The 139,921-nt window shown below is 47.9% G+C and overlaps 6 protein-coding genes, 6 non-coding genes and 1 pseudogene across 14 annotated transcripts in view; 7 read left to right on the top strand and 6 right to left on the bottom strand.

Annotated features, from left to right (window-relative positions):
- The window catches only part of TAF12 (TATA-box binding protein associated factor 12), a 17,569-nt gene extending 2,257 nt beyond the window's left edge, over positions 1-15,312 (top strand). Inside the window, exons 3-5 of the mRNA XM_040979713.1 lie at positions 6,717-6,831; positions 13,556-13,644; positions 14,840-15,312. Of these exons, the coding sequence (XP_040835647.1) occupies positions 6,717-6,831; positions 13,556-13,644; positions 14,840-14,875 (240 nt within the window). The 3' untranslated portion in view covers positions 14,876-15,312. The remainder of the gene's footprint in view (positions 1-6,716; positions 6,832-13,555; positions 13,645-14,839) is intronic.
- Positions 15,313-24,166: 8,854 nt separating this feature from the next.
- On the top strand, positions 24,167-25,900 carry RAB42 (RAB42, member RAS oncogene family). The gene is made up of 2 exons (XM_040979712.1): positions 24,167-24,399; positions 25,477-25,900. Exons 1-2 carry the CDS (start codon positions 24,167-24,169, stop codon positions 25,898-25,900), a joined length of 657 nt encoding a protein of 218 aa, XP_040835646.1.
- Positions 25,901-28,092: 2,192 nt separating this feature from the next.
- On the bottom strand, positions 28,093-29,531 carry LOC121156128 (annotated as a pseudogene).
- A 3,154-nt stretch (positions 29,532-32,685) lies between these two features.
- On the top strand, positions 32,686-32,819 carry LOC121156168. The gene has a single exon (XR_005883810.1). It is a non-coding gene; the product is annotated as a small nucleolar RNA SNORA16B/SNORA16A family (small nucleolar RNA).
- A 270-nt stretch (positions 32,820-33,089) lies between these two features.
- LOC121156169 lies at positions 33,090-33,219 on the top strand. The gene has a single exon (XR_005883811.1). It is a non-coding gene; the product is annotated as a small nucleolar RNA SNORA44 (small nucleolar RNA).
- A 173-nt stretch (positions 33,220-33,392) lies between these two features.
- On the top strand, positions 33,393-33,521 carry LOC121156171. Its single transcript, XR_005883813.1, has one exon. It is a non-coding gene; the product is annotated as a small nucleolar RNA SNORA61 (small nucleolar RNA).
- A 322-nt stretch (positions 33,522-33,843) lies between these two features.
- Positions 33,844-33,917, top strand: LOC121156174. Its single transcript, XR_005883815.1, has one exon. It is a non-coding gene; the product is annotated as a small nucleolar RNA SNORD99 (small nucleolar RNA).
- Positions 33,918-34,392: 475 nt separating this feature from the next.
- LOC121156097 (tRNA selenocysteine 1 associated protein 1) lies at positions 34,393-47,229 on the bottom strand. Its single transcript, XM_040979711.1, has 9 exons — positions 47,109-47,229; positions 46,689-46,786; positions 44,236-44,335; positions 43,587-43,639; positions 42,805-42,936; positions 41,739-41,858; positions 40,092-40,254; positions 39,879-39,912; positions 34,393-34,660 (listed from the first exon to the last, which is right to left on the bottom strand). Exons 1-9 carry the CDS (start codon positions 47,133-47,135, stop codon positions 34,524-34,526), a joined length of 864 nt encoding a protein of 287 aa, XP_040835645.1. The 5' UTR covers positions 47,136-47,229; the 3' UTR covers positions 34,393-34,523.
- A 3,135-nt stretch (positions 47,230-50,364) lies between these two features.
- Positions 50,365-70,383, bottom strand: RCC1 (regulator of chromosome condensation 1). 3 transcript variants are annotated; one of them, XM_040979706.1, is made up of 12 exons: positions 69,850-70,383; positions 69,347-69,388; positions 56,923-57,004; positions 56,394-56,459; positions 54,724-54,911; positions 54,366-54,545; positions 52,950-53,046; positions 52,729-52,851; positions 52,131-52,286; positions 51,843-51,962; positions 51,398-51,550; positions 50,365-50,688 (listed from the first exon to the last, which is right to left on the bottom strand). In XM_040979706.1, the coding sequence occupies exons 1-12, from the start codon at positions 69,985-69,987 to the stop codon at positions 50,513-50,515; spliced, it is 1,521 nt and encodes a 506-aa protein (XP_040835640.1). In that variant the 5' UTR covers positions 69,988-70,383; the 3' UTR covers positions 50,365-50,512. The 3 variants fall into 3 exon arrangements, with proteins under 3 accessions (XP_040835640.1, XP_040835641.1, XP_040835642.1); XM_040979707.1 differs by lacking the exons at positions 69,347-69,388; positions 69,850-70,383 and adding an exon at positions 64,165-64,248 and having other exon boundaries at positions 56,352-56,459; XM_040979708.1 differs by lacking the exons at positions 56,394-56,459; positions 69,347-69,388; positions 69,850-70,383 and adding an exon at positions 64,165-64,327.
- LOC121156166 lies at positions 69,463-69,665 on the bottom strand. Its single transcript, XR_005883808.1, has one exon. It is a non-coding gene; the product is annotated as a small nucleolar RNA SNORA73 family (small nucleolar RNA).
- On the bottom strand, positions 69,954-70,156 carry LOC121156167. Its single transcript, XR_005883809.1, has one exon. It is a non-coding gene; the product is annotated as a small nucleolar RNA SNORA73 family (small nucleolar RNA).
- A 3,651-nt stretch (positions 70,384-74,034) lies between the features above and the next one.
- LOC121156096 (protein tyrosine phosphatase type IVA 1-like) lies at positions 74,035-75,435 on the top strand. Its single transcript, XM_040979710.1, has 3 exons — positions 74,035-74,616; positions 74,710-74,942; positions 75,286-75,435. The coding sequence occupies exons 1-3, from the start codon at positions 74,512-74,514 to the stop codon at positions 75,377-75,379; spliced, it is 432 nt and encodes a 143-aa protein (XP_040835644.1). The 5' UTR covers positions 74,035-74,511; the 3' UTR covers positions 75,380-75,435.
- Positions 75,436-80,550: 5,115 nt separating this feature from the next.
- On the bottom strand, positions 80,551-130,038 carry PHACTR4 (phosphatase and actin regulator 4). The gene is made up of 13 exons (XM_040979705.1): positions 129,208-130,038; positions 108,535-108,708; positions 107,939-108,019; positions 106,583-106,747; positions 104,719-105,111; positions 96,575-97,172; positions 94,818-95,005; positions 93,779-93,932; positions 91,997-92,052; positions 89,851-89,912; positions 88,653-88,790; positions 85,287-85,363; positions 80,551-82,550 (listed from the first exon to the last, which is right to left on the bottom strand). The coding sequence occupies exons 1-13, from the start codon at positions 129,251-129,253 to the stop codon at positions 82,535-82,537; spliced, it is 2,148 nt and encodes a 715-aa protein (XP_040835639.1). The 5' UTR covers positions 129,254-130,038; the 3' UTR covers positions 80,551-82,534.
- Between the last annotated feature and the right edge of the window lie 9,883 nt (positions 130,039-139,921).

The following is a 139,921-nucleotide window of genomic DNA, read 5'->3' as shown; positions in this document are numbered from 1 at the left end:
CAGCAGCCAGGACTGGGGTCAGGTTGAAGCCAGGAGCTGGGAACTCACTCAGGCTTCTCAGCATGCAGGAGTTGGAAGCAAAACCAGACTTTCTAAGCAGTCTAAGATGAGCAGTTGGCATCCCAAATGGCATATTACCCACAGTGCCAAATACCCACTCAAAACAAATATTCCTTGGTTCATTACTTTTACAACACATTGTTACCTGTAATGTTAAAAGATTTTTTTGTTATGATACTCATAGATATGCCATTCAACATTTCTTTCCCTGGTTTTGTTACTCATTTTTTAATAACCTAAAGTCAGTACTTACAGCATTCTGATTATATAAATTTTGTATGCTCCTAGGCTAATGATCATGTTAGTTTTCTTTTTTAGGATGTATTTTCTTGAAATTTACTATTGGTACTTTTTTTAGATTATTTGGCAGAGTTAGAGCATGTTTTTTTTGTTTGTTTTTTAAAGATTGATTTTATTGAAAAGTGAAATTTACAGAAAGAAGGAGAGACAGAGAGGAAGATCTTCTGTCTGCTGGTTTACTCCCCAAGTGGCCACAATGGCTGGAACTGAGCTGATCTAAAGCCAGGAGCCGGGAACTTCTTCCAGGTCTCCCATGTCAGTGCTGGATCTCAAGACTTTGGGCCATTCTCTGCTGGCCATCCAAGCCACAAGCAGGGAGCTGGATGCGGTATGGAGCAACTGGGACACAAACTGGCATCCATATAAGATCCTGGCAGTTTCAAGGCAAGAACTTTAGCCACTAGGCTATCGTACCAGGTGCAAGAGAACACTTCTGTTGGATACTTCACTCCCCAGATGTCTACAAAGACCAAGGTTGGGCCTAGCCAAAGCCAGGAGCCAGTCAGGAGCTTCTTCCGGGTCTCCCACGGGGTTCAGGGATCCAAGTACTTGGTCCATCTTCTGCTGCTTTCTCAAGCCATAAGCAGGGAGCTGGATCAGAAGTGGAGCAGCCAGGATTAGAGCCAGCACTCATGTAGGATCCCGGTACATGCAATAAAAGGATTTAGCCACTAGGTTACTGCACCAGGCCTCATGGGATTATTATTTTTTAAATATTTATTTTCTTTTCATTGGAAAGTCAGATATACAGAGAGGAGGAGAGACAGAAAGGAAGATCTTCCATCTGCTGATTCATTCTCCAAGTGGCTGCAGTGGCCAGAGCTGCGCCAGTCCAAAAACCTGGAGCCAGGAGCCTCTTCCGAGTGTCCCACATGGCTGCTTGGTGCCATTAGGCCATCGTTGACTGCTTTCCCAGGCCACAAGCAGGGAGTTGGATGGGAAGTGGAGCTGCCAGGATTGGAACCGGCGCCCATACAGGATTCCAGCACATTCAAGGCAAGAACTTTAGCCACTAAGCTACTGCACTAGGCCCCTCTCTATTTAATACATTTGCAAATTGTATTGTTTTGTTTTTGAGCTTTATTTATTTGAGAGGCAGAGTTAGAGTGGGGGAGATGGAAGCAAGAGAAAGAGAGCTTCTATCTGCTGGTTCACTTCTCCAGTAGCCTCAATAGCTAGAACTGGGCTGGTCTGAAGCCAGCAGCCGTGCCAGGTTTCCTACAAGAATGAAAGGGACCAAGGACTCGGGCCTTTCTCTCTGCTCTTCCAGGAGGATTAGCAGAGGATGGATGGGAAGTGGAGCAGCTGGAATATCAACTGGCACTCATATTGATGCTGGCGCCACTGGTTATGGTTTTACCTGCTATGTCACAGCACCAGCCCCTTGTGTGCAGGTTTTCCGTTACCTTCTAAGTCTTTCAGTCTGCTCAGGGGAGAAGGTATAAAACCTTTCATCTTCTTTTTTTTTTCCAAACCATTCTGTTATTTTATGGTTTAATATCTTATGTTTCTGCTCCAAAGACATTCATGACATTTTTTGACGTTTTCTTGCATTGTCTATATCCCCTGGCTTCCCTTGGCTTCCCTTTTTGTTTGTTTGTTTGTTTGTTTTGGATACTTTCTTCTAACGTGGCATTGGTTCTGGGCCTGTCCTAAAGAATAAGCCAATAAAATTTGAGTGGAAGCAGAAAGAATTACTGATGGAGAGCTATTTAACAACCTCTCACAAATACATGGCCTTGATTTGCAGCATTTGCTGATTTCTGCAGTGTAAATATCTCCACTCTGCATGACGTCATTCAGTACAAAATGGGGAAGAGATTGACATAATTGCCTTTGATGAGCTAGGCTCACCAGCCCACTGGCCTTACCTCGGCCACCAGTCAGCCCTCCTGTGGAAGAACTCCCAAAGTGTGTCAGTGTCTGTCTCTCTTCCTCAGTCTCCTCTCGCAGGCTTTATCCAGAATCTCTAACGTTCTGGAAACACAGTGAGAAAGAACTGCTATTCCCTTCCTGCTGCTCTCTAGTGTATTCTGATCCAGAGCTGCCCCCTCCCCCAGTTTTTCCTATATAGATTTAAGATTTACTTTATTTTGGGTCCAACATGATAGCCTAGTGGTTAAGTCCTCCTGTTACATGTGCTGGGATCCCATGTAGGCTCCAGGTCAAGTCCTGACTGTTCCACTTCTGATTCCAGCTCCCTACTTGTGACCTGGGAAAGCAGTTGGCGAGTGAACCAGTAGATGGAATATTTTCTCCTCTGTCTCTTCCTTCTCTCTGTAAATCTGATTTTCCCGAGGTGTTGGACCATTCTCTACTGCTTTCCCAAGCCACAGGCAGAGAGCTGGATGGGAAGTGGAGCGATTGCTACATGACCTGGCGCCCATCTCGTCACTTACAAGGCAAATATTTAGTCACTGAGCCATTGCACTGGGCCCTATTTTGGTTTATTTTAATGTTTATGTATTTGTTTTTATCTGCTTGCTTACTGCCTACGTGCTTGTAACCCTAAATGCCAGTGGCCCAGAACTCTGTGTTTCCCGTGTGGGTTGCAGGTGCCCAAACCCTAGAAATATCACCTTCTTTCCAGGATGCATAAGCTGGAATCTGGATCTGAAGCAGGGGAGGTAGGAATCACCATGAGACCCCGAGCGTAACTTGCTGCACTGCTGCAACCACCTCACTCTCTCTGTGTTAGGGATCAGCGTTCTGTGGACGGAGTGTTGTGTCTGCAGAGAAGAGCACCTGCCTGTGGAATGTGGGGCTAGGGAGCTAGTCCTAATTCGTACATGTATTACAGTCCTGTCTTTGTGCCTCAGCCTAGTCCTCTATACTAAATGATACCTCTAGATCCCAGATCATTTAGAGAATTTGAGGGAAACCAGTTCAGTTTTCTCTGGTGTCTCTCCTAGGAGCAGTTGTGTCGTACCTTCTGCCTGCTAAGTGAGTTCCTACTCCCCCATATCTGTTGTCTCTTTAACCACATTTTACTTTAGAAGTTGGTGGCCCGGTGGCTAAATTCTCGCTTGCACATGCTGAGATCCCATATGGGCACCAGTTCATGTCCCAGCTGCTCCACTCCTCATCCAGCTCCCTGCTTATGGCTTGGAAAAGCATTAGAGGATGAGCCAAAGCCTTGGAACCCCATAGGAGCCCGTGTGAGCTGCCAGCCCCTGGCTTCACATAGGTTCAAATCTGGCCATTGCAACCACTTGGGCATTGAATCTTCCTTTTTTTTGAAGGAATTTATTGGAGTAGCCAGTATCGTGGCATAATGGGTTAAGCCACCACCTGCAACTCTGGCATCCCAGATGGGTGCCTGTTCTGGCCCTGGCAGTTCCACTTCTGATCTAGCACCCTGCTAATGTGCCTGGGAAAGAGATGATAGGCCAAGTCCTTGAGCCCCTATACTCAGCCAGCCCTGACTGGGTCATCTGGAATGGCCATTTGGAATGTAAACCAACAGATGAAAAATTCTCTCTCTCTCTCTCTCTCTCTCTCTCTCTCTATTTCTCTGTCTTTGTAACTCTGCCTTTCAAATATTTTTTGAAGGAAGTTTATTAGAATATATCATCTGTTAATATTTTTCTCACCTGGTACTCAGGGTTCAGCCAGCACTTGGGATACCCATAATCCCCAATTTGTTTACTTGAAAGGTAGAGGTACACGGAAAGAAATCTGTCATCTGCTGATTCACTCCTTCCACTGGAGCTGAGCCAAGGTAAAGCCAGAAACCTAGAACCCCATCTAGGCCTCCCACGTGGATGGCTGTGACCCAGGTACTGCCCATTCTTCTGATGCTTTCTCAGGTGCAGTAACGGAGAGCAGGATTAGAAGTGGAGTAGCTGGATCTCAAACTGGCACTCATATGAGATGCTGGCATTACAGAGAGTGGTTTAACCTGCTATACCACGGTGCAGGTCCCAAGTAAAATAAACATGTAAAAATAATAGTTTTCTCTCCTGTTCTTGTTTGCTTTGTAGATTGCCACATCTTTTTTTTTCTTTTGCAAGTATTTTAATGAGTTTAGGGTGTAATGGAAAGTTCATTTTTGTAATTTATCTACCATGTTTAACTAGAAGTCTTTTGTTTAGAAGTTGTCCATTTGGGTCGTATGGCTAAAAGTGCCAGCAGAGGCAGGTGGCCTAGTGGTTAAGATGCCAGCTGGAACACCTGCACTGCATGGGGTGTTCTGGGTTTGAGTCTCAAGCTTCCAACTCCAAATTCTGGTACTGCACATCTTGAAAGCAAAAATGATGGTTCAACCACCTGGGTGCCTGCACTCACGTGGGAGACCTGAATTGAGATCCAGCCAGGCCTGTTGTAGGCATCCCTGGGTGAACCAGTGAATAAGAGCTCTCCAAGTCTCTGCCTCTCAACTAATACAATAGATAAAACATTTTGCAAAAGGTCCATCAGAACAAGGAATGTCTAGACCTGTAGTTATAATTTTATTTGCTTTGTTGATCAACAGAAGAATCTGTGGGGCAGGTATTGACTAATCAGAATTTCTAGTTTGTTTTGTTTTGTTTGTTTTTGTTTTATCCATTGGAAAGGCAGATATACAGAGAGGAAGAGAGACAGAGAGGAAGATCTTCCATCCAATGGTTCACTCCCCAGGTGGCCGCAACAGCCAGAGCTGAGCCGATCTGAAGCCAGGATCCAGGAGCTGCTTCTGGGTCTCCCACACGGGTGCAGGGTCCCAAGGCTTTGGGCCATCTTCAACTGCTTTCCCAGGTCACAAGCAGGGAGCTGGATGTGAAGTGGAGCTGCTGGGATTAGGACTGGCACATTCAAGATGAGGACTTTAGCCACTATGCTATTGTGCCAGGCCCCAGAATTTCCCATTTTATCTTCAGAATTCTGATCTTTCACACTGGTCCAGGAGCCATTCTGAGTGAAGGAGGAACTCAGCCTCAGAGCTCTGGAGGTTGAGCCCAGGCCCCCCAGCTCACAGTGGCGTGGCCGTGAGCAGACTGCTCTCCCTCAGCCTAAGCGTCTGCCTCCATACAAAGATGAAACTCAGTCCCGTTTTCTCTGTAGGACTCCTTTACGGACTGAGATAATGGAAATAAAAGTGTTTTAACTCACTATACGTGACCAAATAGAATCAATCACATTGTTTTCCCACTGAATTCCAAAGAAAAGATAAGGGAGAAGCAGTTGGGTTAGTTGATCCTTGCTGACTGGAAAGAAGAGAAAGTAGGTCCTCAGAGGTTGACAGACTCAGCTTCGAAAATATCTCCTCTTCATCTGATTCCTCAGGCCCACCTTTGCCCAAACACTGGTGCCAGACCTGCTAGTAGCATCTGATTAAAGGGTGAGTGTTTGGCTCAGCGATTAGGATTTCTGCAGCATGCCTTCATCACACATCTTAGTGTCTGCACTCAGCTTTTAATTCCGACTAATGCCACCCTAGTACTGAAACAGGCTGTGACTAGAGAACTACCAGTTGAGGCTGATGTGGTGGCTCAACAGATTAATCTTCCACTTACAAGCACCAGCATCCCATACAGTCTTTGTTTCAAGTCCCAGCTGCTCCGTTTCCCACTCGGCTCCCTGCTTGTGGCCTGGAAAGGCAGTGCAGGATGGTCCAAGTCATTGGGATCCTATACCCATGTGGGAGATCTAGAGGAGGCTCCTGGCTCTTGGCTTCAGCTCAGCTCAGCTCCAGCCATTTTAGACCTTAAGGAAATGAAATCAGCCAATGGAAGATCTCTCTCTTTCTCTCTGTGAATCTCCCTTTAAAGTTTAAAAAAAAAAAAAAAAACTACCACAGTGTGAGAGGCCCAGGTTGAGTTCTGTGCTTCTAGGTTACTGCTGACCCTGCTCAGCCTCTGCCACTGTGGACATCCTGGGAGTGAGCCTGCAGATGGAATGCTTCTATCTGTCTCTCGCTCTCTTCCTTTCAAATAAATAAAAATGCTTTTCAAAAAGAAAGCCTGTAGCCAACATCATGGCTTAGCAGCAGGTTGAGGTTCTGCGTGCCATGCCAGCATCCTACATGATGGCTGTTTTAACTCCTAGTTGCTCCACTTCCAATCCACCTCCCTGCTAACACACCTGGGAAAGCAGTGCAAGGTGGCCCTGGTGTTTGGGCCTCTGCCACCCACGTAGGCGATACAAATGGAATCCCTGGCCCACTCTCGCCATTACAACTGCTTGGGGAATAAACCAGGAGATAGACAGGCCTTCTGTTTCTCCCTCTCTCCCTCTGTAAGTCTGCTTCTCAAACAAATAGATGTATTTTTTTTAACAACACTGACTAAATATGTGATTCAGGCAGAAAACAGTTGTCCCAGCAACAGAAGCCTGCCTGCAATGTCATGGTTACTTTCTGCACTTGCCTTCCCCAGATGCTGCTGCAGATTGCTGACGATTTTATTGAAAGCGTGGTGACAGCAGCCTGCCAGCTTGCTCGACATCGCAAGTCCAGTACCCTGGAGGTGAAAGATGTCCAACTTCATCTAGGTATGTGGTCTTGCTCGGACAACTTCAGCTATGGGCCTGCCAGGAGATGTGTAATCAGAGGGACTTCCAGGCCAAGATGAGAGCCTGGCCCTGGAATTGATGCGTAGAGGTGCTGAAGAGAGACGAGGAATCCCCTCCTGGTGTGGAAAGTGAGATCAGGCATTGAACTTCATCCCAGATGCCAGAGCAGCATTGGGGTGCAGCAAGTAAGGCCCTTGCTTTGCGAAACCAGCATCCCAGATTCAAGTGCCAGTTTGAGTCCTAGCTGCTCTGCTTCCAATCCGGCTCCCTGCTGATGTGCCTGGGAAGGCAGCAGAGACATGGCACTGGTACTTGGGTCCCCGCTGCCCATGTGAGAGACTCACATGGAGTTCCTAGGTCTTGGCTTCAGCTTAGTCCAGACCTGTCTGTTGCAACCACTTAGGGAAGTGAACCGGTAAATATATATTGGTCTCTCTTTCTCTCTGTTATTCTGTCTTTCAAATAAATAAATAAGTAGATTCTGCCACTTTCCCACTGTATCATCTTCCTTTTATATTTTTAAGGTTTGCTGTCTTGAATTGCAGAGTTACAGAGAAGAGACAGAATTTTCATCTAATAGCTGAAGCTAGGTAGACCAAAGCCAGGAGCTTCTGCCGAGTTTCCCATATGGGTGCAGGGGCTCAAGCACTTGAGCCATTCTTCACTGCTTTCTGAGCTGTATTAGCAGGGAGTTGATTTGAAGTGAAGCAGCCAAGTCTCAAACTGACACCCACAAGGGGTGCCGTTGTCACAGGTGGAGTTTAAGGTGCTGTACCACAATGCTGATCCTAAACTGTCATCTTATTCTCCCCAGTCAGTTTCCTCTAGATTCACTCATTTTTTTGTTGTTGTTGTTTCATTTCTTTTTTTTTTTTAATTTTTATTTTTATTGAAAAGGCAGATATACAGAGAGGAGGAGAGACAGAGAGGAAGATCTTCCATCTAATGGTTCACTCCCCAAGCAGCCGCAACGGTTGGAGCTGAGCCAATCCAAAGCCAGGAGCCAGGGACTTCTTCCAGATCTCTCACACGAGTGCAGGGTCCGAAAGCTTGGGGTCGTCCTCAGGGCCCCTTGGGGCTTTCCCAGGCCACAGGCAGGGAGCTGGATGGGAAGCGGGGCCGCTGGGATTAGAACCAGCACCCATATGGAATCCTGGTGTATTCAAAGTGAGGACTTTAACCACTATGTTATCGCGCCAGGCCCCGTTTCATTTCATTTTATGGCACAATTTCATAGGCTCTGGGATTCCCTCAACCCCTCCCCCTACCCTACTCCCATGGTGGGTTCCTTCACCTTGTTGCAGTATTACAGTTCAAGAGTCCCTTGTTTTTTTCCTAATATTTGATTTTTTTTTTAAATTACATTGCATTATTTGACACAGTTTCATAGGTTCTGAGATTCCCCCAACCCCTCCCCATACCCGCCGCCTCACCCATGGTGGATTCCTCCACCTTGTTGCAATATTACAGTTCAAATTCAGTCAAGAGTCTTTCATATACCAAGCATAGAGTCCAGCATCTTATTGTCCAGATCAATTCAATGGTTTCTTAGGGAGACCATCTCTGGTCTGAAGGCAAAGCTGGCAGAATATCATCCCGATCAATTAAAAGCCATAACATAACATCAACAACAATTTACAACATTATGGAATTATTTGACATGTTGTTGAGTAACCAATATGTTAAAAAAAGAATGCAAGTTCTTAACCACATGCTGTGACTACTTCACTGACATTTCAATTTTAGCTTATATACAACCGGCTTCTATATACCTTAAAATGACTATAGGGTACTATTCAGCTGTCTTGTGTCTATTTTCATTTTAGTATTTAGCAATTTATAGTGTTGAAGTATAATTGATGAACTTGGCAGATTTTAGGATAGTCTAAACTGGGTTATAACTTTAACAAGGCATATGTCAACAGTTGAGGCACAGAACAGTTTTAGGAGGGGTGTGCAGAGAAATCTTCAATACCTTAGTGAGGAGTAACTAATCTTTGTGTCCTACCTAGTAAGGTATGTATGAGTCCATGCTGACCATTTTTTGTCTGGTTCTAAGCTTTCCTTGTTCTCTATCTATTCTAATTTTTTTGGGGGGGGCCTCCGGAGTGACCCTGATGGTCATTGCAAGAGAGGGTGGGGATCCCAAAGTTGGAACTAAGTAAGGACGAGAGAAAGCTCCTCTCCCTAGTCCCGAAGGAAGTTTATTGTTCTTCTTTTTCTGCGGACCACTCAGAATTCCTAGCTGTTGTTCCGATGACCTTGGATCCTGTCAGGAAGGATTTGGGCTTCTTCCATCCCTTGTGGTAGATTCAAATGGGGTGGAGTTCTCGGCCTCCAAAGGCACTCCAATTTCCCATGGTCTCCTTGGTAGTTGGGATATAGCCCTTGGTGCCCGTATTGATAGTCCTTGGTGAGGATCCAGGAGTCTCCAGGGTTGGGATATAAGCCTCCTCCTGTCCATCTGCTCCACTCTGGGGTCCCCCCGAACAGTCCCTCATTGTATCTTCCTTGCAGGGTGACAGTGGAATTGCAGATTGTATTTGTAAAATGATTGAAACAAAGTGAGAGCCTAAGTGTACCCGCCTTAGTGTGTGTCTCTGCCTTTCAAAGAAACTATTCCTCAGTGTTCCCTCGCAGTTGTTATTTCCCCCAAGTGGCCACAATGATGAGGGCTGGACTGGGTTAAAGCCAAGAGCCAGCAACTCCGTTCAAGTTTCTCATGTGGATGGCAGGGGCCCAAATATTTGGGCCATACTATGCTGATTTCCCAGGCATATTAGTAAGGAGCTGGATTGAAAATGAAGCACCTAGGACTTGAATCAGCACCCTTTTGGGATTCTGGCATCGCTGGCAAAGGTTTAATCCATTGTACTATACTCTGAACCCCACAATTGTTAAGAACCACAATACAGGGCCCGGCACGGTGGCGCAAGTGGTTAAAGGTCCTCGCCTTGCACGCCCGGGATCCCATATGGGCGCCGGTTCTAATCCCGGCAGCCCCGCTTCCCTTCCAGCTCCCTGCCTGTGGCTTGGGGAAGCAGTCGAGGACGGCCCAAAGCTTTGGGACCCTGCACCCACGTGGGAGACCCGGAAGAGGCTCCTGGCTTCGGATCGGCATAGTATCAGCCCGTTGTGCTCACTTGGGGAGTGAATTATCGGACGGAAGATCTTCCTCTCTGTCTCTCCTCTCTGTATATCCACCTTTCCAATTAAAAAAATAATAAAAAAAATAAATCTTAAAAAAAAAAAAAAAAGAACCACAATACAATTCTTTGGTCATCTCTAGAGCTTCAATGTGTGGTTTTTACAATCTGCAAGAGCTGTGGTGGTGTGCCACCACAAACATGGCACAGTTTGAAGTAATGTCCAACCCACCACCTGCCAAATTGCGTCATTTCCTACCATTCGTATAATCACATCAAGTCTGATGAGAAGAAAAAGACCAGCCTCCAAGGAGTAAAAAAAAAAAGAAAAGAAAAAAATTGGTGTGGGCAAATATGGTTCCGCTGGTGGGGAAGACACTACAGGACTTGGAGCTACAGAGAGCACAGATGATGATGACTTTAACCTCTTTGGATCTGATACTGATGAGCAAAGCAGAGGCTAAGGGAAAAATCGTTTGTACAGTACGAGTCAAAACACCTGTGTTTGTGCCAAGTGTCCTGTCTCACTAGATATGAAACTCTGGAGACATATATGCAGAATTGGAGCTGTGCATCAGAAATATTTGAGCAGGAGCTTGTGCTGCAATGTAGTGGGTAAAGCTGCCACCTGTGGCACCCAGCATCCCATAGTGGCACCACTTTGAGTCAAGCTGCTCTACTTCTGATCCAGCTCTCTACTAATGCCTGAAAAAACAGCAAAAGATGGCCCAAGGATTTGGGACCTTGCGCCCACATGGGAGACCCCAAGAAGCTCCTGGCTTCGGACTGGCCCCAGCTCTAAGCATTGCAACGCTTTTGGAAGTGAAATAAGGAGTGAACCAGAGAATGGAAGATCTCTGTTTCTTTCTCTTTCTCTCTGTTAATTCTACCTTTCAAATGAACAAATACATCTTTTTTTTTTTTTTCAAGCAGATGGCTGAGGGTAGAGCTCCTGTCTGAATTAAAAAATCACTACTCTAAAGAATAAATCACTACTCTAAAGAAATTACATGAGGACTACTCTATTCCTCTTGTTAGCACTCCTCAACTAATTAAAACAAGATTTGTTTGGTAAAATTTTGTTGCAGGCAGTTACTTAAATCAAAATATAGTATTAGTGATTTTGTTGTTACACTTGTTAGTGTGTTTAATTATATACTAAATATTGAGTGAGTGCATCATTTGTGTTGTAGAATAATTTTTTTAAAGAGATTTATTCACTCTATGGGCCTGGTGGCGTGGCCTAGCGGCTAAAGTCCTCGCCTTGAACGTGCCGGGATCCCATATAGGTGCTGATTCTAATCCTGGCGGCTCCACTTCCCATCCAGCTCCCTGCTTGTGGCCTGGAAAAGCAGTCGAGGATGGCCCAAAGCCTTGGGATCCTGCGCCCGGGTGGGCGACCCAGAAGAGGTTCGTGGTTCCCGGCCTTTGTGCTCACTTGGGGAGTGAATCATTGGACGGAAGATCTTCCTCTCTGTCTCTCCTCCTGTCTGTATATCTGACTTTCCAATAATTAAATCTTTAAAAAAAATTTACTTATTTTTATTGCAAAATCAGATATACAGAGAGGAGGAAAGACAGAAAGGAAGATCTTACATCTGATGATTCACTCCACAAGTGACCACTACAGCCGGAACTGCTCTGATCTGAAGCCAGGAGGCAAGAGTTCTTCCTGGTCTCCCACACAGGTGCAGGGTCCCAAGGTTTTGGACCGTCCTTAACTGCTTTCCGAGGCCACAAGCAGGGAGCTGGATGGGAAGCGGGGCTGCTGGGATATGAACCAGCGCCCATAAGGGAACCCAGTTTGTATATAACAAGGACTTTAGCCACTAGGCTACCACACCAGGCAAAGGATGGCCCAACTCCTTGGGACCCTGTGCCTATGTAGAAAACCTGGTAAAAGCTCCTGGATCCCAGCTTCAGATCAGCTCAGCTCTGGCCATTTCAGCGATTTGGAAGAATAAGCCATCAGATAGAAGATCTTTCTCTCCATAAATCTGATCTGCCTTATTAGATCTAGTTATTTGGGGTGTGAACTAGCAGATGGGAGACCTTCCCTCTCTCTCTCCTCTCCCAGCTGCTCCACTTGCCATCCAGCTCCCTGCTGATGGACCTGGGAAAGCAATTGAGGACAGCCCAAAGTCTTGGGACCCTGCACCGAAGTTGGGGACCCAAAGAAACTCCTGTGTTCGGATTAGCTCAGTTCTGGCCATTGTAGCCATTTGAGGAGTAAATCAACAGTTGGAAGACCTTTCTCTGTCTTTCCTTTTCTCCATAAAGCTGATCTGCATTTCCAAGTACATACATACATAAATCTTTTTCAAAAAAAGTTAAAAACAGGGCCCGGCGCGATGGCGCAGTGGTTAAGGTCCTCGCCTTGCACGCCTGGGATCCCATATAGGTGCCGGTTCTAATCCCAGCAGTTCCACTTCCCATTCAGCTCCCTGCCTATGGTCTGGGAAAGCAGTCGAGGATGGCCCAAAGCTTTGGGACTCTGCACCCATGTGGGAGACCCGGAAGAGGCTCCTCGCTTCAGATTGGCTCAGCTCCAGCTGTTGCAGCTGCCCGGGGAGTGAATCATCGGACGGAAGATCTTCCTCTCTGTCTCTCCTCTCTGTATAACTGCCTTTCCAATAAAAATAAAATAAAACTTAAAAAAAAAGAGTTAAAAACAGGGCATGACCAAAGTGTTGTGCACCTTTATTTGTAGGTTTAGGCATACAGCTGTGCCAGCTATGAACAAGATGAATAAATGAAGTCCCTGTCTTGTGAGAACTTCTAGTGACAATGTCACGGGGATGACAATAACCAGGAGCACAAGGCCTTGGAGAGCTGTGGTGTGGACAGCCCCGGGTCTGTATTCAGATCCCTGGACTACACGCTGGACATGCATTGTGTCATAAATGCCCCCACACCCTGTGACGTGGTGGGTACTGTTGTAATCCCCACATCCAAAGCAGTTAGAATCATTTAAGATGAAGAAACTGAGACTTACACCATCCAGTCTCACGACAAAACAAGCAGCACAGCTAGGTCATGGCTCCCAAACACCAAAGTGGTGGAACCGTGTTTCTCTTGCTAGTCCTGCTCTAAGTGTTGGAGTAAGACAACTGAAGAAAGGAATGACTTTGTTTTCTGTGGACCACATGACCTACTTGGCAGCTTTTTGATGTTCAGCATTTAGAGTTTTGACTAATTTGTGTTCTTTGCAAGAGACTCAAATCATGTCCTTGAAATCATGGCAGGCCCACATCTGACGTCCCCAGTCACATTCCACAGACTGTGTGTCGGCCGGTGTTAGTACAGGTGTCCTCTCGGTGTTAGTACAGGTGTCCTCTTGGTGTCAGTACAGGTGTCCTCTCGGTGTTAGTACAGGTGTCCTCCCGGTGTTGGTACAGGTGTCCTCTCGGTGTCAGTACAGGTGTCCTCTCAGTGTTAGTACAGGTGTCCTCCCGGTGTTAGTACAGGTGTCCTCCCAGTGTTAGTACAGGTGTGCTCTTGGACCCAAGCTTGCCCTAGGCTCCCACTGCCCTTGACTCTGCCCTCCTTCATTGCAGAACGCCAGTGGAACATGTGGATCCCAGGGTTTGGCTCCGAGGAAATCCGACCCTACAAGAAAGCCTGCACCACAGAAGCCCACAAGCAGGTAAAAAGCCACTAGAGCTGTGTCTCATGGAGCTGGCCACCCCCAGGGACCTCACTTCTCTCACACAGTTAGCTTCGCTCTCTGAGGGCAACGGGGAGCAGCCGACCTTGGGCGGGCAGGTTATTTCCTTGCTGCTGTGCTGTTCCCAAGTGGGTTCCTCTCAACTTTGATGGTGTCATTTAAGGCCATTGGTTCTAGACTGACTTACAGATGGATGGCACTCCCCCCTCCTACACCTCCTACAGGAAATCTTCCTTCATTGTTGCTGATAAACACCTGTAAAGGAGGATGAAGAATCAGAACCACTGTGGTTCTGCTGAGAAGGAGTTCCCCGGCTGCTGCTGTGCTGTGCATTCTGGCCCTTGTCCCTTTGGGCCAGTATGTGAACACTGTTTCCACTGTTGACCCTGTCACCAATTAGTTTAGCAGCAGTGATGGCCTGCCTTGCAAAGGCTGCTTCCTTTTCTGTCTGAAGTGACTACTCTAATTTGAAAAGTGAGCTTTTTGCCGCCTCAGAGAGCACAGCCAGGCGGACCCCTTCCTTGCTTTTCTCTGAAGTATTTGCAGAGCTGAGTTCCTGCTGAGAAGCCGCGTGCACAAGCCTGACTTCCAGGATGCCCTGTGCTGCACTTCCAACTGCATTTCTGTCCCATTTATGTGGCCAACAAGTACCATAATATTGGACTGTCTCTTGGTCAAAAAGGAGCAGGACAAGTTAATAGTTCACCCAGTGGCTCAGAGTAAAAATTGACACCCGTGATCCGCTTCCCTTGTGATTGTTAGTCCCCAGTTGGCCAGCAGCTATGAAGTGTCAGCTCCCTGAGAGTGCCAGCACGGGGCAGTGACACTCTTACTTTCTCCACCATCGGAGAGGGTGGAGGGCAGGGCAAGGAAAGCCCAGGAAATACCTGCTTCGTTGGCTGGGCCCTGACTCCGCAGAGGCGAGAGCTCTCACCTTTTCCTACCCTCAACAGTTTTGCCAGTCTGCTAGCCTACAGCACCCTACATTTTGGGTCAGTGTCTGACTTGGGGCCGACCGTGCTCCTGGGGGCAAGAAGCCTTTTGAGTTGCCCTACGGACACAGGTGCCCAAGCTACAGCCTAGGGGATAGACCATGCTACCTGTTGGCCTCACATGGATGTTCTAGAAAGCCTGACACTGACCCATGTAACTGATTATTTCTGTCTCCTTTCAGAGAATGGCACTTATCCGGAAAACAACGAAGAAATAACACAGAGGGTCAGGGCATGGACACCGTTCATGTGTATTTGCAGATACTTGAGCTGAGACTTAGCCATCTCATCCTTGGAATTTTTTTTTTTAATGCTTTACAGAGAAGCATATATTTTTTATTAACAGTGCAGCAATATCTATAATGACTGAGAGGATCTGCCAAAAGAATAAAACCTCCTACCCCAACTTCCGGTTCCTTTTCCCTGCCATCTCAGAGGAGCAGTGTATCTTCCAGAGAAGATTTTATTTGTGGTTGATTCTATAAGTGATCGAATAAGAGACAAAGCAGCAGATGATCTTGTTGAGTGAGACAGTATTAGCAGGATTTGTAGCGGGTTTGTCTTCTCCTTTCCCTGTACTTTGTAATGTCAGTCAGTGTTTATATGAATATGACTTTCATTTGCTTTTCCAGAATAAAGAAATTATTAGTCGAAAGACACAGAGTGCATGACTTAACAGCCTCTGAAATGCCAGGAGAGCGAGGAGGCCAAGCAAGGCTGGCTGGAGCCCTGTAGGCAGCAGGTGGCAGCACCATTCTGCTTTTCAGTGTTGGAGAAAAACTTGGGAATTTTCCAGATTGATTTCACGGGAGGCTACCCCACCAGCAGGAGTGGGAGCCCTGGTTCTCTGGCTGCAGACAGGGGGACCATCTCATGAAACCCCTAGACTGAAGCGGCATCTGGCAGGGTGACCTGCGTAAGAACCTCTGACCTGTGCTTTGCTCCCTGCTCAGCCCTGGGAGAGGTCGGCTGGCTTGAGAGAAGGGCCCGTGTGCAGGTGGCAATGCTGAATTGTTGGTACCGTGATCCTGGTATTTTTGCCATTGTGCCCAGGAAACTAGGTCCCTCCAGCCCTCAGGGACAGGACCTTAAGTGGCACCTTGCAACCCCCCATCCCCTGTCCCGTGGCCAGCAGAGCCCTTGAGGACTGTGAAGGTTTCAGGAGCTTCCAGGGCAGTGGCTGTCCCAGGCACAGTCAGCAGCACAGACTCAGCCACTTTGCCCTGCTTGCTGCCTCTGCCTCCTGAGGCGTGGCCTTCCCTGTTCGGCCCCGTAGCTCCCATCCTCACAGCCTCATAGATCCTTTGAGGGAGCAGCTCAAAGGCTGTTCTGACACTGCTGTCCCATGTAAGGCGTGCCCAGTGAGGTGACCGGCTCCTCCCCGCTGTGGGGTGACCTGACACTCACACTAGTGACCTACCACCACCACAGTGAGCATACCAGTGAACGGCTTCACCTTCTCCACAACCTCCTGATGACACTGGGCGATGTGCTTGAAGGATTTCTGCTTGGTGACATCAAACAGCAAGAGGCCTCCAGCTGAGTTCAGTGGTAGGCGCGGGTCACTGACCTTGATCACCATTAAGGGATCCAGGTGGGAATGCAAGACTAATAAAGACCAGCTGTATGAGGGTAAGTGGCTCCATCTGTCGAGTCTTCCTGTCCTGTTACTCCTTGTTCATTGTCATAGTTATAAGCTGGGCCCCGTGTCTGTGCTTGGAATGGAGCTCCTGTCTGTCAGCTCCCTGCTGGGCCATGAGTGAGAGAGGCCATCACTAAAACAGACCTGGGAGGAGCAGTGTCGCAGCACTGTGACGATGGCACCACATATCGAAGCCAGTTTGCTTCTCAATTACTCTGTTTCTGGCCCAGCTCCCTGTTAATCCACCTGGGAGAGCAATGGGTGATGGTCCTAGCACCTGGGCCCCTCCTACTCCACTCACGTAGCAGCCCAGTGGGATTCCAAACTCCGTGCTTTGCCTGATCCAGCACCAGCCATTACGACCGTCCGGGGTGTGAACCAGTAGATGGAAGCTCTCTGTCTTTGCTGTCTTTCTCTCTCTTTCCTCCCTCCATTGCTGCTTCTTTTTTTCTCTCTCTCTCTTTTTTTTAAGAATCATTTATTTCTATTTGAAAATCAGATTTACAGAGAGGAGAAACAGAAAGATCTTCCATCCACTGGTTCACTCCCCAAATTGCTGCAATGGCCAGAACTGAACTGATCCAAAGCCAGGATCCAGGAGCTACTTCCTGATCTCCCACACAAACATAGGATCCCAAGACTTTGGGCCATCCTCCCTTGCCTTCCCAGGTCATTAACTGGGAACTGGATGGGAAGTGGAGCAGCCAAAACTCGAACCAGTGCCCATATGAGATGCTGGCATTGGTCAAGTGGAGGATTACCCAGTTGAGCCACCATGACAGCCTCTACTCTGTCTTTTGAATAAATAAATAAATAAGTCTTTAAAAAGCAGAGATAGGATGCAGTCCTGCCTCTGAATAAACATGAAACTGTCACAGTGACTGGCTACAAGGAGGCTCCTAGGGGATGGGATGGCAGTGAGGGTAGGGGCCAAGGCTGCTGGGAAGCAGTGCTATCTGGGCTGAATTTGGAGGGATCCAGGCACAGGGGTTGCATCTCTGAAGTATGGGGCGCTCCACATGTGTAGGCCCTGCAGCAGTGCAGTGAGGAAAGCCAGGTCAGATCACATGCCAGGAAGGTCACATCTTCACTTCCAAACGGGAGAAGCCACTAAGGCAGCAGTGTGGTGCCCGAAGGGCCAGGACATCTGCAGAAGTGAGGGCGCCGGCAGGGTTAGAGCACACATTTAAGGTGCATGGGCAGTGGCATTGCTTCAGCAGCACTTGTACCACACAGGAGCAAGCCGCAAGAGGTGGGCAGAAAACAAGCTTTGGTAGTGGACAACCGCAGGCCCAGTGCTGTGATTTGCATCGAGGCTTTGCAGGCTGTGTGTGTACGCATATGCACGTGTGCGTGCCAGGGAATGAAAGGAGAGAGTGTGGATTGCTCAGCTTTCCACTTGTTTTGTTTTGTTTTTGATTTTTTTAGATTTATTTATTTGAAAAACAATTGCAAGGCCTAGCAGAATGGCTCAATGGCTAAATCCTCTCCAGGAAAGCACTGGGATCCCATATGGCTACCAGTTTGTGTCCTAGCTGCTCTACTTCCCATCCAGCTCCCACTTTAAGGCCTGGGAAATCAGTAGAGGATGGCCCAGAGCCTTGGGTAAGTGTACCCATGTGGGAGACCAGAAAGTGGCTCCTGGTTTCAGATTGGCTCATTTCCAGCTGTTGTGGCCATTTGGGGAGTGAACCAGCAGACGGATGATCATTCTGTCTCTCCTTTTCCCCATAAATCTGATAGCCTTTCCAGTAAAGAATAAATATCTGGTTTTTTTTTTAGAGATTTATTTATTTTTATTACAAAGTCAGATATACAGAGAGGAGGAGAGACAGAGAGGAAGATCTTCTGTCCGATGATTCACTCCCCAAGTGACTACAATGGCCGGTGCTGCGCCGATCCAAAGCCAGGTACCAGGAACTTCTTCCAGGTCTCCCACACGGGTGCAGGGTCCCAAGGCTTTGGGCCATCCTCGACTGCTTTCCCAGGCCACAAGCAGGGAGCTGGAAGGGAAGTGGAGCTGCCGTGATTAGAACCAGCGCCCAAATGGGATCCTGGCGCATTCAAGGTGAGGACTTTAGCCACTAGACCATGCCGCCGGGCCCTAAATATCTTTTTTTAAAAAAAGATTTATTTTATTTTTATTGGAAAAGCAGATATACAGAGAGGAGGAGAGACAGAGAGGAAGATCTTCCATCTGATGATTCACTCCCCAAGCGGCCGCAATGGCTGGAGCTGAGCCAAACTGAAGCCAGGAGCCAGGGGCTCCTCTGGGTCTCCCACACGGGTGCAGCGTCCCAAGACTTTGGGCCGTCCTTGACTGCTTTCCCAGGCCACGGACAGGGAGCTGGAAGGGAAAGCGAGGGTGCCAGGATTAGAACTGGTGCCCATATAGGATCCTGGCACGTGCAAGGCGAGGACTTTAACCACTATGTCATCGTGCCAGGCCCAAGAATAAATATCTTAAAAGAAAGAAAGAGAAGTTACAGAGAAATGTCTATGCCCTATTTACTCTTCAAATGGCCACAGTGGGCCAGAGCACTGGGATCCAGGGACTCCATCCCCATCTCCCACATGGGTGGCAGAGACCCACGCACTTGGCCGGTTTCCCCTGCTTTCCCAAGTGTATTAACAGTGAGCTGGAGCACAAGTGGGGCAACTGGGGCTCAAATGGACTCTTTTTTTTTTTAAGATTTATTTATTTATTGAAAAGTCAGATATAGAGATAGGAGGAGAGACAATGAAAAGGATCTTCCATCTGATGATTCACTCCCCAAGTGAGCACAAAGACCAATGCTATGCCAATCCAAAACCAGGAGCCAGGAACTTCTTCTGGGTTGCCCACACAGGTGCAGGGTCCCAAAGCTTTGGGCCATCCTCGACTGCTTTCCCAGGCCACAAGCAGGGAGCTGGATGAGAAGTAGAGCTGCAGGGATTAGAACCGGCGCCCATATGGGATCCTGGCACGTTCAAGGCGAGGACTTTAGCCGCTAGGCCACGCCACCGGGCCCTCAAATGGACTCTTGAGCGTGTTGCTGGCAACTTAAACCACTGCCGTGACACACACACACACACTTTTTTTTAAAGATTTATTTATTTGAGGACCCAGCACGGTAGCCTAGCAAATAAAGTCCTCGCCTTCAATGTCCCAGGAACCCTTATGGGCGCCATAATCCCGGCACTCCTGCTTCCCACCCAGCTCCCTGCTGTGGCCTGGGAGAACAGTTAAAAACGGGCCAAAGCCTTGGGACCCTGCACCTGCATGGAAGACCTGGAAAAAGTTCCTGGCTCATGAAATCCTGGCACTTGCAAGGTGAGGATTTAGCCATTGTGCCAGGTGCCCTCCCACTTTTTTTTTTAATAAGATTTATTTGTTTTTATTGGATAGGCAGATATACAGAGAGATAGATCTTCCATCCACTATTTCACTCCCAAAGCAGTCACAACGGCTAGAGCTGAGCCAATCCGAAGCCATGAGTTTCTTCCGAGTCTCCCACGCAGGTGCAGGGTCCCAAGGCCCTAGGCCATCCTCAGCTGCTTTCCCAGACCTCAGGCAGGGAGCTGGATGGGAAGTGGAACAGCTAGGATTAGAACCGGCACCCATATAGGATCCCGGGCTTGCAAGGCAAGGACTTTAGCTACTAGGCTATGTCGCTGGGCCCCACACCTTCCCCTCTTCAGCCTGAGAAACATCTTTGTTTTTGTTTTTGTTTCATAATGATTACATGGTTAATCTGAGTGGGGAGGATCGAGGTTTAGGGGAAAATGGGTGAATTCATTGCTTTTAAATTTGTTATAATATATAATAAAAAATAATAATAAAATAGGTCCCGGCACGATAGCATAATGGTTAAGGTCCTCACCTTGAACGCACCAGGATACCATATGGGCGCTGGTTCATATCCCGGCAGTTCCACTTCCCATCTAGCTCCCTGCTTGTGGCTTGGGAAAGCAGTTGAGGATGGCCCAAAGTCTTGGGACCCTGCACCCACGTGGGAGACCAGGAAAGAAGTTCCTGGCTCCTGGCTCCGGATCAGCGCAACACTGGCCATTGTGGCCACTTGGGGAGTGACTCATCGGATGGAAGATCTTCCTATCTGTATATCTGACTTTCCAATAGAATAAATAAATCTTACAAAATAATAATAATAATATAATAAATCTGAAAAAAGAAACAAAGAGCTAATACTGCCAAGGGCATCCATGGGGGCCGGGAGTGGGCCCAGGAACACACCAGGCCAGCAGAAGCAGCCAGGCCCAGCTGAGGCACAAACCTCACAACCCTGAGGCTGGATCAGATTTTCAGAAGTTGAGACAGAGCCTGAAGGTACCCAGGGACTTCCGAAACAGTGGGCCTGGAGAAACTACCAACCGTCTCTGCAAGCAGGCAGGATACTTTGGAGCCGCCTGCAGGGCTGGGTGTCAGAGGGCTTCCCTGAGAAAGGCCTCGGGCCTGCGGGCAGTGCCCAGGCGGTGGTTTGGGAGACTGTGCATCTTGGTGTGCGTTGAGGCCATCGCCCTCCTCCTCCTTGTTGGCCTGAGTCTCGATCCTGGGCCTACCCTGGCAGGGAGAAGGGTCGTGCAATGCCCAGCTTGCCTTTTCCAGCATACCTGGGAGCTGGCCCTGGCCCTGGGGAAGCACCCGCAGCTGTCGGCGGCAGGAAGAGCAACAGGAGCTTGAGAGCAAGCGTTCCTGAGTGAAGGGACACGCCTGGACAGGAGTCTGCTAACATAAAGCAGCTGTGGCCTCACCTACTGGCGCTCGATGAAGTTATGGGTCCATGGATGAGACTTTTTAATTTTTTTTTTATTGGAAAGGCAGAGTTACAGAGAGAGGCATGGAGAGACAGAGACCTTCCATCCACTGGTTCACTCCCCAACTGGCCTCAGTGACTGGAGTGGAACCCATCCGAAGCCAGGAGCCAGGGCTTCTTTCAGGTTTCCACATGGGCGTAATGTCCCAAAGCTTTGAGCCATCCTTTGGTGCTTTCCCAGGCCACAGGCAGGGAACTGGATGGGAAGTGGAGCAGCCAGGATTAGAACCGGCACTCATGGGATCTCGGAACATGCAATGCAAGGATTTAGCCACTAGACTACTGCACCAGGCCTCATGGAATTATTATTTTTTAAAGATTTATTTTATTTTTATTAAAAAAAAAAGTCAGATATACAGAGAGGAGGAGAGACAGAGAGGAAAACTGTCTATCTGTTGATTCTCTCCCTAAGTGGCCACAACGGCCAGTGCTGCACCAATCCGAAGCCAGGAGACAGGAGCTTCTTCCAGGTCTCCCATGCGGGTGCAGGGTCCCAAGGCTTTGGCCCGTCCTCCACTGCTTTCCCAGGCCACAAGCAGGGAGCTGGATGGTAAATGGGCTGCCGAGATTAGAACTGGCACCCATATGGGATCCCAGAGCATATAGGGCGAGCTCTTTAGCCACTAGGCTACTGTGCCAGACCCAGTGGAATTCTTAATGTTTTATAGGTTATTTCTGGGTATTAATTTTTGGGGTTTTTTTTTGTTTTTTATAGATATTAATTTTTAAGGGAATTTTTTTGAAAAAAAAAATTTTTTTAACTTTTATTTGAAAAGCAGAATTATAGAGGAGACCTCAAGAGATCCTCCACCCTCTGGTTCACTCCCCAAAGGGCCTCTTCAGCCACAGGTGGGCGGGGTCTTGAACATGAGGGGCAGGGACCCAAGTATTCAGCCATCACCTGCTACCTCCAGGTGCACAATCACAGGAGCCAGGAGCTGGACCCCAGTAGTAAACCCAAGTACTCCAGGGGCCAGCACTGTGGCATGGTAGGTAAAGCTGCTGTCTGTAAGGCTGCCGTCCTATAAGGGCACCAGTTCAAGACCCAGGTGCCTCACTTCCATCCAGCTCCCTGCTAATGGAAAGCAGTGGAAGATGGTCCAACTACTTGGGCCCTGGCACCCATGTGGGCATATGAGGCTCCAGGCATTAGCGCTATTAGGGTTGGGTCAGTCTTCCTCATTAGCATGTAGCTGCATTGTGCCTTCCCCGCAGCACTCTGTAAGTCCTGGTGTATCCAGGCAGGCGGGGATTACCAAGCCAGTGTGTGAATAGCACATGGCCACATCCGCACAGCCAGTCGGCAGCACTTGGAACTGTAGCCGAGAGCTGACGCAAGTGTGCAGAATCTAAACAGCCACCGCTCGGGCATCTGCCGTGACCATATGGTGATTGTGGGGGCCAAATATCCTGCTTTCCCTCCTTAGCACAAGAGGAAGCCTGGCTTGCAAAAGAGAAAAGAAAAAAAGCTTGTCCTCAGGTCACCCTGAGGCCTAGGTCAGCTGACATCTGGCTGCCGTGCCAGGTGCGGGGCCAGACGCATGACCCCTGGCCTCAGCAGGGAGAAGGAAGACGGAGGAAGTGCTGACAGTGCACCGCCCACGTGGGCTGACCAGAGGCCTCTAGGGCAGTTCCAGCCGTCAGGCCTCCCTGCACAGCCCTTTCTCTGACACTCCCCCAAACCCCCAGTTCCCACTGTCCCTTAGATCACCTCCTCCAAGCGGTCTTCCCTGACTTGCCGCCTGAGCCCAGCTCCATCGGGCAGGTGGCTGACAGCACCTGCCTGCTGCCATCCAAGTGGCCGTACACACAGCAGAGGTCTCACCCTAGCTGGCCCTGCCCTGGTAGGTGACAGAAGGAGCCAGGCACATCCATGGGACACAAATGGAAAAGAATTTCTCGCGTTGGCCAGAGCGAGGCAGGGAGCGTGATGGCAGAATCAGTGGGCTGAGGTTTCCGTGCACTGGGCCATTCCCCTAAGGCCACAGCAGCCAGAGCTGGACCAAGCCTGGAGCCAGGAGCTCCATCCAGCTCTCTCATGGGTGACAGGGACCCAAGGCACCCATGCTGGAGCCATCGCCTCCTGCTGGCAGGGGGAGGGATCATGCTGGGGGACAGCCTGAGGCAGGGTCATTCCCAGAGGGCTGCTCAGAGAGGGCGCAGAGGGTCTTGGCTGCAGGTGGGCCTGTCTCCCCTGAGCCTCTGACCCCCGCAGAACCCAGCCCTAGTGTCCCAGTGCTCAGGAAACCTGCCCTGCTGGGGGGCCTCTTATAGAACCAAGGGAGAGATATAAGGGGACTTCGGGCAAGACACTCCTCTGAGCCTTTGTCTACTCAGCTCTAAAATGGGCAAAGTGAGGCCCACAAACCGAAGGAAGTGAGTGTCCTGTCTCAGTGTCCCGTCCCTCTTCTAGATTGGCAGCTCTCTGTGCTGCCTCCTGGGTCAAGCTGTGAGCAAAGTCCCTGCTGCATGCCATGGCCCCAGCAGGGACTGACCGGAGGCTCCTGGGCACCTGTGCACTGTGAACCTGGACATTGAGCTGGGGCCCAAGGCAAGGGCTGCAGGGAGCCCCAGGAGAGGGGTTCCAGGCCACAGGCAGGATGGGGAGGGGGAGCAGGACACCACCAATGCTCTGACACCAGCAGGGGCCCCTGGAGACCAAATCCACTCCCATGAATTAATGCAGCACTCTAGCCAAAGCAGTGGCTTAAGCCGGTGCTCCTTGCTTAGTGCTCCTCCTCATACCTCTGGGTTTCAACTCCTTACTAGGGAAGCTCATTGTTATTCCCAATCCACGGAGGAGAAAGCTGAGGCAGGAACTTGCTTAGGTCTCTCCCCGACCCCACCCCCACCGTGTTGGTCCCCCAATACCCTCAGGGTCATCTTCCCTCATCCCCACCCAGCGCTACACCGCCCCGGCGGTCGGTGACCCTCGGCTGGCTTGGTGCGCGAGCGGGGCGGCGCCGGCCAGCTGGGGGCCAGGGGCGGAGCCGGGCAAGTGGCCGCCGGCGGGCAGCGGGCAGACAGCGGCCAGCGGCGGGACGGGCGCGGCCATGGAGGCCGAGGACTGCCGTTACCAGTTTCGGATCGCACTGCTGGGGGACGCGACGGTGGGCAAGACGTCGCTTCTGCGGCGCTACGTGGCGGGCGCGCCAGGCGCCCCCGAGCCCGAGGCCGAGCCCGAGCCCACGGTGGGCGTCGACTTCTACCGCCGCGCGCTGCAGCTGCGGGCCGGGCCGCGCGTGAAGCTGCAGCTCTGGGACACTGCGGGCCACGAGCGCTTCAGGTGCGGGGAGGCGGGCGGGGAGCGCGGGGAGCGCGGGCAGGCGGGCGGGGAGCGCGGGCGGTAGGTACAGCCCCTCTAGCTGGCCACGGGGATCCCAGAGGTCAGGGTTCCCTGGCCTGGGCCACGAGGATCCTTCTTTCTACAAATAGGAAGGTATTTTAAGTGAATCATGAAAATGGGACTGAAAGATAAGCTTATTTTGGTACCAAAAAATTCTGAGCCCTCCCATGCAAGGGATCTTTTTGAAAAAGTTCATGGGAAGTGTGGATTATGAAAAAAAACTATGCACGCATTGCAAGTGGTTTTGCTCCAAAATTAGCTTCTGTTCTAGAAAATTTTATTTTTTATTAGAAAGGCAGATTTACAGAAAGAAGGAGACAGATAACTCTTCTTTTAGTTCACTCCTACACAGCCACAATGACCAGAGCTAAGCTGCTTGAAGCCAGGAGCCAGGAACTTTCTCTGGGTCTCCCATGCGGGTGCTGGGTCCCAAGGCTTTGGGCCATCCTCCACTGCCTTCCCAGGCCACAGGCAGGGAGCTGGACGGGAAGCAGAGCTACCAGGATTGGAATTAGTGCCCCTGTGGAATGCAGGCACTGCAAGTGGCTGCTTAAACCATTACACCAGAATGCCAACCCCAATCAATCACAGATCTTTTTGCAAATGTGACCCTGCTGCGGAGTGGGCCAAGCCCCAGAGCCCTGGAGGCTGTGCCCAGCTGGCACGGGTTGCCCTGCAACAGGCAAAGACTTGGGTGCTGAGCAGCTGGCAAGCCTGAGTGGGAGGAGTGGCCTGTGTTGGCCTTGAAGGACAAGTAGGAGTTTTCCAGGCAGAGAGGAGAGAGACAGAGGTAGGGTGCGGGCTCTCAGGGCCTCCCCAGGATTGGAGACCCCAGGTGGGCTGAGAATCTGGGGTTCAGACCACCCAGGGTACACCCATGTCTGCAGAGGGATTCAAACGCCCCGAGACACAAGTGCAGGGCAGTGTGGATGTGCTTAGGAGGCGGGAGACATCCCAGGGACCCCAGGAAGGGCTGTCCTCTGCAAAGGTTCAAGGCGTAACCCTCTGCCCCTGCAGGTGCATCACCAGGTCCTTCTACCGGAACATGGTGGGTGTCCTCCTGGTCTTCGATGTGACAAACAGGAAGTCTTTTGAACACATCCGGGACTGGCACCAGGATGTCCTGGCTACTCAGGGCCCCGACAAGGCCATCTTCCTGCTGATCGGCCACAAGAGCGACCTGCAGAGCGCCCGCTGCATCTCCGCACAGGAGGCCGAGGAGCTGGCCGCCTCCCTGGGCATGGGCTTCGTGGAGACCTCGGCCAAGAGCAACCACAATGTGGAGCTGGCCTTTGACACCCTGGTTGATGCCATCCAACAGGCCCTGCAGCAAGGGGACATCAAGCTGGAAGAGGACTGGGGGGGCGTCCGGCTCATCCACAAGGCCCCAGGTCCCAGGCCCTCCAGCAGGAAGCACCCCCCAGGCTCATGCCAGTGTTGACTCTGAGAGAGTAAGAGTTAAAGCAGCGCTGGCACCAGCACCAACACCAGCCCAGTGGGATGGGACCTTTGGCGTTTCTATACACAGCATCCCGACGCGGTCACGCTTCTTGGAGTTGGGAGAAAGGCCTGAGACCAGCTGCTCCACTTCCTGTTTGTCAAGTCTGTTTCCTAGTCTGTCATTAGGGATCGTGTGAAAAATCCCCTTCCCTGGGAGATTGTGGTCCCATGCAAGCTGGTGGAGGGGACATGCCGGCTCCCAGAGCCTGTCATGCTGAGAAGTCATTGGTGAGAGCTGTCATCCTTGCTGCTGACTTCCTGAGCTATAATGCCACTGCTTCCACCAGCGTGCCAGGACCTCAAGACACTTCCCTCCCCCCACCTCCAACTGAAAGGAGGGTGGCTGGGGAATTACAATGGGAGGCTGGTCTCCGCAGGCCTCCCTAGCTGCCATGAAGGATCTGGGCAGGGACCTAAGGGTGGCCTGCGACCTGGGGCTACTGGCCAAGGTTCCCACCGCAGCCAGGTCCAGGGTCTGAGGCTCCCGCACCTGCCCCTGCCCCAGGCCCCTCTCAAGCAGCTGGGAGAGCCATTAGGATCTGCAGCAGCTCACAGCGCTCTCTGGGACCATCAGCCCCCGCGAAAACCCACATCTAACATGTGCCTCTTCTGCCTGGGGGAATCCCTACATGTCACCTGTGCCTAGTCTGCCCCTGGGGACACCCCACATTCGACCTGCACCTCAGCATCTTGATACCTTTGAAGATCCAACCCAGATCCATCCCTCTCTGTGGGAATCAGGAGCTTCTTCTGGGTTTCCCACACGGGTGCAGGGTCCCAAAGCTTTGAGCATCCTCAACTGCTTTCCCAGGCCACAAGCAGGGAGCTGGATGGGGAGTGGAGCATCCAGGACATGAACTGGTGGGCATATAGGATCCCAGCACATGCAAGAGGAGGATTTAGCCATCACTCCAAGCACCCTCAATCAAGTCTTTGTATATATATACACACATATATATATACATATATATATATATATCCCAATTTTATCTATATCTATATCTGTATGTTTCCCAATTTTACTAGAATAGGTTTCTTGACAGCATTAACTCAGTTTCATAGAAAAGGGACAGTGCAGTTTGTTTACAAGCTAGAAGTTCACTTTGATTTCTGCATTTCCTAACTGCAAACAGAATATAGCACTTATAATAGATTACAAATAAACTGATTTTCAAGTACAGAGCCAGCCCCAACGATAATAATACACTAGTTAAAGGGACCTAAGCAGTGCCTTGTTGGCATAGTAGGTAGCATGTCAGCCTCATGAAAGGACCTAAGACAATGAATTCCGTTTCCAATGGAAAAAAAGATCTGTGCAAACAAGCTTAAAACTACTTTTTTTGTGTGCAATATTATAAAATGTAGCTTTTAATAAAACCTTGACCCAAAAGCCAGCAGTTTCAGAAAAGAATCTGAGTGGGGTCGAGGAGAACGTTAGTTCATTTGGAAAAATAACCACTATTTTTTCCTAATTTTTAAAAAAGATTTATTTATTTATATTGGAAAGGCAGATATACAGAGGAGGAGAGACAGAGAGAAAGGTCTTTTGTCTACGGGTTCACTGCCTAAAGCAGCCATAACAGCCAGAGCTGAGCTGATCTGAAGTCAGGAGCCAGGAGCTCTTCTGGGTCTCCCACGTGGGTGCAGGGTCCCAAGATTTTGGGCCGACCTTGACTGCTTTCCCAAGCCACAAGCAGGGAGCTGGATGGGGAGTGCAGCGGCTGGAATTAGAACCAGAACTAGGGTGCATGCAAGGCAAGAACTTTAGTCACTAGGCCACCACACCAGGCCCAAGGAAAAATAACCATTATCTTTTTCCTAATTAACACACACAATCTAAACATATACAACTGCTGTAACACTTCACATAATTCCTATATACTTAAGCAATAACAAGATCTAAATGCAATTATATTTTTAAACACTGGCCTTACATAAAAATACCACCTTACTTTTCCCCCTAGTTTCTGAAGTATCACATATTTTCCCCCAACATCTATAGCCATCCAGACAGGAATTAAGAAACTTTTGTGCATGATCTTAATTTCTAATCCCTGGCTCTTTGGGTTCAGTGACAAAAGATCAAAACCACCGAACTGATGGTTCACTTGAAGGCAGACGAGAGACGCTGGCTCACTTAGTCTCATAGGATGGAAGCAAGGCTGCAGCCTCCGCTCCATGCAGGAGGGGCACAGGAGGGATCTTACCAAGCAGTCATCTGGACAGTCAGGCGGTAGATGTGCACGCACGGCAGAAACCGCATGGGGGCCCCACAGAGTCACAGATCACACACTCCTTCAAGCAGGTGCTGTATAATGCCTGTTGGAGCTATCCTCATTGGTTCCTCTTCAGTCAGCGGAGTTGCTAGCCATATCTGGCTGGGTTGGACGATGCACTGGAACAGGCAGCGGCAGCGCCTGATCCGGCTCCGTCCCCTCGCAGAGCCAGCTCCCCGTCCGACTGAGATGAAGCAGAGAGATGTCGTCGAGGCGGGAGATCTGAGCAGTTCCCCGTCTTTTGGGGGGTGTGTGTGATCTGTGCACGCCTCTGACAGTCTTGTCTCAATCAAGTCTTAATCACAAGAATGCCCCAGCCCAGGGCAGGTGCTGTGGCACCAGCGGGTTGAGCTGCTGCACCCCACATTCAGCTCAGCTCCTTGCTAACACACCCTGAAGTTTCCAATGGAGACTCAGGTGCCCCCGGGGTTGGGAGGAGACCTGGGTGGAGTTCCTGGCTCCTGGCCTCAGCGTCACCCAGCTAGGGCTCTTGTAGGCATCTGGGGACAGATGCAGCAAGATGTAGGCAGCAGGTACAAGGCCTCTCTGCCCCCCTTTCTCTCTATCTACCTTTCAAGTAGCTGGAAATAAAACATTTCAAGACAAAATGCCCCCGCCTAAATCCCTGAACTCTAACCTCCCTGTCCCAGGCTGCTCCTGAGTAATCTAAATTTCAAGGGGAACAGCTGGGCAAGAGAACATTCTGTGGGGCAATCAGGGAAGGCTTTGCAGGAGAGATGGTGTCTGGTCAACAGGCTCTTGGGAGGGGTGGAGGTGACACTGGGCATGGCAGAACATGGGCAATTGGCACAGCAAAAACAGGGCAACCACTGAAGTCACTTGGCCTGGAGCCACTGGCTGCACCCCCTGAGCCGTGAGATCGCCAGCTTCTTCCCTTGGGGTCCTGGGTGCATTCATTGAGCTGTGCCAATTCTCCTGGCGCTGGCTTCCGCCTGGCGCAGCCTGGCCTGTTGCAAGCATTTGGGGGCGTGAACCAGCACAGATCCAGATCTCCCTTTCCTCCGTTCTCTGTTGTTCTACCTTTCAAATAAACAAATCTGTAAACTAACAAAAGCATAAGGCCCAGGGACAAGGATGTGCCCCACCAGCCAGGCGTCTCCGGAGAATCTGACAATCTTTACATAGTTAATTATGGCATAAAGGGTCAAGGGCTACAGGAAAGTGGGTAAGACTATTATTTCCACTTTTATTCCCCTGTATCTGGGGTAAAGGGGGAGATAAAGGGAGAAGCCCCAACCAATCTCCCACCCATCCTAGGTCCACGATGTGGGGCATGTCCGAGGGTCCTGCTCAAGTGGTGTTGATAGTTCAACAGTTATGAATTGCTGCCAGTCTCGCCACTCCAGGCACAATGAAGTTGTTGCAGAATCCACTGGTTGACATAGTCCATCTTAGAGTCTCCATTTGCCCAGTTTTTCACTGCCAACATATGACTGGGGTAGTTGATTGATTTGTTCTGTTCTCTGTTGTGGTGCCAGGTATCCGATAGACTGCCAAGTCCTCCATGTGCAGCTGGATATGCTGTTCACTGCTCCGTCTGAGCCTCTGAGGAGGCTCGGCTCTGGCACTTGCACTGCATGGCAGACCATGGGTTCTGAGTCCGGCCCCTAATGCTTGATTTTCTTTACTTGGAAGGCAAAGTGATGGGGAGGGAGAAGAGCGATCTTTCATCTGTTGGCTCACTGCTCAGATGCCTGCACGGCAGGAGCCTGGCCTTGCAGTCGGAAGTCCAGAACTCCATGCTGGCAGGGGGTCCAAGCTCTTGAGCTTCCCCGTGGCCTCCCAGGTGTGCAGGGAACCACACAGGAAGGAGAGGATGGAGAGAGACAGTCTGAAATGGGATTCAGGTATCGTGAATGGTGGCTTAACCTGGACCACCAAACACAATGCCTGTCACCAATTTGTGTGTGTAAAAGATTTTATTTGGGCCTGGCGCGGTGGCCTAGCAGCTAAAGATCTCACCTTGAATGCACCAGGAACCCATATAAGCGCGGGTTCTAATCCCAGCAGCTCCAGTTCCCATCCAGCTCCCTGCTTGTGCCTGGGAAAGCAGTAGAGGTCGGCCCAAAGCCTTGGGATCCTGCACCTGCATGGGAGACCTGGACGAAGCTCCTGGCTCCTGGCTTCAGATTAGTACAGTACCAGCTGTTGCGGCCACTTAAAAAAGATTTATTTATTTGAATGGCAGAGTTACAGAGAGAGAGGTAGAGAGACAGAGATCCTCTTTTTTTTTTTCTTTTTAAGATTTATGTTTATTGGAAAGGTAGATTTATAGAGAGGAGAGACAAAAAGAAAGATATTCCATTTGGTGGTTTACTCTTGAAACGACTGATCCAAAGCCAGGATCCAGAAGCTTCTTCCGGGTTAGCCTTGGACCCTGCACCCGTGTGGGAGATGCAGAAGCAGCTCCTGGCTCCAGGCTTTGGATCTGCTCAGTTCTAGCTGTTGTGAACACTGTTGAGAATCAGCAGACATAAGACCTCTGTGTATCTCAACTTTGAAATAAAAAAAATCTTTTTTTTAAAGATTTATTTATTTTTATTACAAAGTCAGATATACAGAGAGGAGGAGAGATAGAGATGAAAATCTTCTGTCCAATGAGTCACTCCCCAAGTGACTGCAATGGCCAGAGCTGAGCCGATTCGAAGCCAGGAGCCAGGAACTTCCTCCAGGTCTCCCACAGGGGTGCAGGGTCCTTAAGCCTTGGGCCGTCCTCCACTGCTGTCCCAGGTCACAAGCAGGGAGCTGGATGGGAAGTGGACTGCCAGGATTAGAACCGGTGCCCATATGGGATCCCGGCGTGTTCATGGCAAAGACTTTAGCTGTTAGGCCACGCTGCAGGGTCCAAAAAATAAATCTTAATATATTCTTATCTATTTGAGAGTTAAAGAGACACAGAGAGATCTTATTTATCCTGATTCATTCCCCAAGTGGCCTGAGCAGGGCTGAGCCCATTGTAAGCTGGGAGCTTCATCTTGGTCTTCCCCCACGGGTGGGTGGCCAAGGCCCACGTCCGTGCGTCTGAGCGGAGCCTCGGGACACTTTACTCTTGGAGCTGTGGACAAGCACGGCATGGAACAGAGACTGTCCATAAGGGTGGATCTAGTCTGCACCGGCCCTCGGCTCAGCGATTCAGCCTCAGTTTTCTCATCCTTTAGTAACGTGGGTTGGCCTACCGATACTCTCTCACAGGGTTATCAGCAAACCTGAGTGAGACCACAGAGGGAATTGGCCAGCGCCCAGGGAAGTGATTTATGTTAATGGACGGTACAGCCAGGCACAACAGGGCACCTCCCAGCAAAGCCCTCCCAGGGCCGCACCTCTGCTGCATCTGGTGTCCTCTTGCCCGCTTCTGCATTACGCACTGACGAAGGCTTTCCTGGCTCAAAGGATTTAAACATCCCACTCGGAGCCCAAACCCCGACGGCAACGGTGACCTGGGGAAGGAGCATCCTCCAAGGGCGCTGACGTGCAAGGCACGAATGGACTACAACTCCCAGCGGCTTTGCGCGAGGCGCGGCGGCCGTAAAGCGCGGCGGTGCGGCGTCAGTATATAAGCCCCTGCCCTGGAAGGCGCGCTCCTTTTCCCGGCGTCGCTGCGGGTCTGTGTGTGGTCGTCCGCTTGGCTTCCGCCTCCCTGAGCGCTCTTCTTCCGGGCCGCAGTCTCCGAGGCTGCGGGATGCCGAGCGCCATGCGCCCAAGCAGGGCCGGGCTCCCGGAGGCCGCGTCCGCCGTGCCCCCGGTGAGACGGGCCGGGCCGAGAGGCCGCCGTGGCCGGCGTGGCCGGCGCGGGATGCGGCCGTCCCTGTGAGTACCGCGGGCGGCTGGGGGAGACGGCGGGGGAGGCCACCGGGGGTGCGGGAGGACGAGCTTTAAAGCCATTCCGTGTCCTCTGTGGTCCTCGCGCTGGCACTATTTTCACTCAGCAGTTTTTTTTTTTTTTAATTTTAAATCCTCAGAAATGTGTTGGACCAGGTGTGGTAGCCTAGTGCCTAAAGTCCTCGCCTTGCTTGCACTGGGTCTCGTGTGGGCGCCGGTTCTAATCCCGGCTTCCCATCCAGCTCCCTGGAAAAGCAGTCGAGGACGGCACAAAGCCTTGGGGCCCTGCACCCGCGTGGGAGACCCGGAAGAGCTCCTGGCTTGGGATCGGCGCGGCAATGGCCGTTTTGGTCACTAAAAGTTAACACATCGTCTAAAAAGTGATGTGTATTTTTAGGCTCGGTTAGGGAGCGCTTCCGATCCGGAGGCTCACCGCCAGGTGGCCTCTGGCAGCGGCTGGGCCGGTCAGGAGCGTCTCCCATGTGGGTGCTGGACCCTTGATTACAAACTGGCCGCACGCAAAGGACACGTCCAAGGGCCCATAACCCCGTGGTGGTGGCAGGATCAGGTGCTTGGGGGGCGAGTGGGTGAGGCTGTGGCCGGGGTGCCCCGCGGCCCTTATCGAAGCTGCACTGCTTGCACGTAGCAGCTGTGGTCAAAAAGGAGCCCAGAGTGACAGTTTTCCTCGACGGTCGCCGTTCTGTTTGCTGTAACTGATCTGCAACATTTCAGGAAAAGACATCCCGGTCCCTGCAGGGCCTGGCACTGCCACAGCCCCACAAGGGCTGCGATTGTCCCGGGGGCAGGGGAGTACATCCTGAGGCAGCAAGGTCTATCCAAAGCTGGGCAGTGTTCTGAATTTGGGGACCAAGGGAGACTGTTGTCGTTTCAGGTGTGCGTCATGATTCTGGAATGTTCTGGGAGTGAAGGTTGGACTGCAGCGGCCATGCCGGTGGGGATGTGCAGCACCGTCTGCTGGTAGGCTTCTCGGCCTACTTGTGTGGGGCTTCAGGACAGCATGTTTCCAAGGGCTGTGGCTGGCTGTAGCCATGGGATCTCCAACTGCATGCGAGAGCAACCTGGAGGGCCTTTGACAGCGCAGGCCAGCCCGTGCCTGCAGCTGCCACTCAGCTTTCCGATAGTGCCCGTCCTGGCCTGGCAGCCCTGACCTGGGGGGGGGTGGCTTGGTCAGCTCAAAGTCCTCACACACACCTGTTCTGCAGCGCCCCTCGTGGCACACAGGGTCCAGTGCTGCGGTCTGCTGCCATCTGGAGCTGTGCTTGAGACCAAGGTAAGTGTCACATCCTAAGTGAGCGGACCCTCCAGCTCCCTTTCCCATCGGATCTTAACACTGGTCTTGGTGGTCGTACGAGGAGGAAGAGTGAACCTGGAGCTGGCCTGGCGCTGTCGCACCTGCTGCACAGCATGGCCCGGTTTCAGAGACAAGGCCGAATCGTGCACTTTTGTGACCCTGTCAGTTAGTTTTCAGCTGAAGGGGTAGGGTGATTGACAGCTTTCTTGCCTCATGACTGTTTTTTTCTTTAGGTCCACGTTACCAGTAACCCTGCCATGGCAGCGGATCTGCAGGTTGGGTAAGCTAAGGATAGGGGGAGGGGGTCCACTGTCCTTGCAGGGCAATTCCATATGTCCCCTACGCAGCGGGAGAGAGGGCAGGCCTGGCTTGAATGGAGTCCCAGGCATGGCCCTGTGTTGGGTTCGGCTCAGGTTTCCCCTCTTTCCTGGGTTAAGGGCAGAGTCCTCCAGAATCGCTGGTCCAGGATGAATCCTAGTCTGAGTGGACATCTGTGGATGAGCAATGCGGATATGGGACTGAGACCAGCGCTCAGTGGGAGAGGCTTAGGTGGGGGGTCAGCCTGCAGAACTGACTCCTTACACTTCCTTTGCAGGCGAAAACCTCCAGCGGAAGAAGTGAAATGACAACAGCGAGCAGAGGTGGGGCTTTGGGGGATATGCCCTGTGTGATGCAATAAAAGCTTTAGAAATGTGACTGCTCAAGTTACTTTGATAAGGTCCCAGGGGAGTAGAGGCCCATCTCTTCACAGGAAATTCTAGTATTCTTGTATAACACCTTGGAAGGCTTCCTGCAGCTGTCAGTAGTAAGTGAAATTGGGTCTCATGCTGATTGTGGGGATGTAGTAATAAAAATCATGACTGCCTTAGAAACTGGGCCAACACATCATCGGGCTTGGCACCCAGCTGCTGTGGGATGTGCACCTGGTGTCCTACTGGGTGCCCTTGAGTCCTGCACAAGGCTCAGGATTTTGTTGGCCTGCCACATAGACAGTCCAGGAACAGCAATTTAAACCTTTACACCAAATGCTGTTGCAGGCAAAGCTGTCAGTGAAACCTTAGGAACTGTATTCCCACAAAGATAAAAAGTTCACAATTTTTAAAAAAGGCTGAGTCCATTCTAGTTCCTCTTGCCCGTCACATCACAGCAGGGATCTCGGAAGATACTGTGTCCAGGGGCTGCCAGTGGCAGTCCATCAGTGCATCGTATAGCTCCTCACTCTGCTCCATGAACTCCCTGTTGGCCTCTGTCACGTCTAGCTGCGGCATGGGGTCTGAAACGAAAGGACAGGTTGGCTTTATTTAGTAAGGATCTTTTGTCTGGCTGAAAAGGCTAAACACAGGTGCAGAGTCCTAAGCCTTTGGACAGCAGGAAGCTGGTGGGACCTGAAGTAGCCAGGCCTTGAACCTGTGCTCATGAGATCCTGGCATGTGCAAGGCAAAGACTTGGGCCCTGGTACCTAGTCCACTACACTGCATTAAACCTTAGACCTTGAAGGTCTAGTCTTAATGGTTAATTCCCAGTTTCCTTATGGTTAGTAAGGGTGGAAGCAATGTGGCTCAACAGTCTAAGCCACCACCTTTACCACCAGTAGCCTGAGGAAGCAGTGGAGGATATGCCAGCCCACCTGTGTGGGAGGCCCAGAAGCTCCTGGCTTTGGATAAGTTGCAGACATGTGGAGAGGGAACCAGTATACAGGAAATATTTCTGTTTCTGCAAAATGTGCCTTTCAAATAAAAACAAAATTGGCTGTCTTAGTTGCTGCTTAGTCTGCCCATGTCTTGAACTGAAGTGCTGACTCAAGTTCACTTCCAGCTCCACACTCGGATAAATGTGCCACCTGGGTGGAATTCCTGGCCCACCTGTAACTGCTGTCGGCAGTTAGATCCCTCTTGAGGCCCAGCTCCGTACAAGTTCTCACCTTGCACACAATCTGGGATCCCATATGAGTGCCGGATCTAGTCCTAGCAGCCCAGCTTCCCATCCAGCTCCCTGCTTGTAACCTGGGAAAGCAGTCAAGGATGGCCCAATGTCTTAGGACCCTGCACCAATGTGGGAGACCCACAAGAGGTTCCAGGTTGCTGGCTTTGTATCAGCTCAGCTCTGGGCATTGCAGTAACTTGAGGAGTGAACCATCTGTGTAACTGACTTACTAATAAAAAATACCTCATTTACCACTCTATCTCGCAACTAAATGCCAAAAGAAACCAAAACTCCATCATAAGGACTGTGGTATCCAATATGACCAAGTATGCAGAGGGGAAAAGTTCTCCATGTTGTAACAGAAGTCTCCCATCTGGTGGTGGGCACTGTGCTGGTTCAAGTAAGAGCCCGGTTGCTTCCAATTCTGCCTTATTCCAGATGCTAGCTAAGCACTTGGATCCCTGCCACTCCTATGGGTGGCAGGACAGTTACTTGAGCCTGGCCCAGCCACAACACGTGTGCAAGTGGGGAGTGAGCCAGGAGGTGGAGCTATCACATTTTCAAATATTTCCTTAAGCCTGCTGGTGGGTCCAGCACAGTGGCCTAGTGACTAAAGTCTCCACCTTGAATGCACTAGGATCCCACGTGGCCACCGGTTCTAATCCTGGCAGTCCCGGTTCCCATCCAGCTCCCTGCTTGTGGCCTGGGAAAGTAGTCGAAGATGGCCCAAAGCCTTGGGACCCTGCACCTGCGTGGGAGACCTGGAGGAGGTTCCTGGCTCCTGGCTTTGGATCAGCACAGCACCGGGCATTGGGGAGTGAATCATCAGATGGAAGATGTTCCTTTCTGTCTCTCCTCCTCTGTATATCTGATTTTCCAATAAAAATAAATCTTAAAAAAAAAAAAAAAGCCTGCCAGTGGGGCCAGCACAGTGGCTTAACTGGCTAGTGTCCCAGTTGCCACTGCCGGGACACCTTATGAGTGCCAGTTCATGTCCCAGCTGCTGCACTTCCGGTCCACTTCCCTTTTATGGCCTAGGAAGCAGCAGAGGATGGCCTGTACAGCTTGGCCCTCTGGCCCCGATGCAGGAGACCTGGAAGCGGTCCTGGCTTTGGATTGGCACAGCTCCGAATGACAGGTGAACCAGTAGACGGAAGACCTTTATCTCCCCTTCTCTCTGTAAATCCTGCAATAAAAATGAGTGAGTCTTACAGAAAAAAACTTGGTGGTGATATGAAGAAGCTGGAATCCATGGACGTGCTGGCAGGCACATAGACTGTGGCAGCTACTCGAAGTTTGGTAGTTCCTCAAACAGATCACCAGATGACCCAGGCATTCCCCCTCCTCTCCTCAGAAAAGAGATGAATGAAAGCCTCTATGCCCACATGAAAATATAAACACGGGTATAGACGTTGCAATTACAAAGCATAATCAAAAGTGGAAATACCTCTAACAGGTCAACAGTGAATGGATGGCCACACAACAGAAAGTTATTTGCCCACAAAAAGGGGTGCAGTGAGGACACAGACTACGTACAACTTAAATGACCCCTTAAAATTCTATGCTAACCGACTGAAGAAGCCATTCATAAGGAGTCCTATTTCTTTTGTTAAAAAAGGGTACAGGGCCCAGCGCGATGGCGCAGTGGTTAAGGTCCTCACCTTACACGCCCCAGGATCCCATATGGGCGCCGGTTCTAATCCCGGCAGCCCCGCTTCCCTTCCAGCTCCCTGCCTGTGGCCTGGGAAAGCAGTCGAGGACAGCCCAAAGCCTTGGGACCCTGCGCCTGTGTGGGAGACCCAGAAGAGGTTCTTGGCTCCCGGCTTCAGATCAGCACAGCACCGGCCGTTGTGCTCACTCGGGGAGTGAATCATTGGATGGAAGATCTTCCTCTCTGTCTCTCCTCCTCTCTGTATATAAAATGAAAAAATGTAATAGATGAATGAAAATAAATGAATAAATCTTTGAAAAAAAAAAAAAGAGTTGGGCCATCTCCCGCTGCTTCCCCATGTACTCTAGCAGAAAGTTGGACCAGAAGTGGAGCCACCAGGACTTGAACCAGCTCTGATACGGGGTACAAGCATTGTAGAGGGCAGCTTTACTCACTACATCACAGTCCTGGCCACACACAGATTGTACATTACACGTAATTCCGTTAAACTGTCTAGGCAATCCAAAGACAAAATACTTGAGTGGTTTTCTGGGACAAGAGAAAGGTATATGAAAAGTGACTGCTTTTATTTTTAAAATACATACTTATTTTTATTGGAAAGTCAGATTTATAGAGAGGAGAGACAGAAACATCTGTGTGCTATTACTCCCCACATGGCCACAACAGCCAGAGCTGCACTGATCTGAAGCCAGGATCCTCTTCTGGGTCTCCCATACGGTGCAGGGTCCCAAAGCTTTGGACCATCCTCAACTGCTTTCCCAGGCCACAAGCAGGGAGCTGGATGGGAAGGGGAGCTGCCAGGATTAGAACTGGAGCCCAAATGGGATCCTGGCGCGTTCAAGGCGAGGACTTTATCTGCTAGGCCACACCGCTGGGCCGTCCGTAGCTAATCTAAACGCTACAGAATTCTATATGTACATTGGTGAGTGTTGTTTTGTGATTTGTATCTCAACATCTAGCCTGGATCTTACAATATATCCTCCTTTAAGGGACAGGAGAGCTGTGCCTTGGAAATAACTTGTTACAGATCACAAGAACCTACTTGTAACAACCAGGATCCAAAATAAGTGCTAATATTTGTCTCAATCCACCTTTTTTTTTTTTTTTTTTTTATTGGAAAGGCAGATATACAGAGAGGAGAGACAGAGAGGAAGATCTTCCGTCCAATGATTCACTCCCCAAGTGACCACAATGGCCAGTGCTGAGCTGATCTGAAGCCAGGAGCCAGGAACTTCTTTCCAGGCCTCCCACGTGGGTGCAGGGTCCCAAAGCTTTGGGCCATCATCTACTGCTTTCCCAGGATACAAGCAGGGACTGGATGGGAAGTGGAGCTGCCGGGATTAGAACTAGCGCCCATATGGGATCCAGGCACACTCAATGCGAGGACTTTAGCTGCTGGGCTACAGCACCAGCCCCAACACTCCACTTTTGATCCAGCTTCTCACTAATGTGTCAGAAAGGGTGCTTGACATCCTGACACCAACATGGGAGATCGGGATGAATTCCAAGTTCCTGGTTTTGGCCTGTCCCAGCCCTTGTAATTGAGCTTACTTGGGGAGATCCATGGATGGTAACTCTTTCTCTGTAATATGCCTTTCAAATAAATTAATAGTTAAAGATAAGCAATACTGGGCCCTGTATGATAGCCTAGTGGCTAACATCTTCACCTTGTATGCTCCAGGATCCCATACACGCACTGGTTCTAATCCCAGCATCTCGGCTTCCTGTCCAGCTCCTTGTTTGTATCCTGGGAAAACTGTCTAGGATGGCCTAAAGCCTTGGGACCCTAGGCCTGGCACAGTAGCCTAACAACCAAAGTCCTCACCTTGCATGCACTGGGTTCCCAAATGGGTGCTGGTTCTACTCCTGTGGCCCTACTTCCCATCCAGCTCCCTGCTGTGGCCTGGAAAACAGTTGAGGACGGCCCAAAGCCCTGGGACCCTGTACCCACATGGGAGACCTGGAAGGGGCTCTGGTCTCCTGGTTTCAGATCGACTCAGCTCCAGCTGTTGTGGCCGCTTGAGGAGTTGATCATTGGATGGAGGATCTTCCTCTCTGTCTCTCTTCCTTTCTGTATATCTGGCTTCCAAATAAAAATAAATAAATCTTTTAAAACACCAAAAAACAAAAACAACAAAAAAAAGAGCTTGGGACCCTGCACCTGCATGGAAGATCTGGAAGAGGCTCCTGGCTACTGGGTTCGGGTTGGCTCAGCCCGGCCATTGTGCTCCCTTGGGGAATGAATAAGCGTATTGAAAGATCTTCCTCTCTGTCTCTCCTCTTCTCTGCACATCCCCAATAGGAAAAAATAAATCTTTTAAACAAATAAGCAATACTTCAGACTGATATTGTAGCACAATGAGCTAAGCTGCTACCTCTGATGCCAGACCTGCCATGAGCGCAACGATGCCCTGCTTCTGGTCCACCTTCCTGCCAACGTGCCTGGGAAGGGAGTAGAAGATGGCTCAAGTGACTAGCTCTTGTCACCCATGTGGGAGACCTGGCTCCTAGGCTTGGCTGGGAAAAGCTCCAATTTTGTATGACCATTTGGGAAAGGATTACCAGATAGAAGATATCATTCTTCTGCCCTCCATCATGCCTTTTCAATAAAAATAAATAAATCTCTAAATATATATATATTTTCAGTATAAAAAGTTGTGTAAATCAAGGTTAATTTTACAAACTGCCTAATGCAAGGCCCCCTGGACACAGCGAGTGCTCAGACCTGGGGTGACATACGCCATGTTCTTTTCTGATACATGCCCCTGGCTCCCCATTGAGCACCCACAGAGCGGCCCTGCCCAGGTGCTGCTCAGGGTCCGGCTGCACAGGACGGGGTGTCTGCAGAAAGCAGGGCCTGCACACCTGCTGAACCAACACTCACACTTCATCTTACCTTCAAGTGCATCATCGCCGACTTCTTCGTAAGTCTGCCAAGAGACAGAGAAGTGGGTGAGTCGCCGTGCAGCTAACTTTTAAAGGGGGTACTTGGTTGCCTCAGCTTTCCCCAGTGGTTTGGAAGCATAAGCCACCCCGGACAATGACCATGAGCCATCGTCCCTAGATGGGGAAACACACCCCAAGAGGGCGAAACTGGCACACAGGTTACCTGCATGGTGCTCTGGGTATAGCCGTACTGGGGGTAGCTGTAGCTGTAGCTGCCCGTGTTCTGGTCATAGCCCCACTGGGCGTAGTAGTTCTGGTACTGCTGATAGTACTGGTTGTAGCTGTAACTGTACATCTGGCTATATTCCACTGGCTTGACGCGGCTCCTTAAAGGAGAAAATAAAAATAAACCAACATGGGCAGGTGTTGTGGCATAGAGTTAAGCTACCATTTGGGGCAAGTGCCTCCCATTTCAGAGTGCCAATTCAAGTGCCAACTCGTCTGCTTCCTCTTCAGCTCTCTGCTCATAAACCCTGGGAGGCAGAGCTGATGACTCAGTTGCTTGGGTGCCTGCAACTGAGCTCTTGCCTTCCGGCTCGGGCCTGGCCCAGCCCTGCCTGCTGCAGCATGTGGGAAAGGAATGAACACACGAAACATTTCTCCAGCTCTCTGCCTTTAAGTAGATGAGAATATACATTTAAAACACAAATACATAAAGCACACATTTTCATAACGTTTCCTACATGGCTAGGGAACTGTTCTTAGTGCTTTATGTAAAATCACTTATTTAATTCTTACAACAACTTTATACAATGAATATACCATTATTTCCAATTTATAAATGAGGAAACACAGACACTGAGAAGCTAATTTTTCCAAAGTCACATGGTTAATAAAGAGATTCAGACTCACGCAGTGTGGCTCCAAAGATCAGAGTTTTAAGAAATGTTTTCGGGCCCGGCAGCATGGCCTAGCAGCTAAAGTCCTCACCTTGAATGCTCCGGGATCCCATATGGGTGCCGGTTCTAATCCCGGCAGCTTCACTTCCCATCTAGCTCCCTGTTTCTAGCCTGGGAAAGCAGTAGAGGACAGCCCAAAGCCTTGGGAACCTTCACCCGTGCGGGAGACCTGGAAGAGGTTCCTGGATCCTGGCTTCAGATTGGTGCAGCACCAGCCATTGCGGCTCACTTGGGGAGTGAATCACTGAACGCAAGATCTTCTCTGTCTCTCCTCTCTGTATATCTGACTTTGTAATAAAAATAAATAAATCTTTAAAAAAAAAAAAAAGAAACGTTTTCATTTTGTTGATCTGACAGAGAGGCAGAGCTGGAGATCTCTCACCCACTGGTCCTTGGCCAAATGCTGCAACAGGTAGGGCAGGGCCACGCTGAAGCCAGGAGTGAGAACTCAGTCCGGACTCCTGTGTGGGTCAGTCACCTAACTGGTTGAGCCAGGGAGCATATCAACAGGAAGCTGGAATTCAGAGCAGAGTAGACATGCAAACCCTGCCCCGCGCTAACAAGCAGCATCTTCACTGGTCTGCTCATTAAATGTCAGTGGCACATTCTCAGGTGGGACACACAAAAATGTCTTCAGAGGCTGCAAAGTCTCCCTCTGCTGACACACAAGACACCTGCTTGGGCTTGTGGGCAGTCAGGGTTGCCAGCGAGCAAGGCAGGTAGGACAGTGCCATGTGCAATAGCCTCCATGACATTCTACTCTACAAATAAGGTAAAACTGGACGTCGATTTTTCACTCTTGAAAAGTAATTACTAATCCTGAACGTCCATGTTTAATAGAGGCACTGTTGGGCAAAGAGCCAGGACAAAAGGTATAGAGAGGCAGAGCAACGCCTCCTCATCAGACTCACGCTTTTGGGATGGCCACACTCAGCCGCACGGGCTTCGACCCCAGTCCCACTGCGCCCTGGCACTCCGTCAAGGCTCGCTTCTGTTCAAGCTCATCTGTGAATTTCACGAATCCATAACCCCTGCAAGAAGAAAAAAGCCAGTACTCTGTTTAGATCACAAATGGGGTAAAGAGGATGTCTGACAACGGAAGTGCTGGGAAGAGGGAAGCATGAGAAGCTGCGCAGGAATGCAGGAAGGGAAGGGCCTGGGCAGGGGGCCTGTCACATGACAGGGAGGGCTGAGATGCAAGCGCTGGCCGATCCTGAAATCCACACTCCTGATACCTCCCCCGTAGGGGTCCTTCCCTCTCACTGCAATGGAGTGTAAATCACTAACGCAGGACCGACAGTAACAAAGGCGCACATCACCGTGCGGGTATTTACAGTCTGCCCTCACAAAATTCAGCTTTCTTGAGTTCATACTACAAATGGGGCACAAGTTAAAGAAAGCTAACACTGAATAAACATTCATTTCCAGGCTTTGTGATACGCATTTTCGCAGAGTTGCCTCATCAAACTCATTCCATAAAGGGAAGAGCTCATATTACGAGAAGGAGTGCAAGTTCAGAGCAGGTTAGTAACTGCCCGGTCACAGTAGGACTGGATTCAAACCCACAGGCTTGGACTCCCCGAGCCTGAACTTGGAACCACCAGGCTGATCTAGACACTTCTCCCATTTCTACAGCAGAAAGCTTCTGAATGAAAACTTCTGATTAAACGGAAAAGCTCAGCAAACAAACAATCCACACTGGCCACACTCTTCCTGTGCGGCCTTCCTCAATCCCCAGAGCCCACTCTGGGGTGGTCAGCGCCCTCTACAGGTGAGGACACGGGCTCAGGGAAGCTGGGTCAGTCATCTACTCTTGATCCCTGAGTAGGAAGGAGCAAGGACGCCCCTAGGCAGAGTGGCTCCCAGCCAGTGCCCTGAACCATGAACTGTTACCTCCTTCCAGCACCCCCAGTCCTCCACCCCAGAGGAGTGCTTGGGAACCAACCCAGTAGACATCAACAACAGGTAGGGCCTTACTTGGACACGCCTGCCTGGTCTAACACCACTTTGCCTCCTCGACAAGATGGGTAGACTTTGACGAAGAATTCATACAGCATGCCATCATCCACGTCCGGAGTCAAGTCCCCCACAAAGAGCGAGTACTCAGGGCTGAGAGGGAAGAACGGGAGTCAGAGACAAAGACCAACCTCGGCCTGGCACAGCTCCACCCCTCGCAGGCCTTCTGAGAGGGCACCCCACCTGTGGGGTCTACTTCATCGGCTCCTGGTTGCTTCCATTATACCATCTTGGCTGAGAACACCTAGGATGGCCCAAAGCCCTGGGACTCCGCACTCACGTGGCAGACATGGAAGAAACTCCTGGCACTGGACTGGCTCAGCTCCAGCCAGCAAGCAAACCAGCAGATGGAAAAATGCTGAGGCCTGTGAAGCCGGCATTCCACGTGAGCACTTGTTCCAGTCCCACTGCTCCATTTCCTATCCAGCTCAAGATGGGAACCCCAAGTGGAATTCCAGGCTCCTGGCTTCAGCCTAGCTCAGTTCTAAAGCGGCCGTTGCAGCCATATGAGGAGGGAATCAGTGGATGGAAGATCCCTTTCTCTCTGTAACTCTCCTTTGCAAATACGTAAATCTTCAAAAACAAACCAACCAACACCCAGGTCCCTGACAGCAGCAGCAGCCCAGGACACACAGCACTGAGCGCCCGTGCTCCTCACGGGACGGGGGCTGACACAGGGACACACTGGGCCTCTGTGCAGCACGTTGTGTGGTTTGAAGCTATGCTGGGGAAGCTGTACTCACCTGTTATCTGGCTGCTTCCCATACGTGGCATAGTTCAATTTGAAACGTTTTGCCTGGAAATTTAAAAACAAACAAATTAAAACGGAGAAAGGTGTTTCAAAAGTCAAACAATATTTGATAAAAACTGAAATAAATTACCTTGGCCAATACATCTCCCCCTCTCTAAGCCTCAGCTTTTTCTCCTGTATAACATGAAGGGGTTGCACGGATGAGCGTTAAGGGCACTGCCAGCTCCATGGTGCTAGGGGCCCAGGTGTGCCAGCTGGTGCAGCTGTAAGCTAGGGAACTGTGGGGAAGAGCAAAATGGAACTCTCTTGAATACTGTCCAGGCTGCTGCCATCCTGCTCTAGATTCTGGCAGGCTGAAGCCCTCAAGGTTTGAGACTTCCTTAAAGCAGTGATAGAAGGGGACAAAGGCACGGGCCTATGGGGGAAATAGATCTTTAGTCTGAATCCTGGCTCTGCCACTTACTACCTGTGTTGCGCTGGGCAGGTTATTTCATTTCCCTGAGCTGTGAAAGACAGTGCCTGCTGCTCAGGGCTGTGACAGGTTTAAATGAAATGATACAAGTGTCTAGTAGGGATTCAGGCAAAGGTGGCAGTCAATGGCCCTAAGAATGGCAACATCATCATTATCTAAATGTCCTTACAGGTGTGGCTCCTGGAAGGGGTTTTCCATTAATTTTATGCAAACACTTCTCTGCTGTAGCCAAATCTGCGAATTCTACAAAGCAATAGCCCGCTGGGATCCTGCAAAGAAAGCAAACAGAAGAGAATGCTGACAGACACTCAAGCAAGCCATGGCCTGAGGGGGAGAAACTAGTCGTTTTGTTTCTTGCCACATTTCAGTTCAGACTGAATAAGGTGTGTCCTGAACTCACTTAGGGAACATTCATTGATGTATTACATCACCTGTGAAGTGCTCCTGCTGGAAACAGTTTTAACACAACCCCATCATCCTTTACATTCAACAGGAATCATCATAGGGCAAGTAAAACATAAAGGGGAACAAGTCTAAACTGTAAGAACAGAATCCAGAATATATCACAAAACATAGCTAGGTCTAACCGCCTTACAACATCACTGCTGGGGAGTGTTAGGGTAGCACAGTTGAAGCTGCCATCTGCGATGCTGTTGACAACCCATTCTGGAGCGCTGGTTCCAGTCCTGGCTGCTCTGTGCATCCCAGCTCCCTGCCAGTGCATGTGCAAAAGCAGTGGAGGGCCATGGTGCTCACTTAGGAGTGAATCATCAGACAGAAGATCTTCCTCTCTGTCTCTCTCTAAATATTTCTGACTTTGTAATAAAAAATAAATAAATCTTAAAAAAAATGTTAAATGTAAAACATGATAAACAGGGCCCAGCGAGCTAACCTAGAGCGGCTTAAGTCCTCGCCTTGCGTGCACCAGGATCCCATATGGTTGCCTGATTGTGTCCCAGCTGCTCCACTTCCCTTCCAGCTCCCTGTTAATGCCCTGGGAAGGCAGTAGAGGATGGCCCAGGGCGTTGGGACCCTGCATTTGCATGAGAGACCCGGAAGAGGCTCATGGTTCCTGACTTCAGATTGGCTCAGCTCTGGCTGTTGCAGCCACTTGGGGAGAAACCCAGTGAATGAAGATCTTTCTCTCTTTCTACCTCTCTGTATATCTAATTTTCCAATAAAAAATAAATAAAAATCTAAAACAAAAACCAAAAACAATCAAAGATACTGTGGAGACAATTATAAAAATTTAAATGTAGATTGCCCACTATGATACTGGGGATTATTATTTAATACGATATGTGCAGTGTGTTATGTAGGAGAATGCCCAGTTTTTGGTGGCTGCAGTGTCACAATGCTTGTACATTTACTTTCATATGATTCTGCAGAGAAGTAAGTAGCTCTAGTTCAGTAAATATAGATTACAATGCTAACATCTGACAAAGCGGAGGCGCTGCAGAAGGCATTTTTATGTCAGTAGCTCATTCGCTGGGGCTTAGGCAGGCATGACCTAGCAGTCAGAAAACTAATCCTTGGTCACACTGGAGAAAGTTCATCTCCCTTTCTTTATTTTTTTTTAAAGATTTATTTTTATTATGTTTTTATTGGAAAGGCGGATATACAGAGAGGAGAGACAGAGAGGAAGATCTTCCGTCCAATGATTCACTCCCCAAGTGAGCGCAACGGCCGATGCTATGCCCATCCGAAGCCAGGAGCCTCTTCCGGGTCTCCCACGTGGGTGCAGGGTCCCAAAGCTTTGGGCTGTCCTCGACTGCTTCCCCAAGCCACAGGCAGGGAGCTGGATGGGAAGCGGGGCTGCCGGGATAGAACCGGCGCCCATGTGGGATGCCGGGCGTGCAAGGCGAGCACTTAACCACTTGCGTCACCACTCCGGGCCCCCATCTCCCTTTCTAAACCACCCGATGCCTTAGTGACCCACACAGAGGAGTTGGTGCCTCCCAGGAGCACTTCTCAGCTTTGCATATTTTGGAACCAGACCTTAGGAAAACTAAGACCTCAAGAACAAAGAAGAAAAGTGGGGGGAGCAGGGCATTTCTCTCTAGAAACATGCAGAGTTTCGGGCTGTTTACTCATGTAGTCTCTCTCTCTCCCTCTACAATGTAAGCCGTTCCAGGGAGCAGAGATCTTGTCTGGCTTACTGCGGCCTTCATCCCAGCCAGGCAGCACACAGCAAGTTCTGTCTGAATAATTGTGGCTCCGGACTTCCAGGAGCTGAATTCCAACTCCGGCATGTCATTTCGCTGCCTGATAACCTTTAAAACAGTTATAGAGCTTCTCCAAGTCTGAGGTCTTTGTGGTTTTACAAACGTTATCACCCAAATGGGCATGTCGTGTTCCTGCTTCTGGAGCGTTCCTAGGCGCCTGGCCCGCTTTCAGATCCTGAGTGTGAAGCCTCATCCTAACTCCACGACACGAGCACTAGGACTCCCACTTCCACGGTCCCGGGGAACGAGGCCACAAGCGCACGGCACCGAGTCGCGTCTGGGAGCCACACAGGGTCCACTCCGCTGGCCAAGCCCCCACGTGTCACCCCGCACAGCATCACCCAGCAGCGGCCAGGGCCGAGGCTCCCGGTGCAACGAGGAAGTGCAGGGAACATACCCGGTGAGGCGGTTGCGGATAATTTTCACGCTCATCACGGTCTCCCCCATGGTGGCGAAGGCTCGGGAGATGAAGTTCTCGTCCATGTAGGGCTCGAGCTGCGCCAACCAGAGCAGAGCGGCTCGCGCCGGCTTCTTCCCTCCCGCTCGGCTCCCCGCACCCCGGCTCCGCCACTGCAGGGCGGACCTCCACCTCCACGCCACGGAGCTCGGCCATCCCCGCGAGGCCTCTCGTCCTCAGCGCCCCCCTTCGCCCTCCGAGAAGCCCCTCGGCCGGCCCGCCCCTCCGCCGTCGCCAGAAGGAACCTTCTTGCTGTTCCTCTCTACGCGATGGGGATCCCGAGTCCCCTCCCTCTCAGACGCGATCTCCCTCGCGACCCCGAGGTTCCTCCGTCGCTGCCCCGCGGCCGCGCTCACTCACGTCTCCCATCCACAGGCTGGCGGCCATCGCCGGGGCCTCGCCGGGGCCCGGGCCCTCACAAGCCCGCGCGGGCGCAGCTCGCCATCGGGGCGCTCGCTCCTTCCACGCCGCCCGCCTCCGACGCCCTTCCGCGCATGCTCCGGACCTCCGCGGCCGCTGCTCCGGCCCGGGTTTGCCCGGTGACCCGGCTGCCCGCGGGGCTTCCGGGTCCCAGCGGGAGGGGTCGGAACGGAGTGGCCAGGCCGGCGGAAGCCGCGGGGCCGCTGAGGGACACGGGCGGGAGAGGGGCCGCTGAGGGACACGGGCGGGAGAGGGGCCGCTGAGGGACACGGGCGGGAGAGGGGCCGCTGAGGGACACGGGCGGGAGAGGGGGCCGCTGAGGGACACGGGGGGGGGGGGCCGCGGAGGGACACGGGGTTGGGGTGGGGGGGACGTGGAGGGACACGGGGGGGGGCCGCGCAGGGACACGCGGGGGTTGTGGTGGGAAACACTTCTGCCCGGTTCTCGTGACGGGAGGCTCAGTGGGCAGTGGAGCAGCCAGGACTCGAACTGGCGTCCACGGCTCAGCATATGGAAACTTGCTTTGCCATGTACCAGAGCCCGCCCCGGCATCTCTCTGACCTGAAGAGAACCTCCAGGAGCCCCCCAGCCCTTTGGGGGAGCGTCCCCGGAGCTGAGGGACCCCCTCAGGTCCTGCCTCCCCATCTTTCACACCCTGAGCTCCAGATGTTTTGCCTCCAAACCAGAAACCGGCAACCTTGAGATCCGAACTGTCAGTCTATTCCACTGCAGTGAGTGGCGAGGCAGCCTGGTTGTGGAGTCACAACTGACTGGTTGGCAGCTACTTAACCCCAGGCTCACTGGACAACAGCGCTTTCCTCTGAGCTGTAAAGGGAGAAAAATTACAGCAAGTAGAGAAAGCACCCAGTCCCTTGCCTGGCATCCAGTCATTCTCCAGAAGGGTAGTTTGCAGGCTGTCACTGTAACTGATTTTTTTCTTCCCTGGCACATTAACAGGGAGCTGGATGGGAAGTTACAGTTGGGACTCAAACCAGCGCTCTGATAAAGGATGCTGTTGCTGGAAGTTTAAACTAATGCTCCGAATGCTGGCCCCATTAAGTTCTATTTTTGCTGGTTCGACCCTCTGGTGTAACTACATGCGATGCCCAAGCACTCAAAGCAAGGTGCCTACAACTAAAGAAACTTCCTCAGTGGACTTAACTGTAGAGCTGCATGTAGCTGGTGGGCACTGTAAAGGGCACGTCAGCAGCTCTCGGAAGCTCTACAAGCAGCTCGGGGCATTTCTAGGGTGCACTCATCTCAAAAATTTGGGCTCCAGGTCAGGACATTAAAGATCCTTCCCAGGGGCACACGCAGGGATCCCATATGGGCTCCAGTTCTAATCCTGGCAGACCTGCTTCCCATCCAGCTCCCTGCCTGTGGCATGGGAAGGATGGCCCAAAGCCTTGGGACCTGCACCCGTGTGGGAGACCCGAAGAAGCTCCTGGCTCCTTTCAGCTTGGCTCAGCTCCAGCTGTTGCACTCGCTTGGGGAGTGAACCACTGGACGGAAGATCTTCCTTTCTGTCTCTTCTCCTCTCTGTATATCTGACTTTCCAATGAAAATAAAAAAAATCTTTAAAAATATTTTTCCCCGTTTATCTTGTATTATGCAGGACCATTTTTTTTCAAAAGATTTATTTTTTATTTACGGAAGATCTTCCGTCCGATGAGTCATTTCCCAAGTGACCATAACGGCCAATGCTATACCGGTCCGAAGCCAGGAGCCTCTTCCGGGTCTCCCACATGGGTGCAGGGTCCCAAAGCTTTGGGCCGTCCTCGACTGCTTTCCCAGGTCACAGGCAGGGAGCTGGAAGGGAAGCGGGGCTGCCGGGACTAGAACCGGTGCCCATATGGGATCCCAGGCGTGCGAGGCGAGGACTTAACCACTGTGCCATCGCACCGGGCCCAGGACCATTTTTTTAGATTTATTTTATTATTATTGGAAAGTCAGATGTACAGAGAGACCGAGAGATTCACTGTCCCATGATTCACTCCCCAAGTGAGCGCAATGGCCGGTGCTGCGCCAGTCTGAAGCCAGGAGCCAGGAACTTCTTCCAGGTCTCCCACGTGGGTGCAGAGTCCCAAGGCTTTGGGCCTTCCTCGACTGCTTTCCCAGGCCACAAGTAGGGAGCTGGATGGGAAGTGGAGCCGCATCCATATGGGATCTTGGCACATTCAAGGCGAGGACTTTAGCCGCTAGACCACACCGCTGGGCCCAGGTCAATTTTTTTAAAAACCCAGATTCTCAGAAACAAACACCCAAACAAAACTCAAAATTGTTTTCTGCTTTCCCGATGGGATATCTGTGTACACATCCACACACTTGGGCTGCCGCCCTGACCAGGTCACAGGCCTGGATCTACCCTGCCCATGCCAACAGTGCCTCACATGGCAGGTGCTCCCCGAAGAAACAGGAATATGCAGAAAACAAGCAGCCCAATTTTATAAAACTCTAAATTTATTCAAAGTGTTAAAAGATTTCACTCTCCCCTCCAAAATATTTTATAATTTAAAAAAAATCAAAACTATTTTCTCAGCCACTGTACAAGCTGCTTTCTTTTCTTGAGGCCCAGCCTCTGCCCCTCTCCAACCCTCTTCTTCACCCCATCCCTGCTCAGTATTACTGCTGTTTGTTATAACATCCTCCATGAACCCTTGACCCTCTGCCGTCCTTCTCATCCGGGTATCGATTCTGGGCTCCAGGTGAGGCCCAATGGATGGGTGGGATACCCAGGCAATGCCTGAGGGCCAGGGTGGGCTTTGTGCTTCTAGGAGAACCCCTAGCCAGCTTGTTTCTTGGTCAGGTGGAGAGCTGTCATCCTTCCTGTCCCATTAACAGAGCCGCTCACATGCCATTCAGACCTGTGCATATGGCGTGGTACTGCCCACAGCTGTGCTGCCCTGCCCCTTCGTACATCCCGAGGCCCAGGCCAGCTGCAGCTGATGACTAAACCCTTTGCCTGTGACTGATGGGGTCAGCAAGAGCGGCACAGGACAGGAGGATGGCGCTAAACTCCGGGGGAGGGAGTTTTGGTTTCCTGGTAGGCAAGCCAGGGCCAACCAAGACCACAGGAGCTAGGGGATAGTGTAACCACATGGTTCTGGGTTGAGCAAATGTTCCTTCTGCCCCACACTGCCCCTCCATCCTTCCCCTTCATCCTGCAGGTCCCAGGATGATTCCAGAAAGAAGGAAGAAGAGAAAAAGGATTCTGTTCTGCTGATGGGGAAATGGCAGGCGATAACAGTGCTCAGGGCTGGGGAGGGGCCTGCTGGGATCTGGAGTTGTCACCGCGTCTGTTCCACGAGGGTGGGCGAGGGCCAGGCCAGCCCCCAGAGGCTTCATCAGCTCTGTTCCTTGTCCTTGACTAACAAGACTGTGTGCTGGCCACCGCTGGACACAGACAACACTACACGGTTCTCCAGCTGCTTTCCTGTCATCTCCACGGGGCTCCAGGCGTCCTCGTCCTCCCCTGTGCCCAGCTGGTAGTTGGTGCCCATGCCCCAGGCAAAGACACGACCTGCAGGGAAAGGAAACAGGGGCAGCTGTCTCCAGGGTCTCCAGTCCCACTTCCCACTTCATGAGGTCTGGGACATCTGGCCCTGGCCACTGGCAGTGAGGCCCAGCCTCTGGGGGTTCAGTGAAGTGGGAGAAGCCCAGCAAATGGACACTGTGAGACCACAGGCCTTCCCCAATGCCCAAGACCTCAGCCTGTCAGGCAGCCCTAGCATAGCACCTCTGGTCTCACACACAGCTAGCTGTTCCCAGGTCTCTGCATGGCCTTTCACTCCTAGGACCTGCACCCTGGCTTGTCTTCAAGGCCGGGGGTGGTGTAGGTGTCATGGGACTCGCGCCTGTTGTGGCCACTTGTCCCCATCCCTGCTGCTGGGCCTGCCAGGCCCCTTGGCTGCTAAGACGTTTTCCCCCAAGAAGATACCAAGCAGCAGGTTCAGGGAAGCTGGCACATGCTGGGTGGCACATGAGGGGTCACTGGATGCAGAAAGGAGAGCCCTGGGGCAGCAGAGTGGGGAGGCTAGCTGTTGGCCTCACCGCCTCTCGGCTTCAGCGACACCTCTGCCTGTGCGGGTTTTCCCCCTCTGTAAGACAGACACCCTTATTACAGTGACTTCTTTACTCCTTTTGTGCTCAGCCATGCCCGAGAATTAGGAGCAAACCGGTGCTGTCTCCAGCCTTATTCCTGCAGCCCGAGCCCAGGTGACTCCACTCACCATCCTTGGTCACAGCATAGCCCACAGAGGCCCCACAGGCCACGGAGGTGACAGCAGGCAGCTTGGAGATGAGGGTGGGGACGCTCTTCTCTTCGGCACCCTCACCCAGGCCCAGTCGCCCATATTCAGCCCGGCCCAGGCTGTATGCTTTTCCTAGGGCAGGAGAGACATGTGGGCAGTGGCAGAGAGCAACACTCCAGGCAACAAGAGTAGCAGGCCAGGGGGATATGGGAGCCTGGCCCTGCTCCCAGGGCAGTGAGGAGGTCCAGCCCATGTGCTCCCAAGTTGTAAGTGCCCACCAAAGACTCGCACTCAGATTCTGAGGGCAGAATCTCCCTTCATGGACCAGACCAACATGGGGCCCAACCCATGGAGTAGACCCAGGTTCCAAGGAGTATGGCGCCCCCCACCAACGCCCATTCAGAGAGGGCTGCAGAAGGCCTACCTTCAGAGTCCATGCAGACCGTGTGGTGCTGACCCCCTGAGAAGCCCACCCAGGACTTGGTGGAGTTCTTGAAGGCTGTCAAGTTCTGGGGTATGAAGCAGGACTCTGTGCCTTGGGTTCCTGGGGAAAGGCCAGGAGAACCATTGTGGTGAAGCCCTCCTTCCTGGTCCCCTCCCACAAGGTGGTCCTTCTCTCCAGGTCAAAGGGCACACACAGGTGACAGGCATTACAGCCAGGACTGGGAAGCCGGACACTGGAGTCACGTCTGACGCTGGCCTCGGCACTCACCAAGCTGATGGTAGTTGGAAAGGCCGAAGCCATACACGTGGCCCTCTCGGGAGATGGCGAAGGTGAAATAGGCACCACAGAAGGCATCCTGGAATCTCACGTGGCCCCGGGTTCCCCTGGATTTCAGCAGCACACACTTGGGGACCAGGAGTCGCTCTGCAGACACAGGAAGCCAGAGTTAGTTACAGACTAGCACCCTCTCCTTGCTCCCCGAGTCGGCTTCTGCTTCCTTACCGAAACCCTCGGAGAGATGCTAACAATGCATCCCGATTGCATTTCAAAGACAGCAAATTGAGGCCGAAAGTGACAGGTGCCTGGCCCTGATTGCCACACTTGTCAGAGGTTAACGTTTACATGGAATATGCTGTGTGTCAGTGATCCTTCTCCTGAGCACAACCCAGGGATGTGACGTGAGCAGCAGGCAGGTTCAGAAACAAGCAAGCTCCAGCCAGGGCCGCCCAGCCGAAAGCAGGCAGAACTAGGCAACACTGCAGGTTTGCCATCCGCCTAAATGCATAGCCCCTGCTGCCTTTGGCCTGCCCAGGACAGAGACCAGGTGGCAAAGTTGCCCTGTTAAACACAAGGGTGAGACACTTACCCAGACCCTGCCGGCCACCACGGTTGGCAAATAACTCAGGCACACGACCCAGCTGGCCTTGCTCCCCGCAGCCCAAGGTATAGAGGTCGCCGTCGGTCGTCAGCATCACCAAATGGTCATTTCCTGAGGCCGAGAGGAAGAAGGGGGATGCAGGGCTTGTCTGCCAGACCCAGAGCAGGGTTCTCTAGCTCCTGCCCAGAGTGATCTACGGCCCAACTCACCTGAAGCCACCTTCACCACAGGAGCATCCAGCTGCACCTGCACGGGCACCATGCTCTTCTTCATGGGCTCCAGCAGCCCAATCACACCATTGTTGTCCTGGAGGGAGGGACACAGGTGCTTACCAGCCAGGCCCAAGCTGGCAGGCAGAAGAGAACTGTCCAGTGAAGGCAGCAAATGGAAGCATATGGGGATGAAGTGGCAGGTGGGAACAGGACTGAAATACTGTCAATGACATCTTTCTCGGGAGCAGATGGGTGCCAGGCATGGCTTAGCCAGCTAAGCCTCCACCTATGGCACCAGCATTCCCTAAGGGTGCAGATTTGAAATCTTGGTTATTCCACTTCCAAACCCGTTCCCTCCTAATGGCCTGGGAAGAGCAGTGGAGGACTGATTAAATGTCTGGGTCCCTGCCAGCCCCCCACGGGGCCTGGTGCAGCCCTGGCTATTGTAGCCATTTGAGGAGTGAACCAGCAGATAGAAGATCTCCCTTTAGGTAACTATGTTCTATGTAGTTTTGGAAGATCCCTCACAGGGACAAACAGGCCAAGCTATCAGTATGTCACAGCTGAGGCTGAGTGGCAGGCGGGCAAGGGCTCAAGACATTATTCTCTTTTGTTTTAAATATAGTTTTTTTTTTTTTTTTTTTAAAGATTTTGTTTTTATTACAAAATCGGATATACAGAGAGGAGGAGAAACAGAGAGGAAGATCTTCCGTCCAATAGTTCACTCCCCAAGTGAGCGCAACGGCCAATGCTGCACCAATCCGAAGTTGGAACCGGGAACTTCCTCCAGGTCTCCCACGTGGGTGCAGAGTCCCAAGGCTTTGGGCTGTCCTCGACTGCTTTCCCAGGCCATAAGCAGGGAGCTGGATGGGAAGTGGGGCTGCCGGGATTAGAACCGGCACCCATATGGGATCCTGGGGCATTCAAGGCGAGGACTTTAGCCACTAGGCCACACCGCCGGGTCTGACATTATTCTGTTTTTATGTTTTCTGAAATTCTCCCTAACAAGTAAAAACCAGCCCTGATGGGGAAATGCCCTATCAGAATAATTTGCTTTTGACAGTCAATATACATCAAATCCCAAAGTACCAGAGGACTCTTAATGCTGAATCTGACTTGAAGCTCAACTCCCCAGTGTGGAAGCTCTGATATGCGTGAGCCCCCACCTGCACACCTTTCACCGAGCAGAGTGGACGACTGGGTGGGAGGGAGGAAGGGGAGAAACACAGCAGCTTCTGACAGCAGCCTTAGCCCAGACAGGCTGGGGTCCCCCTTCCCCAGAGCACCACCTGAGCCCTGTGCCGCCTGTGGCCCTTTCTGGGCCCAATGGAAAATGCAGCCGGGGCAGAGGCAGGTTCCCGGGGGGCCTGCCCCAGAGCAGACTCTGCCAGCCAGCCAGCCAGCCAGCCTTACCCGGAAGGATCCCCACAGGAAGACGCGGCCATCCTCGGTGAGGGCTGCTGTGTGGCTGTCTCCGGCGGACACTTGCACCACCTTCTCTTGCAGCTCCACCTTCCCGGGCACTGTTTCTGAGCCCTCCGCAGACGTGTCCCTTCCCAGGGCGCCCTCATCATTGCAGCCGAAGGAGTAGACCTGCACCCAGGAAGTCAACCATTAGTGTAAGGTCTGGCCTCACAGTCTGCTGTTCTGGAAGCAGCCCCGCTTGGTGCCCCCCGCCCCGTTTCCATAGGGAAATGTATGAGGCACATAGGTCTTCCCCATGCCCACAAACCCCAGGCACTGCCCGGCTCTGTGCCAGTCCCACACTTACCTGGCCACTCTTGCTTAGGCAAACAGTATGCATGCCACCGGCCTCGGCCTGCACAACTTCCTCTGGAATGGGTACCAGGGCTGGCTTCTTTCTTTCCATCACACTCTCACCCAGCCCTAGCTGGCCCACGTCGCCTTGGCCCAGTGTCAGCACCAAGCCTGCTTCTGTTCTGTGGGACCTGTGTGAGACTGAGGGGTGAAGAAAACAACTCCTGAGTGTGCAGGATGATGGCAGGTGGGGTCATTCCACGGGGTTCCAGCCCCTGCTCGGCCATGGACCAAACCCTAGGACTTTTTCCAGTCTACATTCCCTAGCCTGGGAGGGAGCTGATGGGTATACCTGCCTTGCAGGGTTTTTGTGAAGATTAAAAACTGAAAAAGAAGGGTTGACACTGTGCCATGTGCGTAAAGCTGCTGCCTGCAGTGCCGGCATCCCGCAGGGACACTGGCTTGAGTCCCAAACGCTGTGCTCCTGATCCAGCTCTCTGATTGTGGCCTAGGAAAAGCAGCAAAACATGGCTCCCATTCTCGGGGCCCTGCCACCCTACTGAGGGGAATCAGAAGAAGCTCCTGGTTCCTGGTTGTTGACGGACCCAGCCCTGGCCATTGTAGCCATCTGCAGAGTAAACAGCAGATTGAAGATCTCTCAGTCCTTCTTTCTTTGCAACTCCTTTAAATAAATAAATAAATGTTCAAACAAAACAAAACAAAAAAATCGAACAAAAAAATCAAACCTGAACAAGGGTGGCACTGTGATGCAGCAAGTTAAGTGCTGCCTGTGATGCTGGCACCCCCTGTGGGTACTGGCTGGAGTACTGACTGCTCCATTTCCGATCCAGCTCTCTGCTAAGACACCTGGGAAAGCAGCAGAGAATGCCCCAAGTCTCTGGGCCCCTTCACCCATGTGAGAGACCTGGAGGAATACTTCAGCAGCCACAGCCTCCATGGTCATTTGGGGAGTCAATCAGCAGATAAAAGATTCTCTCTCTAACTCTGCTGTCCAAATAAATAGGTATCAAAAAAGGAAACAAACCAACAAAAATAATAAATGCAACTGGACCCATGTGTAGGAAGCAGACCCCAGTCTGCACACAGCAAGCTGAACTGCTGTCTGGGCCAGCCCAGCCCCAGGCTGGAGTGCCGGGTCTCAGTCCTGGCTATTCTGTGCTTCCCTCCTGCCTGGCCACCTCCTCAATTCCTCTGCGGATGCTCCCTGAAGGTCTTGCATTGCAGGCAAGGAATTAGGACCTCTCCCTGACAGGCCTGACCACCTTCCAGGGTCCTAACATTATAAGCCAGGGCCAGGGTCTGAGCCAAAAGCAAGGAGCCTGAAGCCCAGACCAGCATGCCCAGCCTCCATCTGAGCCCTCCTCTATCCCTGGAGTTGTGAATTCCAGCTCCTGGACATTTGCAGAAGAAACTGACCCCTTCCGCCCTTGTCTGGCTGCAAACAGTTAGATGAGGAGGCAGGGGCGGGAGGCAGTGTCTACAGAGGCATCTACGCAGTGGACCGTGCCCACCAGTGGGTAGCACAGGGCACTCTGCTGGCCCTGGACTGCCCATGGCACTAAGCCCCAACGCTGGGGGGCATGACCAGGCTGGGTGCAGGGCACATTGGGCGGAAGCCACCTGGTCGGGTTTTCTGGTCAGGAGGGCTCGGCCTGCAAGCACCTTGGCCGGAGTGGGCGCCAGGAACATGGCGGGAGGCTGCAGCTCTCACCGCCTGGTTACGGGAGTCTGTAAAAGACAGACACTGTCTGAGTGGGGGGGGGGACACACACTCCTCCCTCCCAGACCAGGGCTGGTACTCTCTCCTCCCGCCCCGTGGAGGGTCCCCAGAGGGGGAGGGGTACTGTCACCTCCCTCAATCACTGTCGTTGTGCTCCCAGAGAAGCCGTTTCAGGAGGCGAATAAAGCCATGCTTGGCAAAGCTAAGAGGGGTTCCCGGGGCTAAAGTGGAAGAGAAAGGACTTGAACCCATGTCTCAGAGCCAAGGGTCCTAACCCCGCTGCCTCACTGCCTGACTCCTTACACAAGGGTCTGTCTCTTCAACAGAAGATTCTGGAGATGGGATTCCCTCTGGTGGGGCCCTTGACACACAAGGCCCTCGACCTGGAGTCACCAAGGCCAGAGTCCAGTCCTGGACTCCCAGGCCTCCATGAAGCTGCCCACGCCTGGAGAGAAGCCAAGACCAACTCACCCTTCACTTTCTTGCTTTTGGGGATGGCATCTTCTGGGGGTGACCTTCTCTTGGCCATGCGCTTGGGCGGCATCTTCTTGTCCTGAAAACCCAAACGGGCTCCGTGTCAGTAATGGCAAACACTTCCTGCATAAGTTAGGCAGCCTTTACCAAGCCCTCCAAGAATGCATGGGGGGTTCCGCTTTTCAAATGCCATCCAAGAACAGAATCACAAACCACCCCATTTTTCTGGGGGGAATACTATATAAACACATCAAAAGACATGCAGCCAAGAAAAATGTGTAGAAAAAAATACATCCAACACTGACAATGAAAATGAAGATTATGGGGCCCAGTTCATGCCCTGGCTGCTCCACTTCCCAGTCAAGGATGGCCCAAAAAAGCCTTGGGACCCTGCACCCACGTGTGAAACCCAGAAGTTCCTGGCTCTTGGCTTCAGATGGACTCAGCTCCGGCCACTGACGCCACTTGGGGAGTGAACCAGCGGATGGAAGGTCTTTCTGCCTCTCTTGTAAACCTCATTTGCCTTTCCAATAAAAATAAACAAATCATTAAATGGTAGAGTGACAGAGAAAGAGATCTTCTATCCAGTGGATCACTTCCCAAATGATCACAACCACCAGGGCTGTGCCAGGCCAAAGCCAGGAATCCGAAAATCAATCTGAGTCTCACACATGGGTGCAGGGTCCCAAGCAGTAAGTTGGTGGTTCCCTGCGGCTTCCCCAGGCACAGCACACAGAGCTGGAACGGAAGTGGAGCAGTCAGGCCTCAAGCTGCTGTGATTATGGGATGCCGGCACTGCAAGTGGCAGCTTCACCAATTGCAACAGTGTCAGCTGTCTATACTTTGGATCCAGCTGTTTGTTAATGTACCTGGGAGGCACTCAATGCTGGCCCAAGTACTTTGGGTCCTGCTACCTGTGAGGACGACCCAGCTGGAATTCTTGGCTCCTGGTTTCCACGAGCCTTTAGGAAGTTAAGATGAAAGATCTCATTTTTTCTTTGGATTACTCTTTTAAATAAAAATTTTTACATATATTAAGTAGGGCCTGGCGCAGTAGTCTAGCGGCTAGGGTCCTCACCTTGCACGCACCAGGCTCCAATATGGGTACCAGTTCTAATCTCAGTGGCCCCACTTCCTATCTGGCTCCCAGTTTGTGACCTGGGAGGGCAGTCGTGGACAGCCTAAAGCCTTGGGACCCTGCATCCACGTGGGAGACCTGGAAGACACTCCAGGCTCCTGATCAGCGCAGCTCCAGCTGTTGCAGCCACTTGGGGAGTGAACCATTGGACGGAAGATTTTCCTCTCTGTCTCTACTCCTTTCTGTATATCTGACTTTCCAATAAAAATAAATAAATATTTTAAATATATATATATATAAAATAAATAAGTCTTCTGTACAAAACCATATACACATTTGCACTCATACGGCAAATGGGGGAAGGAAGCCACCCAGTGGTGACAAGGTGGGTTGGCCTTGTCCCTTCCCTGTCACTGCTGCCATCTCCTCCCCAGGACTGGGGTCTACCCAGGGCTGTGCTCCCACAGACGGCATTCTGGAAGGCACCCTCTGCTGCTCCTCTGTCTCATTAGCTGTGCGAGCCCAGGGCTCCTGCTCTCTGGACTACAAACCTGCTGGAAGGGTGGCGACGGGGGCACCTGGCAGCTGTTGCCACACCGAAGCAGTGATGCCATCCACTGAAATCAGCCCCTTCCTATCTATTTGGCATTACAGTCATAGGAATTTCCCATCACTGTCCTTCTCAGTAACATGAGAATATTCCACTTAGCCATGATGTGAAGGCTCGCATGTGGAAGTACTGACCTAGCAAGTGTCACGTTATCGCTGGTGTCACCACATCTAGGACCCCATTACTTGGGGACCAGTGATCTAATGTAACCCACCCCTCTTCTATTGCAGGGCCCCCAGCCCAAGATTCTGCTCACTCCCAGCTGCAGGCCAAACTAGTACCCTTTCCCTTATTCCTTCCTTGCGGCAGGCCCCCAGCTTTCCACTCCATGGTATCACACAAGGGCCTGGCACTCATCTGCAGGTTACCCAGGGCAGGAGATCCAGGCATTCAAGGCAGGATGCCCTCACAACCTAGGATCCTGCCAGGCCTGTGCAGGTGGTGCCTGGCCAGCCTTGACCTTGATGAGCTGGCGGCACTGCACTGCATCATCAACTTTTATTGCTCTCAGGGTGGGGCTCCTCCTCTTCCAGCTGTCTTTTCACACTAAAAATGCAAGTTCTTTGACCTACAGGGACCTAGACTCCTCTTCCAGAGCTGTAACTTCTTATCCCTGCTTTTGTGAGCATGGCTGACAGCTGCCGTATTCTAGGAGGGTGGGACTGTCACCGAGACTGACACACGGCAGCCTATGTTCATGTGTCCCTTGCACACACACTGAGCACACATCACCCCGATGGGCTTTGGGCCAGAAGGTGTAGGAAGGAAAAGAAAGACTAACCCTCTCCCTGGCTCCTGAAACTTGTGGTCCAGGAGGAAAGAAAAAGAAACAAAACAATCACAGAGGTGCAGTGTGGCTGCCAGGGGCCAAGCAAGACATTACAACAGAGGGCAGCCCGGGCTGGCACAAAGTAGAGGTACTCACTGCCACGCAACTGTATACTAAAATGTTGTTAAACCGGCAAATATCGCTACATGTATTCCACAGCACTAAACACAGAGACCAGGAACAAGGTGTGGGGGCCGCTGAGAGAATGGAGGCAGGAGTGATGGTGGAGCTGGTGGCAGGGAGGTGACATTAAGGAAACCAGCCAAGGAGACCAGGAGCCAAGTGTTTCAGTGAGCAGGGCAACATGTCCAGGCCAGTAGGACTAGAGCTGGACACAGCATGCAGGGTTGGACCATGCAAGGCTCGGGGAGGGACCAGGAGGGAAGCCAGAAGATCCTCATTGGATTTGCATGACTAAAACCCCTCCAGTTTTCTAAGAAGAAAATGGGATGCACTGGAAAGTAAAGCAGCCAGACGGGTTAGGAGGCTGCTACAGACAAGCGACTGGGTCTGACACAGCAGGGCAAAGCAGACAAAACAGACCTACTTGGGAGAAAGCGTTCTGGGCAGCTGGTGGATTAGACTGAGGCATGAGGGAGGAGAAAGAGAAATAAAGAGTGATTGTTCTTCCGGGGACAAGTGTTTAGCCCAGCAATTAAGATGTCAGTACAGGACGCCTGGGTCTCACACTGGAATACTTAAGTTTCCCAGCTCTGCCTCCTGGTGCCAGATTCCTAATGCAGGGAGGCGGGGTGGGCGTGCAAGTGACAGGGGTCCTGCTGCGAGACAGCCTCGATCCCTAGCTTCTGGCTTCAACCTTGCCATCTGAGGAATAAACCAGAGCAGTGGAACTATTTGCCCCTTCTCTTTCTCTAAATTAAATACTTCAAAACATGAAAATGAAAATTTTAAAAATGACCTCTTCAAAGCCAGCATGGTAGCCTACTGGCTAAAGTCCTTGCATTGAATGCGCCAGGATCCTATATGCGGGATGGTTCTAATCCCGCTGTCCCACTTCCCTTTCAGCTCCCTGCCTGTTGGGTAGAAAGCAGTCGAGGATGGCCCAAAGCCTTGGGACCCTGCACCGAGTGGGAGACCTGGAGGACACTCCTGATTGGTGCACTTCCGGCCAATGTGGCCACTTGGGGAGTGAACCAGCAAATGGAAGATCTTCCTTTCTGCCTCTCCTTCTCTGTGTAAATCTGCCTTTCCAATAAGAACAGAATAAATAAATCTTTAAAAAAAAAAAAAAAAAAACAGCATCTTAACCGCGGCTCCCAAAGCCCCCTTTTAAAAAACCCAGGATTTTCCTAAAGACAAGGCTGGAAACAAGCTGCTTGCCTGCTAAGACTCCTCAGGGGCCCCCCTGAGAGGGAGGACTCCCCCACATTCCTTAGCCTGATGCCACATCCTCCCTTCTCTCCTGGAAGTCTTCCTGCCAGACCCACCAGGCCACTCTGCCCTCTGCCATCCTGGGTCCTACTGCAAGAACCTCTGCGGGTCTGAGTCACCTCCCTGGTCCCCTCCCCACTCTAAGCTAATCATGCCCTGGCTGATTTTCACCCTTGACTGCCATAGCAACCTCACTCCTAATGTGTGAGTCCTGCAGTGGGCACTGCTCATTCACCAACGCATCTCTCATCTGCATAACCCTTTGAGCCCTCGGGGCAGTGCAATTGCTCCACTGGCTAATCCTGTGCCTTGCTCCGCCAGCATCCTTATATGTCCTGACTGCTCCACTTCCCATCCAGCTCCCTGCTTGTAGCCTGAGAAAGCCTGGAATGCACTGGGAGCCTGCACCCACATGGGAGACCTGGAGGAATCCCCTGTTTTTGGTTGGTTCAACTCTGGCTACAGCAGACACTTAGGGAATGAACCAGTGAATGTAAGATTTTTCTCTCTCTAAATCTGCCTTTTCAACAACCTTTTGTTTTTTTTCAAAGACTTGTTTTTATTGTAAAGTCAGATATACAGAGAGGAAAATCTTCCATCTGTTGATAACTCCCCAAGTGGCTGCAACAGCTGGAGCTGAGCTGATCCGAAGCCAGGAGCCCAGAGCCTGTTCCAGGTCTCCCAGGCAGGTGCAGGGTCCCAAGGCTTTGGGCCGTCCGCTATTGCTTTCCTGGGCCATAAGCAAGGAGCTGGATGGGAAGCATGTCTGCTGGGTTTAGAACTCGCACCCATATGAGATCCCAGCGCACGCAAGGTGAAGACTTTAGCAGCTACGCTACTGCACAGGGCTCTATCTTTCCAATAATCTTAAACAAAGAAAAAAACAAATCAAAACCATCAGAGTTCTTACAAGCTGAAGAAAGCACACTCAGAAGTACCCTGATTTACCTAAATTCACACAGAAAATAAAGAAAAACCAGGGCCCAGTGTGTGGGGTTACGTTGCTCAGCATCCTGGAATGCTGGTTTGTGTCCCAGCTGCTCCACTTCCAGTCCAGCTCCCAGCTAACCTAACGTGCCTTGGGAATGCAGCAAATGACGGCCCAGGTCCCCAGGCCTCTGCCACCCCTGAGGGAGACCTGACTGAAGGCCAGCCTGGCCACTGAAGCCATCTGAGGAGTGAGCCAGTGGGTGGAAGACCTCTCTCTCTCTACCTTTAAATAAAAAATGCAAAAGGCCCAGCGGCGTGGCCTAGCGGCTAAAGTCCTCACCTAGAATGCCCCGGGATCCCATATGGGTGCTGGTTCTAATCCCGGCAGCTCCACTTCCTATCCAGCTCCCTGCTTGTAGCCTGGGAGAGCAGTCGAAGACAGCCCAAAGCCTTGGGACCCTGCACCCGTGTGGGATACCCGGAGGAAGTTCCTGGATCCTGGCTTCGGATCGGCACAGCATCAGCCATTGTGCTAGCTTGGAGAGTGAATCATCGGACGGAAGATCTTCCTCTCTGTCTCTCCTTCTCTCTGTATATCTGACTTTGTAATAAAAAATAAATAAATCTTTAAAAAAAAAATTGCAAAAGCACCATCTGAACATCTGTAAGCAGTTCACAGCCCGGCCCTGTGGCTGCCACCTGCCCGCAGTGGGCTGCTCAGACAGCTGTGCGATGAGAGCCCACACTGCCACAAGGAGTCATCCTGTTCCATTCCCAGCCCCAACACAGCTCCCAGGACACACAGAACAGACAGCCCCCTTTCAGGCTCCTGCTTCTGGGGTGTACCAATGCCAGGACGCTCCCACCTGCCCTGCCTTCTTTACAGGGTTGCCTGGCCACACGGAGGCTTCTACCCCTGGGGGCCAAGAGCTGCTATGCCCCCTCTAGAGCAGAGCTAGCTGCTGCTTCTGCCTGCTTGGGAGGACTTGGGGCCTTGCCACACCCTCCCTTCTGCAAAGGGGGCCCTCTGGAGTGGCAGCAGCTGTCTCTTCTTCTGGGGGGGCGGAGGGGGGGAGAGCCTGGAGGCCGGCTCTCAGATGACAACACCTGCTGAGCTTCTCTGGTGCCAGATACACAGCTGGGCTCCTCTGCCTCGGGAGCCTCTCACCCGGGCTGCCCTTGCACCCTGAGGCTGCCATCGCGGAGTCCACCCGATCTTGTTTGGGGAGGTCACAGGGTGTCAGCAGTGCTCACCACGTGCCTCTCCTCCCGTTTGAAGGCTCCAGGGGATTTGGAAAGACACCCAAGGGCATCCAACTGGGATAGCTGCTGGGAGCACCAAGTCACAAGCAGACCAACAGGACCTGATTCCTGCTCTCTCATCTTTCCAGGCTCTGGACTGACTCACAGCCGCCTGTCTGCACTCAGGGCTCCCTGGTTTTGCACTCAGAGCCTTCACATCTTGCTACGCGATCCCCATCTATATTTACCTCCTACCTGGATCACCTAACTGCGCCAACGCCCAACCTGGCAGGAAGCAGGAGAGTTCCTTCAACGTTCCATTCCACAATCTCTTCACCTGGACAGCCATCGCTGACCCTCCCGGGGCACGGGTCTCCTTCGGGGTCCGGAGAGCACACCATACTCAACTTGCTTTAAGCACTCAATAACACGTGGCTGCAGGCGTTCAATTGAGATCTGATCAAAGAGTGAGCGGCCAGCAGCAGCACCCGGGGCTCTCAGGGCACACCTTGGGACTGCAACTTGGAGAAGGCCACAGGGAGTGCCGCCCTTGTCACCATGGTCCCCAGACCTGGAGGCGGCAGTCAGTAGCCAGAGCACAGGGTTGTTGACAAATTGAGCTCACGCCCCTGCCACAGGTCCAAAGCCGCCGCCGCCCAGAGAAAGTCCTTTCGTCTCCTTACAACTCCATTCCAGCCAGCTCCTCCCCTCAACCCCGTTTTCTCCAAACTAACTGCGAACAAAACCACTTTTCCCGCTGCGGAACTCCGCCTCCGCCCGGGCGCCCGGCGTGGGTCTGCGCAGCCCGGGCCCGGAGGTGGCCGCGGCCGCGCGCCCCAGGCCGTTTGAATCTCCCGCCCGCTGCGGGCGCCGCGGCGTGGCCGTCAGAGGCGCGGCGGCGGCGGAAGGGGGCTGCGGGCGGACCCCGCGTCGCCCGAGCGAGCGGGGAGGGTCGCCGCAGTCCCGACACCCGCGGGGCTGGACACGCGCGCCCGCGCCGCTTTCCACCGCTCGGCCTCACGTGGGGCCCGCGCTGCAACGACCCGGCCAGTGCGGGGTTAACGACCGACCCCGACCCGCAGCGGGGCCCGCGGGGCGCGCCCACTCGCCGCGCCGCCCCCTGCCCGGACCCTCCGCCCCGCGTCGCCCGCGACCTACCTCGATGCGGGTCGAACACAAGGAACTGGAGCGTTCGCCCGCCGGGCCACGAAACTGCCCCAGAGCATGCGCTCTGCGGGCCTCCGGCCCCGACCCTAGGCCAGAGGAAAACAAAGGGGCCGGCGGCCCCTGGCGGCCGCCCCCGGGAGTGCAGGCGGCTCCCGGGCTGAGGCGGCTCCGCGCCCCGCGATGTCCCCCTGGCCTGGCCACAGGGAACCCCAGATGGGGAGGAAAGGACTGAGCTCCGGAAAGGCTCACCTGTCTCCGGCTTTATCTGGGAAAGCTCTCATGCGGAAGGGGTTTTACGGGGAACCATATGCTGATCTTCCCTGCCTGAACAGGGTCCCCATGGAGAAAGGATGAGAAATGAGACCCACGAATTATATAGGGTTGTTTTTTTTTTTTCCCAAAGGCCACTGGACCCTGCCCGGGGTTTGAAGAAAGGTTATCCCCACCTAGCAGGGCAGGGTATCCTCCGAGAAGGAGGCTTGCCGTGGCCGGGAGTGGCGAGAGGCACGTGGGCAGCTGTGAGTGGACCAAAGTGGGGAGGGCTTCTGGGTGCCCACCTGATGGACCAGGGGTCCGCGGAGAACTAAGGAAGGGACTTGGGCGCGGTAGGGTTTTTTTAGAACAAAATGGGTTTGGAGGAAAGTACGTTAGGAGTGGAGTGACAGCGTGCGTGCCCACACCTCTCCCTGGGTTCCTGTGACGGTGTGGCAGACCTGAGGCAGCCGGTGATGGCTCAAGTACTTGCGGTTCCTGTCCCCCTTGTAGAACCCTGGCTGGAACCCTACCTGCCGAGCTTCAGCCTGCCATTCCTGGCTGTGCATGGTATTTGAGGAATGGCCTAGAGGATGGAAGATGTTTCTTTGTGTCTCCCTCTATGTCCAACTCTACCTTCCAAGTAAATAAAAATTAACAAAAAATTTAGAAGGCAGCTCTCCTGAGACTCATCTATAGCCAAATGAGTCTCATGGAATCTTCTAAAACTGCAATGTTGTGACTGATTCGTTTCGGAAAAAAAGTTTGGCGGCATTAAGTTGATTGCCCAATAGCTTTCGAGACCAGAATCCTTTCTGGATCACAGGATCCAGGCACTTAGAAATGTTAAAACCTTCTCTGAATCAGCCCCCGACAATGGGTGCTAACCCATAAACTTGTAACATTACCTTGATGTGATCCTAGGCTAACTTGGGTAATGGGATTACTACTGCATTGAAATATACTACAGGTAATTTCCAATAAAGCCAATTTTCTTAGGCTGCAAACAATAAAAAGAAGGGTGGGGAGTGAGGGGAATGAGATCAGAAAGGATTTGAGCATGAATAGGAGATGGGCATTAGAAAAATAAAAACCTGTGGAAACACCCTGTGACTGCTGTTGAGGATGTAATAAGCAGTTCCCTGAGGTCGCTAGCACCTGACTGTGCCCCAGGGCTGCCCTGGCAAAGGTGGGGTCTCCGCCTAGAACTGTTTTCTCCAAGTTCCATGATGGTGATTTCCTCTCTGAAAAATCATCTCCAGTCCTCCTCCCCTCCCCACCGCAGTTGAATTCTTACAGGCAGAGCCCCACCCCAAAGCAGTCCCCCAACTGCCCTTACCTCCTCAAGTTGACCTCTGCTGCCATCCTGGACCCCTCTCTGGGATAACCTGCTGTGAAATGTCTCCAATGTTAACCCTGAGATATCTGCTGTCTCCAGGTGCTTCCTCCAAGATCTTACTCTTTCGCCTGCCTTTAATGGAATGATTTAAAAATAATAATAATTAGTGCCCATTTGTCAAAGGCTTTGGTTTTCCTACAGCTACAAATCCACAACCATGAGCCCAGCACAATAGCCTAGTGTCTAAACCTATGTCTTGCATCTCCTGGGATCCCGTGTGGGCACAGGTTTGTGTCCCAGCAGCCTTGCTTCCAATCCAGCTCCCTGCCTGTGGCCTGGGAAATCAGTTGATAGCCCAAAGCCTTGGGACCCTGCACGCAAATGTGAAACCTGCAGAAAGTGTCTAGCTTCTGGTTTGACAGGCTCAGCTTCAGCCGTTTCATCTGTTTGAGACATGAACCATTGGATGGAAGATCTTCCTGTCTCTCCAATAAAAGTAAATACAATTTTTTTAAAAACTTAAGGCCCGGCATGGTGGCCTAGCGGCTAAAGTCCTCGCTTTTTATGTGCCAGGTTCCCATATGGACGCTGGTTCTAATCCCGGCAGCTCCACTTCCCATCCACATCCCTGCTTGTGGTCTGGGAAAGCAGCAGTGCGGGAGTCCTGGAGGAAGCTCCTGGCTCCTGACTTCAGATTGGCTCAGCACTGGCCATTGCACTCACTTGGGGAGTGAATCAATGGACATAAGAGTTTCCTGTCTCTCCTCCTCTGTGTATATCTGACTTTGCAATAAAAATAAAAATTAAAAAAAAATTTTAAATCCTTAAAAAATGCCCATTAGCTTATTTGTTTTTTGTAGAAACCTCTTGGTGGTTGGCAAAAGGGAGAAATGAGGTTGGAAGAAGTTGGGCAGGTACCACAGGCCACTGCCTGCTTGGTGGAAAGGCCCAAGGCCTCTCTTTCAGGCCTAGGCCTCTTGGATGTGACAAGCTGACCCGGCCTTCTGCCGTCTTCCCACCATCTGGATCCCTCCCAGGACCGACCTTTTGTGCCAATGTGAGGGTTCTCTGGAAACTCTTTCCAAGTCTTGCTATTGGTTCTGATCCATTTCCTATTCATGTTTCTATTGGTGCTCTTGTCTGAAGCACCACCCTCCTACCTCTCACTGAGAAGTTTGCTTGCTCAGAAATTAAAACCTGTGGCTTAATCAGCTACTCTCCCTCCCCTCTCTCCAAAGCTCCAGCATCCCTCAGAGGTCCCAGCTGCTCTACTTCCCTTCCAGCTCCCTGCTTGGGACCTGGGAAAGCAGTAGAGAATGGTCCAAAGCCTTGGGACCCTCCATTATCATGGAGGGCAGTCACACCAATCACAGCACTGTGTGCCTAACAACTGGCTCAGGGTGCTATGGTGGCAGGGACTCAAAGGAATTATCTGCTTCCCTCAAGATTCATTCGCCAGAAGGTGGTGGCAAAAAACGTTACAAGTGGTGGTTTAACTTGCTGTGCCACAGCACCTGCTCTTTAACCCATAAGCGATGGTATCAGGACTCAAACACCTGCATAATTATCTGCATGCTGAAGCTCCCAAGAGCCTAGTTGATATATGCAGGGTGCTATGAGCCCAAGTTTCCAACCTGTAGACCTTGCTTAATTTTACTCAGCAATGGGAACAGCCTATTTTTGCTGCCCAGTGCTTGCAACACATACACAAACCCTGGCACTCCTGTACATTGGAACGTTCAGTGACACAGAACTGCAGTGTGGTAGGAAAGGAGCCCAGCCTGGTCCCGAAGAACAGGATGCCCGCGTCCGTGTGCAGGCCTCACTGCCAGTTGGGGACCTGGGCGGTAACTGAGCTTCACACCCTTGCTCCACACTGGGAAGTGGCAGGGATCCTATGTAGCTCTCCCATGGTACAACCCACTGGAGATGTTCCACCCACTTCCAGTACAGTACCAACATGTGGGCCATCTACTGCTGTGGTTAACAGTTCTCCGCCTAAATCCCCTTACAGATGCTTTCCTGGGGTATGGCAAAACTGAAATGGGTCCAGCACTTTGCACAAGATCGCATAGCTTCCTGCTTGCGGCCTGTGAAAGCAGCCCAAAGCCTTGGGGTCCTACACCCACATGAGACCTGGAAGAGCTCCTGCCTCCGGAATGACTCCGCACCATCCGTTATGGATAACTAGGGAATCACTGGACCTTTCCTCTTATAAGTGAAATGATTAATCTGGTGTCCCTCACCCCATCTCCTGGCTTCCTCTCGGGAGCTGTTTTTCCCAGAAAAGCTTGTGTGCAAGTTTCCCGGTGTTCATGACTCAACTAAGACTTTGCCAGGGGTCCAGGATGCAAGAGTCCTTGAGCAGGCAAACCTAGGCTATCACTTTGTGCATCCCACACCTCCAGGAGCCTTACCAGAATGACACCCTGTTTGAACAGCACTAACACATCAACACCATGTAACCGATACAGAAAAGGATGCAGGATATCCCAAGAGGGGGCTGGCCTGAAACCACCCAGGTCTGAAGTTTTGGCCACACTAACTGCTGAAGAGGCCACCAATGAGTAACATCTTACTTAGATTCCCGCCCAACAAGGAGGGCTCAGTGGAGTAAAACCCAAAGACCCTCCCCTTTGAGTCACCCCATCTCCTGGCTCTCAGGAGGTGCTTCCCCTTTCCAGTTCCCTTAACTGCCTACAGAAAAGTGAACCAACTCAAACACTCACTAGCAGCTGTTCAGTAGTTAAGGTTTTACCTTCTAGATGGTTCCCTGCTGGCTGCCATCCTCCAAAGCTTCTGACTTTTAATGCTGGGAGCCACACAGGTTCAAGAGAGCCATTGTGACTCACCCATGCACATCAATGGATGAAACCACTGAGCCTATCTGCCAGCAGACAGCACTACTGTGGAAACTGACCCCTAGGCCTGCAGTTCTGAAGCCCCTGTCGCCTGGGGCAGTACAGCGGAGCTGAGACAGAGATGTGTAGCAGGGGCTGAAGGACTACCAGGTTGGAGGCCACCACAGCAACTTGTCCTCATGAAAAAACCAGATATGAAAACGCCTTTATTTTGCCTTTCAAATAACAGACATTTTCACAAACAGAAACCACCTTTATTGAAATTCACAATAAATACATCTCTGATGAACTATAGATATTTGCAGAAATGTGTCTAGTATGAGGAGCGATTTGAAGGTCATCACAGACAGCCCCCTGCCTGGTGCCATTCTTTCTCAGTTCACAAAACTCACGCTGGCCTAGCCATCCACCAATTGGATGTAACCCAGCATGTGGCCCATTCTCCCAACCCATCCACTCACCGGTGATCCCCAGGCATTCACCTGCAGGAAGCAGTCCCACCAGCCCTCACATTGCAGGCTCACAAAAAGGCCCTCCTCCCATCCACCTTGTCCTGTTCCTGCCCTGCTGGAATAAGCCTAAGACACCTCGTTCCGCCTGTGGTTTTCAGCTCAGAACCAGGCTGCAGGAACCAGCAGCATGTAGTTACATTGTAATATCTAGAACCATTTTAAATAACATCCAGTCAGACATGAAATTATAAATCTCCAATAGCATTTACCACCATCGATGTCCAAACACCACACTTGGCTCCTTTGCTCTCCTGAAAAAGAGAAGCGTTAAGATCAGAGTCAACCACGATTTCCTCGTGAGCAGGTGCCCCAGCAGCGAGCAGAGAGCTGTTTCCTGCATGGTTTATCTCCCCAGTCACGGTCCATGGACTCTGGGAAGCTGTAGGAATATGCAGGCGCAGACCCGAGGCCCGGCTTTCTCTCCAACGTCGTGGAAGGGGACTGTACGTCACAGGGCAGAGCCCTCAGCTCCCATGTGCCACCAGGACAGGGCCCGGGGAGAGTGACCTCCCGGGATGTCCACGTTGGGATGTCCCACGGAAAAGCCTCAGGGTTGTTAGCAGCTACAAAGAACTCCACAAAGCATCACTATTTCAAGATTTATTGGTCTTTAGAAACTATGGCCAAGGGCACACATGGTCTAGCTTTAGAGAGCAGCTAGATAGCTTATGACAGTAAAAAAACGACAAATAATGCCTCAAATTTAACTTACCCCACAAACGCTGCTGCAGTCAAATGCAAGTTCTGTAAGAAGAAAGCAACTCGTCAAAGCAGTCAAACACAGGAGGCAGTTAGCGGTACACGGACCGTTTTTGAACGTGTTTCCTGCATGGTTTGTCTCCCCAGTCATGGTCCATGGACTCTGGGAAGCTGTAGGAATATGCAGGCGCAGACCCGAGGCCCGGCTTTCTCTCCAACGTCGTGGAAGGGGACTGTACGTCACAGGGCAGAGCCCTCAGCTCCCATGTGCCACCAGGACAGGGCCCGGGGAGAGTGACCTCCCGGGATGTCCACGTTGGGACAACCGGCGCCAGGTAGCTCTGCACGTGCAGGCCAGCGCTCGCCAGCCCGGCCGTGTGCATGCTGGTGACTCCAGAACCTGACGCCCGAATTTCAGCACCTCCCCGGTAACCGGAACGCAGCCCGCGTTTCCCCTCAAAGCTTCCCCTGAAAATCTGGACGGGTCAGAACTGCTCCGCAGCGCAAGCAACCCGGCCGCCGTCCGATGGGCCTCCGCTGCCCCGATCTGGAGCAAGGAGACTGCAGGTCTCGTGGACGCCACCTGCCCGAACAACGCGCCCGCAGAAAGCAGCCTGGAACCGACGGTGGGAGCAGCAGCCCGCCAGGGACGCGGCTCGTGGCTAAGGCTGCCAGCCGACGGGGGCCATGAGCCAGGAACACTCACCAGGAACGAACCATAGCAGCTAGACGATCCCGCCGAAAGACCGAGGGCCAGCGAGGAGTCCTCATTTATACCGTAGGAAACGCCCGGACGTTACGCAATGCCTGGTGCGCCTGCGCAGCCGCATGCGCGCTCGCGGAATGGGCGAGTCGCCGAGCGCCGCAAATGGCGTCTTCCGCTCCGTTTTCCGTGGGCGGGTCGTCCTGGGGCGGGAGTCCAGCAAACGAGTACAGGAGTTGGTAATCCGAGAAGCTGGCCAGAAAACGTTTAGCGGTGATACGGGAGTGAAGCCAAAATAAAAAATTTAGTACAAAAAGGGACGACATCTACGGTAGTCGAATTCGTTAAGATTTGAAAGCCTCCGGTTGGTTAATAAACTTCGGTGGGCAAAACCCGTGCGTTGGCTCAAATCAGGGGTCAGCGGCCCAAGCTGTCCTGAAAGGCATTTTTAAAAAATCCTACTTCTTTTTATTATTATTTTATGATACAGTTCCGTAGGCCCTTGGATTTCCCTTAGCCCCTCCTCCTCATTGAATCCCCTTATATCATTACTATAGCGAAAGGCATTCTTTTCAGTCACGAAATCGGTTCTAAAAAATATTCAGTCTGCCCTGCTTTGGTTCACTTCCCGCAGAACCCCCTACACCGGGCTGGTGAAGCCAGGAACCAGAACAGGTCCCCGGGTCTTCAGCATGGGGCCAGGGACACAGCCACCGCTCCTGTCCCCCCCGGATCCCGCGTGGAGCGCAGGGTCTGAGCCAAGCACCCCCTCGGGGAAGTCTGCGTCCTGACCAGCTCTCCCTGGCTAACCACACTCCTGCCTGGGAGCAAACATATGCAGCTTATAAAGCCTCAGCTTCCAAGTATCGCCTTAGTATTTTATGGGATAAAGGCAGGCATGACATGGGCACCTGGCTCACTGACGGGGGATGGAGTGGTGAGCTGAAGTAGCGCTTTTCATAGAGTAACATTTGACTGGAAGGAATGGCATTGGTGTGTTTTTTGGTTTATTTTGGTTTTTTTAGCTCTGTGCGTTTTTTGCACAAACTTTTTTATTCTCTTTATATAGAGAGAGGAAGAGAGACAGGAAGATCTTCCATCCAATGATTCACTCCACAAATGACTGCAATGGCTGGTGCTGTGCCTATCCAAAGCCAGCAGCCAAGAACTTCTTTCCTGGTCTCCCACACGGGTACAGGATCCCAAAGCTTTGGGCTGTCCTGGACTGCTTTCCCAGGCCACAAGCAGGGAGCTGGATGAGAAGTGGGGCCACCGGGATTAGAACTGATGCCCATGTGGGATCCCGGCACTTGCAAGGTTAGGACTTTAACCACTAGGCTACTGTGCCCGGCCCTGCACAAACTTTAAAACCAAACCTCCTCACCACCCCTAAACTGGTTGAACACACAGGACAACTGACTTCTATGAAACCAGATGCAGAACACATGTGCAAGAATTCTAACATTGCTGTTCTTGCGCATTATTATGGGAAAATAGTTTGTGCATAAAAATACATGAACTGAGATGGCTGTGTAGTACAGTGGTCAAGTTGCTGACTATGATCTCATAGAACTTTCGGGACCAATCCTGGTTGCTTGGCATCAGTCCAGCTTCCTGCTCATGACACTGGGAGGCAGCAGGTGACAGCTAAGGACATGGGATGCAGGTACCTCCATGGTGTTGGTTCCTGCTGTGGGCCCGGCTTAGCCCTGGCTGCCGCAGGCATTTGAGGAGTAAAGCAGCACACAGATCTCTCCGCATTTGTCTGTCACTTCACCTTTCGTATAAGATGAAAACAGGGCCTGGCACCGTAGTCTAGTGGCTTAAGTCCTCATCTTGAACGTACTGGGATCCCATACGGGCGCTGGTTCTAACCCTGGCAGCCCCACCTCCCTTCTAGCTCCCTGCTTGTGGCCTGGGAAAGCAGTCAAGGACGACCCAAAGCCTTGGGACCTGCACTTGTACGGGAGACCTGGAGGAGGCTCCTGGCTCCTGGCTTTGAATCAGCTCAGTTTTAGCCGTTGTGGTTGCTTGGGGAGTGAATCAGTGGGCAGATGATCTTTTCCCTGTCTCTCCTTCTCTCTATAAATTTGCCATTCCAATAAAAATAAAAATTAAAAAAAAGAAAATTAAAATATGTGTACTATCACTATGAACATGTAATGGAATTATTTTGATATGCACTAATATTTTCATTTATTTATTTATTTATTTTACAAAGCTAGTTATACAGAGAGGACAATTCATCCAATGATCCACTCCTCAAGTGATTGCAACGGCCGGTGCTGAGCTGATCCAAAGCCAGGAGCCAGGAATGTCCTCCTCAAGATCTCCCACTCAGGTGCAGGGTCCCAATGCTTTTGGCCATCCTCGACTGCTTTCCCAGGCCAACAAGCTGGAAGCTGGATGTGAAGCAGGGCTGCTGGGATTAGAACCGGTGCCCAATATGGGATCCCGGCACGTTCAAGGAGAGGACTTCAGCTGCTAGGCCAAGGTGCCAGGCCCAATATTTTAAAATTTCTTGCGTTCAACTTTCGCACAGTAAGTAGCAGATTGCCCTGTTCATGTTTGCATTTTAGTAACCCTAGGGGGCCACAAGGTAGGAGAGATGGGGAGACTGGTGGGGACTGCATTTTAGAAGTCCCATGGGCCCGGCGCAGTGGCGCAGTGGTTAAGGTCCTCGCCTTGCACGCCCGGGATCCCATATGGGTGCCGGTTCTATCCTGGCAGCCCCGCTTCCCTTCCAGCTCCCTGCCTGTGGCCCGGGAGAGCAGTCGAGGACGGCCCAAGGCTTTGGGACCCTGTACCCGCGTGGGAGACCCAGAAGAGGCTCCTGGCTTCGGATCGGCATAGCATCGGCCATTGCGCTCACTTGGGGATTTACTCATCAGACGGAAGACCTTCCTCTCTGTCTCTCCTCTCTGTATATCCGCCTTTCCAATAAAAATAAAATAAATCTTTAAAAAAAAAGAAAAAAGAAGTCCCATGAAGGGGCCCGGGGTGATAACGCAGTAAAGTCATCACCCTGAACACACGAGGATCCCATATGGACGCAGGTTCTAATCCTGGCAGCTCCACTTCCCTTCCAGCTCCCTGCTTGTAGCCTGGGAAAGCAGTTGAGGACGGCCCAAAGGCTTGGGACCCTGCACCTGCGTGGGAGTCCTGGAGGAAGTTCCTGGCTCCTGGCTCCAGACTGGCACAGCACTGACTGTTGCAGCCGCTTGGGGAGTGAATCATTGGATGGAAGATCTTCCTCTCTGTCTTTCCTCTTCTCTGTATATCTGACTTTGCAATAAAAATAAATAAATCTTAAAAAAAAAAAAAAAGGCCTCTGCGCACGCATTGGCTCTCTGGGCTGCGGGCCGGCTCAGCGACCTCGTCTTGTCGGAGCCGCTCACTGCATGGTAGAGTGTGGTGCCCCCGCCGCCTGCCCTGCATCCACCGCTGCCGCCTGTGTTGCCGCCGCCTCGGGACCGGCTGTATGATTAGGCCACAATCTTCAATGAGTAAACATATTCCTCAGTTCTGTGGTGTTCTTGGCCACACATTTATGGAGTTTCTGAAGGGCAGTGGAGATTACTGCCAGGCACAGCACGACCTCTATGCAGACAAGTGAACTGTAAAAATTCAATACTGCTCCACCAAGAAGTCCCAGTAGAAGTGGTTAACTTGGACACAGAAGGATTGAATTGAAATCCACAGAGCATTTTAGAAGAGTTCTGACCTGGTTGGGGTAGACCTCAGTGCACTTCCTTCCTGTTGCCTCAGTATCACTGGATTGAAGAATTGCTGCTTCTTGTTAGGAGGTTCATTTCATTTCCCATTACTTCCAACTTCATACTCAAAGCACTGAGAATCGCAAGTGGAGGATAGTGAAGTACACTTCAGTTTCTTTACGGAATTTCTGTATTCAGGTTTTTTTTTTTTTTAATTTCAATACCCTAGTAAGTGTTTTTTTTTAAGTAAATTAACATGGCTCGAATGAACCGTCCTGCTCCTGTGGAAGTCACATACAACAACATGAGATTTCTTATTACACATAATCCAACCAATGCAACATTGAACAAATTCATTGAGGAACTTTAGAAATATGGAGTTACCACAATCGTACGAGTGTGTGAAGCGACTTATGACACTACTCTTGTGGAAAAAGAAGGCATCCATGTTCTTGATTGGCCTTTTGATGATGGTGCACCGCCGTCCAATCAGATTGTTGATGACTGGTTAAGTCTTGTGAAGATTAAATTTCGTGAAGAACCTGGTTGTTGTATTGCTGTTCATTGTGTTGCAGGCCTTGGAAGAGCTCCCGTGCTTGTTGCGTTAGCATTGATTGAAGGTGGAATGAAGTGTGAAGATGCAGTACAGTTCATAAGACAAAAGCGGCGTGGAGCTTTTAACAGCAAGCAACTTTTTTTTTTTTTAAGATTTATTTTTATTATTTTTTCATTGGAAAGGCGGATATACAGAGAGGAGAGACAGAGAGGAAGATCTTCCGTCCGATGATTCACTCCCCAAGTGAGCGCAACGGGCCGATACTATGCCGATCCGAAGCCAGGAGCCTCTTCCGGGTCTCCCACACGGGTGCAGGTTCCCAAAGCTTTGGGCTGTCCTCGACTGCTTTCCCGGACCACAGGCAGGGAGCTGGAAGGGAAGCGGGGCTGCCAGGATTAGAACCGGCGCCCATATGGGATCCCGGGGGTGCAAGGCGAGGACCTTTAACCACTTGCGCCACCGTGCCGGGCCCAGCAAGCAACTTTTGTATCTGGAAAAATACCGTCCTAAGATGCGGCTGCGCGTCAAAGATTCCAATGGTCATAGAAACAACTGTTGCATTCAATAAAACTGGGGTGCCTAATGCTGTTGCCTTGGAAATAAAAGAGACGGGATCTAATTTGACATACATACTGGTCAACATTTTGGCTAGGTGAATAAGTTTAATGATGCTTCCTAAGGGTAATGGAATCAGTTTAGCAGGCCACAAGTTTGACAGAATTGCAACCTCTGGATCATAGCCAACCTGTTTGGACATTTAGCAAAAGATTCTTGCTGTTTAGCATTTAAAATGTGCTTATCATTTGTACCAGTTGACCTTTCCTGAAATCATGCAGTATTGAGATGTATCCTAAGTCTGTCCCATGCCAGAATTTTATCAGTACACAAGAAATTTAGAAAATTTAGGTGCAAAAATATCCAGCACAGTACTTGTATATTTACTACCATACAGAATTAAAATCCCATGAACTATGAACTCTCGACCTTATGTGGTTTCTTCCTTTAGTCATTTCAGACATGGAAAGTAGGGACTATCTGGTTATTCGCTTGCTTTTACTTTATGTCTCCCACATTCATACCAGTGTACATCAGGTTTGCTTAACCATTGATTTTTTTTTTTACCAATTATTATTTAATATGTTTCTATAAATTTATTTTTTGCTATTAATAGAAAACCTCCATTTGGAAAATCTACATTGTACAGAGGCACATGTTTTTAAAGTCTTCAGACAAAAAAACAGCCTTACAGTTAACTTAATGTTTGCATTCAGAGGTGCAGCTTAACAGGGAGGGCCTGAAAAAAAAAAAGAATGGGAGGGGGCTATTAAATATTTTTTAGTAAAACGTTGCCTTTGTCTTGTGCAGAACATGTAGAATATGCTCTTTAATTTGGTAAATATTTTTTAAGAGGTAGAGATGCTTTGTTATACCTTAAAATTCTTAATCATAAAATTTCTGAAATTCCTGTAATTTTTCCATACTTATCAAAAGTTGTTTACCAACTTATTTTGTTTGAAGTGTGATTTTTTTCTTCTCAACCTCTTGGCAAAAAAAAGTGGGTTTCTGCTTATGGTTTGAGCAGACATCTAATATTTTATATGCCTTTTGAGCTGTGTAACTTAATATTTGAATACTTGATAATTTGTTTTATTATGTAATTGATAAAATGGTGATGTGTATTAATGTTAGTTCAACCATATATTTATACTGTCTGGGAATGTGTGGTTATAATTCTGTGGGAGAAATAATTTGTCAGTGTTCACCAGCTTGTAAAAACTTAGTGCAAGAGCTTAAGCATCTAAATAAATAATGAAATGCATTTATCATTGAAATAAAAAGGAAAAAAAAAAGTCCCATGAAGGCCGACCTTGTGGTGTAGCAAGCAGGCTTGTAAGAGCTTAGAATAACCGCTTGATTTTGCTTCTGCTATTTTTTTTTTTTGCCAGTTTTCTTTTGCTTTTGATTTTTTTTTTGTTTTTTTTGTTTTTTTGTATTTGTTTTGGTTTGTTTTTGCTTTGCCTACTTTGCCTTGTTATCCCATATGGGTGCCAGTTTGAATCCTATCTGCTTCATTTCCCATTTGACTCCCTTCTAATATGTTAGGGAAAGCAGTGGAGGCTGGCACAAGTCCTTTGGCCCTTGCGCCCATGTGGGAGACCAGAAGAAACTCCTGGCTAGCCAGGAACCAGAGAATGAAAGATCTCTCTGTCTCTTTCTTGATGAAACTTTCACGTAAATGAATAAACCCATCCTTTCTTTGGACTCAGGTGGTTAGCAAGGTGAGAAGCGAGGAGTTGAGAGCCGTTCCAGAGGCAGGGAATGCACAGCATGTTTCAGTTCACTGAACCTCATGGGTAAGAGAGGAGATCAAGGATGCCCTCGGAGTGTGGGCATTGGGAAGCTCAACAGTGGTGTTTTCTAACTCTAACCTTTGGGAAAACAGGCTGGAAGTGCAGACTGGATGCAGTTATCTGGGTAACATCTGGTGCATGTGTCCAAAGGGCAATGGAATAGAAGGCGCTGGAGCTCGAGCAAGAGCTCTGAATTGCGGAGAAAAAGCTTCCACGTTGTCTGAGTGAAGGCCGTGCTTGGTCATCCCGGGAGCGCAGGGGATGTGGTGAGAGAGTGTGCACGTTCAGCATTTACATCCTGGGCATCATCATCAGAGAACTGGAGCTCAGGGAAGGGGCCGGTGTGGCTCAGCAGGCCGACTGGAGCTACCCCACTTCTGATCCAGCTTCTTCCTAATCAAAACCAGAGGGAGGAACAGGTGATGGTGCAGTTTCTGCTGCTGGCTTTGGCCAGGCTCAAGTCTGGCTGTTGCAGCCACTTGGGGACTGAACCAAGGGATGGAAGATCTCTCCTCCTCTCTTCATTCTTTCAAGTAAATAAATATTCCCTCCCATCCCTCCAAGAAATAAAAGGTAGAACTAGGAAGATGACTTTGATGTATTATATTTTTATTGGAAAGGTAGATTTATAGAGAGGAGGGAAATATCTTCTGTCTACTTCCAAGTGGTCACAATGACTGGAGTTGAGCCCATCGAAACCCAGGAGCTTCTTCCTGGAAGTGGATTAGACAATTGAACCAATACACCAGCCCCCTTCATTTTTTAAAAAAATGTTTAATTACAAAGGTGAAGGGATTGCAGACCCACGGAGGCCACTGATGTGGATGGAGAGGAGGGGTGGTTGGAGTACCGGGTTGAGAGGAATGTCTTCCCTCCTGTGTCCACTAGGCGGGGTGAGTAGGGTGCGTGCTGCTCCTTGGGATCAGACTAAATTAGTGGCTTGGGCTTTTTCGATGGGAGGTGGCTAAGAAATAAGAGGACAGGAGGGCAGTGGCAGGTGATTTTTGCCTTTCAGATGACCTGTTCGCTCTAGATGAAGACACAATTCTCAGAGCAGGGTGGGGTGTTGATAGGATTAACCACACCCACACAAGACCAGACACATGGTGCAACAGGTCTGACTGCTGTGGTCCCTGTTTATTTTTTTTTAAGGATTTGTTTATTTTTATTGCAAAGTCAGATATATAGAGAGGAGGAAAGACAGAGAGGAAGGTCTTCCGTCCGATGATTCACTCCCCAAGTGACCTCAACGGTTGGTGCTGTGCCGATCTGGAGCCAGGAGCCAGGAACTTCCTCCAGGACTCCCAGGCAGGTGCAGGGTCCCAAGCCTTTGGGCTGTCCTCAACTGCTTCCCCAGGCTACAAGCAGGGAGCCGGATGGGAAACGGGGCTGCCAGGATTAGAACCGGTGCCCATATGGGATCCTGGTGTGTTCAAGATAAGGACTTTAGCTGCTAGGCCAAGGTGCCAGGCCTGTGGCCCCTGGTTTTCCCTACAGGTCCACGAAGGTTGAAAGTGCACAGCACCTGGAAACTGAGGTCTGGGTTGTGTTTTGACTTCAGGGCAAGCCCCTCGCCCCCTCTTTTGTGTGTGTGTGTGTGTGTGTGTTCTCATTTTTCATAAGATCTTCACTCATACTATATACATTCCCCATCCCACCCCTCTTTCTAGGATTTATTTTTGCATTTAAAAAATTACTATTGGAAAAAAAATTTACACAAAGAAAAGATAAAGATCTTCTATCTTTTGGTTTGTCCCCCTCCCCCAATGGGTACAACAGCTACAGCTGCCAATCCAAAGCCAGAAGTTTCTCCTGGGTTCCCCATGTGTGTGTAGGGTTCCAAGGACTTAGGCCATTCTTCACTGCTTTCCCAGGCCACAGGCAGGGAGCTGGATGGGAAGGGGAGCAGCCAGGACATGAACCAAGGAACCATACCCGTATGGGACACTGCGCTTGGAGGTGGAAGATTAATCCATCCTGTATTTGTTACAAGGCTCCTCCACTCTGTGTTTATGTGCTGGTGAGGAGCTGTGCCATGGCGTTCCTCCGGCTTTCTCTTCATCCAGGATTCCCTCACAGCACCAGATCCTCCTGCCATTTAAAGAAAAACAAATTTGTGTGGGTGGCTGGGGTCCAAGGACTTGAGTCACTGTGTGCTGCCTTCTCCAGGGAGCTGGATCAGAAGCAGGAGCCAGCACTTCCACCTGAGATGCAGGCAGTGTCCCAAGTGGTGGTTTTTGCTGTCACAGTGCCCACCTCTAAAGCTGCCTTTATTTTTTGTTAAGATCTATTTGAACAAAAAACCCAAAGCAAAGCAAAACAAAACAAAAAAGATTTTACTTGAAAGGCTTTTAGAGACAAAACAAAACAAATTTATTTGAAAGGCAATTTGAAAGGTAGAGATCTTTACGCTCTGGCTCACTCCATAAAGAACTGCAAGGGGTGGGGCTGGGTCAGGCCTAAGCCAGGGGCTTCATCTGGGTCTCCCACGTGTGGTAGGGATCCAAGCACTTGGTGCCCCTTTCTGTTGCTCTCCCAGGCACGTAGACAGGGAGCTGGACTGGAAGTGGAGCTGTCAAGATTTGATCCCCAATGGCAGCCCCTAGGTCTGATAATGGTTTTCCAAACCTCTTTCTTCCGGGGTGCAGTTAACCTAACCCCCTAAAGCCAAAATGCACGATTTCAGCAGCCACCCGGCGCTGTGTTTGTTCCAGCACACAGCCTTCTCAAAACAGTTCAAACTGTAATTTTTTGTGGTTATTTAGCAGACAGAACCCACTGACAGGAAACATCCTGACTCATGGTTTCTCTTAACCCGATGAAAGGGCTGCGTTCTAAACAAGAGTCAGAGGTGACAAGTATGAAGTGAGTCACAACTAAGGCCACCTGGACTGAAACTGGGCTGCTTGTCACAAAGGAAGCCACCAAATCCCGGCTGTGTCTGGGTGTGGTTGGTCTGTGGAACAGTCGTCACATGGTTGAGGGACACATTCGCAGCAGGCCAGCCGAGTGGGGTGTGCAGAGCAATTACACCACATGCTGTGACCTCGGTCTTGTCACAGTGGAGTGAGTGCACTTGCCCTGCAGGTAAGGAGTGGGCTCAGTGGTACAGGATCCGGGAAATGTGGGGGTCACGGCTGGATCTCCTCTTGGGGGGGGGGGGGTCTGTGCAACCACATAACAGACCCTTACCCACCAGTACACAAAATGTCCCGATTACTCCCCCATCTGATGTCAGCCATTGGCGTGGTTCTAGGTGTTAAGTTGGCTCAAATCTTTTAGAATAGTCATATCTAAGAAACACCTCACACCAGAATTGTACAGTTTGGCATTTTAAAATTCTAAAATACTTTAATGATTACTACTGATGGGAAGACTGATATACAACATAATGATTTATTTAACAAGGAGGGTCTGTACATCAGGGAATCATCTCAAAGTACACTAGGCTGTTATTTATTTATTTTATACATGATTGTTTCTGTGACAGTACCCATTTATACAGAAAGGGAACATGAAATTCATTTTTATGTACATGACTCCTAAATAAACACCTGAAAAGACTTGATCTCGAGTGTCCTGTTTCAAGAACGTGAGATGAAAGCTCATCCAGATTCCTTGGTGGCATGTGGAAGGTGGACAAGCGGGTCAGGGAACCAAGTTCTGTTTCAAGGTTGGCACATTGAGGGAAGGAAGGCAGTGGAAGGACTTGAAAAACATTCCAGGCCACAGAGATTGCAGGGGTACACCAAGCACTCCCCAAACTGTAAAGACCAGGCAGCAGTTCCTGTGCGGCCAGCTTGTATTCCACAGATCAACAGGCTCACTGCTGACCTCTTAAGTTAGTGCACGTGCACCGAGTGCAAGATGTAGTTGTGGTGTTGTCTCTGTAGCCAGAAACATCTGTCACTCAGCACTCCGATTCCTTCCTGTTCCCGCAGAGAGAAGACACTACAGTTTAAGGCCACTTTAGCTTTTATGTTTTAACCTGATATTCTGATTCTTTAGTGAGTGTTAAATAGACAGGAAAGGATGAAACTCTAATGAAAAGTACATACAGAACAAATACAAAATCAATCATTAGAAATCTACAAAATAACCACAATGCCCTAAACATCAAGTGAAGGAAAAAGCCACAGTCCTGTTAGAAGTTATTCTTTCCCACTTACAGTCTGGTTAGGAATTAGATGGAAAACAGTGAGGCTGATTGGTTTTCAATAAAAATAAAAATTTTGTTTTAAGAAATCATATTGATATATTTATAAATACAAAAGGGAGTGGGGCTGGGCTGCCACCCAGGTAACTAACCATACTGGCTATTGCATGGCTGGCGGCAGGGGGCTAGGGTTGGTGAGAGGGTCGGGGCTGGCAGGAGGGCCAGTGCAACAGCAGAGGGCACACAGCACTGGGAAGGAGAGGAGCAGGGGCTGCATTAAGCCTGCTCATTCTCACAGACCTGCTCCCGGGGCTGACCCCTCAAACCCTTAGAGCTGTGTCGGGATTCCGGCTGGAGTGGGGCCAGCAGCCCAGAGGTGTGCCCACAGAGCTGCCACAGCTCCACTTTCTAGAGGGATGCATGGCAGCACTGCTTGGAGGTAACACAAATATCAGAGCCACTGGTCAGTTTTTGGCCAAGTTGGCATTAATAGTAAGGCCTTTCCTTGTTTCTGTATGTAGAAAAAATACATGTTTTTCATTTAACCAGCTTGGATTCTGGTTGCAGCTCAGACTATTTATGACAAGCAAAACCACGTTCCTGTGACACCCTCCAGAGCACTTGCAAATACAAGCCAGGCCGATGCAAGAGGAGCAGCGCGTCAGAGCCTGACCAGCCCCAGGCTTGAGTGCCTGCAGAGAATTACAGTGCTATTTTCCAGGAGGCTTGGTGTCTGCTTTCAGCCGGCATGCGACAAAGGCATCCCTCGAGGTGGCCGCTCCGATGTGGAAGGACCCCCAGAAGGTTCTTGCCACTACTGGCTGCTCTGATGGCTGTTTCATGCCTGCACAGAACTTGGGCAGGGCAGGTAAGGTTAACGGTACCTACTGAGAACAGTCACCAGAGGGTGAGGGGGACAGGGAGCCAATGAAACCCAGAACCAGCAAGTGGCCCAGAATGCTGGTGGCCGGGCAGGTAAGCTGCAACACGGAAAAGCTCAACAGCACCGACAGAGGGTTCCCTTTTGCCCCCAGGGCAGCACAGAGAACCCCATCCAGTGAAATGCTACATTCGTACAAGCGTTGTTCATCCCACAACAGTTCTGGGGGTGCAGAGAAGTGCTGAAGTCCCTTCCACATGTCACCCTGGAGACAGAAGCAGTAAAGCAGCCTTGTGTGCGGGGACAGGTCATCCAGCTCCTCTCTCACACTCAATGTCATGGACGATGGTAGCTAAAACACATGACCAAGAAGAGAGCAGGTTACAGGATAACAGTAAATTGCTACGCTGTTATTGCATACTGGCAATGAAATCTTGTAGCCTAAGTTTTTTGGTGTGTGTGTTTGTGTAGTTTTTGTTTTAGACAATTTATTTATTTTTATTGGAAAGGCAGATTTACAGAGAGAAGCCAGAGAGCCAAAGATTTCCATCTTCCCGAAACGGCCACACTGGCCTACAGATGAGCTGATCCAAAGCCAGGAGCCGCCTCCTCCAGATCTTCCAAATGGGTTCAGGGTCCCAAGGCTTTGGGCCATCCTCTGTTGCTTTCCAGTAGCCTAATGTCTTTGATTATTTATTTTGCAAGTCAGAGAAAGGTAGGGGTGAGAGGAAGAGGGAGAGGGAAGGGAGAAAGAGATCTTCTATCCACTAGTTCGTTCCCCAGATGGCCACTACAGCCAGCGCTGGGCCAGGCTTCTCTACCACCACTTCCTCCCTAAATTTCCTCCTTCAACTGCTCTCCCAGACAATGTTGTTATGGTTTCCTTTGTCTATCCTTGCCCAATCATCCATGACTTTCTTTTTTTTCAATAGTATATCTGAAAGGTGGAGTTACAGAGAGGAGACAAGTGGGTGGGGGGAAAGAGAGGAAGTGGGGGACAGGGAGAGTGAGAGAGTGAGCAAGGGAGAGAATTTCCATCCACTGGTCACTCCCCAAATGGCCTCAATAGTCAGAGTAGAGCTGACCTGATGCTGGGATCCTGGAGCTTCCTCCTGGTCCCCCATATGGACGGAGTGGCCCAAGGACCTGAGTCATTCTTTGCTGCCTGCCCAGTCCAGAAGCAGGTAGCTGGATCAGAAGTGGAGCAGCCAGGACTCGAACCAGTGCCTATATGGGATGCCAGCCCCAAAGATGGGAGCTTAACCTACTGTACTACAGTGTGGGTCCCTCCATTTGTATCTTTAAACCTACTTTTCCTTCTGGACTCTAGGCTGAATATCTCCCTTCTAGGCATCTCTAACAAAGTGTCAGAGGACGTCAAAGTTGACAAGGGTAACCGATTTTCCACTTCGCTGTGGCACATCAGAGTGCTGGTTCAAGTCCTGGCTGCTCTGCTTCTGGTCCAGCTTTTTGCTGATGCACCTGGGGAAGCAGCAGGAGATGCCCAAGTGTTTGGGCCCCTGGCACCCATGTGGGAGACCTGGATCAAGTTTCTGCACTGGCTTTGGCGTAACTCAGCCGTGGCTACCATGGCCATCTGGGAAGTGAACCAGAAGACTGAATGTTTTTCTACCTCTCTCCTTCTCTATATAACAGCCTTTCAAATAAATGAAATGATTCTTAACAAAACAAAATTCAAATTGGTTAAAGACAAATACTCTGAAACTCCTTCAAGACAAATACTCTGCCTTGTTCCCTGTTCCTTCGGATCTAACAGTGTACCAGGAACATTCAAAAAGTTTATCTATTGGGCTTGGCGCCGTAGCCTAATGGCTAAAGTCCTTGCCTTGCACGTGCCAGGATCCCATATGGGTGCCAGTTAGTATCCCAGCTGCTCTGCTTCCCTTCCAGCTTCCTGCTTGTGGCCTGGGAAAGCAGTTAAGGATGGCCCAAAGCCTTGGGACCTGCACCCATGCGGAAGAAGCTTCTGGCTCCAGATTGGCTCAGGACCAACTATTGCGGTCACTTGGGGAGTGAACCAGCAGATGGAATATCTTCTTCTCTGTTTCTCCTTCACTCTGTAAATCTGATTTTCCCATAAAAAGAAAAAAAATCTTTAAAAAAAATGTTTATTTATTTGAAGGGCAGCGTTCCAAAGATATGGGGAGAGATTTCATCTACCTGCTGGTCCATTCCCCAAATGGCGGGAGGCAGGAGCCCAGGACTCCAGGGGCCCAAGCACTTGGACCACACTTCACTGCTTTTCCCAAGCTATTAGCAGGAAGCTGGATTGGAAGTGGGGCAGCTTAAACACAAAATGACAATCAATCACTGGGATACTGGTGTGGCGGGTGGCAGTTTAACCTAGTCTAGCACAGTGTCAACTACCCAAGGAACTCTGAATAGTTACCATGATCTGTGCTTGCAGTGTCTTCCAAGTCAATCTCTGCCTTCGACTGCAGCTTCCCTGTCTAGACTGCTACTACGCTCACTGTGACTTTCTACCTAGCTTCCTTGCTGCCACCCTCTTCAACCTTCCTGAGAGCTTTCTGGAACACACAGAATTCCTGCACATAAACACAATGGTTCCAACCAGGAGAGCCAGGATTCAGTGTTTGGACTTGGCTTCCCCCAGCCCTCTGCCTCAGGCATGTTTTCTGTTCCTCAGGACACTGCGCACGGTCCTTTTATCTCAGCCTTGCTGACGTGCGTGCTGCCGCATGCCATGTTCTTTTCTCCCTTCCTGGTCAGGTAAGTTCCTGGACAATCTGATCAGCATCATGTTCCAGGGGACTCTCAGCTCTGCTCCGTGTGCTGCAGTACTTTATTACTGCTACTAACAACAACACAAACAGCCAACAACCAGCACGGCTTCACCCAGGACACAGTGCTGGTCCAAACTGCATCCTGGTGAACTGCTCAGGCCACCCGGCTCTCCTTCCCTTTCCGGATGGAGACTGCTGGCAACCAGCGCTGAGCGCCCTGCGCTAACAATACCCTTAAGGGTTCTCTTTGGAATCCCTCCGTTTTGTTCACTTTCGGGTGAGGTGCAGCTTAGCGTACAGTATTTGGGTCTTCTGGGTCTTACCGTGTGAAATGTTTGCTCTCTTCATGAACCTCCATCTCCGAACTTTTAAATTCATTTAATTCTTTTCTTATGGCAGCCTGCAGGGTAGAAACACAACTGGCTCAGCACCTTTCCTGAATGAATACAGCAGCCTGACTTGCCACTGATTTACCACCATGCCTGGCTCTGAGTCACTGCAATCCTGGCAGATGACACACACGGGGCAAGGGAGCCGGGCTGGCACAGGGTGCCCAGCTTGGAGTCCGGTCACACCCCACTGTCCCTGATGCCATTCACTGAACTGTGAAGCCAAAACTTCACAGTTTTAAGAGTAAAAGGAGACTTTGTAACTGCAGAGCCTTCAGAGCAGGAAAATGTGCTTTCTCCATGATCAAAGTGAAATATGAATACTGAAATATGCCAGCCAAATGTCCTTCTACCCCATAGCACCACTGCAAGGGTGTGTTCTGGAGCAGCTACTTGCTGGGCTGGCTGAGACAGCTGTGTCCCATGGAGGAGTGTCTGGACTGAGGCTGCCTCCCGATGCCCGTCTGCACCTCTTGCAGACTCTGGGAGACAATGAGGATGACTCAAATAACCGCGTTCCTGACACACATGTGAGACCTGAGTTGAGTTCCAGGTTCCTAGCGTTGGATTGGATCAAGTGACAGATGGCCCTCATGGATATGTGGGACGTGAACAAAGTGGACTGACCTTGATATCTGTCTCTCAAATAAATTTAAAGCACTTTTTGAGAAAAAAAAAGTCCAAAAAATATTTTATCATTCAGAAAACTGTCATAAAAAAAGATTTATTTAGGGCCCAGCAGCATGGCCAGGCAGCTAAAGTCCTCGCCTTGAACATGCCGGGATCCCATATGGACACCGGTTCTGATCCCAGCAGCCCCGCTTCCCATCCAGCTCCCTGCTTGTGGCCTGGGAAAGCAGTTGAGGATGGGCCAAAGCCTTGGGACCCTGCACCCGCCTGGGAGACCTGGAAGAAGTGCCTGGTTCCCGGCTTCGGATCGGCACAGCACCGGCCATTGTGTTCACTTGGGGAGTGAATCAGTGAACGGAAGATCTTCCTCTCTGTCTCTCCTCCTCTCTGTATATCTGACTTTGTTAAAAAAAAAAAAAAAAAAGATTTATTTATTTGTATTTGAAAGGCAGGATTAGAGACAGAAATCTTCCATCACCGGTTTACTGCCCAGTTGGCTGCAATGACGGGAGCTGAGCTGATTCTGAGCGGAGAGTCAGCAGCTTTGAATCCGTGAGAGTGCAGGCACCCAAGGACTCGAGCCATCCTTTGCTGCTTTTCTAGGCCTTAAGCATGGAGTTGGCTTGGAAACAAAGCAGCCCGAGGCTTAGCCTAACATGCCATGGCACCAGCACCCTCAAAAAATTTTTTAAAATGCACTTTATTTCCTTTTAGTTTTAAACTGTGATACAGTATGTCATTTAAAAAATTATTTGTATTATTTATTTTAATTTATAAACTAGAAACCAGTTTATAGAGAGGACAGACAGAAAGTTCTTCAGTCTGCTGGCACATTCCCCAATGGCTACAAAGGCCAGAAACAAGCTGATCTGAAACCAGGAGCCAAGAGATTTTTCCAGGTCTCCCATGCAAGTGCAGGGTCCCAAGACTTTGGGCCATCCTCCACGGCTTTCCCAGGCTATTAGCAGGGAGCTGGATGGGAAGTGGAACAGCTGGTACTCAAACTGATGCCCATATAGGATGCCAGCACTTGCGAGGGAAGAACTAGCCAAGTAAGTCATTGTGTCAGGCACTAAAGCTTTAATCTAATGAGTCTACTACCTACAATTCTGAAAGAAAGAGAAACTACCAGGCCTGGCGTGATGGCTCAATGGCTAAATCCTTGCCTTGTAGGCACTGAGATCCCATATGGGTGCCAGTTCATGTCCTGACTGCTCTACTTCCCATCCAGCTCCCTACTTATGGCCTGGGAAGACACTAAATGATGGGTCAAAGCCTTCTGGCACATTTACAGAAGAAGGTCCTGTAAATTCGCCTTCCTAATAAAAATGAAATAAATCTTAAAAGAAAAAAAAAGTTTGCATGGTAGCCTAGCAGCTAAAGTCCTCACCTTAAATGTGTTGGGATCCCATATGGGCGCTGGTTCTAATCCCAGCAGCCAAACTTCCCATCCAGCTCCTTGCTTATGGCCTGGGGAAGCAGTCAATGATAGCCCAAAGCCTTGGGATCCTGCACATATGTGGGAGACCTGGAGGAAGTTCCTGGCTCCTGGTTTTGTATTAGCTCAGCTCTGGCTGTTACAGCAGCTTGAGGAGTGTAACAGCCAACACCAAGATCTTTTTCTCTGTCCTTCTCTCTGTAAGTTTGACTTTCCAATAACAATATATATTTTTTAAAAAAGTTTAACTTATGTGAAAAGCAGAGTGACAGAGAGGGAGAGGCACACACAGAGACTTCTATCCCTAGAGTGAGCTAGGCCAAAGGCAGGGAGCCAGGGACTGCATTTGGGTTTCCCATGGGAGTGGCAGGCACCCACAGGTGCTGCCTCCAGGTGCATTAGTACAAGCTGGATCAGAAGCAGAGTGACTGGGGCTTGAACTAGGCACATCAACGAGATGTAGGCATTTCAAGTGACCATTTCATCACTGTGCCAAACACACATTGCAGGTCTCACGTAGTCATTCAGTGTAACAATCCTAGTCTTTTAATTGAAGTGTTTAGATTCTAAAATTTCAGTATGTGTTGGTGGGGCCCTGGCAGTGTGGCCTAGTGGCTAAAGTCCTCGCCTTGAACGTGCTGGGATCCCAAATGGGCGCCAGTTCTAATCCTGGTGGTTCCTCTTCTTATTCAGCTCCCTGCTTGTGGCCTGGGAAGGCAGTCGAGGACGGCCCAAAGCCTTGGGACTCTGTGCCCATGTGGGAGACCTGGAGGAAGTTCCTGGCTCCTGGCTTCTGATCAGCACAGCACTGGTCATTGCACTCACTTGGGGAGTGAATCATTGGATGGAGGATCTTCCTCTCTGTCTTTCCTCCTCTCTGTATATCTGTCTTTGTAATAAAAATAAATAAATCTTAAAAAAAAAATGTGTTGGTGGGTGGTAGAATGAATCCTAAGGTACTCTTCACATGATTGAAGAGGCTGGGAGTCTAAAATGTGCTGGGCTGAGTGGCAGGCACTCGGGATGGAGAGGCGGGCATCCCAAGTGGTGGTTGCTATATGCCATGACTGTACCCCCGATTTGAAATTCAACATTTTATCAGTACCCAAAGCTTCGTTGATGGTTTCCCCTTCTAGTTAGTGTCTTGCAGTGTTTAAATAAAAGAAAAAAAAATGGGAACACCTGAAAAAGAAAGAAAAAAGATAGAGAACTCGTGAGTATTTTCCATTTACCTTGTCAGCAGGAGTCAGTTTGGTCCAAGGTTTGTCAGCCCGTCGGTCATAATCCTGAGCATCTGTTACCTCCACGTATTCGTTAAACCTCAGAATCTTCCTGGCAAGGAGCTCAGCCACAGTTGGCCTTTGACTGAGCTGGAAGAAATGGAGCCGGGGTGAAGCATCGGCCTTGTATTCAGGTCACTTCCCCACGAGCGCTGCAGCCTCTGCCGCCCTGGGATCACCAGGGACTTTCAACACTGCTGGTCCGTGGGTCCCGCCTCCCAGCAATTTCTTTTTTTTTGTTTGTTTCTTTTTTAAAGCACCTTGATGCATGGTTAAGATTGAGAACTAGTATAATCCAGTCCTTTAACACACACAGACATCATCTGGGCGTCTGGTTAAAATGCAGATTGTGATTGAGGAGTCTTGGCTGCAGCCTGAGGCTCAAGTATCTCACAGAAACTCCCCGGTCGGGTCGACACTGACCCAGGGATGACATTCTGGGGATCAAGGTTCTTGTAAGTTTTATTTCAAATGAAAAATGCTTAAGGCAGTAGATTCTATAGCAAGTTATGGTCTAAGAGGGTTCAATATGCTCAATCTGAAAGTCAGGTCATTTCCTTGAATTATCAAGAATAATCTCTCCTCCTGCAGAGGGAGGAAGTGGAAAAGATACAGATCCCACAGTTCTCCTGGAGGTTTTTAAAAATACATTTTAAGAAAGATATTAATACAACTATAGGAAACAGTTTCAGAATTATGGTAAGAAGGAAAGGAGAAAGGGATTAATTTCAGCTAAAAAATTAACATAGGTCTGTACTAACTGATCTGGAACCAAGGAGAAAATCAATGATGGTATCTGATCCTTCTTAGATGCTTCTCAGATCCTAGCATTGGCTGCACACTCCAGTATATCCCACATTCCCAACAGGGACTGCGTCAGGATACCACATCTGGCAAATGAAAGGGCAGCATTTATCCAGGTATTTACTGAACACCTTCATGTGCCAGCACTTTTTGAAATACTGAAAATAAGACACAAGCTCTTGATCACATATTGTTTTCTACATTTGCATCCTGGATTATGTTTTCATAGAGATCTCTGGCATCTTAAGCTAAATTCATTTCTTTCTGATAAAATGTGTGTGATGCTTGGTTTCTAGGTAGGAGACACTGTGGGCAGACAGCATGAGACCGCACACGGGAATGGTACCTTTCTAGTGAGGCGACGTTTGATCTCTCGTTTTTCGGCTTGACGATCAGCTTCATTTTTAGCTATGATTGACAGAAATAATTATTTTAAAGTGGCAATATGCATATCAAACTTTAAGATTTATTTATTTATTGGAAGGTTATGTACATAGAGAGTAGGAGAGACAAAGTGGAAAATCTTTTGTCTGCTGATTCACTCCCCAAGTGGCCACAACAGCTGGAGCTGAGCCTATCAGAAACCAGGAGCCAGGAACTTCTTTCGGGTCTCCCATGAAGGTGTAGGATCCCAAGGCTGTCCTCAATCGCTCTCCCAGGCCACAAGCAGGGAGCTGGATGGGAAGCAGGGCTGCCGCAATTAGAACTGGCGCCTGTATGGGATCCTAGCATATGCAACGCAAGGACTTTAGGCAATAGGCTACTGTGCTGGGCCCTGCATGTCAAACTTTTAAAATAGTTGTACCACAAGTATCTTTCATAGGTCTAAATCAGAATAAATACTACCTTTGAGGTAACATACAAAGTTTTTTTGTTGGATATAGTAAAAAAGTTAAGAACCACAGCTCAACAAACTGTGGTACCAAACCTACATTTTTACTGCCCATGAGCTAAGAATGGAAAATGGAGAGCATATCTAGTTCTATGTTATGTGTCTACAAAGCCTGCCACACTTTAAAATTTACTAACTGGGGGGTGGCATTGTGAGTAAGGCTTCTGCCTGTGATGCTAGTATCCCATATGGTCACTGGCTGAGTCTCAGCTGCTCCACTTCTCATCTAGCTTCCTGATAATGCGACTGGGAAAGCAGTGGTGGATGGCCCACGTTCTTGGACCCCCGCACCCATGTAGATGACCCAGAAGAAGCTCCTGGCTTCAGCCTAGTCTAGCCCCTAATGCTTTGGTCATCTGGTGGAGTGAACAAAGGAAAAAAAGTCTTTTATTGTAACTCTGTCTTTGAAATAGATAAATCTTAAAAAAAAAAAATGCTGACTGGGCTGTGTATATCCAGCAGTGCTGACTGGATGGACAGGTCAGCTGAGCATGCAAACAAGGAATCCTAGGGTAGCCCATGCCACTCCAGTGAGGAGGAATTAGGGAGCTAATTAGCCATGTGGCCACAGGGCCCAGCCGGTGACTAGAGAACTAATAAAGTCCCAGGGCTGAGAGCCACAGGAGGATGCTGCATTTGGGACTTGCTTTGGCTCTCTCCTCAGACTCCACTAGAAACACAAGTGTCTTCATATACACAGCCACCACTTATCTCCCTGCAGACAGAGAAGTTGGAGCATTTCTCCCAAACATGGTCAAGTCCTCCCAAATGCTCGTAGCAGTCCCAGCATCCTGTGAGAGCATTTAGACACAGAAACCACCATGTCTGGTACACTCCAGTGATGGCATTTCCCAAAGGCCTTCAGGGGAAGACCTCAAGAGCCCGAGCCTGGATGACACAATTTCCTGAGCCCCACGTAGGGCTGACACTCATCTTCTCCCTGAGGTTTGGGTTAGAAGTCGACAACTTTGGGATCACCTCAAAGTTTCTTTGGGGATCTCCCCAATCCAACTGTTGGACTCAGAACCCAAATCACGAAGAGAAGCGCAGGTTCCATGGTCTGCCATGGAGTGCAAATGCTAGAGCCGAGCCTCCTCAGAGGCTCAGACGGAGCAGTGGACAGCATAACCAGCTGCACATGGAGGACTTGGCAGTCTATCAGAACCTGCAGAGAATACCTTGCACCACAACAGAGGACAGAACAAATCAATCAACTACCCCAGCCAAGTGTTGGCAGTGAAAAACTGGGCGAATGGAGACTCTAAGATGGACTATGTCAATCAGTGGATTCTACAGCGACTTCATCATGCTTGGAATGGTGAGATTGGCAGCAATTCATAATTGTTGAACTATCAAAACCACCTGAGCAAGACCCTTGGAGCATGCCCCACATCGGGGACATGGGATGAGTGGGAGGTTGGTGGGACTTTTCCCTTTATCTCCCCCTTTGCCCCAGATGCAGGAGAGAAACAATGTGGAAATAATAGTCTAACCCATTTTCCTGTAGCCCTTGAACCTTTGTGCTCTAATTAACCATGTAAAGATTATAAAAAAAAAAGTCGACAAAGAACAGACAGCTTTACTTCCTAGATGGACTCACGTTGCAGTATATTTCGCTGCTCTAATTCTTCTGGTGTTGGTCTTTGACTCAGTCGTCTAAAAAGAAAAAGACGTGATATCTGTGTTAAACTTCCTAATCTTATTTAGACTGATTTTACTTTGGTTACAATTTATATTAGCCCCATGCACAGCAAACCAATACATATTCAAATTGATATATTTCAAAAATAATTTTCACGTTGAAAATGCTAACACAGGTATCACATCACACACACTCACACACACCCAGGACTCCAGGCTAGCTCTGACCCCAGAAAGCACAATACCAGAAAGAAGCCGCCTGGGTCTCACACACACACACACACACACACACACACACACACACACTACCAGAAAGAAGCCTGGGCCACACACACACACACACACACACACACACACGCTACCAGAAAGAAGCCTGGGTCACACACACACACACACACACACACACACACACACACACACACACACACTACCAGAAAGAAGCCTGGGTCACACACACACACACACACACACACACACACACACACACACCCACCAGAAAGAAGCCTGGTTGCTCTCCCTGTACATCCTTATCTATACAAGGAGGTTTGGACTGGACAGGGCTTCCCCAAAACACCTGCCCTTTCCACAAGTCCCGGAAACTTTGCTAACAGCACAAATTCTGAAGGCATACTAATAGAAATTTTGATTCAGAAAATCAGGAAAAAGACTGAGATTTAATATATATAAGTTTTGTATATGTACGTATAAGTATATATTTTTACATAAATAAAGAGACTAATGATGCGGGACAGAAGGTTAAATGACCATCTAAGATATCAGCATCCCATGTGAGCCACAACTGGAGGCAAAGCTGTTTCACATTTAAAAAAAAAAGATTTATTTATTTTTATTGCAAAGTCATATATAGAGAGGAGGACAGACAGAGGAAGATCTTCTATTTGATGATTCACTCCCCAAGTGGATGCAATGACCAGTGCTGAGCCCATCTGAAGCCAGGAACCAGGAGTTTCTTCCAGGTCTCCCCTGTGGGTGCAGGGTCCCAAGGCTTTGGGCTGTCCTCAACTGCCTTCCCAGGCCACAAGCAGGGAGCTGGATGGGAAGCAAGGCTGCTGGGTTTAGAACTAGTGCCAATCTGGGATCCTGGTGTGTCTAAGGTGAGGACTTTAGCAGTGAGGTTACCGCACCGGGCCCCCTTTTACAAATTCTTAAAAGGTATTTGCTTTGGTTTGAATATGATTGGGTCACTAAATTCATGTAGGACTTTAAACCCCGAAGTTGTAAGTTAATAGGTACTAGGAGAACAGAAAGTTAATCCATCCATGGTCTTTCTAGGTGGGCTTGGTGGGAGAACTTTGGGCCACTGAGAGCCCTTCTTGTGAGAGGGTTGTAAATGCCTGTGAGTGCCCAACTCTTCTGCTTTCTGAGTTGCCAGGTGGTCTTGTGCCTGCATACACCCCACCACTGCCATATGTCACCCTTGTCAAGATGACAAACCAGTGGGGCTGTTCGCCCTTGGAAGTCCAATTTCCAACTCAAATAAATGATCCTTTATTTTTATGAAGAAATCTTTAGAAAGTTAGTTGCTTCAGGTATTTTAAAATAGTAACATAAAGAAAAAAATACCAATTCATACAATACTCAATTCGGTACATTATGTTTTTGTAAGTTATACTGAAAACAACAGAAAACCAACACAAATGAATTCTTCACTACAAAATAAAGCTCTAGTACATTTTCTGGCATAGTCAAATCAGACCAGGTCATCTCAGCACAGGCCTACCGGATCAATGTGTTCCCAATCTGGTGTCGAATTTCATTCCACTCCTCCTTGCTTTTATGAGGCCAAGGGTTCAAGTTCAACTCTGGTTCACTAGGTTTGTGGTTCAACTTCATGGCCAGTGTGTCTTTTCTCTTCACTTTGTTGGCCAGAGCACCTTGGTGCAGGAGAAGAAAAAAAGGTTGAAGACATCTAAGAATATCCTTAGTCCAATGGATTCAATGGGTTCAGATAGACAAAGACTATCCTCTCTTAGTATTTTTTGTCCTAAGAGTTGATTGAGAAAATAGCATGAGATAGCTCTCTGACCTAAAACATAATGGCTTTTATATTACCACACCTTAATAATCTATCTGTTTTAAAGACTTCTTTTCCAATTTTAGGAATCGGGATTTCTTTATTCGCAAGGGTATGTGGCACAAATATGGTTTTTATTGTCTTCACTGTATGTGTAGCAAGCTTATTAAACTGAAGGAAAGCGTAACTTTTGTCTTTAATTTATAGTGCATGTGCTTGAAATATCCTTGATGCCAACAAAGTAACTGGCTTAGGAGGTCACTTACTTGAGAGAAACAGATAGGCAGACAGAACTGATTCACAGGTTCATTCACCAAAGGCTCACAACGGTTAGGGCCACGGCAAGGGAAGCTGGGAGTCAGCAGCTCAATCCCGGTTTCTGACATGGGTGGGGACCCAATTACATAAGCATCACTTTCTGCCTCCCAGGATACATGTCAGGAGCTGGAGTCAGGTTTTGAACCGAGCCACTCCAACATGCGATCTAAGCGACAGGCTAAAACCTGCCCCAAGGTGAATACCTTTTAAATCAAAACCAGATAAAGACCTGGAATATTTAATTTACTTGGTTCCCTCTCATAGCATCTTTTAACACAGGGAATACGGCAGGGACAAGGAGTTGGTACAGAGGTTCCCAACATGAGATGGCCATACGGTTTGACAGCAGAGGGACTCGTTTCCATTCATAAAGCAACAAGTAGCTTTATCTGTAAAATAATTTTCTCTTTGCCCCGCCCTGTCTTACTCTGATGGCTTTCATCTTCATCCTCTTCGTCCCGATACTGGATGGGACCCTCTGAGTCAGAGTCACTTTCCTTCCCTTCCTCTTCCTCCTGCAGACAGTGCGGCTGTGCAGGAGCGGCTGAGGTAGAGGTCATGTCTATGCTGAAGGCAGACGGGCAGAGCTGCTCCTCCTCTTCTTCATCGTCTGGACTAACACATGAACAAGATTACACTGTCTTTTCAGAAATGGATAACTGACAGATAAGACAAAAGACTGAAATAACTACGAAAAAGTCCATAAATAAAAATACTCAATAAGCCCCTCCCAAAGCATTTGTCATTTTGCTAAGATATCTGTTAGTAGTTCAAACAGCTCAGGATTCAAGTCTCACGTCTATCAATTATTAGGTACTGGTGCTTTCCAGAACATCCAATTTCATCCTCACAAGTCTACAGAGTAGATTTGATTCTCGTTTCGGCAAGCACAGAAATGCTAAGTAACTACACTACTCCAGGCTACGACTGGTAACACTGGCACAGGAACACAGGGCTGTCTTGCTCCAAGGTGAAGCCCTTACGCACCATGTCATATATGCACTGTTCCCGTGCCTCATGTATCACATAATGCTAGCGATTTTAATTTTCTTGCATTTCTTTCTAGCACTTAGAGGTGATGGCGTTCCCCTCAGATCGCACAAAGCTTACATCAGGGAAGATGTAAAAAGCCAGACTGGAGAGAAGTCTTTTACTTGTAAAGCTTGGGAAGGTATGGACTGTGATGTAATATTAAAATATTTTACATGCAGTATCATAAAATGATAATAGCAAAATAATCATAAAAAAGGACAAAAGTATTTCACATGGCAATATATTCATGTGAAATGTCATACATCTAACAATACACTTTGTTTCATGAGAAGTATTAGTATCTTTTAAAAGATTTCTTTATTTTTGTTGGAAAGGCAGATCAAATTTACAGAGAGAACAAGACAGAGAGCAAGATCCTCAATTCGTCAGTTCATTCCCCAAATGGCTGCAATAGCCAGAGCTGAGCCAGTCTGAAGCCAGGAGCCAGTAGCTTCTTCTGGGTCTCCAATATGAGTGCAGGATTCCAAGGGTTTGGGTCACGCTTTATTTTCCCAGGCCATAGGCAAGGAGCTGAATTGGACAAGAAATGGTGCCAGGACAAGAACCAATGTGTATATGAGATCCCGGTACTTGCAAGCTGAGCATTTAGCCATTGAACCTTGTGCCAGGCCCAGTACTAACATCTTTTAAAACCCTACTATAGGGGCCAGCGCCTTGGCACATTAAGCTAAGCTTCTGTCTGCAGCGCCGACTTCCCATATGGGCACCGGCTGTTCTACTTCTAATCCTGCTCCCTGTTTATGGTCTGGGAAAGAGGAGGATGGCCCTAGTCCTTGGGACTCTGCAGCTACATGTGAGATCTGGAAAAGGCTCCTGACTCCTGGCTTTGGATTGGCTCAGCTCTGACCATTGTTGCCATTCGGGGAGTGAATCAGTAGATGGAAGATCTTTCTTTTTCTCCTTCTCTTTGTAACATAACCTCTTATATAAAAATGAAAATAAAATTTTTAAAAATAAAAAACCATATAACAGTAATCAGCAGGGTACAACGATTCCAAATTCTAGAACTTATTCTTTTGGTCCAATCTTATATTTTAAACTTACTCACATTATCTTTCTGTAAGTAATGTCCTTGTTGGATTTTCTAGAACAGACAAGGAGGAACAAGAAGGAAGCTTGAGAGGCACTTACACTTTGAGCATTTCAATAGTGACAGGAAGTGACCTGGTCCGGCCCAGGGTGTTGCTATCTTCAGAAAAATTGTCACTGTTCTCAAAGAGCAATGAATGAGCTCTCTGAAAGCCCTCCAAGGGAGGGGTCATGGGAAGTGGGCTGGTCAGGGCCTGCTGGATTCGAATATGCAGTGGGACTGGGGGCAACCTGGAAGGGACATGGGGTTCCCCAAAGCTATGGTCCAATATCCTCTTGGGGAGTTCTTTTTTCTCATCTTCCTGTTGTGGAGTCTCTTGGGGTGGATCTATGGATGGAAGAAACTTCATTTCTGGCACAACTTCAAAAGTCTTTGTAGGCAACAGAGGGGAGCGTGGGGGCTCAGGGGGAATGTGAGTAGGCAGAGGTGGGGACGGGGAGAGGGGCGGGACCACCAGCACAGGTTCAGAGCTCACAGAGCCTGTGTTCTTCTCCCTCTGGTCACTTAGTGTTTTGGTGGTGGTAACAGCAGCAGATTCCGAGGTGGGGACAAGGCTTGATGGAATGCTTCTTTTGGGTGGCAAGGGTGGGGAGGGTTTTGATAACAGTGTACCATTGTTAATTGCTTGAGACAGTTCCGCTGAAAAAGAGAGAGAAATCTTTCAGTTTATAATGCACACAGGAGCCAGCCCCAGACCTAGAATCATCATTCAAACACACTGTATAACTTCGTGACTTGTCATTCCTTCCATATCTCTATCTTGCAACCAAAATTCATAGATATTTCAACAAAAGGCCTAGGGCACCAGAGGTCTTGGAACCTGTGTAGAGTGGCAACCAAGCAGCCAGGATGGTTACAAGGGGGATAGTGGTGGTGGCAAAGAGGAGAGCTGTGGGCGGGTTGGTTGGAGTCAAGAGAATCATGCCTGCCTGTTCACTCCTCTGGTGGCCCTGGGGAGGTACACATGCGCCTGGGCGGGATGGGGCTGGTGGCTGTGGGCCTGGAGGGGGCAGGCTTTCAGTTGTTGCTTCACTGATAGGGAAGCAGAGGCCCAATGCATGAAAGGGAATGGAAACAGGAGATAAAGGCATGCAGAGAGAGAGGATGGCTTCATATCACTTTCACTGTCTAGAAGGGCAAACAAGTGGCAAACGGACATTTTCATAAGGAAAAATTAACTGTGCATGCATCTGGTGAGAAGAAAAGGGATCTAAACACTTAAGCTATCATACACTGCCTCCCAAGATGTACATTATAAGGAATCTGGATTGAAAGTGGAGGAGCTGGTATTTAAACCAGGCACTCTTATATGAGCCATGGGCATTCCAAGCAGCAAGTTCACTCTAACAACTGAAGTAATGGCTTCTTTAAACAGATATCCTTCTGGAAAATCAAATAGCTACATGACTATAATTTTTCATAAGCACCTGGGCTATCTGACACTAACAACAAAACATAAAACATGGGGTGTAGTAAGTGGATAGTGGCATAGGAAGACTGAGTATTCCTATTTTGTTGCCATAAGAGCGGTTAGGACTTTCAATTTTTTTTTTTTTAGATTTATTTATTTTTATTATAAAGTCAGATATACAGAGAGGAGGAGAGATAGGAAGATCTTCCATCCAATGATTCACTCCCCAAGTGGCCACAATGGCCGGTGCTATGCTGATCAGAAGCCAGGGAGTCAGGAACTTCCTCCAGGTCTTCCACACAGGTGCAGGGCCCCAAGGCTTTGGGCCATCCTCAACTGCTTTCCCAGGCCACAAGCAGGGAGCTGGATGGGAAATGGAACTGCTGGGATTAGAACCGGTGTCCATATGGGATCCCGGCATGTTCAAGGCGAGGACTTCAGCTGCTGGGCCACGCCACCGGGTCCAGGACTTTCAATTTTTACCTGAAAAAAGTTTATCTGAATAAATTCAAAGAGAAAGAGAGAGAAAGAGAGAAGGAGATGGTGACTCATGTCACAATGCCCACAGTGACCACAACAGGGCTGGTTCTGGAGCCAGGAGTGACATCAAGGTCTTCATGTGGGAGGCAGGAATCCAATTACTCAGGCCATCAACACTGCATTCTAGGAAGCGTCTGAGGTCATGGCCAGGAAACTAAACCAAGAACTAAATGCTTATTCCAGGACAATTTTTTTTTTTAAAAACTGTTCCAGGGTATAAAGTTAGTAAGATATAGAGAAAAAAAAATGGCTGATAAAAGTTCACTATGTAGCAGCACACTATTAAAAGAGCTGGAGAGCAATGAAAACAAAACAGAACATTGTCCAGACTTGATTTCCTGGCTTCTTTGTTGTCGTCTTCTAATTTTTAAAAAACAGATATATTCATCTATTTTTTTTTAATTGTAAAGGCAGATTCACAGAGAGAGAGGGAGAAAGAGAGAAAAATCTACTTGCTTGTTCACTCTCCAAATGTCACAACAGCCGGAGCTGAGCTAATCCACTGCTTTTCCAGTTACAAGCATGGAACTGGATCGGAAGGGAAGCAACTGGGATATGGACCTGTGTCCCTACATGATACCAGCACTGGCAGGCAGAGGACTAGGCCAGTTGAGCCATCATACCAGCCCCACAACTTCAGCTTCTACACTGTTGACCGCTGGAGGCTGTGGGGATAGCTCAGGTAATCAGGTTCCGGCCACTCTGCTGGAGACTGAGACTGCATTCCAGTTCCCAGCTACAAACCCAGAGCACCCTGCCCACCACGGGCACTTGGGGAGAGGCCAGCAGACAGGAGTAGATGGAAATCAAAACAAAACCAAAACCAAAGCCACTACTGGATATTGTTACCACATTCTGACAAATAACAATATCTAGATATATCGATTTAATATTATGAAATTATCAAATGACATTTTGATTCTTAGTGGCAAATGCAAAAAGCCTTTGAAAATATCAAAATAATTTTCTATCTTTGACATTTTTTTCTACCTACATCATCTGAAGTGACAGGGAAAACAAGCTATCATTTTATGATTTTTAAAAAATATTTATTTATTTTTGTTGGAAAGGCAGATACATGGAGAGGAGGACAGACAGAAAGGAAGATATTCTATCCGCTGATTCACTCCCCAGGTGGCTGTAATGGCCAGAGCTGAGCTGATCTGAAGCCAGGAATCAGGAGCTTCTTCTGGGTTTTCCACGCGGGTACAGGGTCCCAAGGCTTTGGGCCATCCTTGACTGCTTTCTCAGGTCACAAGCAGGGAGCTGGATGGGAAGCAGGGCTTCTCGGATTAAAACTCACGCTCATATGGGATTCTGGCACTTACAAGGCGAAGACATTAGCTGCTAGGCTACCACACTGGGCCCTGTGAATTTTTTAAGAAGGGAAAACGAAGGCCACAGACTTTAGGCTACCTCCCCAAGATTATACTACAAACTGGCCCAGACTCGGTTAATAATAGGTCTTTGATAATTTGGTTACTGCCCTATCCTCCAAATTCCACTCTCTGAGCTTTCTTAGTGCACACACATTCTACGGCCTCATGTGTCCCACCTTCCCATGTCTTCCGTTGCCCCTGTACTGTGAGCTCCTTGATGGCAGCACAGTCCTGGGTTCCATCAGCATACATACTCGGCTGTGCTCAATGCCTAGTACATAGTGATCCCTGAGAGAAGTTTATTAGATATTAAATGATATGCTTTCATCTTGCATCAGGATAATATCAAAGAGTCCTCGATGACCGCCAAAGCCCCTAGTGACTAAGGGCTGAGCCAGTCAAGTTGCTCTGCAGATCCAAGTAAACTGCAAGATGTACATCATCTCACAAAGAAACTAACCTTGCCAAAAAAAAACAAACAAAAAGAAAGAGTAGTTGACTTGATTACTAACCTCTAAACTTCTGCCCAAATCCTTTATTTTGCTCCCTTCTAGTGATTTCAAACAGTTCTATAATTTTCTCTGAAATAAAATATTAATCTTGCTAAATCCCATGCTATTAAAGATATAGAAAGTAAACGACGGTAACCCAGCGTCAGTCCTCACCTTGAACATGCCAGGATCCCATAAGGACACTGGTTCTAATCCCAGCAACCTCGCTTCCTATACAGCTCCCTGCTTGTGGCCTGGAAAAGCAGTCGCGATGGCATTAAGCTTTGGGGCCCTGCACTTGTGTGGGAGACCTAGAGGAAGTTCCTGCCTCCTAGCTTCAGATTGGCTCAGCTCCAGCCGTTGCAGCCACTTGGGGAGTAAACCATTGGATCGAAGATCTTCCTCTCTGTGTATCTGACTTTGCAATAAAAATAAATAAATCTGGGCCCGGCGTGGTGGCGCAAGTGGTTAGGGTCCTCGCCTTGCACGCCCAGGATCCCATATGGGCGCTGGTTCTATCCCGGCAGCCCCGCTTCCCATCCAGCTCCCTGCCTGTGGCCTGGGAAAGCAGTCGAGGACGGCCCAAAGCTTTGGGACCCTGCACCCGCGTGGGAGACCCGGAGGAGGCTCCTGGCTTTGGATCGGCATAGCATCGGCCGTTGCGCTCACTTGGGGAGTGAATCATCGGATGGAAGATCTTCCTCTCTGTCTCTCCTCTCTGTATATCTGCCTTTCCAATAAAAAAATAATAAAAATAAATCTTTAAAAAAATAAATCTTAAGAAAGGGTAAAAGAGGTTCATTTTATATTGTTTTAATATTATCTCTCAGAAGTAAATTTGAAAAAGGACTTGCTTAACACTGCATCATATACACAAAATATAAAAATGTGAATTTCAGGATCAATGTTGAGAAAATTTTGTGTATGTTAGAGTTTTGCTACTTCTCTAAATATATTCTGCTATTTCATATATAATAAAACTCACTTTTATGACTCTATTTGGATATTTTAACTTCTGAGTTGGTAAGGTAAGTTACTGTTGGCAGTTAAAAGAAGGTATATACCTCAACATGTTGAAGAAGTGAGCATATGTCTGTATACTCTGCAGAATCTCATATGGCACTGGTTCAAGTCCTGGCTACTCCACTGATGTGCCTGGGAAGGCAGTGGAGGATGGCCCACATCCTTGTGTCCCTGGCACCTACATAAGAGACTCAGAAAGAAGCTCCTGGTTTTGGCCTAGCCCATTCCTAGCCATTTTGGTCACCTGGTGAGTGAACCAACAGATGGGAGATCTCCATCTCTCTCCATACCCTCTCTGTAACTGTGCCTAACAAATAAATAAATCTCAAAATAACACAACAACAATAATCCCCACCAAAACAGTAGTACTTCTAAAGCAATGGTTTCCAAACTTGAAATTCAAGGATCATTACAATTAATGGTCCATTACACACACAAATATTTCTGACCCATCTCAGTTTCCTTCTTAAGGACTGACTGACAAATAAGGCTTGATATTCAGTAAATCATTTATGATCATGATATTGCTATGAAAGAAATGGGACTGAACCGGGGACCGGCACGATAGCATAGTGGTTAAGGTCCTTGCGTTGAACGTGCCAGGATCCCATATGGGCGCCAGTTCTAATCCTGGCAGTCCCACTTCCTATCCTGCTCCCTGCTCATGGCCTGGGAAAACAGTCTAGGATGGCCCAAGGCTTTGGGATCCTGTACCCACATGGGAGACACGAAAGAAGTTCCAGGCTCCTGGCTTCAGATGGGCTCAGCTCCGGCCGTTGTGGCCGCTTGGGGAGTTGAATCATCAGACGGAAGATCTTCCTCTCTGTTTCTCCTCCTGTCTGTATATCTGACTATCCAATAAAAATAAAACCTTCAAAAAAATGGGATTGAATCTACCCAACTTTAAAAAACTCCATGAATGGTCCTGCTTTGTCCTTCTGCTGAGGACCAGGCACAAGGCAGTTTTGAAAATAAGTGTGCGAAAGCTCCGCAGGCTCCTCAGAGATAAGCCAGGACAGCAGCTGTCGGAGATGGCTGTCGACCCCTTAGGTGACAATGTTGGGTGCCTGGATTTACACAGCTCTGGTCAGGACCAGTCTCTGCAGCAAAGCCAGGGCGTCATACCTCCACGTTCACTTAATGAACCGCCTTCAGCCGAAAGAGGCGGAGTACCACTGATGGAGACCTGAGGACCAACGTGCAGTGCCTGCATTAATAGCAGCAGCAGCTCTGGGAATCTTCTGGAAATACAAAGTCTCAAGTCCTAGCCTAGACAGACTAAAATCAGAAACACTAAGGACACGGCTCAGGCCACTGTATTTGTTGTTGTTGTTGTTTGTTTTTAAATGTTTATTTTCTTCTATCAGAAAGGCAGATATACAGAGAAAAGGAAAAACAGGCAGATCCTCCATTTGCTAATTTATCCCCAAGTGGCTCCAACAGTAAAACTTAGCTCCAAAGCCAGGAGCCAGCAACTTCTTCTGGGTCTCCCACATGGGCACAGGGTCCCAAGGCTTTGGGTTACCCTCTACTGCTTTTCCAGGTTACAAGCAGGGAGCTGAATTGGAAGTGGAGCAGCCAGGACATGAACTGGCATCCATGTGGAGTCCCGGTGGATGTCAGGCTTTAGCCACCAGACTACCGTATTAGGTCCAGCCCTCTGTATTTTAACAAGTCCTCTAGGTGAGCCTGACAGTCCGAATGGGAGACCCAAGGCACTCATGGGCAGTTTCTCTCTCTTACTAACCACAGCCCTGAATGAGTCACAGGGTCTGTATGTTCTCATTGCCCTATCTTTCTGAGCAGATAAAATCAGTTTCCTAAGGCACAAGGTAGTTTTGAAAATAAGTGTGTGAAAGCTCCTGAGGTTCCTCAGAGATAAGCCAGCAGGACAGCAGCACCCATCTGAGGTGGTGATGACAATAATAATCTTCACCTTGCTTTCATCAAGCTACTCAAACCTGTCATACTCACAATATATTCTAAGCTTGCTTTTCAAGATTCTAGTCACTTTAGCCAACGAGATGACATTAGGTATTTAATGAGCATACTTTTATTCAACCATTAAATCATTAACAAGAATTTTCAGAAGTACTAAATTTAGTACTATTTTTCTTGAAAAAACATATTTTCATTAGCTCTGAAGTATGCATTAACCTTTGTTCCTGTCCTGTTTCTTCAAAACTCCTCTAAGATGGTATGCATTTAAGTAAACAGCTCTACATAGGACTTTGGGTAAATGCAAAATTTAACTAATTACCTTCTCTGTTTTCCTTATCATCATTCATTTTAATGCAAGAGGTGCATTCTAGACTTTCTCAAGATTTTATCAGAATCATTAAAATAATATCTTCTGCAGTTGCTCAAGAAGATATATGCCAGAGACTGAGTCACAAGTTGCACCAGCATTTATAAAACCATCCTTTTATCTGCTGCACTCGTTTATGCTTAAGAAAGACAGTGGCAATTTAAAATAGATTTTAACATATTCTGATCCATCATTCTATATATCAGACACCTATAAGACTCAAATCGAACAACAGATATACTACAATATTTCCTAAAAATATTCTGCCATTAAAATACTTCAAAAACAAAAAACTTGGGACTTAGTGGTTTAGAAAAAACCTTGCTGGTCCTGGTACAGCAGCCTGTGCTAAAGTCCTTGCCTTGTAGGTGCTGAGATCCCATGTGGGCACTGGTTCATATCCTGGCTGTTCCACTTCCCATCCTTCCCATCCAGCTCCCTGCCGGTGGCCTGGGAAAGCAGTCAAGGATGGCCCAAAGCTTGGGACTCTGCCCCCACGTGGGAGACCTGAAAGAAGCTCCTGGCTTCAGATTGGCTCAGCCTAGCTATTGCGGCCACTTGGGGAGTGAACCAGCGGATGAAAATTCTTTCTCTCTGTCTGTCCTTCACTGTGTAAATCTGACTTTGTAATAAAAATAAATAGATAACTTTTAAAGATGAAGGAAAAGAAAAAGCCTTGTCATTTGATAAGCTTGTCTTGCCTTTGTTAAGTGATGGCATTATTATTATTATTTTTTAAGTAAATGCTTCGGATAACTTCATGCCTGTTATAGTCTTCACATATTTAGACCCCTAACTACACATAATGTCTTAGAAACATCATTTTAACAAAATAGACATCAGTTACCCCAAACCTGAACTTAATTTTAGTTATGGCCATCTGCCTCATTTTCCAGATTTTTTTTTTCCACATTGAGGACCCCTTTGGGGAAAACTCTTCACAGACCATAGCAATACTGTTAACAGTTACTCAGTAAAAATCACCATCCCAAACCAAGCAAACCAAACAAGGGAAGCCTGGAGATTTACTTACCAATTACAGGGTTGCTGTTTCTGTGAGCTGGTTTAGGTGGAGGGATGGGAGGCTGCTTGGTGGAGACTGGGTGAGTAAGGTTTGGGGTGCTAGTAGTGTTGGTGCTGGTGGGAGCAGAAGTCAGAGTCCTGGGTGCTGGGCAAGGGGTAATGAAGGCATTAGCAGTCTTTGCCAGACCTGTGGCAGCTGTGGTGGCAGCAGGTGTTGCATTGATGGAAGAGGTGGAAGTGGAAGAGATGGACCTTGCCATGCTGCCCGAAGAGGCATTCTTTGCTTGTCCTTCATTTCCTTCATAGGAAGAAGACAAGGGTCTTTTGGGGGGAAATAAAGGCTGTTTGGGTACACTCTCAGGAACACACTCTCCTTCAGAATTAGACCAGCTTCCGGTTGAGCCTGTGTAAAACAGATGGTGATTTAAAAACAAAGAATAAACAAGTGAGATTGGAAAAGCTAACACATCTATGAAAATTAGTCAATGCCATCAATGATTTATAGGTTAATTTAAAAGGTGGAGTTCTCAGTTTTTGCATCTTTTTTTTTTCTTAAAACATTTATTTATTTATTGGAAAGTTAGATATACAGAGAGGAGGAGAGACAGAGAGGAAGATGTTCCATCTGATGATTCACTCCCCAAGTTAGCACAACGGCTGATGCTATGCCGATCCGAAGCCAGGATCTAGGGACCATTTCCAGGTCTCCCACACGGGTGCCGGGTCCCAAGGCTTTGGGCCGTCTTCAACTGCCTTCCCTGGCCACAAGCAGGGAGCTGGATGGGAAGCGGGGCTGCTGGGATCAGAACCGGCGACCATAAGGGATCCTGGCGCACTCAAGGTGAGGACTTTAGCCGCTGGGCCACGTTGCCAGGCCCAGTTTTTCCACCTTTAACACACTTGAGGAATGTCAGTAAGAGAATCTTGGGAAGAGAGGCTTTTCATGGCAGCGATTTTACACAAAAAAGCCATGCTGCTGAAGGAGGCGCAGCAAAATGCCTTGGATGGAATCCAGTGCTAAGACGCCTGTGTCCCGTTGGAGCTTCTACCTCCAGCTCCTGTGACTGCAGATGCTAAGAGACAGCAGTGAAGGCTCAAGTAACCGAGGTCCTGCTACCTACACAGGACACACAGTTTGCGTTCCTGGATCCCAACTCGCCTGGCCAGGTCCCAGCCACTGAGAATATCTGGGAAATGAAGCAGTGCAATGCATGGGAATTCTCTGTGTCTCTCATAAAAATACATTTAAAAAAATCTTTGGGGGCCTGGCGGCGTGGCCTAGCAGCTGAAGTCCTCACCTTGAACACCCTGGGATCCCATATGGGCACTGGTTCTAATCCCGGCAGCTGCACTTCCCATCCACCTCCCTGCTTGTGGCCTGGGAAAGCAGTCGAGGACGGCCCAAAGCTGTGGGACCCTGTACCCGTGTGGGATACCAGGAAGAAGTTCCTGGATCCTGGCTTCGAATCGGCATAGCATCGGCCATTGTGCTCACTTGGGGAGTGAATCATCGGATGGAAGATCTTCCTCTCTGTCTCTCCTCCTCTCTGTATATCTGACTTTCCAATAAATGAATAAATCTTTTTTTAAAAAAAATCTTTGGGTGGAGGAGGAGCATGTGCAAACTGAGAAAGTCCTGCAAGAATCTGCTATTCAGCATAATTTTCTTTCCAGAAGATCACAAATTTAGATATCTTATGAATGCATAAATGACAGAGGGTAAAATGCCACTTAAAGCTGAAGGAAGTTAAGGAATCCTTAAATGAAAATGCAAATTCCTTCACATTTTATTTAACCCTGTTCTATGAAAGTCCGTGAGACAAATGAGAATGATTAGTTCATGTCTCTTAAGCTGAAGTAATCCAGTTTCTTACCAAGTCGCTTCTTCGGATCCTCTTCGGGAACAGCTTTCCGAAGACTTGCTATGCCTGCTGGCTCTTCCTCTATTTGGACTGGACTAGAGGATCCAGTGCTCCCTAGGGGGGTGGTATGGCCATTCTTTAATGTGGCATAATTTGGCTTTCCGGGATCCTCAGCACCTGTTAGAGGGAAGAAGTAGCAAAGTGATGGAATCAATGTGGTCAGGCAGGGAGAGGGACCAGTGATTTATCATCTTTTTATGCCTTTGCTCTGTCATTCTGTTTCAGCTGCTTTGAATCTAGACTTTCAGATCTAAATAATTCCTTTTTGCAATAAACATCTGACTGTCAATTATGTGGGAAATACTTTTCTATTATGAATATGGCAAATGAATAGAATTGTTACACAAAAGAAATTATAGTGCTAAATGTAAAGGGCTATAAAATGAAGTGTTATGGCTAGAAGAAGGAAAAATCATTCATTTGGGTATGGGAATGAATTCAGGAAAGCTCCACTGAAGGTGTTATCTGAACTGGCTCTGGAGGAAGCAGAGCCTGGCACACTGTGAAAGGTAATTCAGGAAAAAGAGATAGCATATATAAAAGTCTGGGATTATTCAACATGTTTCTGGGGAAGGTACTGGTTATTAGTTCTGACTGTTGCAGCCATTTGGGGAGTGAACCAAGAGGTGGAAGATGTTTCTCTCTGTGACTCTACCTTTCCAATTAAAAAAAAAAAAGGTCCTCACATTAAACTGGTAGTGAATGTCGAAATATCAAAACATGATGCTTGGACAATTAAAGTAGGGTAACAGTAGGAACATGGGGACAAATTTGTTCAAAAACAGAAATTGCAAATAGTACAGCAGTTGACACAATCCAGAGGAAGTTAAAGCAGAGAAATGTTCCAAGAATCCTTCATTAATCACCTCTCAATCTTACATTAAACCATAGAGGTGGGCCTGGTGCGTGGTAGGCTTGTGGCTAAATCCTTGCCTTGCATGTGCTGGGATCCCATATGGGCGCCGGTTTGCATCCTGGCTGCTCCACTTCCCATCCAGCTCCCTGCTTGTGGCCTGGGAAAGCAGTGGAGGATGGTCCAAAGCCTTGGGACCTTGCATCGTTGTGGGAGACCTTGAGGAAGTTCTGGGCTCCTAGCTTTGGATCAGCTCAGCTCCAGCCATTGCGGTTACTTAGGAAGTGAACCGGTGGATGGAAGAGCTTTCTTTCTCTCCTTTTTGTCAACTTACTTTCCAATGAAAACAAATAAATCAATAGTAATAAATAGGAAAAAATATCCAAATACTTACACTGAACCAAAGATGAAGAGGAAGTGCACAGAGACAAGCACGTGGCACTCATGAAACTCACCTTGCTCAGGGTCTTCCAGCAGAACCCCTCTTTTAACCAGCTCTTCTCTGGGTTTGCGCATAGATATTTTCCGTTCTAGAACTAACATTAAATTGTAAAACAGCACTCAGAAACTTGGCAGATAAAAGTTAACATTAAACAGCATTCTAACTCCGTGAGTAAAAGAAATAAAGTAGCTCAGGTTTCTGTTCTTAGGAATGAAAATATAGGGAAATGAATTTCAAAGTTAAAAACATTTATTCATAGTCAAAAACACTAGCTTTACATAACTGTAGCTTAATTGAGATTGTAATAATTTGGAATTTATGGATGAACTGTGAGTTAATGGGAAATGGGCAGAGCAGAAATGAAGAAGGACCTTAGGTTTGCTACAGTTCAGAGTTCACCCACTATTCACTAGTTAACTTTAATCCAATCAAAACACAAATCTGAGAAGGAAGCTATAAAATATAAGGCTCACTGAATGATCACTTGGTGCTTTAATTAAATTTCCTCCCCTAATACAATTACAGAAGCTTGGGAGAAGAATGAAAAGGGTATTTCTGAAATACAAAACTCTTAAAGCAAGAACCCATATTGAAATCTTAGTATCTCACCTTCTGATGTCTCTTTGAATTTATCACTACTTTTTTTTTTCCTCCATTTCCAGGGTTTGAAGATTTTGCCAAAGCCTGAGAACTTGCTTTTCCTTTTGGTGGGAGGCGTTGTGTCCCCAGCTTCCAAACTGCCCATGACCATGCCGGGATCTGCAGCGGTCTGGCCGGCTTCTTCTGTTGCATGGAGAGAGTCAGAGAGGGAAGACAGAAACTAGTTTATTCTTTCTGCATAACCTCCACTGGGCCCACCCCTCTTCCTGTGGTAGTTGGAAAGGGTCAGAGCACTGGTCATCATGCAGACAGACTCCTTGACATCACATGGACACCACACATCAAAATCCCTGACAAATACATCCCTAAGGATGAAAAGGAACCAAACCAAGCTGACGTCATCTTAAGACAAAAATTCACTGACATAACCAGAACCAGCTCAACACCTTTTGGAGGCGCACACACTCACACAACATGGAAGTCTTCCTAATGTGCATGAGATTAGCCATCATTAAAGCAGCAAACACTACCATTAGTGAGCGAATCATTATTATCTGCTAAACATTGCTTCTCCCTGCCTTTCCCAGGTCATAAATAGTTCAAATAGAAATAAATTAAAAAGTATAGATATAAATAGCTCAAGTATTAACACCTTCCTTGTATTTGTTTATTAGATTATTTTCTCCCTTCACAAAAAGGACCCTAGGAAGTTTTGCAGCACTAGGAAGTATTGAAATGGGATCCAAGGCACTAGAATGAGTACTTTAAACGGAGGAAATTGTTCTGGGCAAAGTAGAGGTGAGATTCCCGACAATCCTGAAATTAAGAACTGGACACAAAACCTAACTAACATAACACATGTGCAGGACTGAAATGCAAGGCCAAGAGGCTCTCACAAAGATCACACATGCAGGGCTCAGTGAGTTAGTTTTAATGGCAAAAAAAAGGAGCAGCCAGGGCAGGCCAAGAATAATAACACAAGAAAAAGCAGGAAGACAACAACAACAACAACAAAAAAGCAGGAAGGCAACACAATACAGCTTTGCACTCCACCTACTGTCCCAGGATTCTCTGGAGGAGTCTAGAGGGGAAGAAAAAAAGAGTTATGTGGAACAGCCATCCTGGAGCTACAGTGCGACTTCTTGTTCACAGAAATGCATGAAGGAATACATAATACAGTTCACAGCAGAAACAAGCAATGCCTTTGGGGAGGAGGAATAAGAGGCAGGTAATAAGAGCAGGCGTCGCAGCTCACTAGGTTAAACCATCCTTTGCAAACACCAGCATTCCACAGCAGAGCAACAATCTGAGTTCTGGCTGCTAATGGAAGCAGCAGAGGATGACACAAGCCTTGTGGGAGACGAGATGTGGCTATCTGAGGAGTTAACCAATGGTGGAAGATCCCCGCTCCCTCACGTGTGTGTCACTGCTTCCAAATAAAGAAATAGATACATTCTTTTGGGCAGCACTGTGGCATATGGGAGTGCCTGGTTTGAGTTCGAACAAGCTTCCTGCTGAGACACCTAGGAGGCAGTGACTGAGGCCCAAGTATCTCTGTTTCAGCCACTCAGATGGGAGACCTGGATAGAATGTCTGGCCTAGTTCTGGTTCTTGCAGCCATTTGGGGAATAAACCAGCTGGACAGACAATTACTCTCTCTGTCTCGTCCCTTCTAGCACTCTGCCTTTCAAATAAATCATAGAAGAAAATATTAATATTATAGATATATTTTAATTGGGGAATTATCTAAAGAACAAGGTCTTTTTTTTTTTTTTTTAAAGAAAACAGTGCCAATGTCACCCTTTTTTCAGTGGACAAATGGAAGCCCTAGACTTTCTTTTGGCAAAACCACTGAAAGAAAAAAAAAAAAAGGCTACATTGATATAATTCTAATTATTAGAATAATCATGGTGATAAGTGCTGAGTTGATGAGCTTGCTATGTACAAAGTAAGTTCCAGATTACTACTAAATGTGATAGCTTGTGTGACTGGACACAATCATTCTTAGTTCACATGCCTCATTCTAGGATCTCAACTATTTTAATTCTTTATATGAAATACACCAGAATTTCTGGACCATATTTCTATTTTTCATTATTTTAAAACACAGATTTCTTTACTCTAGAGGCAAAGAGAGAGAGATGGAGATGGCAAGAAAGAGATCTTCCATCTGCTGGTTCACTCTCCAAATGGTCACAAAAGCAGGGACTGGGCCAAGCTAAAGCTATGGACCTGGAAGCATGTCTGGTCTCCCATGTGGGTGGCAGCAGCCCAAGTACTTCAGCTAAATCTGCTGTTTTTCCAGGCACATCAGCAGGGAGCTGGAGCAGAAACAGAACTGCTGGAACTTAAACTGTGCTGATAGGGGATGCCAGCATTGCAGACATCAGCAAAATCCACTCCTCCACAATGCCACAGCCTGGGCCATATTTTCACAGGTTAGCTGTCAAAGACATCACAACTTCTGTCATTTGCCCTCACTTGTGTCATGGTATGGAACCCAGGAGCAGCACTGGGTCAAGCACATGGCATTACTTTTAAGAGTTTGTGCTTTGGGGCCCAGCGGCGTGGCCTAGTGGCTAAAGTCCTCGCCTTGAACATGCCGGGATCCCACATGGACACCGATTCTAATCCCGGCAGCTCCACTTCCCATCCAGCTCTCTGCTTGTGACCTGGGAAAGCAGTCGAGGACGGCCCAAAGCTTTGAGATCCTGCACCAACGTAGGAGACCCAGAAGAGGTTCCTGGCTCCCGGCTTAGGATCAGCGCAGCACCGGCCGTTGCAGTCACTTGGGGAGAGAATCATTGACAGAAGATCTTCCTCTGTCTCTCCTCCTCTCTGTATATCTGACTTTCCAATAAATAAATAAATCTTAAAAAAAGTTTGTGCTTTGATTAAAATGATATCCTGTCAATTATGGAATCTCAATGAGAACTGAAGAACTGATAACATACTACTTAACATAAGTTAATGGTAAGGCTTACAAAGACCAAGGTAACCTCAGAAATTAGCTAAGTCACAGAGGCTATTTGTTCTTAATAGCATTACTTGAGAATATAGGAGGGACTGAAACGTAATTTATTTTAATTTTTAAAAAGATTTATTTATTTTTTATTGGAAACTCAGATTTACAGAGAGGAGAAGAGAGAGAAAGATCTTCCATTCAATGGTTCACTACCCAAGTGGCCACAATGGTCAGAGCTATGCTGAGCTGAAGCCAGGAGCCAGGAGCCTCTTCTGGGTCACCTAAGCAGGTGCAGGGTCCCAAGGCTTTGGGTTGTCCTCCACTGCTTTACCAGGCCACAAGCAGGGAGCTGGAGGGGAGGTGGAACAGCCCTGATAGGAACTGGCACCATCATCGGATACTGGCAGATGCAAGGTGAGGATGTTAGCCACTAGGCTACTGTGCTGGGCTGGGCTGGGCTGGGGACCGAAATGTTAAATGTCTAGCTAACCCACTTAGTGTGTATCCTAACACACCCAGAAATGTTACTATTGCTTGGAAGTAGCTGGAAAAATAAAATCCATATAAAAATTACGAACAGTATTAATGAAGTTGTATTAATGCAATGTGATATTTTTATAAAGAAAAATGGTCCCAAAGCTTTAGAAACAGATTGAGAAGTTTCTGTCTGTAAAGTCTTTAAGTCTTTTTTTTTTTTTTTACAAGATTTATTTATTTTTATTGCAAAGTCAGATATATACAGAGAGAAGGAGAGACAGAGAGAAATCTCTTCCTTCCAATGATTCACTCCCCAGGTGACTGCAACGGCCAGTGCTGAGCCCATCTGAAGCCAGGAGCCCAGATCCTTTTCGGGTCTCCCACACGAGTGCAGGCTTCCAAGGCTTTGGGCCGTCCTCAACTGCTTTCCCAGGTCACAAGCAGGGAGCTGGATGAGAAGCAGGGCTGCCGGGATTAGAACTGGCATTCACACGGGATCCTTGCACATTCAAGGTGAGGACTTCAGCTGTAAGGCCAAGGTGCTGGGCCCAAGCATCATCTTCCAATACAATGACTGAGTTCATTTCAACTTTAATATACCGAGCAATACATTTAGATGTCAACTTTTTCTTGATTCAATATGACAACACAAATCATGGCATTTTTCCTATATATTTGAGTTTGCCTACAAATGAACTCAAACAAAATCTGCTTCTCTTAGAAAGTACATTGTGCAAAGGGCAGGTGCTTGGAGTAATGGTTAACATCTACTTCTGTTTCCAGATTCCTGTTAGTGTACAGCCTGCAAAGCAGCAGCTGATGGCTAAATAGTCAAGTCCCTGATGCCAATAAGAGAGACCTGAGTAGAGCTCCTTGCTTTAGTCTGAACCAACCTCAGCTCTTGCACTCATTTGAGGAGTGAACCAGCAGATGGAAATCTCTGTCTCTGCCTTCTAAATAACAACAAATAAAAGTACAGGCATGTGTAAAGACGTACTTACAATAAAATCTACTTTTAAAATAGTCCGCTTTCTTAAGTCATTGAATAATAAACAGAGAGCAGTGACTTTGCTTCCTCACATCCCTAAGCAAGTGTGTTTGATGTTCAAGCTTATAACGCCTTCAAGGTGTAAACGTGCAACGGGGTTCAGTCACCCCAAGCCCTGCCCTAGCGCTTATCCTTAAATCCTTCATTCATATTCTTATATTTCTCACTCCTTTCCCTCCATGACGAAGTGTAAACTCACGGGGTTCTAAATCTGTCCAAATACTTGGAATCGGCCCAACTGCTTTTTAAAATATGTAATATTCAGGATGTAGAACCCTCAAATCTGTTTTCAAAAATCATTCCAAGTGATTCTTACAGTCACCGGGGTTGTTAAACTCAACTCTAGATTACCTGTAAACCTCATGAATGTTAAAACAGATGGAAGGAAACATTCTTTTAGAGAAAACTGCCATTCCAAGTCCCCCTACTCCTACTCAAGAAGGTATTCCTACAAAGGAACTGTGAAGTCCTCTCTGTTGCTTAGTTTTAAATAAAAAATAAATGAGAAAAATTTCAGTTAAATTTGTCTAGGTTTATGTTATGTTTCGTGTGCACTTGAGAAGCAGTGTATTGTGCAATTGCTGGGTGCAGCATGCTAAATATACCAATTAAGACAAACTAGCTAAATTGCATTATATAAAACACTAATATTCTTTGATTTGTTGTCTATATATCAGTTACTGAAAGAGATATGTTAACATCCAAACTAAGGAAACGGTCTTTTTTTTAAATTAGTTTTGCTTTGAAGCTGTTATTAAACATGTACAAAATTAGAAATACTACATCATCCTCCTTCTATGATTACAAAATTTCCTTCTATTGTTTCAGAGACAATTTTGTCTTGATTTTTCTACTTAGTTTGACACATATTATTTTTAAAAAATATTTATTTGAAAGGGAAAAATTTATACAGAGAGGGAGACACACAACATTCACAAAGAGAAAGAGAAAGAAAGAGAGAGGGAAAGCGAAAGAGAGAGAGAGAGAATCTTCCACAGCAATTTCACTTCCTAAATGGGATAACAAAGGCAGAGCTGGGATGTTGGGAGAATCTTCCAGAAGCCAGAAGTCAAGAGCTTCTTCCAAGTCTCCCCTGTGGTTGGCAGGGGCCCAAACAGTTGGCTCATCTTCAGCTGTTTTTCCAAGAATATTAGCAGGGAGCTGGACTGGAAATGGAACAGCTGGGACACAAACTGGTACCCATACGGGATACTCTTAACAGGATCCGGCTTTATCCTATACAACTTAATGCTGGCCAAGCAACTGTATTTTTTCCTTAAAGGTCTATTTATTTAATTATTATTTTAAAGATTCATTTATTTTTATTGAGGGGCAGATACACAGAGAGGAGGAGAGACAGAGAAGAAGATCTTCCATCTGATGGCTCACTCCCCAAACAGGTGCAACACCAGAGCTGAGCCAATCCGAAGTCAGAAGCCCCAAAGCTTTTCCGGGTCTCCCACATGGGCACAGAGTCCCAAGGCTTTGGGCCGTCTTTGACTGCTTTCCCAGGCCACAGGCAGGGAGCTGGATGCAAAGTGGAGCTGCTGGTATTAGAACTGGCACCATTATGGGATCCTGGCATGTTCAAGGCGAGGACTTTAGCTGCTATGCTATTGCACAGGGTCCCCACAGTAGTGTTTTAGAGTGTTTATTCAACCTACAGTTAACGTTTTGACTGGATAGTTACGTTTCAGTCTACTGTTTTGCTATTTAGTTTCTAGAAGTCTCCATTTGTTCTATGCATCATTCACTTACTACAAATCATGTTAATATTTGTTTCCTTGGCCCGGTGAGATATAGTGTTGCGGTTGAAGTCCTCGCCTTGTAAGTGCCAGAATCCCATATGAGCGTGAGTTCTAATCCTGGTAGCTCCACTTCTCATCCAGCTCCCTGCTCATGGCCAGGGAAAGCAGTAGAGGACGGCCCAAAGCTTTGGGACCCTACACCCGCCTGGGAGACCCAGAAGAAGCTCCAGGCTCCTGGCTTCAGATTGGCTCAGCTCTAGCTGTTGTGGCCACCAGGGGAGTGAATCATCAGATGGAACATCTTCCTCTCTGTCTCTCCTCCTCTCTGTATATCTGACTTTGCAATAAACATAAATAAATCTTAAAAAAAAATGTAAGATTTTTGTGTTATTAAAGAAACAAAACCAGCGCCCATACGGGATCCCGGTGCGTTCAAGGCGAGGACTTTAGCCACTAGGCCATGCTGCCGGACCCAAAAATCTTACATCTTAACTCTATCCTCTGTGCTGTGATCACATATTTCACTTCTGTATATATGTTAACAGTAGACCACAGAAAATGTTACTTTTAAGAAGCAATTTTCGGTTTTTTATATTTTCTATGTAATTTATTCTTCAGGTACTACCTCATTTCCTCCTAAAATTCTATGATCTCATTTAGGACAATTTAATTTGTTTATTATTTTTTTTAAAGATTTATTTTTATTTTTATTGGAAAGGCGGATATACAGAGAGGAAGATCTTCCGTCCAATGATTCACTCCCCAAGTGAGCGCAACGGTCGATGCTATGCCGATCTGAAGCCAGGAGCCTCTTCGGGTCTCCCACACGGGTGCAGGGTCCCAAAGCCTTGGGTCGTCTTTGACTGCTTTCCCGGGCCACAGGCGGGGAGCTGGATGGGAAGAGGGGCCGCTGGGATTAGAACTGGCGCCCATATGGGATCCCGGGCGTGCAAGGCGAGGACCTTAACCACTGCGCCACTGCACCAGGCCCTGTTTATTATTTTTTAAAGATTCATTTGTTTTTATTGGAAAGGGAGATTTACAGAGAGGAGAAATAGAAAGATCTTGGCAGTGAAAAACTGGGCAAACAGAGACTCTAAGATGGACTATGTCAATCAGTGGCTTCTGCAATGACTTCATCTTGCCTGGAGTGGTGAGACTGGCAGCAATTCAGAACTGTTGAACTATCAAAACAACTTGAGCAGGACCCTCGGAGCATGCCCCACATCGGGGACCTGGGATGGGTGGGAAGCTGGGTGGGGCTTCTCCCTTTAGCTCCCCTTTTTCCCCAGATACAGGGAAAAAAAGAGAGAATGTGGAAATAATAGTCTTACCCACTTTCCTGTAGCCCTTGAAAGTTTTTACCCTAATTAACTATGTAAAGATTGTCAAAAATAAAGAAAATAGGTAACAACAATAACAACAACAAAATAGATCTTCCATGCACTGCTTCACTCCCCAAGGGGCCACAATGGCCATACCTGAGCTGAGGGAGCTTCTTTTGGGTCTCCCACATGGGTGCAGGGTCTCAAGACTATGGGCCATCCTCGACTGTTCTCCCAGGTTACAAGCAGCTAGTTGGACAGGAAGTGGAGCAGCCTTGACACGAACTGACCCTCACATGGATTTCTGGTGCATGCAAGAGGAGATTTAGCCAACTAAGCCATCGCACTGGACCCAAGGATTATTTTATTTTCTGATTTTTTTTACATTTTTATTGGGTATGGTATTTTTAATTAGGAACCAGTTTTTCATTTTGTTAATTTTGGCACTTTCTATTTATTTATTTTTAAAACTTATTTTACTTGAAGGGCAGAGTAACAGAGACCTTCCAAATGCTGGCTCAGTCCATACAGGACTGTACCACCTGGGGACTCAGCTATGCTAAAGCCTGGAACCGTGTCTGGATCTCTCACTTTGCCCACCCTCTGCTGTCTCTCAGATGCATTAGCAGCGGGGTAGCTGGCTGGCTTCATCCTAGGCACTGTAATATACGACATGGGCATCCCAAGCTGTGGTTTGCCTCATTTCCTCACAATCCCTCCCTCTCCTACCAGTTTTGGCATTCATGTGTGCTATTTCATTGCCCCTCTCCACACGCTGTAGATTGCTTTTCTTTGTATGTTTCATTTTTCTTGCTTCCTATTTGTCTAAACTTTATGGGACAGAGCTAGCATTTAAAATCAAATCTTGGGCCAGGCGCGGTTGCCTATAGGCTAAAGTCCTCACCTTGCATGTGCCAGGAACCCATATGGGCACTGATTTGTGTCCCGGTTGTTCCATTTTCCTTCCAGCTCCCTGCTTGTGGCTGGGAAAGCAGTAGAGAATGGCCCATGTGGGAGACCCAGAAGAAGCTCCTAGCTCCTGGCTTTGGATCAGTTCAGCTTTGGCCATTGCGGCCACTTGAGAAGTGAAAGATTTGATGGGAAGATCTTTCTCTCTGTCTCTCCTTCTCTTTGTAAATCTGCCTTTACAACAATAACAATAATAATAATAAAAACAATTAAAAGGCATCTCTTGAACTTCAAAGTTGATGATTCTTTTGTTCATATTACCCTATATGTCCTTTCTTTACCTGGTTTCACAATAAAAGACTTTTTTTTTGGTAATACAATTTATGAAGCTGGCACTTATCTGATTTAATTCTCAACAATTTATGTGATTGGTATTAATTTCTATTTTATATAAAATTTAATAAATTATGCTAATTTATTAATTGTATTATACTTTAAAGGTGATACGTATATTACATGCATATACTACTCAATATAAAAATGAAAAGAGGGTACAGATTCTAAAATTAGGTTTCCTACTAAAGCTCTCTATGAGCAAATTTGTCATCTAGTTATAATTGTTTAAATTTTGTTAGGTACTTCATCAGTGCATTGTTCACTTTTTTTAAGAAGGAATTAATTTGTGCATAAAGTGGATGTAGCAAGGATTTAGACCGTTATTGTACACTATATTAACATGAGATTACTGCTTCTCCCTTTTTCATTAGTACAGTCAACCCGTACAAGGAGTCTGCATCATTCGGTACAGTATTTGTTAAAATCCTGTTCCAAGTTCAGGCAGATTCTTCATGCTGCTGCTAAGATACAAAGAATGACAGTGCCAAAGTACAGTTTAGGCACTTGTGGTGGAGGCCAGCCTGGGGCGGGGGTGGGGGGAACTCTGGAAACTCAACCTCCAGTCACCCAAGAGCAACACCTTAACTGATTTAATACAAAGCATTGACAAAGACCCATTCACTGTCTGCTTGGGTGACTGCTGAAACAAACAAATCCTAAATAAAGGGAGCACTGATGGATCAAGGACGTAAGAAAAAGGTCCCCAAAGAAGTAGAAAATCATAAAAACTGGATTTTACCCAAGGTCCTACAGGGGAAGGATGGAAACTTCAAGGAATTCAATCATAATGGAGAGGCACTCCTCCCTACTTAAGTCCAAATGTATTTTCAAACAGACAAAGTAACCAAAGTGGAAGATTAATACAATCCTTGGAAAGATCTATTCAAGGTTTGCCTACCAGGGGCAGGGAACTTTTCTTCTGCCAAGGGCTATTTGGATATTTATAACATCAGTTGTGGGTTATACAAAATTACCAACTTGAAAATTAGGCCTAAGGCTCCGCTGGCAGAGCAGGATCTGATGCTTCTGGAGGCCTTACATGGCCCATGGGTCAGATGCCCCCGGTCTTGGAAAACCAAATTATGGGGAGGCTTTCGCACAGGAATAGTCTCATTATCAAATTCTATTTTGATGCATATTCCTTTTGTTTCTTTATTTTCACTTTTATTTTAAAGGCAGAGACACAAAGACTTTTCCATCTGCTGGTTTCATCCTCAAATTCCCCCACAGGCTGGGACTTACCCTGGTTGAGTCTAAGGGCCTAAAACTCAGTCTGGATCTCAGGTAAATAAGGACTGGAAGTGTTTGAGTCACAATGTGCTCCTCCCAGAGTGCACATTAGTGAGAAGCTGAAATCTCAAGTAGAGATGGGACTCAAACCCAGGCTCTCTGATAAGAGATGCAGGGGCCTCATTAGTGGTGCCAAACACCTGCCCCTACACTATTATATAGTTGTTATTATAACCAGAATGGTGTCCAGGGCCATATGTATGCTTCTTAATATATTATTTACAATTCTGAATTCAGACCTGGTGGTTAAGACACCACCTGAGACACCTGCATCCCATGTCAGAGTACCTGAGTTTGAGTCCCAGCTCCACTCCTGAGTCTAGCTTCCTGTCAGTGCACACCCTGGAGACAGGAAGTGATGGCTTCAGTTTTTTGGTTCCTATCACCCAGATTGAGTTCCAGGCTCCTGGATGTAGCTTGGCTCCACCTCAGCTGTTACAGGCACTTGGGAAACACATCTGTAGATGGAATGATCTATCTCTGTGGGCCTATCTCTTTGTCTTCTTCAGCCCCCGCCCCTGCACCCACCCCGCCAGATAAATAAGTACAATTGTAAAAATCATATAATTATTCCTCAAATTTGTTTAATACTCATTTTAAAAATGGCTGAGAAGATGAGTGTGAACCTAGCACAATGGCTCAATGGGCTAATCCTCCCCCGTCAAGTGTCAGGATCCCATATGGCTGTGGGTCCTGTACCAAGTTGTGGTTCGTCCATTTCCTGTCTAGCTCCCTGCTGTGGCATGGGAGGACAGTGGAGGATGACCCAAAGCCTTGGGACCTTGCACACACATGGGAGACATGGAGGAAGGTGCTGGTTCCTTGCTTCGGATCAGCTCAGTTCCGGCCATTGCGGCCACTTGGGTAGTGAATCAGAAAAATAGAAAAATCTTTGTCTTTCCTTCTCTATAAATCTGCTATTCCAATAAAAATAAGTCCTTTTTTTCTTTTTTTTTTTTAAAGAAAGTTGAGCATTAAGTTTATAAATTTGTACCTCAACTTCTGTTCACAATATCTGATTTCATGATCGGTTCCCTCATATTTCAACTTGACAGAATATAGGTTTTAAGTAACATTTGGATATTCCACCACTTTTACTTAAAGTAGTCATTTAAAAGGGGTCTAGGAATCTGCTTTTTGTTAGTACCAAGAAAAGATAGTTTTCCAGGAATAATATGTAGAATGCAGGCTATAGTTTTAATGCCATGTGGCTCACAAGGACCAGAACTGGGGACGGGCCAGGCTGCACAAGGTAGCAGTACCTGTAGGCTTATGTGAGGGGTGGGTGTGGTGGCAGGTTGGGCTGAGCTGTGCTGAGCTAAACTGCAGCACCTATGGGTATGCATGAAGAGCCAGGCTGGGCTTGGCTAGGCCATAGCAGAACCTGGCATATGAAAAAATCCCAAAACCGGGGCTGGAGGCAGGCCTGGTGGGGGTCATTGGGCTCTGCATCCGTTGGTTTATGTGAGGACCAGGTTTGTGGTGGGCTGGCCAAGCTGGGTTGCAGCACCTGTCAGTTTACATGAGATACGGTAGAACTAGCCAACAGGTGCCTCCACTGGTATGTGCGTTGGCTGGTGAAGGTGACAGACAACGCTTGATCCTGCACTCAATGGTGTACACAAGAGTCAAGTTTGAAGTCACCCTAGGTGAGGTTTCTTTTCTTTTCTTTTCAAAGCATTATTTTATTATTTGTACTGGAAATGCAGATCTACAGAGAGGAGATAACAGAGACAAAGATCCTGCATCCACTGGTTCAAACCTGAAGTGGCCACGATGACCAGAACTGAGTTGATCTGAGGCCAAGTAGCAGGAGTTTCTTCTGGGTCCCCCACACAGGTCCTCTACTGCATATCCTGGCCACAAGCAGGGAGTTGGATAGGAAGTGGAGCAGCCGGGACATGAACCAGCACCCATATGGGATCCCAGAACATGCAAGGCAAGGATATAGAAACTGAGCCATTGCGCATAGGCGAGGTTTCTTGGGGGATTCCCCAACTAGAACATTGGACACAGACCCTGACTACCATGAAAAAAATCACAGGATGTGTGCTCCAATCTTCAAGTGCCATGTGTCAGGACTGGGTCTCCTGAGTCGCTGATGCTTGTGCAGAGAACAGCATGTCCAGATGCACACAGGGACACGATGCCCAGCTGTTCTACATCAGGAGGTGATGTCAAATGCCTTGTCAGCAGATGGAAAGTAGAACAAATTGGATGATTTTCCTTGTCAAGCTTTATACCATATTCCTGCACCTGGGGATGCACTAAGATGGACTTCGTCAACCAACAGATCTTAGAAAGATTTTTCTCAACCTTGGAGTAACAAAACCAGCAACTTCTCAGAACCATCAAAACCACTCAAGTAACACCTTCAGAACACTATTCCCACACTGAGGTCACTAAGGTGACCATCCCCTATCCCCAGCTGTTGGTACAATTTGATACAAGGAGCAGCCACTTCCCTTCCACCCCCAAGGACACAGGAGAAAAAAAAAAAAAAAGACTGAAATGTATGTCCCACCCACCCTCCTGTAAACCTGACTCTCCCTATCCAAATCAGAGGCCCACATGGGCGTGCATCCCTCTCCACTCTGTAAACAATATTAAAGAAAAAATAACTATGTGCTCAAAGAAAATATCTTTTCTTTGAGTCATGCAGGTACAGGTCACTGGGCAGGCATGTCACAGAGTAGTGAGGCTTGGTGTTTTCTGGAGGGGGTGGAGGTTGGGAAAAGGAAGATAAGGGACCAAATTACAGTTTGGAGTTTCCTGTTTGAGTAGTACCCCGAAATAGGTGCTGGTGTTTGCACTGCTTACTCTCTCATGTCAAGGTGTAGCAACTCGCACAGCACAGGTTCGTTTTTTATTTATGGGACACAGTTTAACAGTTTTTTTGTCCACCAGATTTTTCCTGGTCAACATTTAATTAAAGTTTTTTTTTTTAAAGATTTATTTTATTTTTATTGGAAAGTCAGATATACAGAGAGGAAAATCTTTCGTCTGCGCTGACTCACTTCCCAAATGACCACAACGGCCAGAGCTGAGCGTATCTGAAGCCAGGAGCCCAGAGCCTCTTTCAGGTCTCCCACACGGGTGCAGGATCCCAGGGCTTTGGGCCGTCCTTGATTGCTTTCCCAGGCCACAGGCAAGGAGCTGGATGGGAAGTGGGGCCACCAGGATTAGAACCGACACCCATATGGGATCCTGGCTCATGCAAGGTGAGGACTTTAGCTGCTAGGCTACTATGCCACTTAATTAAAGTTTTGAAGTTCAAATTCAGTTTTTTTATTTGAATTTCAGGAATGACTTAAAATTTTAATTTATAGATAAAGTACTTTAAAATGAGGTACTGTTTAAACATATTCAAGCTCTATAATTTTTTGGACATCAGGGATGGGACAAGATTAAAGAGTGTGTCCTAGACCAAAGATTGTGTTCATGTTAGTACCAAATTTAAAACTAATTCTTTGGGCTTGGCACGGTAGCTTAGTGGCTAAAGTCCACGCCTTGCACACCGGCTGCTCCACTTCTCTTCTAGTTCCCTGCTTCTGGCCCAGGAAAACAGTGGAGGATGGCCCAAAGCCTTGGGACTCTGCACCTGTGTGGGAAATCCAGAAGAAGCTCTTGGCTCCTGGCTTCGTATTGGCTAAGCTCTGGCCCTTGTGGCCACTTAGGGAGTGAAGCAGATGAAAGATCTTTCTTTCTGTCTCTCCTTCACTCCGTAAATCTGACTTTCCAATAGAAATAACCAAATCTTTAAAAAAAAAAAATAAATCAAATTCATCATTGGGCCCGATGCGATAGTGTAGTGGTTAAGGTTCTAGTCTTGAATGTGCCAGGATCCCATATGGATGCAGGTTCGTTTCCCAGCGGCCCCGCTTCCCATCCAGCTACCTGTCTGTGTCTGTGTCCCTGTCAAGGACGGCCCAGTGCTTTGGGATCCTGCACCCGCGTGGGAGACCTGAATGAAGCGCCTGGCTCCTGGTTTTGGATTGGTGCAGCTCTGGCTGTTGTGTTTACTTGGGGAGTGAATCACTGGACAGAAGATCTTCCTCTCTGTTTCTCTTCTCTGTAAATCTGCCTTTCCAATAAAAAATAAATAAATCTTAGAAAAAAAAACTCATCATCACACACGTTGAATGGTAAGAATAATACAGACTGCTGGAATCCACAGAACACTGAGTTTTCCATTACTATTACTCGCTACTCTGCAGCAGGCCTGGTGCTAAGTGATAACATGAATGGGTCTGTGTGAATTCTATGTCTGTCCTTTATATTTTATCAGGCTGTAAAAGAGGTTTAGACTTATACTGTACAGTTATTCCATTTAACTCACAAAATTTTATGTAGGCAGCTATTTGTGGAAAGCTAAAACTGTTTATTTTGCTTAACAAGATACATACTTCAGTATCCAGAAGTACCAAGTATCTTTGTAACCTAATAGTTTTGCTTGTCTAGTATACTTTATGTCACCCTGCTGGAAATAGAGCTTGCTGTCGCACGGTTGTTTTCATGGCATTACAAATGAAGAACACTAATTTATGGTAGCTATTTTACTATATGTATTCAATTTTGCTTTCTAGAACAGGATTATTATTCGATTTAAAGGACTGGGTCAGAAAATGCAACAAAATTTCGGAAGGCAAACAGGCTTTTTCTATAAAGACCTGTAACTGCCTGTGGAAATCCTGCATAGCTCTGATCCTCAGGAAAGAACTGGGTGAAGCATTCAAGTGAAGACAGTTAGGGGACAAAAGGAGAGTCTCCTCCTACCCTTGGAGATACAGTCAGGTTCGACAGTCCGCCTTGGGAAAACTAAGGACTTCCACTATGACTGTGTCAAGAAGTGATGCTACTTCTAATTTCACAACTTGATATGCACAATTTTATTGTAATTCCAGGTTGAGAGCAAATGTTTACAGTGAGAAGCTAGAATATAAGCTACTGTCACTTAAAGGGAAAACAACAACAACAAAAAAACCCTCCTGAAGCTTCCAAAGTTTACCTCCAAGCAGAAAGAAATACACGGTTATGATAACAGGGTATCCAGAAAGCCCAAGGGAGCAGTGAGAAGGGTCCATTATTTTTAGTTGGCATTCCAACTTTGGTCACAACAGATCATCTCTTAAGGAGGCCTTGAGAGATTGTCAGACTGTCACCTTCTCCAGAATCTTGGATGACAGGGGAAAAGCATAATTGCTCCCTTTTTCTCAGAACAAAGCAATATTATTAGACCCAGAGAAATCTAATAATAAGAAATGTGTCTGGACCTGGCACGATAACATAGTGGTTAAGGTCCTTGCCTTGAACACACTGGGATTCCATATGGGCACTTGTTCATTTCCCGGCAGTTCCACTTCCCATCCAACTCCCAGCCTGTGGCCTGGGAAAGCAGTTGAGGATGACCCAAGACTTTGGGACCCTGCGTGGGAGACCCAGTAGAAGCTCCTGACTTCAGATTGGCTCAGCTCCAGCCATTGCAGCCGCTTGGGGGGTGAACCATCGGACGGAAGGTCTTCCTCTCTGTCTCTCCTTTCTGAATATCTGCCTTTCCAATAAAACAAAACAACAAAAAAAAAGAAATGTCTGATCATTCTGATGACTAAATACTACTAAGTGTTTTTCTCCAAAGCTCTAAATTTAGTTTTACTTGGCCTATCTGGGACTTATCCCTTTACCACTGCTTTGAGGTTACATTAAATTTAACTCATTTAGCAATTCCTTAGGACTGTGCCTCTGAAGGGTTTTTCCTATCATCTTTCCCTAAGTGCTTCATTATCAAGAGGATAAGAGTCTACAGCAATACATTTCAGAGCAAAATCAATCAAATGGTGATGGAAAGTGAATGCAGGAAAGAAAAAAAACATTGTATTAAAAAATAGTAAGATCTTCCACCCGCTGGTTCACTCCCCAAGGTCTCAGCATCCAGAGCTGAGCTGAAATGAAGCCAAGAACCAGGAGTTTCCTCCGGGTGCTCCAGAGCTCAAAGGCTTTGGGCATTCCTCCACTGCTTTCCCAAGCTGCAAGCCGGATGGTAAATGGAACAGCAGAAACACAAACCAGCACCCATATGGGACTGCAGCAGTTTCAGGCAAAGGCTTATCTAATTGAGCCATTGTGCTGGTCCCAGCATTTTTTGTTTGTTTTTTATTTTATTTATTATTATTTTTCTCAGTATTTTAAAAAAAAGTAATAAATTCCTATGAAAAGCAAAAGGAGGGAGTAGGTGAAGAGAAGAAGCTAATGAATAAAAACTAAATGAGGAGGCATAACATGAAAATAAAAACCTAGAGGGGAATGGAAGAGAGAGAAGAAATGTTCTAAACGGTTGGACAGAGCTTATTAAGATTCTTTGGTTTCGTGCCTAGTTTTAAGACACTTGTTCACTTACTGGTTGTTTTAACATTATACATGGGAAAGGATTCCACCACTTACAATTTTTATCCTAATCACTGTTTTATTTGAAAGCTTTATCCAAGTCAACAGACTTCTCCTGTGAACAATCTCCTTTTTTAAGCACCATTGTCTTAAAAAAAAAAACTTTAAAAAAGATTCGTTTTATTTATGTGAAAGGCAGAGTGGCAGAAAGAAGGAGAACGAGAAAGGTATCTTCTATCAGACAGAGCAGCAACAACCAAGTCTGGGTCAAGTCAAAGCCAGGCGCAAGGAATTTCATTCTGGTCTCTCACATGGAACTACTTGAGCCATCCTCTGCTGTGTGTATCAGCAGGTAGCTGGACCAGAAGCAGGAGTCAAAACTTAACTACTGCTCAGAGAGGGTTGCCAGTGTTGCAAGTGGCAGCTCAACGTGCTGCCCCACAGCTTCAGTCCCATGGGTAACTTTTTTTTTCTACAAATTGATGAGGACAACTGCTTATTTCCATAAAGTGATACCACAACATAAACTCCTATTTTTCATTCAGATATGAGGAAAGTTCATAAAAAAATGGAATTCAAAGGCAATTATTTTGGTGCAAACATTTTTAAAATCCACACACAGGTTTTTCATGTCATGCATTTTCTACAAACTTTTTGAAGATCCTCCTCATACTCAAATCAGTCCACTAGTTTTAAGAAGCATACTAACTCTGCTTGGATACCGATATGTCTCACAGAGGAGCCTACAGCTCTTCTGCCAAAGCTTATGTATTTGAAAGCAGACTCTTCTCTAACAGCTCAAGATGTCTACCATTAGTCAAAGGAGTCAATGAACTTGGAAAAAAAAAAGCATGCCTTAATTCCAAATGTTAGATCTCAAATTTATGAAATGTTTTAATTATTGGCTTAATTATATAATATATAAATATATAGATTTGAATTATAGCTACCAGGTCCTCTATGTCATTCACAGTTGCCTTGAAAATAATCAGAAATCAATTCAATATATTAATTCACATGTTCTGCATTGCTAGATGTAACAAATCTAATACCATATTCATTTCTTTTTATTTCTTTGAGACATATGTATTTACTTGAAAGAGTTACAGAGAGAGAGAGAGAGAGATTTCTTCCACCTACTAGTTCACTCCCAGATGGCTGGATCAGCTAGCACGGTCCAAGCCCAAGCTCAAGCCAGGGGCTAGGAGCTTCATCAAGGTATTCCATGTGGGTGGCTATCTCCACTAATTTCAAAGTTCAAAACTAAATGCTATGTTAAAAACCTAGAACAGTAAACCATTAAAAGTTGAATTTATTTTGTACATTTATCCTTCTAATCTAATAAGACTTTTCAAAGAGTTGTTCACTGAATATTAAGATCTCATTAAGATACTATTGCATTTGATAAATGTTTAAGGGAATGCTATAGTCTTCAAAGTTACCAATTTTTAAAAGGAGACTTATCTATTTGAAAGCCATAATCAGAGAAAGAGAGAAACTCTACCCGCTGGTTCATTCTCCAATTGCTGCAAGGGACAGGGTGTGGCGAGACTGAAGCCAGGAACTTCCTGTGGGTCTTCTGCATGAATGGCTGGGGCCTAGATACTTGGGCCATCCTTTGCTGCCTTCCTGGGCCACCAGTAAGGAGCTGGATCAGAGTGGAGCAACTGGAACGCAAACTAGCGTCCCTTTGGGATGACAGCATTACAGGCAGCGGCTTAACTTGCCACACCACAGTGCAGGCCCAGTTATCAGGGTTAAGGCTTTATAATCTGGTTTTCATCTACCCAGATAAAACATATCATGAGGGCCTGGCGCGGTGGCGCAGTGGTTAAGGTCCTCGCCTTGCACGCCCGGGATCCCATATGGGCGCCGGTTCTAATCCCGGTGGCCCCCCGCTTCCCTTCCAGCTCCCTGCCTGTGGCCTGGGAAAGCAGTCGAGGACGGCCCAAGGCTTTGGGACCCTGCACCCGCGTGGGAGACCTGGAAGAGGCTCCTGGCTTCAGATCGGCATAGCATCAACCGTTGCGCTCACTTGGGGAGTGAATCATCAGACTGAATATCTTTCTCTCTGTCTCTCCTCTCTGTATATCCGCCTTTCCAATAAAAAATAAAATAAATCTTTAAAAAAAATATCATGAATTATGAATGTATAATAATGGAATTAATACATGAAAACTAAGCACAGTCAGCCACTGATTATCTAGGTAATAAAATCCCAAAGTTAACACCAGACAGAACACAGAAACTTTTGTTAGGTTTCTGAGTGATTTCTGTTTTTCCTACAAAATGATTTTATCAGGATTACTGTTCGGCAAGTATTTGATTAATTTGATTCTGTGATTCTTATTTAAAAGTTAAAAATTATCAAAATGTATTTACTCAAGAAATTTTGCAAATAGTCTAGATATTAGAAAGACTTGAAAAAAATAAAATACCACCACTCATCATTAAGTTGCTTGTCTTTCACTGTCCTTTTGTTTCCGTATCACATATAAAAAAGTCTAGCATGTCTCTATTTGTTAAGGAGGAATTAATCTTAGTGAAGTAGAAACCACAGGAGTATTTAGTAGACCACAATGGGATGCCACACTGGGACACGGGTGGAGCATTTATTTCTTATATTTATACACAAACAAGGCTTCATCTGTTTCCTTTTGCTGTTGTAATCTGATGTGCATTTTCCTCAGAACCTGCTTTGGCAGCAGCAGAGAAAGACAGAAAGAGACAGAGGTCAATCTCTCAGTGGTTGGTCCATTCCCCAGGGTGGGCCAGGGTGATGTCAGGAGTCAGAGCCTCCATCCTGGTTACCTATGTGGGTGGCAGGAACCCAAGTACTTGAGCATGACCTGCTGCCTCCCAGGGTGTGTGTCAGTGGAAGCTTGGAATGGAAAGCAGAACAAGAACTCGAACCAGGAAACGGGGAGTTCCAAGCAGCATGTTCTAGATTTTATTCTGCTAGCTGGACAGTGGTCCCAGAGAGCTCTTTATGTTTCCTATATACCTTTCCTATTTGAAACATCTTACTTAAAAAAAGAAAAAAAAAAGTAAATTACTTAACCAGTAAAAATCTAGCTGTGCTGATACAAATAAATGGAATTAATCCTTGACTTCAGTTCTACAAATCTATTGCTGAATGACTCATTCTGTGGTGCAAGCACCCCAGTTTGTGTAACATAAGAAAAAATATTTTTGCATATATTTTACCTATTTTTGTAAATATTTTACCTGGGAACATTTCAGGTAAAAATACTACTATAAAGAAATGTATCACATTCAATCATGAGATAGTTAGGAGCAATACTTATAAACTTTCCTTGAAAGTCACCTATATACATATATTTTTATTAAAGAGAAAAGAAAACAGTTTAGGTCTGAACAGGTTTTCTGCAGCTTCATGAATCAAAGAGAATGTCTAAATCTTTCTCTTAAACAGTTGTACAATCAGCAATGATTCAGAGGTTTTCCTCTGCCTTGCACATATTTAGCAACCCTGTAATGAATATCCTTTTAAAACGATTTTTCTCTTAATTTGTGACCCTATTATATAAGTCCCTATGAGGTTAAGAAAATGAGCTATATGCATAGTCATCAGTTTGGTCTCTGGCTATTCATGACAAATAAAAGCACTGACTTCAAAAGAGTTTCTGTCGAAGTGTTGCCGTATGAGAACGGAACCACCAGCATAATGGAAGAATCCTGAGACTGCTGGAAAATGAGGAAAATACACATCCAAATCTAAAAGGTTAAGTCAATTCCTAAAAATGGCACTATTTATGAAGTCAACAGTTCTAGTTCAACACCATGTATTTAGCAGTTGCCCAAATTCAGTAAATTATTAGTAAAGTGCCTTTGAATTATAAACAAGAGTCCTCGTAGTACTCATCTTCTACAAGGGCAACAACTTAAAAGCTCATGTAACCTTACATGTAAAATTACAAGTCAAGTCAAACAAAACTGTGAATGGCATATTAATGCACCTGAAATAATTAAGTTTTCAATTCATTCTTCACAAACTAGCAAACATTCCAAAGTCATGAACATGAAAACTCTTACATCCAAACTCTTATAAAATACTCAGATTCACCTGTAAACTTGCCTTGCCTCTGTCAAGACCTTGTTTCTCTGCCTTCTATTACTCACCAACTGCATCTGGATTTACCGGTCTGGAGACATCAGCTTGCCCCATGATTAAATTGTCTGATGTATCTCACGACAACAAACTCTCCTGGGCAAAAGCAAACTTCTTAAAAAGACAAATCCACGTAAGGAGGGGACACACAATCCTCTCTTGGTGTCACTGCCAAACAAACACCAGGAAATGGCACGAGCTCAATTAATCCGCCAGAGTTTCCATGCCCCCGTGTTCAGGTCTGGCCACTTGCAGTGCTTTCAAATATGTCTTCACACTGGCTCTCTCCGCTCAGGAATGCCTGTCATTCCAGAGTGTACACTGCGTACGGCTGAAGTGCAGGAAGGGGAGGAGACTGCCAACCACATTCTAGCTGCTGAGCGGCACGGCCCAAAAGTCCACACCTCCTTTTCCTGACTTGGCGCTCAGCTGGAACTCTCCAAGCTCCACATAAGAAAGGGAGCCTGCTCAAGAGAACAGCCAAGAAGAATTTGTAAATTCAGGCACACAAAAACATCAGCGAGGTTATGAGCAGCATGCTTATGGAAACAGAAGCCCTTCAAAGGTTTAAGACAAACGCATACTTCAAAATGTCAGATTGTTCACAGGCTGAATATACACCTGTGATATTGTAAAATATATTAGTCTTCCTTAAAGTCCATTTGCTGCCAAAGGACTCGTAAATCTCTTAGCATCTTCGAAGTAAGAGTGGTTTTTGGTAAGCTGCTTTATCAAATGGCTGTTGGCAATCCTTAGCTAGCTTCAGAATTGGGACTGGGCTCCACAGAAAAATCAAAGCAAGATTAGAGATTTGAAAATTTCAGCCAGTGGATTCTGAATAGGTTTCGTCGCTATTGCAATGGCAAGTTTGGCAGCAATTCAGACCTGTTGAACTATCAAAACTGCTTGAGCAGGACCCTCGGAGCGTGCCTCACATTGGGGACCTAGGATGGGTGGGAGGCTGGTTGGGGCTTTTCCCTTTGTTCCCCCCTGACTCCAGATACAGGGAAAAAAATGATTAGTGTGGAAACAATGGTATTTCCCACTTTCCTGTAGCTCTTGATCCTTTGTACCCTAATCAACTATATAAGATCATTTAAAAATAATTAAAAAAAAAAAAAGAAAAAAAGAAAATTTCAGCCCTACCTCCCAAACACAGGAGGGAAGAGAGGCTGAAGGGTCAAGTTGGATACCAGCAGCCAATGAGTTTATCAATCACGCCTATGAAACAAAGCCTCCTTAAAAATCTCAAAGGACTACATGTGGAGAACTTCCTGAACAGCCAGCCACTTGGAGGCTCCTGGAGGGTGGTGTGCCTGGAGATGGCCCAACTCCTCATCCGGTATTTCATCAGGATCCTTTGTAATAAATATCCTTTGTAATGAACTTATAAATTAAGGCTTCCCCTGAGTTTTGTGTATCCTTACAGCAAAGCAATTGAACCCTGGGAAGGGACTGTAGGAATCCCAATTTGTAGCTGATTACTCTGAAGCCCTGGGACAAACACCCTGGGGTTTTGACTGGCATTTGAGATTTATAGCAGCAGGCTTGGGGACTGAGTGAGGGCATCTTCAGGTAGATGCCATAAGAAATGAACTTAGAGGACGCTCAGCTTGCGTTCACAGTCCACCGCTCCAGCTTCACAGGGGAGAAGGAACTCCCCCCACCTGCTATCATAAGCATGTTCCAAGAGTACAGAGGAAGTCTGAGATTTTCCCCCACATTCTCAGGAGGTGGAAATGCTAACCACCAATGTGATAATGCTAAGGAGATAACACTTTGGGAGATAATTCGGTCATGAGGATGGACTCTGTAAATGGCTGAGGCCTTACTAAAAAAGCTCCCAGGGCCCAACATTATAGCTTAATGGCTAAATCTTCACCTTGCGAGCACTGGGATCCTATATGACACAGCTTCATGCCCAGGTTGCCCCGCTTCCCATCCAGCTCCCTGTTTGTGGCCTGGGAAAACAGTCGAGTATGCCCCAAAGCCTTGGGATTTGTACTCGATAGGAGATCCAGAAGAAGTTCCTGGCTCCCGGCTTCAGATTGGTTCAGCTCTGGCTTTTGCAGCCCCTTGGGGAGTAAACCAGTAGACTCAAGATCTTCCTCTCTGTGTTATTATGAATGCTTATGATTTAAGTCAATGAGTCTGCGGTTTTTTGTTACATCAGCCGGAACAGATTAAAACATATAGCTTGTTCTAAAACTGTATTTTCTACCTGTGAGTAACATACAAAGCCAAAGGGTATATATTACTAAGAATTAATATTAGGAGTCACCTTTTACAACTAAGTATACTGGGATCCCATATGTGTGCCTGTTAGTGTGCTGTTGCTCCACTTCCCATCCAGCTCCCTGCCTGTGGCCTGGGAAAGCAGTGAAGGATGGCCCAAAGCCTTGGGACCCTGCACCCACGTTGAAGACCTGGAGCAAGTTCCTGGCCCTTGGCTTCGAATCGGACCATGTCACCACCGGCTGTTGTGGTCACTTGGAGAGTGAATCAGTGGACGGAAGATCTTCCTCTCTGTCTCTCCTCCTCTCTGTATATCTCACTTTGCAATAAAATAAACAAATCTTTAAAAAAAAGTGATAATTTCTACAGTTGTTACAGTAGAAAAGGCAAATCAAGAAAGGAGAGGGTAGATCAGGAGCAACCAGATGACAACACACTTTAAAAAACAAAAAAATAACCCTCAGTAATTACAAAGAGATTAGTCAGAAACGGAAGAGGATGACATTTCTGTGCCATGAACAGACAGTGCGCACTGAGTGAGCAGACCAGGAAGGAAGTCTACTCACAACAAGGTTGGTGTTCAGAACCACTACACAGATGGAAGGGTCCAGAAAATAGCATTATCGCTTAGATCTGGGTACATTCCGATCAGACACATTAAACAGTGACCTCCCCCACTCCACACACATACATATACACACAGAGCCCAGAAATAATACCTTAGAATCTAGTTAACAGAGACAGGAACATACAGAAGAGATTCATGAATCCGGATATAGCTGCTAAAACCACCTATCATATTTTCGTCCTTTATTTATTTCAGGGAAAGAAAAACTAAACTGAAAGAGAGATAAGAGAGCATCTATTCTTTGGGTCACTTTCCAAATGCCCATAATGGCCAGGGGACCAAAGCTAGAGCCAGAATCTCACTTCAGTTTTTCCACAGGGTGGCAGGAATCCAATTACTTGACTCGTCACTGCTGTGCTCAGCATTTGCTTAGCGGGAAGCTACGGTCAGGAGCTGATGGTGGGAATCTAAGCCAGCACCGTCACGTAGGCTGTGGGCAAACCAAGTAGCATCTTAACTGCAGTGTCAACCTCCTGCCCTGAGAGTTCCCTTACTGTTGCTCAGCTAATAAGAGTCCCCCTTTAAATGTTCATTTATCTATTTATTAAAGACAGATAAATACAAAACTCCATTTTCTGGTCTCACTCAGTGGCTTAATGGTTGTTGCTGCTGGGCAGAGGTGAAAGTTGGGAACACAACCCAAATCTTCCAGAAGGACAGCAGGAGCCTAACCACTTCAGTCACTACCCTGTCTCAGGGTTGGCATCAGAAAGAAGTTGCAGTCAAAAACTGGAGCCAGGAATTGAATCCATGAACTTTGAAGTGGGATACAGGTGCTTTAACTGCCAAGCTAAAGGTTCACTCCAGATACTCTCTTTTGAGAGTACTTTTTCCCACTGCTTAGGAATGGGAGAAACAGAACTGAAATTTGTGAATCTCTTCATATTTAGGGAAAGTGCATTCAAGCTGTATAAAAGGATATATTAGGCAAAGAAATCCAAGGTACAATTTAGATTTAGTACTTGAAGTCCTCTAACTAGAGCACTGAAGAATATTTTCTTTTCCTATGTCTCTTCTTTCTTTCTTTTCCCTCTTAATTTCAAAGAAAGATAGATACAGAGAGAGAGAGAGAGAGAGAAAGATCTTATCTTTCATCTGTTGATTCACTCCCTAAATGCCTACAACAGGCAGTGTGGGGCAAGACCAAAATCTAGAGCCCCAAAGTCCATCCAGGTCTCCCACTCGGGTGACAAGGACACAGGTAGGTGAACCATCATTTTTTTGCCTCCCAGTATGTACATTAGCAGGAAGCCAGATGGGAAGTGGAAGAGCTAGCCAAGTACCTGGGACTTGAACCAGGCATTCAACAGGGAGAGTGATCATTTCACATGGCATCTTATCCATCATGCCACAATGCCTACTCTCCAAGAACTCTTTCTAAATTCTGCATATAACCTATAAGGAGCTAAGCATGCCAACAATGCTTTTTCCTAAAATTGTAAATTTGGTGCCAAGCGCAGTGGCCTATCAGATAAAGCCCTTCCCTTAAACAAGCCAGGAACCCATATGGGTGCCAGTTCTGATCTCGGCTGTTCCACTTCCCATCCAGCTCCCTGCTTGTGGCCTGGGAAAGCAGTTGAGGACAGGCCAAAGCCTTGGGAGCCTGTACCCGTGTGGGAGATTCGAAGCTCCTAGTTCCTGGCTCCTGGCTTTGGATCGGTGCAGCTCTGGCTGTTGTGGTCACTTGGGGAGTGAATCATTGGATGGAAGATCTTCCTCTCTGTCTCTCCTCTCTGTATATCTGCCTTTCAATAAAAACAAATCTTAAAAACATCTAAATCTGCTTAGTTCTACAAGTTGGTACTCAACAGAAAAACTTAAGGTGGTCATCAACAACACAAGTTGCTGCAAAGCAGGCCACATACACAGAAACTAAATTCTTCATTAGTAAGCCAGGTATTAATGTATTCCTGCCCTCCACTCATCTAAACCCTACTTTGCTAAAGTTGTTTATGTGGAGTAGACAGCAGTATTGTGTAGCCGGTTAAGCTGCCAACTGTGATGCCAGCATCTCTTACAGGTACCAGCTGGTGTCCTGGCTGCTCCACTTATGATCCAGCTCTCTGTTAATAACCTGGGAAAAGCAGTGGAAGATGGCTCAAGTGTTTGGGTCCCTGTCACTCCCATGAATGGCTCAGAAGGTTGTAACTCCTGGTTTCAGCCTGGGCCAGTGCTGGCCAATGCAGCCATCTGGGGAATGAATCAGTGGATGGAAGATCTTTGCCTCTCCCTCCCTTTCTCTCTTTTTAAAATAAATCTATAAATCTTTCTTTTAAAATCTCATTTATAAGGAGTAAGGCACTGAGGAATATCTTTACTAAATTCTATCCAGAATATTGGAAAAACTTCACCATCCTTTTCCTGAACAAAACATAGTTGGTTTTATTTTAAAAAAAAAGACTTATTATTATTATTATTTTTTTTTACAAAGTCAGATATACAGAAAAGAGGAGAGTCAGAGAGGAAGAACTTTCATCCACTGATTCAATACCCAAGTGAGCGCAATGACCGGTGCTGTGCCAATCCGAAGCCAGGAGCCAGGAACTTCTTCCAGGTATCCCACACGGGTGCAGGGTCCCAAGGCTTTGGCCTGTCCTCAACTGCTTTCCCAGGCCACAAGCAGGGAGCTGGATGGGAAGTGGAGCTGCTGGGATTAGAACTGGCACCCATATGGGATCCTGGCACTTTCAAAGCGACGACTTTAGCCGCTAGTTCACCGCACCGGGCCCACAAAGCATAGTTTGAATTGTCTTATTTTATGCTAGTCATTGGGTTTTGCTACAGAAGAGAATGAAACCATAACAGCCTTTCACTGTTTTTTTTTTTTTTTTTTTAACGTTTTCCATTTTGTGTGTGTTAGACTACTTTTAGTAAAGCCAGAGAGAGAGAAACAAAGAGAGATCTCCTGTGCTCAGCCTCACACCTCAAATTCTTGCAAGAGGGGGCTGGGCCAGGATGAAATTAGGAGCCCAGAACTTAAGCACCTGAGCCATCTCTTGCAGCTTTCCAGACACACATGAGCAGGGAGCTGGGACAAAGAGCAGAGTGAGGACTTGAGCCCAGGCACTCCCACACAGCATGCAGGCATCCCAAGTAGCATTTCGAACTTTTGCTCTAAATGTCCATCCCTTATGTTTTCAACTTACCACAAACTGTATTTTAGTGCAGCAGTAGGTGATAACCACCATGAGCTGACATGTGACCATCACTGTACTTTCATTTGTGAATTATGAAAGTGTATTTAGTTCTGTCTTTTACCAGTTGAGACTTTACAAAGGTAAAAATGTCAAAATCCAATAGCTTTGGATTTTGGTAATGAGATTTTTAAATTCAGAGCCCTTTGTCTTATTTGTGTAGGGATAAGAAATGAGGATCCAAACATAACTTCATGTACAGTCAGGTGTAAGTTCCATCCCTGGGTTTTTCCATGTGTGAATGCTTTATTTTCTTTGCTGAGATATATTCTGTTCTTCACATTTAATACTCAAAGAGAAGACTCTAAATAATAGAGACAATTACAAATTCTCTTGACTTCACAATCTTTTTTAGACTATGGTTTTTTTTTTTTTGGTAAAAAAATTCCTCTGGAGATGAAATTTTTAGTGACATTTACAGTTCTCTGTACAGTTTTTCTAATGGTAAAAACATCATTTTCACCCATAACAGCCACAGGCTTACACATTTTATATTTTCATAAAGCAGTTTATAAGATCAATCATAAGTATAATGCTGTAATTTACATGTGCTTTTATGCTGATGCACCAGCATAAATTGGATAACCCAGGAGAATAAGCTCTTAGCTTTTTAAATTACATTTTCCTCAGCTATTTAGCAAACGATTTCTTTCTTACGATCCAGATGTCTGAAAGATGTTTTACTGAAAGGTTAGAAAGACATTTCTTTTCCTCTAGAAAATAGTAAGCAACAGAAAATATTAACAGATCAAACAAACACATATTCAAGTAAAAGGTAAATTTTTAACCTCTGGATTTGTAGTTATCAGCAAGAGTAGCACCCCACCCCCAATCCACTCTAGCTTAGTCTGGCTGGCTCTGATAGTGATGGGAAATAACATCCTATATTTAATAACTGGTCTAAACTCCATGTGCAAAGTAGAAAGTGTAGCTAGTCATCTGCGAGCGTGTCACTGTCTCATGTATTTGCATAAATCGCTTCCTTGGCCTGAAATTCCTTTCCCACATGCACTGGGACACTCATCATCCTTTAACATCTGGTTCTAACGTTGCTTTCTCTGTTTTCCGAGCCTTTCTTAGCCACTCTAGCAGAATTCCAGCAAAGATTTACTGAATCCTCAGTATGTGCCTAGGACAGTGCTGCCACTGCGGTTCAACTGAAGAGCACAGTGCACACCGGGGCCCTAGCAGACACAGGTTAGAGAGAAGCATGTCCAGGTGGGGCTTCAAAGATCGGAGAAAATGTCTTGAATGAAATTTAGCGGCTGGTTTTGTGGTTTAGTAGGTTAAATTGCTGCTTACACTGTTGGCATTCCATGTCAGAGTACTAGTTTGAGTCCCAGTTAGTTTTTGATGCAGTTTCTTTCCATTGCACCTTGGAACGCAGTGGAAGACGGCCCACGTACAAACGAACCAGCTGGAGTCCCAGCTCCCTGCTCCAGCCTGGCCCAGCGCTGGCTGTTGTGGCCATCTGGGGAGTGAACCGATGGACAGAAGGTATCTCCCTCTTGTTTAGCCTTCCAAAGCAATCACTCAATCTTACATTTAAAAATCACTTATTGGGCCTGGCATGATAGCATAGTGGTTAAAGTTCTCGCCTTGAACACACCAGGTTCCCATATGGGCGCTGGTTCTAATCTCAGCCTCTCCACTTCCCACTCAGCTCCCTGCTTGTGGCCTGGGAAAGCAGTCGAGGATGGCCCAAAGCTTTGGGACCCTGTACCCGCATCGGAGACCCAGAAGAGTTCCTGGCTCCTGGCTTTGGATTGGCTCAGCTCTAGCTGTTGTGGCCACTAGGGGAGTGAACCATCGGATGGAAGATCTTCCTCTCTGTCTCTCCTCCTCTCTATATATCTGCCTTTCCAATAAAAATAAATAATCTTTTTAAAAAAATCACTTATTTATTTTGAAAAGTCAGTTACAGAGAGTTGAGGAATTACTTTACCACTATAAACAATCCTAAAAGTTGCTGTTTTAACTCTCTCATTTGTAGGGAGAAAAAGGCAGACTCATAAAGGATTCTTGTGAACTTAGAATTTTGCAAGTATTAAAAAAGGAAGAAACCTGTCATATGAATATTCATCCACGTAATTACTACTATTAGGTACAGGTGCTAAACAGAAGACATTTGAACTTAATGTGAACTAGCCTGAAAACCAGGCTGAGGGGCAGGAAAGGTTAAAGTTTTTTTAGATTTTATTTAAAAGATTTTAAGATTTAAAAGATTTTAAAGATTTTAAGATTTAAAAAAGATTTATTCATTTATTAGAAAGTCAGATATACAGAGGAGAGACAGAGAGGAAGATCTTTCATCCGATGATTCACTCCCCAAGTGAATGCAATGACTGGTGCTATGCCGATCCGGAGCCAGGATCCAGGAACCTCTTCCGGGTCTCCCACATGGGTGCAGGGTCCCAAAGCTTTGGGCCATCCTCGAGTGCTTTTCCAGGCCACAAGCAGGGAGCTGGATGGGAAGTGGAGCTACCGGGATTAGAACCGGCACCCATATGAGATCCCAGTACATTCAAGGCGAGGACTTTACCCGCTAGTTCGCCGCTGGGCCCAAGATTTTATTTTTATTGGAAAGTTAGAGAGGAAGAGAGACAGAGAGGAAAACCTTCAGTATTCACTCGTCAAGCAGTTGCAATGGCTGGAGTTGTGCCAATCCGAACCCAGGAGATAGGAGCCTCTTCCAGGTCTCTCAAGTAGGTGCAGGGTCCCAAGGCTTTGGGCCATCCTTGACTGCTTTCCCAGGCCACAAGCAGGGAGCTAAGTGGGAAGGTGAACAGTCGGGACACAAACTGGTGCCCACAGAGGATCTCGGAGCACACAAGACAAAGATTTAGCCACTAGGCTATTGTACCAGGCTCCAATTCAATGTTCTTTTCAAATAATAGTTCCAAGAAATATTTTATTACAGATAGGTCAGCGCCCATTGTGCACTTACTATAATTAGTTTATCCCACTTGTTTGTCGCGTAATGCAAAATAAATGCTAAATGAATTAATTACCATTATTCTTCTTGGGAAATTACAGCCCGTAGTTACTTATCTCACAAATATTTGTTAAGCACCTCTAAAGCATCAGGAATGTCACTACTGTGATAATAAGGAAAAAATAGCCCTGCTCTCCTTCTAGTACGACAGGGAAAGGTACTACAGAGGAGAAAGGGAACCAGGATGGGCTGAAGGAGAGGGTGCTAAATTACACAACCGGCAAGCAGAAGAGCTCTCCCGGGAAGATGACAAATAAATAAGGGACTGAAATAAACAACACATTGCTCAACTGACACTTCCTAAGTCATCTTCCTAAACATTACAGTCTTTCTTTTCTAATGGCAGAATAAACATCTATTTATTAGCTTTAACATTTTAGAGCATACTAAAAATAAGATGTTAATTATACTAGAGCGTATTAAGTGCACTGATCAAACCTCTGGTCACTACACAAAAGTGATTATTTACTCACTTTTAAAAAAACACTAAGATGAAAGATAATTTATGATTCAATCTCTCAGTTATACCAGCATATTTCACGTGCTCAGTAGCCACAGCGCTGCAAAGCACTGATATATCACTTCCATTACTGCAGAAAATCCTATGGAACATGCTGTAACAAAACACTTTTTAACAAAACAATTTTTAAAGCACATACAGAAACCTTCCAATAAAACAAATCTCAAAAAACTATTTTTTTAAAAAAGATTTCTTTTTATTGGAAAGGCAGATATACAGAGAGAAAGAGAAACAAAAAGATCTTTCAACTGCTGGTTCACTCCCCAAGTGGCTACAATGGCCGGACCTGAGCTGAGCTGATCCAAAGCCAGGAGCCAGGAGAAGCAGAGACAGATTCCATCTGCCGATTCACTCTTCAAATGGTTAAGTAGATGAAAAGGCCTAAGGCCAAGGACTTAAGCCATCCTCCGTTGCTTTTCCAGGCCATATGCAGGGAGCTGGATCAGAAGTGGAGCAGCCAGGACACGAACTAGTAACACTATGGGATGGCAGTGTCACCTGTGGTGGCTTAGTCTACTACAGATAGCATTGAACTGGCCTCCAATACTTCACCCCTATTTTTAAAATCGATACCCATTTGTTATCAGTTGGAGACTGGCCTCCATTCACTGGCCATCCATTAAGTAATTTTTCCTGCGCAAAACAGTACTTTTTCATGAGTTGATAGACTGAAGCTTAGAAGATTGCTTTTTAAAAAGTTTCACAAGATCACATGATAGATACAAAAAGTCTCAACTAATGTCTATTAAGAAATCAAGAGGTTTCAATGTTAAACAGAAACTAACCAGTCAGAATTCAGGGAGCTCTCCCCATTGGGTTTTGAAATGTGCTGAATGTGTCCCAGCAAAGCACCATTCATTGCTGATGACTCAGAGATGGCTACCAACAACTATCACTCACTCTTCTTTCTTTCTAACTCAGCTAACCCTCAAGTTTCACAAGAGAGGACAAAGAAATACAAATATCACAACACTCAGTCACATAGCCAGCAGGAATATAATAAATGTGTGATGATAGTTGTAAAAAAAGAATTATCCAGAAATTTCTAACAAGGCAGTCTTAAACAATATCCCCTTCTGGTATATGCGCAGAAGAATACAGCCTTCACTTCCAACTGGACAAGAACTCTGAGTAATGAACACCTGGTTGCCCT

The sequence above is a fragment of the Ochotona curzoniae genome, unplaced genomic scaffold (assembly GCF_017591425.1).
Source record: "Ochotona curzoniae isolate NIBS_2020 unplaced genomic scaffold, NIBS_Ocur_1.0 contig_3255, whole genome shotgun sequence".
In the NCBI taxonomy this organism is placed as follows: Eukaryota; Metazoa; Chordata; class Mammalia; order Lagomorpha; family Ochotonidae; genus Ochotona; species Ochotona curzoniae.
This window is presented reverse-complemented; position numbering and strand designations above follow the sequence as displayed.

What these genes read in the sequence shown, in the direction of transcription:
- PHACTR4 (XM_040979705.1), bottom strand. Translation starts at nt 129,253, where the DNA reads ATGGGGCAAGCTGATGTCTCCAGACCGGTAAATCCAGATGCAGTTG. An exon ending in AAACAGCAACCCTGTAATTG is followed by an intron (nt 97,173 to 104,718) that starts GTAAGTAAATCT and finishes TCTCTTTTTCAG; the next exon opens with CGGAACTGTCTCAAGCAATT. An exon ending in ATTGGGAACACATTGATCCG is followed by an intron (nt 92,053 to 93,778) that starts GTAGGCCTGTGC and finishes TTTTCTTTTTAG; the next exon opens with ACGACTGAGTCAAAGACCAA.
- LOC121156096 (XM_040979710.1), top strand. Translation starts at nt 74,512, where the DNA reads ATGGCTCGAATGAACCGTCCTGCTCCTGTGGAAGTCACATACAACAAC. An exon ending in CATTGAACAAATTCATTGAG is followed by an intron (nt 74,617 to 74,709) that starts GAACTTTAGAAA and finishes ATCCATGTTCTT; the next exon opens with GATTGGCCTTTTGATGATGG. An exon ending in CGTGGAGCTTTTAACAGCAA is followed by an intron (nt 74,943 to 75,285) that starts GCAACTTTTTTT and finishes TGCCGGGCCCAG; the next exon opens with CAAGCAACTTTTGTATCTGG.
- RCC1 (XM_040979706.1), bottom strand. Translation starts at nt 69,987, where the DNA reads ATGACTGGGGAGACAAACCATGCAGGAAACACGTTCAAAAACGGTCCG. An exon ending in ACTGCAGCAGCGTTTGTGGG is followed by an intron (nt 69,389 to 69,849) that starts GTAAGTTAAATT and finishes TCTCTTTTTCAG; the next exon opens with GAGAGCAAAGGAGCCAAGTG. An exon ending in GGTCTGCATGGACTCTGAAG is followed by an intron (nt 51,551 to 51,842) that starts GTAGGCCTTCTG and finishes CTCCTGCCCTAG; the next exon opens with GAAAAGCATACAGCCTGGGC.
- RAB42 (XM_040979712.1), top strand. Translation starts at nt 24,167, where the DNA reads ATGGAGGCCGAGGACTGCCGTTACCAGTTTCGGATCGCACTGCTGGGG. An exon ending in GCGGGCCACGAGCGCTTCAG is followed by an intron (nt 24,400 to 25,476) that starts GTGCGGGGAGGC and finishes CTGCCCCTGCAG; the next exon opens with GTGCATCACCAGGTCCTTCT.
- LOC121156097 (XM_040979711.1), bottom strand. Translation starts at nt 47,135, where the DNA reads ATGGCCGCCAGCCTGTGGATGGGAGAC. An exon ending in AGTGTGGCCATCCCAAAAGC is followed by an intron (nt 40,255 to 41,738) that starts GTGAGTCTGATG and finishes TTCTCCTTTAAG; the next exon opens with GAGCCGCGTCAAGCCAGTGG. An exon ending in ATACCCAGAGCACCATGCAG is followed by an intron (nt 39,913 to 40,091) that starts GTAACCTGTGTG and finishes GTCTCTTGGCAG; the next exon opens with ACTTACGAAGAAGTCGGCGA.